Below are 142506 nucleotides of genomic sequence, written 5' to 3' on the forward strand. Positions count from 1 at the left end.
TTCAGTCAGAATTTCATTTTTCGCTTCGGTTGTCGTACGCATAACCACGTAATAGATGCAAATTGACAGTAAAGTGGTTATCTCCTCAGTAAATTAAGCCCTAACTAACTCCGGAATTGGTTTTTCAACTTTCACTCTATCAGGGGTTTGTAACTTCGTTTGGTTCTATTCGAGGGAGTTTTTATTTAATTTTTAAACGCAATTATATCGTATATGTTAAATAGATACCGCGTATGTGATTGCTCAGTTGAAGAGTTAACATACATTACTAAATATGTGTACTCTCTTTACTGGAGATAAAATATTTAACGTTTTAAAGAAGGTAATTAGCGTTCCCGTGTTAGTATGAGCATGGGATACGAATCTATCAGGAAGTAGGAGCTTACGTGATATTGTTGCTGACCTCCCTGCCATATCAAAATAAAACACCTTCAAGTTTAGCCTTAAAAGTACTCTTAAATTAAGTGGTCAAATAGATAACGTAACAATTAAAGCTTAATCTAACAGATATAAGGGGTACACAGGGTGAGCTTTTTGAATGGTTACGAGTTACAGTAAGATATCTGTAAACTGCATTAAGATACAATTCTCATAAAATTCGGTGTTTGTGAGAATATGAAATTCGTTTTACTGATTATTAGATTAAAAATTAGCATTACTATTTAATTGTAATTATACTTTTTTACTTGCAATAAGATAAAGATTTTTCGAGCGATTTTTTCATTTTATTTTAATGTTTATCTCTCCTATACCTTACTCTTCAATCGCATAATGATTATCAGGAAATTGAGCTATTGAAAACGTTATTTATTATTCCTCTCATTCCTTCACCAAAATTTGATGAAAACATCTTAAACCGTTTTCGCGATATCACCTTGTAATACTTAAAAAAAAACTCACCTTGAATAGTAATCACCATATAGGTTAATGGACAACTTTAACAAATCGATAAAAATACAGTATTACTCAATAATTCAGCTAAATCAAAAACTACCAAGGTCTCCACATATCACCCTGATCACCCTTATTTTGTTGCTCGTCTGCTTCCTTAGGTGCCTTCCCCAAAACAACACAGCCATCTCCCTTGGAAGGTTCTCCCATGCCTGCATAACTCGAGGATGGTGCTTCATGATGACTGGTTTTAATAATTTTACTAGGTCTTGCTACCCCTTCACCCATCGGAGCTAACAGTCCTTGATAATGCAGCATTTCTGAGTAATCACGTTTCACTCCTCTAGATTCAGTCTGATTCTCTTCTAAGAATAATGAATCTTCCTTGTGTTGAGCCTGTTTATAGCGCTCTCCATGGTTTGTAATCACACACAAAGGTTCGGATAATGTTTTGATCACACTGGTGTGTTCTACAACTTTCCTCTCCAATGGTTTATTGTGTATTGGAAATTTCATGGTTTTGACTTCCATCTTGGATTTATCAGCGAAAGCTACTGTGGAGCTCACCTGAGCTACTTGGTGATGATCATCAGGGTACTCAGCAGGTCTTGATATGGCTATAGGACGAAAGCCCTTGGTAGATTCTGGGCTCAAAGGAGGGCTGAGCAATCTTGGGGGCTCAGAAGTAAGCAATCTCGGAGCCTCTGAACTCTGCGCTTGGTGCACTAAAGCAAACGCACTTTGTCGGTGAGAAGATGGAAAGTAGCGTAAATTTGACGAGTTTGGCACCAACAGCGCCAGCTCTCCTGTGGGTAATCTACTCGGTATTAGGTGAATTCCTTGAGGCACTTGTATCCTAGGATTGTTATTTTGATCTCCGATACCACTAGGACCCTCTCCGCTAGAATTTGAGGTGAAAATGCTAGTAGATACAAAAGGGATGGGTTGGGCAGCTTGGTCGATACGATTAATGTAGTTTTGAAGATGATTGGTCACTCGGTCTCTCATGCCTCCTTCTGTATTATCCGATTTGCTGATAAATCTGTTGAAATGGGAGAAAGAAGAGTCGTTTTAGAGAAAAATGGAGTGTTTGATTTGCAATTCAATTTTTTACCTATCGATTTCAGAGACACAGTCTTTGAAGCCGTTCTTGAATTTTCGGATTGCAGAGGGATCTGTAGCCATTCCTATGGCAAGCTGTTGCTTTTGCACATTTTGTAGGTGTTTAACTGCCATTTCCAGGATGTCGGCCTTCTCTAATTTCGTATGACGGGCGGGCTGCAAAGAGGAAATATTTTTGATAAAAAAAAACGTATTTTAACTTGGGGTGCCTTCAAAGAAAGAAAAATGCTTAAAAAATCATCTTTGTGGTGATTTTTGTCTTTTTTTTAATCCGTTTTATGCTTTCTAGAAAATGTTTTTGGATGTTTGGCTATTTCAGGTTTAAAAAACGTCCTTTTTATGAAACTGCGCTTTAGAATTTCTCAAAGATTACTTACCTATATAAAAAAAACTTGGTTTTATTCTCCGTTCCATGTAAAAATCCGAAAGAGTTTTTTGATTCATAGACATTTATATGATTTTTCCCGAAAAATCAACGATTTCTTTTGGTAAGTATGAAAATTTGCCAAAAGGGATTTCCCTTTCCTCAATTGGAGTTTTGTAGGGCAATTTTAATTTTTTTAAAAAGCTTTTTAATAAAATGACTTGATGAATTATAATGAGTGTGAGTCAATATTGACCCATTCTTCGCAGAAATCTTCAATTTTAATAAAGAAGCAAATTTCAACCAAAACGCACATAAAAGTATCAGACACTTACATCTTTATTCAAGGCTTCAAGAATTAAATTTTTGATCTCATTGAGGCAGTGATTGATCCTGGCTCTCCGACGTTTCTCCATTATGGGTTTATGGCTTTTTCGGAGTTCCGCCTTGGACATGGTACCACTTTGCGGCTCCTGCATTCGGGATGACGGTTCAAACTCATCATCGCTCATAGACATTTTTAAGTAAATATACAGGAATTCCGTGTTTAGAATTCTCACAAGCTCGTTTCAAATTATTCGATTTCTCGTGCAAGGTATAAAACAATTTTTAAATTTAATTAATCTGTAAATTGAACAAAAAAAATGGTTAATTCAAAAAAAGCTTGAATTAATTTTTTCAATACTTACTCTGACAATTTCAATAAATCCAAAAACTGCCACTACACACTCACTTTTAAGTCCACCCAAATTAAATTTGTTCGCACTAGACTACGAAATTCAACCAAAATCTTAACCAGAGCTTATGAATCCCATGGTTCTGGTCACTTGATCCGAAATGTTCAAATGACGTCCCATTTTCAAAAACTTCCGATATACATTCCGATACAGCGTGGGAACCTACCCCTACCCTACAGTCCCTTTGTCTTCTATCTCTCTCTTTTATACCATGAATTAGTGTCTTTCTGGCTCAAATATACCAGGGCGTATTAAAGAGTACACAGGATGCATGTACCTGGGTCTAGCATAAAGCAGAGAGAGAGAGAGAGGGATATTATAATACTTACATATATGTATATGTTTTTGTTGTAATTTGGATGTTTATTGATTGAAAAAACCCCTTTGGGTATAAAAAATGCTGTTTGGATAACGTCAGATAATTTTTAGAAAGTGAATAATATTTTGATTATACCTACATGTAGATTGACGCCATCAGATAGATCAGTGTGACTGTTAAAATCTACAGAATAATATTTTTTATGGACAATTACACTTAGGTGAGAGTAAAAAGGTGTCTGTTCCCATGGATACAACATTTTTCCTTCCCTGAATTATCTCTGAAGAAACAAGTCACAAAAAGGATAAGCTTCAATCACTAAAATACATGCATTACAATTATGAGTGTATTAAGTTCACAGTTCTGGCCTCCAAGGCGCTTTTGATGAACCCTCGTATGTGATGGTATGGGGCGCCCCGTGAGAAAAATGCCCATACATTGACCCACGACGTGCGAGCTAAGTTCCCACGTACAGGGTTGTAACAGGTATGGTAACTGTACTTCGTTGTTGTGTATGCGAAGGGTAAATTAGGTCTGAATGAGATGCTTTTTGTTGCCGATTGATGGATATTGAGATAAGTAGAGGTGAACAATATTATGGAATAAGTTGCAGTGGCGGGGGTGGCATTATTTGAGGATTTGGTCATGGAAAATGGACAAAAATGATACACAAATTTTCTTAGATTAGGTTTGTAGCGTGACTTTCTACATCAAAATTATCTATTCTCACCTTATACTTACTTGTGAGTCTTCTAGTGTCCAGTTCCATTTCATTTTAATTCTCTCGCTCTTTTACACCAAAACCGTAAAATTACTAACAAAAATCTTCCTTCCTGCATACATAATGTTCCCAGACAAAGCTTATAACTCCTTCCGCTCAGGTCTTCCTCATTTCTTTCCCATAAAAAAAAAGAAGATACATCTACCTGCTTCCTTTTTATCTGAAGAACTTGTCCTTTATATCTTCTACTCTTCTCAATGCCTCCCACTACTTAAGTGAGTGCAAACAAGGCCATTATGGGAACTATTTCATTTTTTGGCCACATCCGCTCCAAGACACACGCCGAAGATGTTCGCTTTCTGGGAGGCTCTGTCAGGGGCGTATCTCTCGAAATTTTTAAATGGGATTCTGGATTGAAAGGTCAAGACCTTACAGCATGTCCTTGATGATCGCAGAGGGGTGTGAATGTACTCTTTTTGGCGATAAATTTCGCGAGGGGGGAATTAACGTACCTAGAAGAGAGTTGCAGAATTTTGATTATTTTTCAATGAATTCCAGAAGAAATTTGTTGAGCTCCTAAAAATTTTTGAGAGCCTGTTACTGGTTTTTAAGATATGGTTTGAATGGGACCTTCCAACGAATTATGCGGTTGCTGGAAATTATGGATGTTTGTCCTTTTTCTCCTTCGATTTCTAAAAAATACTTTAAATTGACAAAAATTCCAGGAGATTCCTTTCTTCAAACTTTCTTTTTGAATTTTTCTTGGTCCCGTTTTTTTTGCAATTTCTACTTTTTCAAGAAAGTTTTTTGGAAATTCTTTAGATTTCAGAAAGATATTTCTGAAAAAAATTCTAAAGAATTCTCATCTCCCTTAGAAAAAGCTCTTGGAAAATTTCGTGGTTCGAAAAGTGTATTAATTTTGAGCCTTTCCAGATTACTGAAAATTTGTCTTATTTCGATTTTCTCAAAAATTGTTCTGTCTTTTTGAAAAAATTTCTCCATGCTCTTACATCCTATTCTCCGGTTGGCTGAAATTCTAAGTTTTGGTTTTTCCGTGAGAATTTCTTGAAAAATCCTTGGATTCCAGAAAAGTGTACCTATAGTTTCCTGAATAATTTTTCTTTGTTCTTCAAGAAATGATTTTACTTGTGAAGAAATACCTTCAGTTAAATGAAAGCAATTCTGGATTTCCAAGAGATGCCTATGTTCGTGTAGCTTTTGAATTTCGAATTTCAAGAAAAACCTTGAGAAGAGCTTCATTAATTACTCTCCTTCGTCAATTTTTCTAGTAAGTAAAGTACTTATTTGAAAAGAGCACACGAATACTTCTTACATAATCAGGATCTCATAAAAACCTTAAAGGTTGATGGGTTTTTGTCATATCGTGTGTCGAAGCGTGTCAGCGTGTGACCGACCCAATCGGAAGTTCCCATACGGTACGACCCACACAGGTGTAATCTTGCCCCCTTCGCTATTCTTTCCGGTCTACATATTTCATTTAAACGCCGATACCCTCATGCAAACAGAGAAACGAGGGAAGGAAGGGTGTGCAAGTCATACGTTTTTACCTGATGTTTGTTACATATGCATGTTATGCACCTAACTATTAATTCTTTTTCGGCCCAAAGTTTCACTCAAACTCGGGGCACACACTGTAAGTTACTGAGTATTATCAGGCCCTGTCAGCCACAAAGAATAATAATGATCCAGTTCACTTTCTTTCTTACCACTGTATCTTTATAGATTTTCAAATAATTTCACATTTAATATCATTCACGAATTTTTTAAAGCCATTTTCACTCGAAACAGTCATCGCAAAGCTAGTTTGCACTTTCACTGGTGTTCTGCACCGAAATGTCTCGGTTGACAGACCCTCGTCGTGTCTCCAGCCCTAATTACCAATTACACCCCATTCTCTTTGATCCGAGAGCCTTTGATCTGGATCCGGAGCCGCCGATGGAGTTTTGTTTCGTGCTCCAGTCGAGTGATTCGCCTTTGTTTTTCCAGACGCTGATAAGATGCCGCAACGGCGGTTATTGGCTGCCGTCAGTTAGTATAGGGGGTGTCACTAACATGGGGTAATTAAAAATCGCTGAATAAACCGCACGTAATCCAGGGCAGTACCTGCGAATAAATTGAAATGAATTTTTAATAATGATTATGGTGTGTGTAGGCATGCAACGCGGAAAAATAGCTCTTCTTTTCTCCCTTTGATATTGGCTTTGAGGGGCTAGGAGCGGCATGCGTTAAAGGTAAAAAAGCCACTCAGAGTTGTAAAATCTTTATACCGGAGGCCTAATTAAAGAAAAATTGTATGCGACACACGAGCGGTCGCTTTTTCTTTTGAAAGCGCTCCTGGATCAAAGGATCTGGAGACAAAAGAAAGTCATTTCGGAGAGTAAAGTGTCGAGCACTAAAGGATTCGCCGACGGTGGGTGTTTCGAGGATTAAGCAGGGCTTTAATTTGGAAATATGGAATATTATCGTGGAAAATATGATTCCAAACACGGCTTTCTCATACATTTCAATTTGAAGATGAGTCTCTCACTGATGGAAGAAGCACGAATATCAGATTTCTCATATACCCGAAATACACTGGTTGACTCATGAAGATCATCAGTTACACGAAATTCCAGTGAACGGTTTCGTTGCAGCGATACAAAACGATCACCATTATTCACCATCAGGATTTCTTGTGACTACACGACTGAAGCGGGCCAGATCATCTTTAACCTGCAGACACACTTCAGTTGACTATGGCGTTAAAAATCAGTGCACCTGTTCCAATGCAGAAGACTACTCGAAGATGCAGGCAGGGGGTGGGTCGTTCAACATTTTTTGTGCCCTAAAAACAATTATAAATCACCCCTAAAAGGATCTTCAAGGTCGGATTACTCTGTGGGACTTTAAATTAACTCAAAATCACTAACGGGATATCTTGTGGCAGCAGTAGCTTATTAATGTGCTTCGACATGTCTCATTTTTCGGGTATTTTTACAGCTCTCTCCACAAAAATCAATTTTGGAAAGTTCGCCTTGAAGATACCTGGTAAATGTTTGTAAGCACTGTACTTCCCTGGGAAGATTTCGGAAAATAGATAAAAAACCTATTGAGGACTGGCCTAATTACACCCCCTGAAACGATAATAAAGGGCAAGAGATCAAGGTCCTTTCCCACCCTCAGCGATGGCAGGTCAGTTTTCTTCGGAAGATTGATCTCGAAAAGGAAATAATTGTTTGGCTGAAAATAAAAGTCGGCCAATTACAAAGGAAAGGGAATGGTGGTAACTTCTCCTGTTTCTGAAGGGCGGCTTAAGTTCCTCTAAAGGGCTAGAGACCAGGTAAAATACGTGAAATGGTGCGGCCACACGAGTCACACGCTTATTTTGTATACATAAATGGATTTGATTAGATGGCTTTTAAAGGAAAAGGGACGTCTTTTCGTAGGAAGAGCTTTAATCGAATCTCAAAGCACTTCTTTAGACACGGTCAAGAGTTTTAATACGGTCTACAAACATTATTTTATCAGCTTCATAGAGCCTCAAGAAATATCCACATTTCAAAAGGAATACACCAAATATCTAAAAAGTCTGAAGAGACATCCCCTCGATGATTCACATAAAGGAGTTTTCGATTTCTTCATCAATTGTTACCAATAAAAGTTTCACTAAATTACGACAATGTTCGCAATTACTTTTTGCTCCCATTTAAATCATATAAGTAAACATAAAATTTTCCCACATGATTCTCTTCTACTAGGCCCAATACGAGACAAACATAGACCCATCAAAGGTTTGTTCACCAATTACGGGGAGGAAGCAAAAATGGTCACATAGTAAATATTGATAGTAACTACTACAAAATCAACACTGAAAAAGCGTCATTGAGTGCCATTAAAAAATCTGTAAACAGATTGAGTAAACTTGACGATTTTATTTGGTAGCGGGAGCATTAATCTCGGCTAAGACAGAGGCGGGGAATTAGGGATCAAGTTTGTGCTGAAAAATGTAGAGCCAACACAGAATCAGAGACGTAGGTCAAATAATGTTAACATTTTAGACACTCGAGCAAATGACAAAAAATACTTATTATGTGTTGGAAATGACCAACAGATATACATATAATAACATAAAATAGGATTAATGGGAGAAAACAAGCATAGAGGATTTACACATCCCATATTCTTTAATGATTGATAGATACTCATTGGCCATTGGTGGCAATAACGGCCCTAGTACAAAGTTCCTGATATTCATAAATAAAGGTTTAAACTTTTCACCTGTTTTCTTTTTTTATTTTTATGTATCGCCATTCACCCTTGCAATATACCCAGAGATTTATTAGTTTTGCAGCATTTTTAGGCTGTCGTGGATCTAGATTAAAAACATATGTTGTTAAGTGCTTTACAACATAACAGTTTTGGAAAATTTACTGTCATAAACACCTGTTACTCTTAATTTAGGACGTTTCTGTAGTGTCCTGAGGACGAGTAAATATAATTCCGAAACTTACATAAATTTAAAAGTTAATTTTGTCATTGTTTTTATCCAGTTTTCATTTTAAACTTCACTACAACAAAAAAAAATGTCTTTCCCATTTAAAAGATATGCCCAGTTGCAGTACCGGCTTTATTAAGTCTGGCGCCCTGGGCGAAATTTTCAATCACCGCTTCCCATTTCCAAGAAAAACTGTCAACGTGAAAAATTCTCCTTTCCTAGTCTGCAGCCCAACCTTGTCCCCCCATAAGGCCGGTACTGACCACCTAGTATACATTTACACATTTGTAAACACTACTTCAATCTAAAAGCTAAAAACTGCACACACTATAAAAGGGCATTGTCTACATATCCATGGCTACTCCAACCTATGATTCAATACAAATTTTAATCTAAAAGAGAAACCTCCTTTATAAATCCCGAAATGGTCTCTCGAAGTTTTCATATTCTGCTTCATAAAATCATGCGCAATCATCCACTTTAACTCCTTTTCCAGACGCAGTTTTTATTAGAAACTTCCAACTTAGTGCCGTCGCGACGCTTTACCGATGCTGAGGCACAGGCTAAGAGACGCTCTATTACCAACAGGTGTTTCATATACGCGATTCAGAAGTTTTGTGATGATGTGATTAGAGACTATTGAGACGTAAATATTAGTAAAAATGTATAACATTTGTGTAACTCTTAGGGTCGGAATTTTGCTTTTCAGTAAGTTTTTATAAATCAAATCATGGAAGTGACTTTATGAAATAAATTTCAGCACTATTGGGATCATCGTGTGTAAAAATCAATCAACTAATAGTTCCCAAAATAGCGTCCCCGAGAATGGGGCCTGTTATACTGGATTGCGACTATTCCCTGGAGTTTCCAAAGGATGAAGGACTGGTAGTTAAGTGGTTTTTCAACGAAAAAATCTATCCGGTTTATCAATGGATTCCTGACGCAAAACCTCAAGAACTGGGTATGCCTCTGGGAAGTAATTTTTCCCTCTAAGTTATTTAGTTTCGATAGGAATTCTTAAGGGTCGTCTGGATTTGAGTTACAAAGTTTCTGATGATCGCTATAAAAAACATCGGGCGTTGAAGATTGGGAAATTGAGTCCGGAATTGGGGGGGAATTACACTTGTTCAGTGTCCACTTTCAGCAGTGAGGACAGCCAAACTAAGCAGATGCTCATTTTTGGTAAGGAATATATTAAACAATATAACAAAAACGAAACTATATTAAAGCAATTTTATTGTGTAACAAATTTCGAGCATTGATTAATAAATAATTATTCTTTTTATTATAAATATATACTTAAATAATAAGTTCATAAGTTATATCTATAGTGGCAGTCGCGTCCGTATATGTAAATTTAATTATAAAATTTCGAGTATATAATATCGTATCAAAAGAAATAAATATCAATTGGCTAAAACGGTAGATAAATTCGGAATTTGTGATATCTCGCAGGCAGCAAAATTCTGCTGATCTTGCGAAGTTAATAGTTCCAAAATGAGGAAAAATCATGGTTTGTCTTCAGTTTCTGATTTTTTGTTTTGCAAATATTTTTTTGCTATACATAGATACCACTTTCATGTGCACTTTAAACACACTCTTTATTTTTAGGACATTTTCTTAACTACGACTCGATAATTTTTTAACACTTTATTTATTATACTGCTCTTGAAAATATTTACACAAAAGGGGTAACGAATTATTAACCTCAGGGTAACTCAGAAAAATATAAATAAGAGGATATTCCAAGACGCTATGTACGTTAAACAGAATTAAGACCGAGGAAAGGACTTTCTGGTCGCTTTGTTCTTTAAATCTCGCTTCTCTCTCTTTTGATTTGTAGCTGATTTTCCCTACGATGGCGGGCACTTTACCCCGTTTCAACTCAATCCACTTCCAAACTATAAGGAAACATTAACTCTATTTATATGCTAACAATATAATACATAAGGCAGAAGCATTGTTACACATATTAGATACTAAATATGAAAAATATGTTGAAAAACCTCCAGTAACCAAATTGGTAAAAACTTGATATCAAAATATCTCTTTAAGTCTAATGTGTACAAAAGAGGCAATCAACACTATTTATCTACTCTTCAAGATGATTTGGTCAAATTTCGATGTAATCACAACTTAGCAGATTCTGAATTTTCAGAAACGTTGAAATAGGCCACACGTACAAACCTTATATATCGGAAACAAAGTGTTTTGACGGCTGATTATGTGAAGTTTTCGTCATATTTTAAGGCCTAGAATGCATAGTTAAATAGCAACCCGGATTAACCTGACCATTCCGAATTTGCCGTTTCTGTCAAACTTCAAAACATTATCATCTGTCAAATAATTTCAGAAAACTGATAAATTAAGGATCAAGTTAGTTTCGCAATAAATCTCCTGCATTAGTGCCAATATTTGGATCTCAACTGATAGAACTGTGCAGAAAAATATCTCGAGGCACACACACCTCTTCCTAATTAACGCAATAATAAATACTAAAATAATTTAACAACATACATTTTATACAAAAATCAGTCTATTTTAGCAACAGCTTCGGAATAAGGCCCCGCCTTGCTGAACGCCATCGCAATCCCATTTTTATCCCCCGATTGAATTCTTGGGATGAGATGGGGCGCTCCCCAAAAAGCCCCAATAGCTAATACATGTAATGACCAGTACAACTTGCTGTACACAATTACGCTGCCATAAAATTCGAGCAAAACAAACGGGAAAGTAATGTAAGCCAATGCGAATCGGGTAACTGCGAAGGTAAGCAAATCGTAGACGAGTTTCGATTCGTTGGAAGACAAAAAATAGGGTCGCAAGTGGCGCCGCATTGTTCTGGAAGCGAATGTGAACAAGACACCACTTAAGAAAGTGAGGTAGTACCCTGGATAAAATCCATGCCAAATGGCGCTTAAAGTAAAAGTGGCGAATGTGGAGTATTTACTCACTCTTTTGTAAACTATAAAACGCAGCCATAAGTTGGTTCCGCGATTCCAGGCATCGATACTTTCTTTCAAACTCGTACCAAATTCAAACCGGAAAATATCCACGTTGGATAAGCCGTTCCAAGAACTCCCGTTCCAGCCCAAACCCGCATTATTGCAAATGGCGTCCGCAAGAGTCCAGGCGAAATAATACTTGGCTCTCATTAGAGAAGTAGCCACAGTCAGGTACCAAAATTTGTAGCCGAATGTTGTGCTATTTACAAACTCGTCAGTCTTCACTCTGGATATGGGGAACTTAGGAAGGAACAGCACGAAAACTAATGCACATCCAGTAGCCATAATTAATTTTTTGAATACAGCCCTTGTTGGGCTTGGCTCGTGAACCATGACGTCTTTGGAACACACTGTAGATCTTCTATGATGCACTAGGGACTGACCTTCAATGAAGTTTATGTAATCTTTGTAAAAGATTACAGGGCCAGCCATGAGAGACGGGAACATGAGGCTGTAGCTAATATTTAAATAAAAATTGTGAGGCATTTCAACTAAAATCAAACCAAAAATTTACCTAAAAAATTCCAAGAAAGAAGGCATCTTAGTTAAAGCGTAATATTTTTGAGATTCAGTCATCTCCTCTTCAGTTTTTACCAAGCCATCATGTAAACTGAAAGCCAAACTACTCATTTTCTGCGTTATGACCATCAGAGGCCCGCTTATATCCAACCCAAAGGAACTATCCTCGTATAGTTGGCGGTGTAAGTGGACCAGGGACAAATATACCATAGCAGTTAGTAATACTGCACCGTGCATTATATTCGGGCTTTGGGTTAACAATACCTGAAAAGTAATGTTGCAGAGATACTGAAAATATAAATGTTTCAATCCTACCACATAACATACTGCTGGAAGTCCTGCCAGGTGCAATGCTTGGTAACCGAAACAGAAATACGACATCCACATGCCAAAAATTAGGCCAAATCCATGTCTGACTTTGGTGTTCACTTTCGCTGGTTGAAGAACGGTTCTTCAAAAACGAATTTCGTCAAATGGGAAAATACAAAATTTTAAAATCAAGTACCTGTATAAACTGGCTATCACCAGAGCCACCAGTTGGCTAACAACAAAATTGAGCTGATCCACATTTAGTCCTGTCTGTGAGCTTAGTCTTTCTAGCAGCCTACTTCCTTGGTAATGTTCTAAGCTATCAGTCATGTTTATTGTTATTGTTACATGTAAATCAGTCCACTAATAAAATGATGTTCGATTGCGCGATGTTGGGAAGTTTTTCGAGGAAGCTCACTTGACCTTTTTAATGCACCTGAAAAAAAATCGGTACTTTTTATGAGAAAGAAACATTCAAAGCCAGAGGTTTTTGATTCCTACTTCATAGATCTGGAAGACGTCCAAGAAAACATATTGCCGACAGCTTGAATATTGCCAAAAAACCAAATCAAATCATACAACGTCGATTGAGAACTAAACTAGAAACAACTTTATTGAAATTCACATCTCGTTGAGTTACATCATCCATCTACACTCTTACTGGTCTAGTTAAATGCGAATGTTATAAACGATGTCGTATGCGATGGCTAATAAAAAACATGTCATTTCATGTGTATCATCGAGTACGTTCTGATACGAAGGATGTAAATAAATGTATGCGAAAAAACACTGACCCTGACCTTGCAATTTAACCGCCTCAGCAGTTAAAAAACATTAGTTTAATGGATTTTACTCGTACACTGCAACTTAATTAATTATCAGAGGTTTTTGGTTTATAAATGAAGTTTGGAAATCGTCGCTGATAATTAGTCAGACCACTACACCAAACACAATTCACACGTATTAAGTAAACAAAGTGGATTTCCAAATTTTCGCATTTAGGTGAGCTAATAATTCAATCAATGACTTACCTTAACGCACCTAATAAATGAGACGTTCCAGAGTTTTAAATAGGCACTAGTTAATTGCAACATAGGAATTACACACTCTACGCACTCCTTACTTATTATATTTGATAGCTAGCCTGGTCACTGAACGCAAACCACTAAGGACAGTTAGCTATAAGTAGGTCTAGTTACACTACGCAAATTGGCCATTTACTTACTACCAAAATGCAGAGGTCATTTTCCCATCCGTTAGATTAGCATCATTTATTTTCAATAATTAAAAAAATGCAATTAACTGTTTCTTTAACCATTTTCAGCCTGCAAATATTTTAATAGGTGCTTTTTTAAGAGGAATTATTTCATCTTAATCACCATGATCAGCCTCAAAATAATGTGGTCAGTGTTGCAAGTGAGTGACCTCTGCTTGTGTTTTAATTAATTATAGAACGGATATTAATAGATGGAGATTAGAGTTGTTAGGTGTTGGGGATATTGGAAATTGATTTGCATTTCGCAGTGGTATTTTCAGGAGAAGTACCAAGATCTGTTCAAATCAAAAAACAATTGCTTTTTTAAATTTTTAATTGGGACTACGTTAAAATTAAAGAAAGTTAAAGAAATGGAAACTATTAGCAGCTTGACCAACCATTAAGTAGCCAAATTATTAAAATTTAATGTTTTTACTTTATTTGCGAGGTAAATAAAAACAACTTGCAATAAGGAAAAAGTACTAAAATGCATGTTTGGGAAGTTACTTTCATCTGCATAAGACGTGATACCTAAATATGGTGAGAACATTTATGGACAGATCAAAATTAGATAAAAACCAATTGCATCAAGAAATAACACCATTTTGCAGTGCGTTCTTCTATTCCCCAAATATCCTTGCAAAATAGCTTCTATTGAAAATCAATCTCCGATTCTCTTCTAGCAGAAGTGGCCTTTCAAAATTCTTTTAATTTATGAATTTTGGCGAATGACATTTCAAAAATATAAGGTCTCAAAAATGATTATTTTGTGCTATATCGATTTTTTCCGTAAGCAGTTTATATTATTACAAGTTTCAGCAATGTGTAACAAGGAATGACACAGAGCAACAAACAGTTCTCTCAAGTTGCCATAAAGGAAACATAGGCTTTAATTTATTTTTTTATGTTTATCACTTCAGATGGAAATATACAATGCAATGGCATCTTTGGTTTTTTTGCAGTAACAAGAAGAAACATATTGAAACAGGTAGCAAGTATTTAAGTAACATGGAACAAAACACGAAAGTCCCTGGATGTTGCTTTGGTGGATAGGTATCTTAACAATCCCCTATATATTTTAGCTGGTATTTTAGTGACTCACCAACAATCAGGAAAACGAAAGTCATGATTAATAATTAATTATATTTGCTTGATATTATTTGCACATTCCTGAACTAGTAAGTAAATGTTTGCTGTAAACAGTATTTTAAGAGATTGAAAGGATGGTACCAATAACCTGTAAGGACTTTATCGCGTTATGAATTGCTGAAATTGTAAGTTAAGCGGTAAAAATAAAATTATGCACTTTTTTCGTAAGGAAAAGAAGTAGATTGGGATGTTTTTCTTCAAATATCTCAGGGGTTGACACCTTAAAATAAGTACAAATGCTAATGCCACTATAAGGCCTTAAAAATGGTATTATAAAAATAAAATAACCGGCTTTTGTATATCTCAAATAAATCAAATGTTAACAAAAATCCCTACACAATAATAAAGCAAATTAAAAATAACAACTAACCTGTAATAAGTTAAAAGATTAACATTACCCCAAAGTCCTGAAGAAATTCGATGTGTTATGTACGTGAAATATCGCCTGAACTGGAACCTAATATATTTAATGCACTTTTATCACAGAAAATCAGGAGATCCCTATTAACTAATAAATTTAAACAATTTTGAAAGTAAAACTTTGTAATACCTAAAAATAAACATAGAGCTGTCAGTGTCCCCGCCTCACAAATAATCCGTCAACATTCAATCAGCTGATTGCGATTAGGCCAATGAGGTGAAAGATACTGAATCCAACGTTGCCACATCTTTTACTAATCGCGAATTGAAAGAAAATTACACTGAAAATTAATGTTTCTGTGTTTAAACTCGTGAACCTAAACTAACCAATTATCATCATTTATCAACAACTATTGCAAAAACGTGTACTGCTGATTAAATGAAAATAAATAACAATAACACATTAACATATTTTCATCAAGATACGCATTTGCCGGCTAGAATTTAAACCTAAACAATAGACTTTATTGGTGATTAACTTCTTGGGTCGTCTTATCATTTGAAACAAACATATTGTGCAACATTATTTAAGAAATGTTTATAATATGTTTATCTTCTATTATTGTTATTACGACCCTATTTATCTTTTTAGTTCCAGAAAAAGCGTTTGAGCTAAAATACCCACCCTTATGGTACCGAAGCGAAAAGGAGTCAAAAATTTTATGCTATGCAGAGGAGGTTTTCCCTAGGCCTCACATGAGGCTCTATTTAAACAATAGGTGCATTCTTAAATTTTAAATCGTTCATTGCTCTTTTTAATATTATACATAATTGCTTGCAGTGAAGTTGAAAATTCTACAGTGAGGTACCAGGAACGACACAGCGGTCTGTTTGATGTGGAGATCTTTACTAATGCCGAGAACTTGGTGGATGGTACTGCAATTTTGTGCGAGCTACACGTGGCATTAACGAATTATACTATTAAAAAGGAGGCCATTTATTATGAAGGTACGTATTTCATGTTTAGTTCCATTTCACTGAAAGATAATCAGTTGGGTGTGAAATTCTTAACAGGTTTTTCTTCCAGGAAATGTCGTATCATCAGGAAATACGTGGACTTGTGATTCTCCCATCTGGTCTGCATTATTTGCAGTGATGTGTGGGACTTCTCACAAATTAATATTTCGTACTTTTCTAGATAGGATGAGGTGAAATATAAAATAGGCTTGTTTTATGGTTTAAATAAGAAAGTGTGTCAGAGTGGTACTTGTTAGCTACAAGCATTTTGTAACATACTCCTTGAAGGTAATATTTTATAGACCAACCAAAGGGATTATACAGGGGGTATCTTAAGTAGGGGTTTTCCTTTTAACACGACGTAGACCTCAAGAAACTAAGCAAAATCTTCACACAACATTTTTTCGAAATCTCAAAAGGAACCGAATGCGAATTATGTGCATATGAGTTTTAATGCGTTTCTATATAAAATTTAAATCCGTCCCTGCATAAAATAGCAAATGCAACGCAAAGGGAAAAAATTATCAATTATCGTAAAAAAAACCGTAAACAACGGTTAGTGTTTACTGTTTTTATGCGGTTTACGGTTTATGTTTGTGCAGATTTAAAAATCGGCGGCGAAGCTTAGCTCCAGCTGTTATTTTGATAAATATGAATACTATTAAATTGAGAATGGCTCTTAATTACTCTGATAACGAATAGGTTTATATGTTGTTGTAGAATGATCGTTTTCCGTTAAGACATCATTCTGCAGCTCGTAGATTTATTTATCTTATTGGGAGAGATCGTGAGACCGGAAATCAAAAAGCGAAGCATGGTGGATATGCTGGAAGATCTAGGCCATCTCGAATGATACAGACTGAGGAGCGTGTTTTAGATATTCTTCAAGAAGGTCTGCCAATGGCGACAATTTTGAACACCCCTTGTAGTCAGTCCCGGAGTTAGTACTAATTAAAGGTTTGGTATTCAAAAAAACTTTCGTACACGCATATTTTGATTGATTTCGAGATTTCGAAAAAAATGTCACATAAAGATCCTGCTTAGTTTCTTGCGGTCTGTGTCGTGTTAAAAGAAAAACCCCTACTTAAGATACACACTGTATATGTTATAACAGTAGGAAAGTGGAATTAAATGTCTGTCTTTTTGTATCTACAACTACTAAAAGGGAGCAATTATATTAAATGTATTTATTGTCAACTCGTTTTTATTTGTTATAACGCCACAAGCAGACTCAAATACGGACCCCTTTCGAAGTGACCCCAAAATCACACCCCCAATTGAACTCGATTACCTCTCAATTTCGCTACTCGGGTGAGTCGCCTTGGGGTATTTATTCGACGCAATTAGAGACCAATTAAGTAACTGTTAGAAAACGCAAGTGCCCATTTAGCACCCTTAGTCCATCATAACGTGTTTTAATTCAATATTTGGTTTGTTATTACCAAAAGTTAGGCTTAAGCAATGGTTTCATAAAATATTATATCAGAGCAATATTGCTGTAAGAGATAGCTAAATAAGTGAGAGATTAAATATTTAAGAAACTCATCATTATTTTTCAATAATCGAGAGCCGCAAATAAGAGAGTAAAATGAAGTAAAACTGGCAATGTTCGCCCGAGATAATGGATTATGAAAGGCGTTGGTAGCGACATCTTTGGTGCGAGAGTAAAGTTTTGGATAATACATTTATAAGAGATCTGCACACAATGATTCAAATTCAGACAGAGGTCAGGCAGGATGGAACCTAACCGAAAATTTTTTTTAAGTGGTTTGACAGATTCAGGATAGATATGTTGATAATATTTGTAAATAAACCGCTTGTGCTAGCAACGCAGTGAAAATTCCATTAAATCATAAATCAAACCTCAGTTTAAAATGAATACCGAACACTTCGAACAAGTAAGTAATTTCGGAAAGTAAGTTACACAAGATAATACCGAGCATGTTTACTTCTAGTGCCAAAAAGTCAATTCTTTTCTTATGATGTAATTGCCTTGGAAGCTCTTAATTTTTTAACCCATAAAAAAGCATATACACTCAAAATGTTGCGCTGATATATTAGGAATTCTTGCTGACTGGTAATCAGGGCCATAGCTGGGTTGGGAACGACTATAAACTAAAATAAATTCATAATTACCTAAAGATCCATTGCAGATGGTTGCCATGGAAATAACCGTCAAATGAATCCTTAATGTTATGATCCAAGATGCCTCGCATTTTTATGTTTCTGGTGTATTCTTAATTTAGGAAAGTCTACTGTACGTAAACGCTGGCCTTAGCAACTCTGGCGCCCTAGGCTAATCTTTTAATCACTGCTCTCTTACCTCTTAAAAAAACCGCCATCCAGGAACAGCCATCGTCCTTATGAAACTGACTTGACGTTAACAATACATTAATAATTTGACCCTAAAGTTACTTCCATAATTTAGCGCTTTGGTAATACAGTAAAGTTTTTATTGCTGTCACCTTACGGGTTTTCTCTTACAGGATGTAAGGCAACATATATCCAGCTGTTCCAAGGAAATTTCTAACGAAGTGGGAAACTACTTAGGCATGACCTTCGATCCCAAAGCTTTAGATCTGATTGCAGAGCTCACTTACAGGAAGCTCAGTTTATATGGAGCCGACTTGGAAGCTTTTCAAAAGTATTTTAAATCGATATTTGTTTATTTAAATGTGATCAAATAGTTTTTAGGCACTCTAAAAGATCAACAATAAACACTGATGATGTGAAACTCCTCGTCAGGCGAAACGAATCTCTGGTAAAATTTATGACTCAAAGTCTTTATTAGTAATGAAGAGATTTTTTTTCTACTGATTTTAGACCAAAATGGTAAATGAGAAAATTCAGTCTCTCGAGAACAAGGGCTCTCCGGAAATCAAGGAAAAAATCAAGGCGGTTACGCAGTAATTGAGATTAAGTATTCTGTTGCCTGTGCTAAGCGTTTCTAATAGAAAGTCAAGGGAGTGACAGTTAAAAAAGGATTTAAAAACTCTGTAACTTTTTTGCTTCCAAGAAATTAAAGCTGTTCGCAATTGTTAAAGTTGTAATATTGACCTCTTCAGAAAATATCAAGTTAAACTTTTCAGGCAGGGGATTTGAAGTGTAGCTACGTCAAAATATCGAAAACCAGAGAATTAGTTGATCTTGCCCACCGTTCAGTTCAATTTGCAAATCAATTATATCCTATTGGAGTAAAGGGCAGCAAAAAGAATATTTCCTGAGATATTTTTGCAACTTCATCTCAACAAATGAAACGATTATTTATATATAATGTTAAATAGTTTATACACCATTAAAAAGTACCTACATTAGAAGCAGTGAAAATTTCATGAAATTATTAGATAAAAAGCAGTTCAAAAATAAATACTGAAGATTTCGAAAAAATCGAATACTCCCAACGAAGCGAACAGTTCGAACAGGAAAGTACTTTTGGAATTCAATGTAAATTATACGAGAAAATACCAAATATAGTGGAAGACATTAATGTTTTTATCACAGATTTTACAGCTAACTGGACATCTCTGATAACCAGACATGTTGTGGTACCGAACCTATGGGTACGTCTTCCTATATAAAATTCTTTAACAAGCGGCTCTATCGGACTTTACAGACGCGAGAAGTAGAATGTTCAAGAATAAATATAATACGTAGTTATAACACCATAAATAAAACTGCGGTATTTCCCCGGAGTGTACCAAGTGATTTTATCGCATTATGGGATTCCTCTATGCATATTGTTATGGTTGGCGAGCGGCAGCCGCAGGTAAAAAACAGGCAAAAAAAGTTTATCGTGGGCGCTCGGCTGGGTGAATTATTTCTTCCTTTTATATATGTCAGATATTTTGGTATGTGTATTTATTGTTAATGTTTGCATGTTTGTAAGAGAATTGTGGAATCTTCTAGTCATAGGATCTTTAGCTATATAAGGAATGACGTAAAATAAGCAATACTAAAGTGTTTAGTATCGAAACATTAATTTATTAGTTGCCGAATTGTAGTTGTGTTGATTTGTTTGAGGTAATAAATAGTGTTTACATTAAAGCGAGTTTACTGGAATTATTCAAATTCCCGGAATCGTAACAATATAGAAGAGACTTGCCTCCATTGCTTCCTTAATTTCACCCTTTAATTATGTCATGATTTTTTAAAATTATTCATGCCAATGTTGTGTTGATACATTCCTTTCAAGGAGTATCTTTATGCAATATAGAGGTTTTTTTGAGAGTATTGTTGACCATTTGTTTTTCACACTAAAAATTACGTATTTTATTATTAAGTATATAGATCCGTCTATAAGTATTTATAATAGAGAGGGCAAATATCAACTTATAGGAACGAGTTATAATGTAAAATGTAAACAAAAGATTATATTACAGCAAACCTCAGAAAGCAGTTATTTATATTATTATTACTTACAGTAAATTTCATCATATCGTTTGAACGGGGTTCCTTGGCAAAAATTATGAGTGTACGATAATATACATTTTTCATTCACCATATTACCAAGAACATTTGAAGAACATGACAATAATAACTGAATATTGCGCATTGGAATTAGGGAATCCAATCCCGAAATCCCGGTCGTAAATGTTAATATCGGCATCCTGGTCCCGAAAATGTGTGGAATGTGAACAATCAACAAGTATGGAATCAGAGAGAGCATTTAGTACAGCAAGCTCTGGCAACGAAAATACATATTTTTCTGGCCCTCTAAGGGTCAAATTCCTGATATCTGTCCAATTTAGCTGGTGCATAAAGTTTCCATTAACACGGCAATAAAGGTCTTTAGTTTGTTACTCTGTTTCCATTGAAACTGCTAGAGGCCAAAGTATTACTGCGCGCTTAACTTTGTAAGTTAATTTCCTTCGAACCGAGTTTTACTATAGGTCAAATTTTTTGCAACTATGGAAACTACCTTGATGTTAAAATACATCAATAATTCGGTCCTAAAGTTACTAGCACTTGAATAATTTCACGCTTAAATAATAAAGTAAAACTAGTTCTTGCTCTTATTTTATCTGTTTTCACTTACAAGAAGTAAGACAACATATTGCCAGTTGTTCCAAAGAGATTTCTGACAAAATGGGAAACTACTTAGTCGTGACCTTCGATTACAAAGCTTTAGGTCTGATTACGGAGCTTACTTATAGGAATCTCAATTTGTACGAAGCCGATTTAGAAACTTTCCAAAAGTATTTTAAATCAATATTTATTTGCCAAAAAGCTTTTTAGGCACGCTAAAAGACTAATGATAGCTACCAATGACGTAAAACTCATTGCAAGGCAAAACGAATATCTGGTAAAATTCATAATCGAAAGCCTTTATTAATAATGAGGTGGCTTTCTGCTGATTTTAGGCCAAAATGGTAAGCGAAAAATCAAGTTTATCGAGGGCAACGGCAATCCGGAAATCAAGGAAAAAAACCAAGGCCTATACGCAGTAATTAAGATTAAATGTTGCTTTGCCTGCATTGAACGTTTCTAATAGAAACTCGGGGAGCGATGGTTAAACAAGGATTAAAAAAAAGTTTTTTTTTGTTTCCAACAATTTAAAGCTGTTGGGAATAATTGTGGCAGCAATATTGACCCTTTTAGAAAATATCAAATTAATCTTTTCAGACGGGGTGAAAGCAACATGAAAATATCGGAAACCAGAGGATTAATTAACCTTACCCACCGTTCGGTTCAATTTTCAAAGCCATCACCGGAAAATTATATCCTGCTGGGGTAGAAGGTAGGAAAAAGTATATTTCTTGGATTGAAGTTGGGACTTTGTCTGTCCAATAAAAGTTACTTGAAAACTTGCTAACTATGTGATAAATTGATATTAGTGTGATAAAGGAAGAAACAGAAAATACAAGAAATGTCCAGCATGGGCCGGATTTTAATAATGTAAGGCGCCCTATGATCAAAACAAGTTTGAGCGAGTTAAATAAAAGACAGAGAATCGTTACTTTGAATTAACAATAAAGTTCAATCTCAAAAGTCGACTATCGTCCTGTTTTCCTATAAAACTGCTGAATTCAGGGTTTCAATATTGCAGATTGCAGACCCAGTAAATGAAATTTCGCAATGCTGCTGGGAGGATTAGGGTGTTGTCTCGGCCAAAAATCTTGCCAAGGGACCACACTTTATTGCTTAATATATGTATAAAGAGAAATAGACTTTGCAGCAAAGCATACTAAATAATTTTTTTTTATTAGTAAAATACTCTTTGGTACACATATTTACATTACTCTTAAATGATTTGTCTAAAAAATGATTTCAGAAATATTTAATAAATTGGAGGTATTTATTCCTATTTAGATTTCTATTCTTAACTTAGTAGTCTCAAGCATATAGCTGCAGGTGCATACAAGTTCTCTATATCACATTAATCTATGAAACGAGTATTTGTACATAATATTAGGTAGTTATATACTAATCAAAAGTACTTATATTAGATGAAGAGGACAACATGAAAAATACCATCCACAGAGAAACAAGTAGTACTTGATTTTTGCCTTTAGAAAGCTGTTTTTTCCAAGCAACCAGGTGGTTTATTAAAGAAAACTCTGCCGTTGGTTAAATATCAAACATGCAAAATGAAGGCGAAAATAATCGAAGAAAAGGCTGGAACTGTCTTAGTTTTTCTAATTGTCGAATTAGAAAACTCGAATTCCAAATCGCTATATAGAACAAAGCGGTTCAAATGCATGTGAAGTGGGAGCAGGATGAAGAATTATTTCCAAGTTCATAGATGAAGAGAGTTCTTTTCTTTCTGTTTTTTCGAAATTAATTATTGACATAATTAGGAAATTGAGAACATTGTGTGGAGCCAGAACTGGAAATGAGGTATCGAGAGTACATGTAGATATAGTCAAAAATTTCACCCTGTAAATATTTACTATTATTTGGCAATATCAAAGGTTCTACAAAGGAACTTATAAAGACACCAAAATTTGGGGTAAATATCTCATGAACTGTGGGACCTATGAAGAAAAAATTAAAACATTTAAATAGCTGGATAGAGAAATGGAAGCCTTGAGATCTCATATTTACGTGAGAAACTGACCTGATATTTGGTCAAAGAATGCGAAGATATTTTTTGCCATGAATTGGGGTACGCCCTGTATACTGGGGCTATATGTTACAGGATGTGTTAAATTGAAGCAAATTTGTGCTTTTTTGAGAAAATACCATGAAAATATTAAAAAAGTGTCTTTTGGCGTTTATTGGACGAACTGGACAAAAATAGTATTTAGTTCAAATACGGATCTGGAATTTTTATTTCACATTTGAAAAGTCCTTTTCGTCCGACTTCAACAATATCTAATAAGTCTAATTCTTAAGGAATTAACGATGTCTTTTTTCTCCAATTAAGACCAAGAACATCGCCTTCAGTACTAAGAATTTTGTAAGCTTTAAACCGGAATTTTAAAGCGCGGAAAAATACTCAAGTTAAACGTAAATGTCGAGCCTGTCATAGCCGAACACAATTAAAGAAGATACAATTCGAGACGATATCAGGTTCTTTAAGTGTGTGCTTCAACAATTGTATCTGCGGTGGCCCCTGAAAAAGTTTTGTTACGTTTGCATTTTATGAGATATTGGAAGTCACAAAACATATCTGGCGTTGAATGTGTAAACAGATAACATGTTTAGGTCAGCATTTATAACTAGAGGTTTTCCTGGTTGCGACCCTATTTCAACTCATTGTAACAGTATACGACTATGAGTTTCCAATCTTAGATTACACTGCTTGAGTGGTACGTAAACAGGAAATCACATCGGTCGAGCTTAATTAACCAATTCTAATTATTACGGCCTTAATTGAAACACGGAAAATTGACCAACTGAAACAGCCCAATTCTACCAGGTAACAACATAAACTTAGTTAGCCCATAATCTATCGAGATTCCAAACCACACACATGTCACAAACAGAGAACCATATTAGGTGGAGAGAATTAACCTATTGAAAGCATGCTTGTAAGTCAGATGTAACACAATATACCGGGTGATTCAAGAAAGTGGCTAGCCGTTATAACTTTTTTGTTTTTAAACTTAGAAAGTTGAAATTTGAAGAAAAACTATATGAGAATAGAACCGAGTGATTGGCATTAACGACGTTTATCTAGCACTTCCGGTTTAACCGAAAATGACCTCAACTTTCGATTTTTAAATGTAATGCCCTATAAATTTTTCTTTTTTGGATTTTTAGTTTAAAAATACGTCATTTAAGAAAAACATTTTTTTGTGTGTTTTTTTCATGTCGAGCTACGCCACTGAGGTATACGTATTAGGCACAATTTTAGCTCAGAATTAGGAAGAAAAATACTAATTTGTCGTTTTATTGAGGGCTGTTTGTTTTTTAAGCAATTTAAATAATGAATTTTTTATTAATGGGAAAACCGTTTTTTGGTATTTAAATTGCTAAAGAAAAAATATTTAATAAAATTACAAATTAGTATTTTTCTCCATTATTCTGACCTAAAATTGTGCTCAATACATATATACCTCAGTGGCGTAGCTCGACATAAAAAATCACAAAAAAAAATATTTTTTTTAAATTGACATATTTTTAGGCTAAAAATCCAAAAAAGAAAGAAATATAGGGCATTACATTTAAAAATCGAAAGTTGAGGTCATTTTCGGTTAAACCAGAAGTGTTAGATAAACGTCAATCGGCTCTATTCTCATATAGCTTCTCTCCAAATTTCAACTTTCTAAGTTTAAGAATAAAAGAGTCATAAGGGCGAGTTACCTTTTTGAATCATCCCATATAATGATTTCCGGAAAATTACTGAAAGGGATTGCATTTATCTGCTCGATATTTTGACTCACTTAAAAACATATACGGAATTATTTCCTATCCCTGAGCACATATCTGCAATCTCTCTAAGCCCATTGACTTTTAACTTTTAGCGATCACCACCAATTTCTCTCCAGAATTCAAGACAACAAACACAAGAACACTCAGAAAATTTACAAAATTTTTACAGTAATTGACTCTGAAACTTTTTTATAATCTCATTTCTAAAACACTTACTACCCTAAATATCTCACAAACTTAGAAAGTCATTTGAACCGTATCGAATTCGGGGAGGGTGCACAGGAATGCACCACCCTTTGAGGAGGACTCCCGGGGGTGGTACCTGCAGGGTGCGCGATGGCCAAAGCTGATTGGTGGTGCTTGGTGTGAAGTCATAAAGGGTGGAGTTCCTGTTGGCCCACTGAAGAATATGTGCAGGTGCTTGGAGTGGCTTCAAGGACTTGAGCGTGGGTGTTGAAATGCTGCGAAAAAAGTGATGGTTAGTTGTTGTAATTGAAGTTTCGGTGCCTGCCATTGGGGATTTCGGTATGTTTCTCTTGGAGATAAATTCATGAATGCTGAAAGAAAGTTTTCACTAATACTACTGAGGTTGGCCGGAGATAAAAACAATTATGAATCACAGCTAAATAAGGGAGTAAAAGCTACATATCACATTCAGGGACATAAATATAAAATTCAGAATTTTATTGGAACTTGTCATAAAAAAAGAAATCAATTTGGGGCTGGTGCTTACCAAGCAATAAAGTGCAAAAAACGGATTTGTGGCCATGCTGGGAAAGATATGGGAGTTCCTCAGACGAAAAGTATAAAAGTATTTAAAATTGCAAACCTTTCATATGTAGGGCCTTTTTAAACCCGAGCATGGACTTTGAAAATGCTTAGAAAGTTGTACATAACTTCGCCGAAACCTTCATCGACCTAGTACAAAATTGAAATTTTATTATACATAATACTGAAAAGACGGTTTAGGATACGAGATAGTCATGTCATGAAGCTATAGTGGATATGGCCTGTTTTCGAAGCACAATAGCTCTAATAATTCCGCATGCTTTCGTTGGAAGAATGCTGAAAGAGCAGGGCTTTCTAAATGAATTATACCCTGCGTGATATGCTGAAAAGAGAATAAATGGCTGATTCTCTCACCTGACTAGGTTTACTTCTAAAAGCAGGTTGGTATTTTCGCCTGACTGATCTGGGGCAGCAGACGCAGAGGATCCTCAGGAAAGCTCTGGAAATAAAAAAATTCGAACTACGAGAAAAGCACACACTTTGGATATTACACAAAAGGTCTTATGTGCATAGTATACCTTCATTACGTATGTAGGCACATTCCCCAGAGGAAGGACATGCATATTGAGTAAGTTTGAAGTGATTTAGCCTAAAAGTTTCAGCAGCAGAGGCGCAAGTATACGTGAGTTTATAATTATTATTACAAGTAAATAATAATGCACGAGTATCTGAGGAATTTCACAAACTGGTAGTGTACCTCTTCATATTTCAATATTTTTTCTGCAGGTACTGAATCACATTTTAATTAATGATAATTTGTTTGAATTTTTAAAGATAGAATTTCCAACTGAGCCTCTTGCTTCCTAAAGAAACATGGAGCTAAGAAAGTAGCAATTTGATTTTTTACATCTATTGCACTAAAATACATTTTGTGGGTGGCTCAAAATAAAACAAAATTGCAAATCTATAAGTTTTCAACAATCTTCAGGTAAGAAATGAAGAAACGTCAGCCAAGCTTATGGAAAGACTTGAGGGTTCAAAAATTTATATACCACGACAACCTACGAGAAAACTGCATATTTCGGGCGTGCCACAATATGAAATTAATCGAAAATCCATTGGAAGGGAATTTCAAAAATCTTTGAGAAAAAGAGAACTTCACGCCAGACGCTTAGAAATTGACAGAATGTTCTCGGGCAACTCGAAAAGGGCTAGAAACACTTTAGAAGCATTTTGGGCTTAACGGCAAAGCTTTAGCGACCCATTCCAAATCTTTCAGGAAGACATTCGAGCTTATAGGAGGGCAGCTTGATTTTGAATCTGCCGGAAGTTACCAAAGACGAAGTTTTTCTTCTGGATGGAGTTTTCGAAAAATTTTTCGTGTTAGAGCAAGGATAAAGTTTTCATTTTTTGTGTGAAATTGGCAAATGGATCTTCCGAATTAAGTATTCGTAACCCTCCCAAAAAGCAAAGCCTGGAACAAGAAAGCAAGAAATACACACACATAAGACGAAGAATTTAACACTGCTACGGTGAGGATTATTACAAGAGGAGATTCGCTCTTTCCAATAATGAAGGAAACGGTCTTTTTTATCCGAGATGATTGGGTGAAATTTCAGAACTTCATTTCATCCCATCTGGGTTATTTATTATATTCGGAATATGAAAGTTATTTTAGAAAAAAATTTGCACGACCTGGAATAAGGCAAAATTTAACATTTTATGAGGGTGAGAATCGCCCCAAATGTGCCTCTTCTCGAGATTAAAGGTTTCCAAGACACGCAATTTCGAGCTTCGCAAGAATCGAATCAAAACCCTCAGTAATTCATCACTGAAAAGTGGCATATTTTCGTATTTCTGTAATAACAAATTTTACGTTAGCTCGGCTTGAAGAAGCATTGATCTCCTACTAACTGACGTTTAATGAAACTAAACTAAGAACCAGACTGAAAAACAATCATAAATGAGTTGGTTAAATTCCGAAAATCAAACGAATGATTAACGAATTTAATTCCTCAAATCTGTAACAGTCAGAGCTCCCCAAATTGCGATGTAATAATAAATTGATCAGCGGTTAATCGCCGAGATTTGGGGATGAGAACACAAGAATCGCTGACGTGAAAAATAATTCCTCTAATAAATCCTCTTTGAATGTCTTAGTTGGAGATAAGTTTCAAATTTAATTTATCACCGATGTCAGATTAGTTGCATTGTCATGAAATTTATAACATTATGTTAAACAGGAATGTGATATCGTCGAATACGGGCGTTTGAAATCAGAGAAGAATGAGACCGTCCGCTCTTTGATAGATAGGAAGATTCATCAATTCCTCAATGATATACGTAGGTACATTTCTGGACAAACAACGAGCAATTACTCACCCCTAAACCGGCAATATCTCATATAAATTACATGCCCTGTATGTCCTGATATAACTTGAGACTAATGTAGACACCTCACTGTTACGAAATATGTATGAAGTACATATTTCATTTGAGATGCAGCTATTAGCTCGTAAATAGTACGGAATATTACATTTGTAGTATTCTTTGTACCCCGAGGCGCTTTTCCTCGGATGAAGTGCTCTAAAATGCGAGTAGCGTATCCAATTTCAACATTCATTGCCTGCTATCTAATTTGGGCAAAACTCTGTTCCAGATATTATATATTTTTCCAGGCATAAATTATGCTGAATCAGGCGCTCTTGTTCCGGGGATTCGCTGATGATGATTTCCGAGTAGCTCAAGCAGTATTGCTGATGGTAGCTAGAGCTGGGTTATATCTAAAACATTTGATTTTAAAATTTTCTCGGCAATTCGTTTACTTTTTATGCTTTTCCTACGAGCGTGCGGTAAAGTGGTTTTATTTTAAGCATTTGCGAGCTGAAAGTAGCGCTTTGCAGCACGTGTGCGGGAAAAAGTTTTGCTACACGCGAATACACGCAGGTATACACGTGTGTGTTTTTCTGGGTATTTCACATTAATATGCGTGCGGTAAAATTTTGGGCCACACGTGTGCGTGGAAAGACTTCGCAGCACGCTAAAATTTAATTGAACTTAGGGAAGGCAAAGTTAATAGATGAGGGAGTATATTGCACCTAACACGTGCGAAGACACCTTTACCGCACTTGTTAGTGATTATTTATGCATTTTAGGTATTTTGCTGCACTTTCTTTGTGTATTAATATTTTGACATATTTTAGTTTACATTGAGCTTCTTCCAAAGGGTCCAAATCAGCCCATTTAGGGGCAGCTGCCCCTAAAAAATAGAACATCCAAAAGTAGGTGGCATCGATTTTTCGAAAATTTTGCAAGTTTGGGCGTCAATATCGCGGGAACCAGAAAATAAATTGCATTGAAAATTTGGCTAAAACTAAACGTCTCGGTGAGCTCTATAAGCTAGCGCTGTGATATATGTGTGAGACAAATGATATCCCTAACAATCGAGAATGGGTCGTTATAGAAAACGTATAAATCAAATTGCCTCGATTAAGATAAGGTTAAACGCAAATAACCCAAACTCAAAGTTTTCGATTTGAACTCAATCTAATTCCAGTTTGCTGGGTGATTATATCACAACGATTACACAACTGGAACAACTCTCTGAAGCAGCGACAGTATAAACCCTATTTTTAAATGGAATATTCCATGATTATCCCTTCCAGAGTTACGGAGAATAATCCATCGTTAAGATATTATATCGCACTGAAACGGACTTTTTCAATTTCAAATGTGTTGAAATTTATTGAGGGTTCCTCAAACTGCCTTTTCGGACCTCTAAAGTCTTATGGCTATCCAGGGTCGGTATAGGATTGAAATCGGTGGATTTAAGCAAAAAAAAGGGACTTGAAAAGTTTTTAACTTTTTTCGAAAATTTCCGAAGCACTGAAATGTCGCGGTCAATTTAAATCCACGACTTGTAAGTACCTTTAAAAGAAAAGTACCTAAAAATGCATTTCCAAAGCTCCATGGTCTCAATTAGGGCATTCCAGTTAATATAGGACCCATAATCAACCGATGTAAAGAAATATTATAGAATTGCGGAGGCGAAGGCCAAAATTAAACGAATTTTTTGATATCTGAATAAGGGTTCGATGATGCGGTACTTTCTCTGAGCTAAATAACCATTATTCATGATTTCAACTCAATTTTTGACCCATTAGATCAAGGCAGATAAGCGATTCCCATTTCTATAGTATGACCCTCCTTCATCATGTTCTCCCCAACTTGCATGGATGTGGTATGACAATTTGCATTGAAATGTGAAGATTGTTACTTTGCCTGCTTTTATCACATCAAATTCTCCCTGAAGGGATTTCCTCGTCGAGCTATGCTCTGCTGGTTTTGATGTCTTTACTTAATCTCACTTTCCCTTCCTCCCAATTCGAGTATAGGCATCTTGTTAAAATAGTTAATGCTTGCAAAGGTCTAAAATACCCAGTTAGCAAACAGTGTCAAATATTAAACCATCTGATAAGAACTGTGAGTTTTAACAAGCCATAGTTTTAAACAAGTTTGAATAACTGAATAAGTTTTCATTTTAATTAGGCACCCACCTACGCCCCAACACCCCTCCAGGGAAAACTTTCTGCAGTTCCTGCTAAAAGAGATAAAGTCGGAAACGTTATTTAACTGCCGAAAGTTATCTGCACCTTAAATCGGAATGACTCTTAAGGCGCAATCCATGTTTTATCAGGACGAAATATTCATAAATTATGATTAAATCCCCGGTATCAAGAGCTTGTCGAAACTTCGGACTTGTGTACTAAATTACCTCTCCCCCGACTCCATCGAGTTTAGCTAGTTCCTGAAGTAGCAAAAACGATGTTTTGGCGTTAGCACTTCGGGGCCAAATGGATACATAAATAATTAGGATATTAGGCTATATCTGTAACCTTAAAGCCCGTTGAAGGTTATGAGCCAGATAGTTTTGAACGATTTTCATTGATCAAGCGAAACTAAGGGGATAACCTAGTTAGTTGGATTAGAGGATCGAGATCCTCAGACTAAATTGATTTATTAAATTCACGTCCAGCTTCATAAAGAAAGGCTTCCCGAGACGTGTAAAAATATATTAAATATTTCTTGTTGGTAGCTCATAATGAATTTACCACAGAGACAGCTTCGAAATCAGTATTAATCTGAGGTGTTATGAAAATGAAATTTCGACGTATATTTAAAAGAAAGGGAGTGTAACAGGAAAAGTTTGAAAACATTAATTACGTTTATTATGATAAAATGCGCCTTAAAGTACGGTCGTCTTTGTTTTAACAGCAAACTTTCGACTTATCGCAAACTCTTTCCTAAGAGCCCCGTATAAAAACTTTGGAAGACTTAAGTATATCAAATCAGCATAGCCTGCGACCCCTTCGTCTCTCAAATTAGGTTTGACCGAAACATCAACAAAACTTTCCATTATACAATTTCGAAGGGTACAGTAATATGCATAAGAAGATGGTGTAGTTAAGAAGGAACTAGCTTATTGCTTTCAGTCTCCGAAAGCCCCCCAGGATAATTTTGTTTCCTTCTTTATGTCTTTTCTTATCGAACCTTAAACGGGTGCACAATTTCCCTCACTAATACTTGCAAGGTACAATTTCAAATACGAGAAAAACAGAGGACTTGTGAGAATCCTCAACAATAGTTTCCTGCGATGGTTCGGTCCAGACCAGGAAATCTGAAATTAACATTTATCGTGCTAGGGCAGGACTAAAAAGAAATCCCTCGTTTTATTCATAAGGATTAGGGAAAGCTTTTTTACTATTTTTATAGGGGTCGGCAACTGGATTAATGGATATTTGCTTATTGACCCTTTTTTCGTTTATCGACAGTTAAATGAGCAATTTTGCCGCTGATTGAACACGCTGGGAATAATCTTGCAACGGTCCATATTATGGACTGAATAGGAACTTTTTGCTTTGTCTTTTTTCGTGGGATTTTATGGGATTTTTTGGATACATCAATAACATACAATGCCCCAACCTCCCTCGAGGTACCTTGGGAGTATTTGACCTTTTTAACTTTTCTCAAGTTCGCTCTCAATCAAACGGGCTCTCATTCTTCTGGTCACATAGCGTTTTCGCCTTGCCATTAATGGAAGAATTCAGTGCAAATCCTGCTCATTATGTAAGTTAGTCTAGTCGCATTAAAAATGTAACTACTTTTGTGCGGTGAGTAACAAAAAGTATAATGCCGCTTGAACCTTCCAGATCTCTAAATTAGGTGTTGAGGAAAGTAGCACTCGAACTAACAAAACTTTGGGACAGATACACTTAATCGGAGTTGATTTCATTGTTCAGGTGGTGAGCCCTTAGGGAAAATAATTAATAACTCTACGGAACGGAAAGGGGCGAAGGAGACAAATGAACCGCGTATAGAATTGCGGATTAAGCTACATTTTTCTTAATTAGAGGAAATGGTTCCTCCTTTATTGATATTTCGATAAAAGATAGCCGACAGAGCATTATTTCCTGCAGTAATTAAACTCAAGGAATTTTATATCTTCCTGGTTCATCTAGCTTCTTTACTTGAAAGCCATTAATCACGTGCACTCCAGAAATGTCAGGAAAACGGGTTTTTATGGAACAATTATATTGCGTACACTAAACGAGAATATCTGTATGAAAAATCACAAATTCAAGATAGTAACGACAGAGACGAATCTTTTCAGCATAGTTTTCACCTAGCCAGGTATTGTGTTATAGTACCGAATACCTTCAAATCAGAACCCAAATTTTTGACCAACTGAATATTCGCCTGGAAGTGACTCCAAATATCTAATCTGAACCATTGTTTTTGCTTGAAGTTTTTGAAAATTTTTACTAGTCGAGAGTGGCTCCACCTATATTTTATGTAGAAATTAATTTGCTTGGAACTTTCACTAGTTTGAAGCGATCTAAAATCTATACCAATCTGCAGCTAGTTAGGAGTAATGGAAATTTGTTACTAGAAAATTTTTGGTTTCCCGGACTCTCCTCAAACACATCCGACACCAAAACATAATTTTCTGAAATGTGTTTCAGCCTGAATCGAAAAATGTTTAACTCACAGTGACCTCAATTTTCTTCTATTCTCACTAGAATTCGCCGGAAACACTTAAAATTTTCGACTCATCTAGATGGATCTTAAATTTGTTTCATTTTATACAGCAGTTTGCTAAAAAGTTTTTTGGAAATTTTCGATTGACACGAGGGGCCCTAAGTATCTTGTTATTTTCTAGGAAGATTTAGATTTCTTGTCAATTTGACTTAAAGTAGGACCAACCTAGGAACTGACCTGAAATTATCCAAAATTTGTAATAATCATGAAGCTATTTCAGTAACATAAAAATTTCGTTTAGGTACGTTCTCGACAGGTGCTTCAAAGGATATGAATTTTATAATACCCTTTTTAAGTGATATAAATATAGAGCATGCTATGAATATTCTCATCAGAGTATTCAGTTCATATGTTCTTTTAACATTCTTGTCATATGCTATTTCTATTCCGACATAAATTTTTTTACATGTGTTCTACCACACCTGTTATTTTTAAATAAGTACAATAACATTTTTGAATATTAAATTTTTTGCCAATAACCATTGAGCTCGAAAACGCGTTTCACGTTTTTGTTTTTCAGTTATTTCCTAAAATCTAAAGTCTTGCGTTTTCCATAAACTACTGCAATTTCCCAAGTTCGATGTTTTTGTTAATTTGTTAAAAATTTGTTAGGGCGGTTTTTTGCGTCCAGATTGCATTGAAATCGAGCCAGCATGGATTAAATTTGAATGTTTAATTATTTAGTGATTTTATGTGAGGCATTCACAATGCCTTCATTTAAAAATTAACATCCTCGGTTTGTTTTGCGCAAAGAAAATGAGGTCTAGACCAATCGAAACGTTAATAGAGATATCGATGGCAACGTTTAGAATCGGCGACCCTTATAATGTGGATTTTACCCTCCACACCCCAGCTAACCCAATTTAAAAAAAAACGGTTAATGGAACACTTCATCTTGGTGCGTATCGCTCTCAGAATCTCCCGGGGATAAAAGCTATTGGTAAGTAGGTCTCGTCATAACAAGAAAAAATTTCAAAGTTATTAGACAAAAATTATTGATGTCTAAAGAAAACAGCGCTTCATGGATTAAATATTCGTTTCTTGCCATTTCATTTTTGCCTTCTGACAGACGCTAACATAGACTTAAATGAACAATTAAAAGCAAATCACATTCAATTTGCTTTAGTTGAGAACTCGATAAAAACACAATTTAAAAAACTAAATTAATTGGAAAAGTACATAAATTAAATCATCTAGGAATTACTATTATTAGAGTTCAAATAAGAGATTGACTCGGCTCTATCAAAGAGACTCTATGTTGGGCAATAAAAAATTTATTGCGAAATTTACGAGGAATCTTTATTAGGTCGTTAGTGGTAAGTAATCATCTGTCAGATTGCTTACCATTTAGGAAATATATTTGAGCATTAATAACTTTCCACTCCGACTGGATTTATGTGGTTATTTTGATACATGTTTGTGAGGTTGTTGATTTGAATATGCTGACCATTATGGCCAATTTGGAATTTGGAGAGGCCCGTGTGTATTAGAGAGAACAATAAACCGTTTAAAAACTCGACATTTGAATAGTATTAAAATTTGACCGCATTTAATGAATTTTAGTTTATTGCCGATTGTTATTTATAAGTGTTCTACGTCGATTTTTGCCCGTTTGCTATTACGATAATGTTTGCGATTTTGCTTTAATTTGTCGATTTGAAAGAAAAAGTTGATGTTACTCTCCATTGCGTGTTGTCAGTTAGTATCTAAAGTTTTTCTGCCCCTTTCTCAATGTTTGGTCATGTGCAATAACTCTAGTATCGTCAGCGTATTTCAATATGTATGCAGTTTTATTTATATGTTTTTTATCCTTTAAGCCATGGTTATCTACACCCAGGCTAGTTTTTTTCAGTTCCGGCGAACCAGTAAAAACAAATAAGGTCAGCAAAACATGTTTCATTATATATAAAAAAAACTTAGGTACCCAAATTATTTACTTTTCGGTATAGTTGCCAAGGTCATTAAGATATTTGTCGTAACAGGGAACAAGTTTTTCAATGCCTGCATCATACCAAGTTGCCGTCTATGTACTAAGCTAATGTTCCACACATCATTTTAATTCCTCGTTTGTGTTAAATCATTATTCTCCTCGTCACACTTCTATCATAGCGAACGAGTGAAAGTCACTTGGTGACAACTCGGGGATGTACGGTGGATGGTCAAACACTACCCATCCGAAATTCTTAAGCAGTTCCTTAGTCTGTCCTGCTGCATGAGGCGTGTATTGCCATGAAGTGAGACTTCTTCTTGAGGACCACATATCTCTCCTTTTGTTTCGTGTCGCTTTTTTAGACGTTTCAGAGATTCACAGTATGATGCTGCAGCAACTGTGGTGTAAACGAATCACTGGACGAATCTCGCATCTGGCGGAAATTTGGATTGCGGTTGCCATAATCAAAATGCACCCGGATCAAAACTTTGACATCAAATAGTTTACTCGGTTGATGTGATCTAACAGAGAATAAATGATATTGAACAAAAACCGCATTTCTATGGCAACTGAATATCCACAGCCAACTAAACGTAATTTGAAAAAAAAACTTTGTATCATGGCAGCATACATTATAATGGAGGGATGAAACGGCTATCCCTGAGGGAGCCCTTCTTCAGGAGAAAAAGAGAAAGAAAAAGTGCTATCACTTCGCACTTATAGTTGTCTGTTTTCCAATACATTTTTTATGATATAAAGTAGGTATTTTGGCGTATGTCGTTTGTATAATTTATACAGTAGACCGCTTTCCCAGACGCGATCAAATACCTTGTTAATGTCCATAAATGGATTTGCTGATCTTCTACTGCGTAGAGGTGTTGTTTGTATGCGGTTCGGCAAAACAAAGAGTGGGTGAGTAGTTGAGTGTTTCGGATTAAAGCCAAGTTGATATATTGGTACGTGTTTTCCGATCAGTTCCTGAAGTCTGCTTTTTTACTGTGTATTCAAAAACTTTACTTAGCACCGGGCTTGAGTGGGTGTGTACATATACAAAGAAAACATAGATTCGTCGTCTAGGTAAGGGATAGTAAAACGAAGGCAGTCGTTCAAAGGATTATCCAGGAAAGGGTGATCCGCTTTCCCTACCTTTATTTTTGGTTTACGTAACGCCGTTACACCGCCTCTAGCATTGTTGATAGTGTAGCCTTGTTTGCAGAAATACTGTCAGCCTCAGGTTGGTGTTTGCCCCAATTTGGTCTCGGTTTTCGAATGTTTTTATGGTACACTTCGCCGATGTTGATGTAAAGCAATTTTAAAGCACTCGGTCCATATTTGTGATTATTCGTTTTAGTCGGTCCAAGGGTTGTGTCCGATCGACAAACGCCTTATTTTAAAATTTTGATTTGAGACTGAGTCTGAGTCTGCCGATTTCCAGGTGTGCTCCCGATAAAACTTGAACAAATAAAAGATTGGTTCAAATTATACCTACTATTACACCTTCGATTTTCCTTAGGGATTTTCAGCCTGGAAAGACTAGAACTTCAATTTGATTCTAAAGAAGGGCATCCGACGTTCTTCCCTCCCGGAGCCCATAGATCAATGAAAGCAATCACAGTGGAAAACTGACTAAAATAGAAGCGACGATGAGGATTTCCGAAAGCTCCCCGAAACTCGGAGCAATTTTTCTCTTAAATACTATTCAAGAAGGCAATTTAAACCAGCAGAGCTTTCCGTCGAAGCTGGGTCTGTATATAAACGTAATACGAGGAGTTAGCTTTTAAGTAATACGAAGTGCGTCGCTTCTTGCCGGACAAATTGGGCCAAATAGGACGTTTTGTCTTTCGTAAACTCGAAGGAAACCCCGCAACCCGGCATTGTGGACTTCGGAAGCCCTTTTAATGTCTGTCCCTTTTACTTTGTCCTATTATCCCTTTGAGAACTAACTAGTTGTGCTAAGAAGATCGACGAAATCTCCAACGCGAGCGCCACAAATTGGTTGTATGCGGATTTAACTATATTGGGTTTAGCCACAAAGCTTGTTGTATTCCTTTATTACGGGAACCTTATTTAACTTATTGAAAGCTCACTTAAAAGTTTGGAATATTTATGGGTTTAATGTAACGTAAAATACTTTACGGCCAATTAAGGAAATTAAATCTTGTGGGCGAAGCTCGGAAAAGTAATTAACACTAATAATTCAACGCAATTGCGCAAGCAGTACTGGAAAATTGACAAACTCAGACCCCGATAAGCACCTTCCCACGAAAATTTCCAAGGATGAAAGTAAACCAAGAAATCTAATAACACGCAATCATCAAATAGCAGTTTCATATGCCCCGTGGCTCCAATCTATGCCAGACGCTCAAGTCATGATTTAAATTTTTGATTAAACCATTCAGACACCTGATAATATGGTCCATCCTCCAGAAACGCCTTTAGTTTTTTTTAAAGGCCTCAAATTTGCGATTACTTCTATCATTTTAGGCATAACGCCTTACACACCAGTCGGGGTTATCGAATAGATTTCAAATCGCTGAAAATGAGATTCCCCGAACGAATTGAAGATACCGCAAACTCAGCGAGGGATCAACTTACACTTAGACTATAACAAAAAACAAATATCGTTTGGCAGTAGATCATTTAGCAAATACTCTTCTGTGGGAGCTTTTAGGCTTAACGGCCGGCGCGCGTTAAGAGCCAAGAATCATTAATCGTGTCTATTTTTGGGCCTAAATGCAAACTAACCGAACACTGTAGTTTCATATCGCTCTCTACTGCAGCAAATTTTTTTCTTGGGAAACTTCGATATTTGCAATCCACATGCCAGCTACGCAAACGAATTGAGAAGCCTTTAACGCAAATCCGGACAAAAAGGGCGCAAATCTACTTCACGAATTAAATGCATGTAGATGCAGGATATACCAAAAAGCGACCCAGAACGAAAGTCAACGTGACCGCGTCAAGGGTGAATTAGTCAGCTGAAGCGATGACTAATAGATTAGAACTCATGTCATATGCAAAAAGCATAGAGAAATTTCAACCGTTATTAACCCAGTTAATACCTAGCACTACAAATGGGGGTGGAAACGTCAGCAGCTGAATAAGTTGCATTATTTACTTCAACAGGAGTTGCATCCCTATAATAAATGGTCGTATTTAACATACAGGAGTACGCAATCAGTTTCCTGCTCTCTTCCAGTTCCAAATTCTCGAAACGTGGAATATTTGCAATTCTAAATTTGCGGTTGTTAATTAAGCTTTTGACACAACGTACAGGGTAAGAAACATTCCTGATTGGAGTGTTAAGCACACGTATTTACCTAACTGGAACATCTGCCGTGTAAATAAGTCCCCTTGAATGAGCGGTCTTGGCTTCTGCAAACAGGGCTCAATCTCAGGTTGTTACGACAGGATGCACAAAGCCCTGATTTTATCAAAGATTAGAATAATTAAATCATTCTCTGCTCAACTAAAATTATATTCGATAAAGTGTTATTTTGCGTCGGGAAAGGCGAGCACGAAATTCGATTGACAAAGGCCTTTGAAAAATTGATATTTGATTTATTATAGCTATTTAAGCATCTCGCAGTAGATTAATGGAGTTTCCATGTAGAGCCAAATTACATGCATAATAATATAAATAGAATTTGCAACTAAAATACGAACGATTAATAAACGATTACATTATAAACGTCGAGTTCTCAATTCGGGCAGGGTTCCAATTTTTTGCCGGCTTTCCAAAATTCCAAAGCCAAATGGGCGCCATCCACTGTCTCTCCAATAAAACTTCTGGCAATAAACTTGAAATAGTAGAATAGATTATTATTATTGTACTAAAACTATCATACAATAAAAATTAATTTGCTCCATTAGATTTGATGGTTTTGGTAAAACCAATTTCGAGGATGTGGTTCTTTTATAGGTTTTCCTTATAAGTATTTACCAGTCACCGGCTCTGCTAAATAATTATAATGGCCTCAAATTTAACACTATTTTGAATACTTTTTGTCGAATTTATAACCGGAAATTTGTGCTAGGCCCTTAGAAACGAATTAAATGCGGAACTTTATGCATCGTTTAGAGCGATTTCAGCATTGGCTATTTAACCTGATTTTTATGGGCTACAGTAATCAACTTAAGTTTCTTATAATTTTGAAAAGGCTGTTAGTGAGTTCCGGATATTTGTCATGCTCCAGAAGCTTTCGAAGATCAGTTTTTTTTTAAAGTCGAGAGAGAAAACACGATTCAGTTTAAATTGAACAAACAAGTTGTTTGTACTTACTAAATTCAATTGTTGAAATTTTTTAACCACCAATCTTATTGAAATTTGAATCGGAATTAAATAGTTAGTCCTAAAGTTCTAATTAGGAATTGTAGCTGAGTATCCTATCCGTTGGAGCATTAGACCATGCGTAGCTTATAGATATACGTATATATCTTGGATATTGCGGAACCGCACATTCATGATTCATATACAATTTCTGGAAAATTGCTGTTACTGCCAGGAGAAGATGCATAGTATACAGGGTGTTCCTTAATATATGCAAAGAACTTTAGGAGGTGATACTTCGGCAAAACGGGAGTTATTTTTTGCTGAAGTATACAAATTTTGTACGTACAAACATATGTATGAGAATGTCCCGCTTCTTACCTATCTCTGCCTCCCACCCTGAATCTGAGAATGAAACCTGTATTTTAAACATTTTTATAAATTTGAAAAAAATATATTAATTTACCAAAGTGAATTAATAAATTAAAATTCTGTTCCCTAGGGGAACAGAATTGCTCGTGTAGGTGTATTTTACAGCATTTGGTTCGATTTATCCAATAAAAATAAATTATTTTTTTATAAATTTCCAATTTACTTTGTTACGACCGTCAAAGTATTTTATTACTTTGGCCAATAATTATACGTGCGGCAAAAACAATTCTAAACAAGTACAAATTTGAAACATGATATTTAAAATAAACTAATTTCGCTATAATAAAAAAACGAAGAGAGCTATGTATTTTCTTTTTTCTGATGTTAACAAAAGTAAAAAAAAATGCTCTAAAATGTCCTCACAGAAACTGATCGACAAGAAATTAGAATACTCACGTAGGTTCTGTTTCTCAAGTTTTATTAACATCATCAGTTTATAACATAAGTATACCTATTTTTGGCTAAAATATCACCTCCTAGAAATATTTACATGCATTAGAGAACACCCATATTATGTATATTCGTACCCTATCTACATTCCTTACGTATACTTATGAAGTCACACATACATAATACATGAATGGAAGGTAATTTTACTATGTGGAAAATAATCTCTTGAAATATCTTGAAAATGGTTTAAAGAGAACCGAAATTCCTGTGATTTAGAGGATACTCATAAATTTGAGGTGGTAGAAGGTGTTACACTACCTAGCGATGTCAGGTAATATAACATCCTGTAGATTTATCGAATCATTTTAGTATGTAGCGCACCATTTGTAAAACTAATTTTTAATACTAATTATTTTTTAAATTTCAAATAAATATTTGAAAAAATTTGGTTTCGGTTAATTCAGGTTAGTTAACTCATACAAGGTTTCAGGACACATTGAATATATTGAGATACTACTAAGTACAATTTGTAGACAAGGAATAAGATATTGAAGGGTTGTTAGAAATGCACATTTCCTTTATTATTAGGAGAATAAATAAGGGATGATAATTTTTTTTTAAATTACGCCAAAGAAAATATTATGTAGAATTATGTACAAGAAAGCCGCGGCAAGAAAGCAAAGGAGCGATAATTGCACTATAGAGGATTCATGTAACTAAACGAATGACCACAATTATTATCCAAATTTTTCTCTGCAATTGACTGACGTTATCGCATACTTATCCTGGAAACTTTCTACGAGTACTCCTGGAATTTACAGAACTTTTATCTACTCAATTTCAAAAACTAAAGAAGACTTCACAACCTCGTTTGCATGAACTTATCGAGACAGGATTCGGGAGATAGCCCCTATTTGACGTTTATCCATTCCAATCTGAAAAGGTCCTACAAAATCCAAATTCCAATTCCCCAAATCCAACATGACCGGAATTTTAATCTATACCATATAATATACTATTGTATGGGTCGGAGCTCTCTACAAAACATTTTAATATCGTCAAACATGTATGATCTCTTATTACGCTTTTATGTACGCCGTGGCACCTAAAATTGAAATTTTATTCGATAATATAGAAAGGGAGCAGAATTACAAAACAGCGGAAAATCGAGGCATAAAATTTCCCCTGGATTGAAAACGGCGCGAAAACTTATGGAATATTTGATGTTCTAAAGCTTATTACGTGCCGTGTGAAATGGGATTTTTATATTTTGTTTACCCTCAGGGACAACGTAAAGCGGATTATGGTCTCTTTCTCGTTTTATTGAGAATATTATTTGAAAAGCAGTAATCAAGTGTGCTCTTATTCTCACGTAATCTTACCGGCGGAAATCTCTGCTCCAACAGGCGTAGATCACAGGATTCATGCTGGAATTGATCCAGCCCAGCCAGGTTACCACAGCTAGGACGATCTTCTCATGCCAGATGCATTGGAGGCAGAATCCAGAGAGCAAGTTTACCACGAAGAAGGGCAACCAACACACTGTAAAAACTCCCATTACGATGCCTAAAGTCTTGGCAGCTTTCTTTTCTTTCGCGAACTTGGCCAACTTCCTACTCAGTGAAAAGTTCTTACTGTGAGTACCCAAGCGAGTAGAAGGGATCCTATTGAAACCATTATTGGCCAAAGCAGTGAGGGGTTCATCCTCGGCGGTACTATACAAATTCCTATTCTCATTCTGAGGAGTTTTGCAAGTACCCCCTCTGTGAATCCTTAAAGTTAGCTCTAACTCCCCTGCTCCTATCAATATTTGCTTGGTGCCCAATCTAAGGCTTTTCGTCTGAGCCACCGCGGCCCTGTATATTCTATAATAAGTGAACACCATAACAAATAAAGGGAGATAGAAGGAAATTGTAGAGGAGAATATCAGGTAGCCCAAATGCTCTGTGAAGGGACATTTGTACTCTGGAATAGGCCCAGTCCTCACAGCCCTCCACCAAACTATAGCCGGAAATGAAATTGCGCTGGAACACACCCAAACTGCAGCTATCAGCACTACTGACCTCAACCTGGTCATTCTCATTGGGTATGCTATAGGGTCCGTAATGGCCCAGTATCTATCAAGGCTAATAACGCACAAATTCAAAATGGAAGCAGTGGAAAAAAGTACATCTAGAGACCTCCAAATATCGCACCAATCCGGCCCGAAGAACCAGGTATGTCCGAGCACCTCGTAGAGCGCACTAAAGGGCATCACTACCAGCCCTACCAGGCAATCAGCCACCGCTAGTGATGTTATGAAATAATTCGTAGGAGTGTGCAAGTATCTTTCTCGCACTACCGCCATTATCACTAGAGTGTTTCCGAACACTGTGCACACTGAAAACAGGAGTAACAAAGACACAACCACTGCCCGGTCCTGGATAAGTTCTGTCCATTTTTCCCAGGCCTCGTTTCCTGGATTGGTGAAATTGAGTGTCACGTTTTCAAAGCTAAAGTTTTGCCAGTCCATGGGAAAGTAGATGTCGCTGTTGTTCATGCTGGTGGAGGGACTGCAGAAGAGTGGTCATCTCTGAAACAAAGAGTTTTCACGTAAGGAAAACGTTTAAGGTGATTTGCCTAAGATATCAATAGCAAATGAAAACAAAATCGATAATGAAGATAAACTCTGCATGTGGATTAGAAACTCACCTTCCCTGAGAACCATCAACAAACATAGGAGATGGTCGGAGAAAAACGAGGAAAATCTGAAAAAATTGGGTTTTCGAGTAGTTTTATGCAATAGAGAGTATTTAGCAATTGGCTTGGTTCGAGTTAATTTAGATTAGCTAGACTGGATAAACACCTGCAAGCAGAAATAATGGAAATTACGCCATCTGTTTGCCCTAAAAATTATAAATAAGTTTTTTCCAGAGGACTTCCAGTTACACAAGAGAAGAGAACAAGTGAACAATTTGTTATCAAAACATCTATTACTCAAGAAACATATGTTACTAGAATATCTGTGAGTATTCAGCATGTTACGAACTACAATAGAATTACTGTAGAATGGAGAATGGATGGATGGATGGAAGAAATATGAACAATCTGAAGAACAAGGTTTCCTGGATCACTCATGAAGCATATTGTGGTCTAATGAGAGCATTAAAAATTTGTCATTGTGATAAAAGTTCTATGAAATTATCTGTGGTAAAATGAAGAATTTAGACAACTGGTAGAAGTTATGGAAAAGCAAGCACTATTCCAGGAAGATGTCGTAATAGAATACACCAAAGAATTTCCAGTGGAGTATGGAACATGCAAAATGACCTGCTATACATATAATGAAGAATGTGTTCCGTTGATGAAATAGGTATGGAAAATTTTCTGTTAGAGCTGAATGAATCGGGCCCTCGGTCAATTAAAGATCCCATCTTACTGTGTAACATTAAAAAAGCCCTCAAAGTGGTAGGGACTGGATGGGGAGTACGTACATTGATGGAAGGAATATTGAATATAATATGTGGAAAAGTAATCTCATTCTTCAAAAGGGGTATATGATGCTATAATACGATACGCAAAAAGATCGATCTATCCTTAGGCTCATGTGAGTCATATGTAATTATTACCTGTTGTAGAATAAAGAAAGTATTATTGGAAAGGAAATGGCAAATTTAAAAAAATAACATTTGTTTATGCTCAATACATCAAAATCAATCGTTGAATATATTCTAATATAAATATGTTCCATATGTTTGAGGCATATTGTTTATTTTTATTTTATTTTATTTGCCAACAACGCCTCAAATACAAGTAGGGATTGTTTTAATGGTGAAATTGCAGTCTCCTCAATAACAAATAGCTGAAAACAACATTCACTCGTTAATAAGGGTTTGATTACCTTACCACTGAAAAAGATCGTAATATGTTATACGAAAAAATTATTTTGCGTTGAAAAGTCAAGGATTATAACATGAAATCATTTTCTGATGTAGGAGGAAGAATGTAATTTATTCATTTAAAAATACGATTTGGCAGAATCTATCAGAATTTGGATCAGTGAAGGGGCGTAATATCTGAATAAAAATCCTCGACGCAGGAGCTAGGCACATAAAAGTATTATCTACTGTAGTATATTATACTAAAAAAAAAACTTGTTATATGCAATTCGACCAATATGGTTTAATCACAATGTATCAGAATCTAACTCTTTGCAGGCAGCTATCTCACAATGATACAATCGATATCTCCAGTATAAAAAGAGTTATATGGAATGGTTACATGCTCTAGAATGAAGATTGAGGTATATTGTTAGAAGGACATCGATTTGTCAGGATGAATCAGGGTCTGAATCATTAAAGAAACGTATTGCAATAAAACACATAAAATAATTCTCAACGTACTAAGAAAGTGAGTATAGATTGACTTCGTACATCATATCGTATTCAAGATCTGCATTCCTAAACACAAAGTATTTGCCCCCGCATTGATTGAAGCAGGCACGATGTTGTATGACGCACATATAGTAATATATTAGATAGAATGGGAAGAAACATATTTCAAACGAGACGAACATTTTAAACTGAGCCCCAGGCGAGGTCCGAAGTGTGCCGGCCTTCCCAGTTGGGGGCAATATTTTTTCCACGCCCTTCTGCCGCTTGACAATAAATTTATTGAATTTTTAATTCTGCCAATCTCCAGATATGACAATTGATTTGTTCGCATTCCGAATTCTGGAAACAACGTACGTGGTTGTCATTCCCGGCAAACGTGAATCGGCTCCTAGCTGTGCATGCAATATTACATGACAGCTCATTGCATAGCACTTACCTGGAATTGCGGATTTTTTGCTATAGATCGTTGTAACGCTATTTACGATTTTCTGACAGAAAAATAGAAAAAATATATCGTTAATTAAATAGTACTACTTGCTAAGCAAGATAATACGAAAATCGGAGCAAAATGTGTGCCTCAAACATGGAATATTCTTGTTGACAATACAGGCACACGACGTGGGACAAATATGGCGAAGCTTATAATAAAATGTATATAAATAAATAATACGTAATAAGCTTAAAACAACATTTGCTCAATAAAAATATGGCGAGACTCCGAAAGGAAATAACTCCTCTGGTATCTTGGTCTAATAAAATTTCTGTGCGGGTCTACAGGACGAAACTTATTACTCAAGATGCATTTCGGAGACAATATCTGAAAACCCAAGAACGGTGTCTTGTAGCTACAAGACCCTAATAAAGTGTCTCTCTGCTATTGAGAAGCCCCCATAAAGGGTTACAAAATTAAAATATAAATTAAGCCTATTATAGAAAACCTCAGAAAGGATTACAAAAGGACAAAAGCCACGAAAAATCTCCGCAAAAATTGCGGTCCCTATTTTTCACGATATTTCGCCGAAATTTATAACGACAAATGCCACATTATTTATACCTAGTTGGCGGTGGTGTCATGAAAATTACTCTAATTGTTTTGCTTTCCTTTCTTCTCTTCCTTCCATTCTATATAGTTGGCCACATGCGGCTTTAATCAATTTTAAATCCGACGCTCCTGATATTATATGCCGTTGATGTCATGCAGGAAATTTATAACCTTGGTCTACTCGATGTCTGGTAAAATTTTTATCCAAAATACATTATCAAATAAGCTAAATTTAGTGGTGTCACAGAATGGGCCATTTTAAAGCTCGTTTAAATTAATTAGGGACTCTTCAGAGGGCATTGTAAAGCTCCTGCCCGCCATCAGTCTGAGTAATAGAGCATTCAGAGTTTCATTGTTAACCTTCTATACATACTTTTTTATGAATTTCATTATATATCTCGCCTTTTATCGAAACCCCCGATTTATGACGGCAGAGTTATCGGAATATTGTAGGCCAGATAGTAAACATACAAGGTCGCTTAATGGCAACAATATTTCATCGCTTCCTGACACGACCAGATCAGTTTTCTGGAATGCGTCCAAAGTTCGAATCTCGACTTCGTCATGGATTTATCCGTGGAAAGTTCTCATAAAACGTTCGTTTTTATGGATTTTTCACGGACATCGAAAAAGCAATTTAAATTAAAAGTTGGAGCTAGGAACGACGCAAGGGTGGTAGGTAATTAAAGTTATGCAAATTTGTTTGGAGTTTTCCGGTGACCAGGCTGTTTCTCATTATTTTTAGATTTGGTTATTTTGGAATGGGTCATTCTTCGTTTGCATTTCCCCAGTTTATTGTATATGCAGGATTTGCAATTACTGTAATCACTCAATTAGAAAAGACTATTTAAGTTTGGAATTTTTAGCGTTTACGCAGAAGTAGGTACAATGATTTTAAAGTTGATAATAAAATTACAAAATGGAAATTTTCAAGCAAATCTGCTTTTGCGGTTATTCCACTGATTGCAGTTGATTACTACAGAGAGACAGAGAACGAAATTGAGTGTAAACACCTACAAACTGAGGTTTGATTTTGAAATGTGAGTCAAAATCAACATATTAGCTAAACGGATAAAAACTTGCCCATTTTTAGACAGAAATTATTTACTTTTAATAATAATAAATAAATACTTATTTGTCCAAAAATGGGTAAGCAGTTTTCTCATTTATTCCATACGTTGACTGACTTACCCTTCAAAGCCAGATCTCGTTTATTGCTTCATTTTTTTTATTGTTTACTTTATTTTTAAATTATTTGTACTTAATTTCATTTTTTAACTATCTCTATTAATCAAGAGCAATCAGTGGAGGAACTACAAAACAGTTTGGCTTGCAAATTTCCATCGTGCATTTCTATTACTTCGTACTCATTGTATCTAAATGTACGTACGTATACTACTTTAAAAAAATAGGTACGTCTATGGCAACTGAAGAATTCCATTTATGCGACTTTACGCCACTTAGCCCCAAAGTTCCGTCCTGAAGAGCAAACGATTAACTAACTTTTCAGTGATAAATTTTCGAATTAAACCTGTCAAATATAAGTCTTTGGGTAGAAAAATGGGTTTTAGAAAATTCTAGCTTTCAACGTAAATTCAGGGACGTTCGTGGGAATAAGAGTGGTCCGTTTACTTGATTGTACTCTGGCTAACTCGAAACTTTGAGAAGAAGGAATTGACTAATTTTCCAGTGGTAAATATTTAAAATAAACTTGTCAAAAATAGGGTCTTGATTACAAAAATGAGATTTTGACAATTTCTTGTGCTAACAATTCAAATACGGATTAGGAAACTAAAGAAGTTTAAATTCCTAATTTTAGCTAGGAATTCAAACATTGAATGTAAACGATCAGTAATGCTCCGAATAAAAGTTCGGGTGGACTAAAAGGGACTTTACTTCAGTAATATTAACTTCTATGGTAAAAAAAAACAAATAAGTCAATCAATGCTCACAATATTTGCTGATATATGTTCAGTTCTTGTGTATATCATTATATTGCTCATTCTATTCCATCGATAGAAATTTCAATTATAAACACTGGCAGTTCTATAACCAAACCCCACCCACTCATTCATTTCAAAGCTTAAAATAAACGAAGCGAACAGCAAAAATACCCCTTTATTCAGTGAATTTTCAGTTTATTCTACGACAAAGAGTGCCATTGGATAAAATGTTCCTATAGGAGTTTCCATTCAAATAACTTTTGCGTCCACGACGTGGCTTCCCGAGTTTAACGAAACAAACTAAAAGCGGAATGGTGTGGCATTTCAAAGTGAAACAATTTATTAAAAAAAAATTCAAGCTGGTGTTGGGAAACACATGGTCACGAACGTCTCTTTTTTGCGATATATTTCTCTGGTCGTTAGGGTTAATGTAAAATAGAGCGTTCTCTCTCTGTCCGTGAGACGTTCAGGTTCCCCAAAGAGGATTCTCGCACGTCTGATTTTAGCTGCTTGTCGTCGGTAATATCCTCTTTGCTATAAACACGAGTATATTACATTCCGCTATCCATTACCGACACCAAACACTAACTGAATTGCGGAATCCTCTTGTTTAATTCTGCTCTTCACAGAACAAGATCTGGTTAATTTATCATTTATGCAAAGGAGGATTTGCTATCTGGAGAGATAGTTTTAATTATCCGAATGTTGTTTATAAGTGTGTATTATGCGTATACTGGTTTAATGTATCAATCAGGCCATTTCAAATAACAGAAATTTTACTAATAATTTGGTAATTGCACATAACGAGGCTAATAAACGTGCCATGCTCTTTCAGCTAAATTTAACAAACATGATCTAATTATGACAACAGTAGCCAGTCTATTAAATATTATCTAGCAAGAACGAATCATTTTAAAGCTTTGTGGCAGGATTATTCGCTTTCAGCTGCAGTCGTAAACTTTTTATTTTCAGGTCACATCGGTAATGATGGCATTATTGACTTTTTCAAATTTTGAAAGTATCACATTTCTCTCCTCTGCTTCCCGTCTCGATTTCCCGTCCTTATTTCCCTGCCGCGTACTAGGTTTGATTATGCATTAATATGCATGTGATGTACATTGATACATATTTATTTATTAAAATTAATAATGAAATTGGTACCATTATAAGCACTGATCGAAATTTTAAGCCCTTTTTGATGCTGCTGGAAATTTATTTATCCTACAAAACTACTTCATTGGATGTATTTGAGCTAGAGTGAAATAAAGCACTTGTTTTAATTGTTATTCAGAAATTCGTTGTTTAAAGTAAAACGACACATTATTTTTGATGAGAAATTAGACGACTCTCAAGATTTTAGTCAAATATAATATTCTTGATAAACAACATAATCATCCGACAGCAATGAAACATTTCTCATCTCGTATTGTAATATTCTATTACTTTCATGGTCTAATGTTTTTCTTAGAATTTGCAAGAAAATATAATTGACTTTCGACAGACTTATTTGGGTCAATGCTGCATTAATAACAGTTTCACAGATGATTTATTCGGGAATATTCAATGGAGGTCACGTTCGGTGGCATTATTAAGAGTGGATTGTGCTAATGTACAATGTGATAATGTATGACTGCAACTTTGCCAATTTATTTTGACGCCAAAAATTCATATTTTTGTTTATTGTTTAGTCATGGATAGCTCTGATGAGCGAAAATCAAAAAGTATAATAGAGCTAATGGACTATCTAAAATTGAGATTGATTTGTTATTAAGGGCGATTAAGACTAGAAGTTTTACAATTTTAATCCCCATTTGCACTTCGCACACATTTGTTTTTCACTTATTTGATAAATTAAGTACGATTTTATGATTTTTAAAAATTTTCGAAAATTCTATTTTAGTGTTTAGCGATATAGGGCTGTAAGTAAGCGAAAACCGAAAAAAATGTTAAACATAGTGAAAATTGATATTGTTTTAATGTTTAGAGTAATGAAGGCTAGGAATTTTATAACTAGTATCTTTAAGATTTTAGTGTGTTTCCGCGTCATTTTCTTTTAGAGCTTAATAATACAGAGGTGGTGAGAAACAATAATCGTGAAACATGTGCGAGGTAATGAGTTTACCAAGAAATTGACAAGATTACTTTATTATATAGAGTGGGGAAGATTAGGAGTTTTATCATTATATCTTTTCTTTTACGCTTTACGAAGTTTTGCTTCTAATTTATTTGATAAATAAACGGTGGATTAGAGAGTTTTCTCTCATATTTTTCTTACTATGGTAGATACTTATTGCCTTCAGAAAGAAACTTTGCTAATCATGATGCTATAACCTATTAAAAATTATGCTCTTATTAGTTTTTTTTATATTCTAGTAGATGATTCACTAGATTCTACGATTAATTAATTTAAAGCAATTAACGAAATAAATTGTTCTTCTACAATAGTGCTATAATTTTTGGTGAATAGATCTACCATAACAAATCTCTTAGTAAAGAGTCAATATATATCGAAGGCAATTTACTGCAATGTTCAGGCTCGCGTAACATATTTTGGCTTTTCCAAAGGACTTCGATCGACTGGATCATAAATATTCTCATCCCTAAGCTTCAAAGCTTTGGTTATTCTGAACCCCTTTTAAAATGCATTGCATCGTATCTGACTGGAAACAGAGTGCACAGCTACCTCTGAGAGGTTGTGTTTTGGGATTTCTCTTGTTCAACGTATTCATGAATAACATATCCTGTATTTTTGATGTCAACTTTCCTCTTACCCCAACAACATTAAGCTTCTTCGAAAAGTTAAAACAATAAAAGATTGTGGCCCACTGAAGGCCAATCGTAACTGAATTTTCAAATAGCGCAACAACAGCAATCTCAGTAATCTTTTCCTGAATGATAATGAGTGAAATGGCGCGTTAGAAGTATCCAAGAGGCTGAGGTTTGAGATGAGGATTGCAAGAAAATGTGGGGAAGCGACAAAACTATCAGAATTCACCTTCGTTAATGAGGTCAAACCTCGAATATGCAGTCACTATGTGATCTTTCAATTATAATGCGCATGTAAGGGTGATTGAGTGTCCTCAAAGGGATTTTTAAAGATATCATAGCTTTCATACTTATCACACGTACCCACCCCGGATTTCCCCCAATGAAATGTTACTCGACAGATTTCCAGTTATTTACATTATTTAAATTATTAAATAACAAATTGGATTGCTCGGATCTATTGGGTTAACTTAATTTTAACATGCCCCGGGCAAATCCTACTCGTAGATGGTCAAATCTCCTTTATTTGTACGCTCTAACCCGAACTAATGTTCTCAAATTTTCACTGCTTTACTCTATGTGTAACTTATATGATAGATCGAGTAACTTGGATATGTTTGCAATATCTCCGAACTCATTTAAGCGCAATTTGAGGCTTCGAAGTCTAGACTAGTACTTTTGTCATTTTGCTTTTATGGTATCTGTGTTAGGGGTAATGTTAATTTAATTCCCCTATCGAGTCATAATGATATGTTTTTACTATTTTGAAATAAATAAGTAAAAAATTAATGTTGTTTTTTTTAAGGGAACCCGCCCAATTTCATTCTTACTTTCTTTCAGCTTTGGGGGTTATGGGTATGTCCCAATGCAGGTTCCGTTTACCGTTAAGGTCTAGATGTTGGCAAACTATAATTATTCTGGGTTTGGCAAAAATTTGTGATATTTCAACGGACCACCGTAAAATCCAAACTGCCTGAAAATGATCAAATCTGCTATATCTGTTTTTTACACTTTCATATTTTGAGCGCCTATATCTCGGGAATTCATTGAGCAATTGCTTTCAATATCTGCACGTGCCGGGCTGTAATAGCTCATTTAGTCACCCTTTGATAAATGTTTTCGACATTTTGAAGGGTTCCAAAATGAAGGTGCCTCAAACTACATTTCCATGGCTCCAAAACTCAATTGATGTATCCTGACTCCTGACCTCAAAAGCAAATCGTATATTAAATTTGAAATTATAACTAAAACTTCTAGGGCAATTTCGGCATATAAAGTGCAAATTTGGTCTCATAAATATACTTTAGAATCCACAAATCACACCTGCAATCCATTTCAATGCCCTAATAGAATTGTGCTGATTTTCAATCTTAACTGCATACGATAGAAAATGCTGGGTAAGTGAATTACAGAGGTAATGCCTTTTAAAATTCTGTTCCCGGCAGATCAATTTATGTCTCCATTGTTTGAAGCAAAACGGCTTATTCTAGACGGTAGCTGAATGCACGTAGGAAAAAATTGAAAAATCGGTCTCTTGAAAGGATGGATATCCCAATAATTTTCATGTAGGCAGGTAACGCGAAGAAAATACAAATAGGGCCGGAAGCAGCAAATAAGATTAAAGTTTTTATTATACCCTCGTGTATATTTATCGGTGTCACGTAACGTTTATCGATAAACGTTCCGTTTAAGTTGGAAACCCCATTTGTTTGCAACACGTCAAATACAGTTAAAAGTGTATCCGAAATCCAAACAGGAAAACTCTGGCCTGACGGAAAAAGGTCTCCGTTAACATATTTATAAACGTTGCCTGCAAATTCCCGCATCGTCAGCTTATTTTCTTGCAAATAGGCCATGAAAAACTTTGCAACATATATTTTCGGTAATGTTGTCATTTCGCATTTTTTCCCTTACTCCACCCCCATTTATCTTTATTAATGCCGTCTTTATTAGCCCTTCGACTAGACAGCCCATTTGGAGCATATCTAACTAACAGGCGCAAAGGATAAAAAATCTGCTCCAACAAAGATTTAAGCACGTAAACGTCGGAACAAATTCAATGAAATTTGTACAGCGGCAAAAAATTGTTCATATTTGTCACCGTGCGAACATGTTTTGTCAATATTTTTTGAGAAAAACAATCAAAGTTTGGCCGAAACGTGAAAAATTCACTATCGTCTTAACCAGTGTGGGAATGCAAGAAGTAGCCAGTTTGAATATTTAGTTTCGTTATTCTTTAATTTGTTTTTAACATTCGATATTTTAGTTAAAGTTCAATTTTAGTAGTGGCCATCAAAAAACCGATCATTCCGTATGAAAAATAACATAATCTTTCAACCAGCGCTATAAAAAATTGATTTTACCATTAAACCAAAAGAGGAATTCATATCTGCCAATAATGACGTCATAAAATATGTTTGCTTCGCCGAATTCGCTCACTAACTATAATGTTTGCAATTTTTTTGCGCTCCATATAGATTTCATTGATTTTTTTCTAACATTTACGTCCTTGATGTATAAACTATTAAAGCAACGTACAGTTTTGCATTTTTAGTTTAAAACAATATTCACGGAGGGCTTGTAATCATTCTAACGGTAAAACGTTCGAAACAATATCCCTTTAGAGGCCCTATTTCAACCTTCCATAGGAATGCACGAGCCACTGGCGTGGAAAAACCCACAAAGCTGTGATCGTGTCCCATGCCATATGTGACGCTTATTGGACGCCCCTTCGATTAACCAGAAATAGGATGAATTTTGCATGGATTACTATTTTTCAATTCTCCCTCTTTTGTGTACCTTTAGAGTAGGTTCAACTCGAATTCCGAAATCGAGGGAAACAACTCATAGTCAAAAACTCATAAAATTAAGTAGCTTCATGTTTACTATCTCAAAATCCCTTCATGCATCCCAGACAAAACAATTGTGTAAAGGAAACTGGAGGTATATCAATTTTCTGGCAAACGGCCGATTTTATAAATAAGAGAAAGAAGACTCCATATTCAAAAGTGGCTAAAACTTGCCAAGGACTTTCCCCAAGTGATAAAAGTTAATATAAAAATGTTTATGGGCAAAAATAAAATTTCCTGAAAATGCAGTAGTTTCTCATTTCGCGCGTATTATCTAGGTGACTGGGATACGTGGCAGTGACGTAAATATCTGATATTTCACTGTCATGAGACGTCAGTGCCAATTATCGACGTCATATTGACGTATGAAAATGACGTCAAGATGATTAGTTAGACGCCTTTTTTTTGGTGCTGAATACACTTTCAAACCATTATTTCATGATGGACATTTGTTATGGATTATTATTTTTCAAAATGTACTGGTTTTGACAAAATTAGTATAGGTAATAAATAATAACATACTGCAGTCTACATTTAAAATTTTAAAAATGTTTTAAGTTCGGTATTATAATCAATCTAAAATAACGCAAAAAGTTCTGGTCGAAAATCAGTATGCATACGAATAGGAGATCCTGCGAAAGGTCACTAATCTGTTGCGATTGACATTAGGTAGAAGCTGTGTTCTAGAATACTGGACGTAGCATTGCCTTTTAGCATTTGGACCCCCTTTTTGGCAATTGGAATAATAATACATGGCGGCGAAATCAGCAGGAAGTGACGTCACAGTAACGTCTTATGTCTTGCAAAAATACCGTCAACACTATTATTATTTAATATTTATTTGCAACTCGAACCTCGTTGAAAATCATTTACAATTTACAATTTTGATCTTCCCAGGCCGCTCTCCTACTATTTTGAATTACTTTTGGAGTTTGAGAGATTGGGGAAACCTCAATATCCCTTTATGCACGGACCCATAAATCTGACGTATTTCTGCGAGAAAATGACGTTCTAGTGACATTAACACATGGCGGCCTTCCGGCCTAAAGATGGGACCAATTCTTACGGAATGTCTGCAATAATAATTGTTTGCTACATCCAGTTCTTTCTGGATTATTGACTAGGAGTTTAGGATGCATTTTCATTTCGCATGTATGCGTTTTATTATTTAAAATTTTATTTCAACCTTCGTGGATCTGCCCCGCTTTTTAAGTGCGGTTACAGGTTATAGCAACTGTGCCCAACGTTTTAATACGCAAGACATTATTACCTGGTATTAAAGGTATTTTGTGTGCACATTGGCACCGCCGCAACCTCGAAGGGACTAGGGTACGTGTCTTCGTCCATTCATTGTTTCTATTACAGGTATAACGTTATTTGGTATCAAAATGATGATGGAGAGAAAACCATCTGAAATAGAATGGATACGAGACATTATTGTGCAAAACTTCCAGCAGCAATACAATAAATTTCGGTTGTATTGCAGCATTTTCTATTCTGCCTGATGAATGTGATTTTCTGCGAAAATAGAGCGAAGGCATCTGTTTTCCTATAAACCCACCGACTAAACAAGAACTTATGAAAACGACCTCCAAATCCTCGGTGACAATATAACGAATGAGACGTTAACACTCTGCCCTAAGCAGACGTTTATTTATATACTGGAGATTTGGCAAAAACTCTCAAGAACCGTCAGTCTGGGAAACGACTTATTTCGATTGACTCATTCGATATCTAGGTGAAAAATTACATGTAATCGACTCGCTTATTCCCTTACACAGGCCAGAAAATTAGATTGAATCGTCGCAACTGTGCAGCTTCAAGGGTCAGGCAATTTTCCTTCGGATACTTATCGAGGAACAAAGTTAATTGAAGTATCCTTACCTTAATGAGGTCAACATTAAAGAACTCGTCAAAACTGACGACAACTCAGCCCATTCCAAAAACATCTTACAAGACGTTTTAGTGTGAAGTATTGGCCTGGAATAGCCTGGATTATTCGAGGTCTGTCGATTACCACTACGGGCATCATTAATCAAATGTATTCTGAAAGCCATCTTGGGCGGTTTCGGGAAAGTGCTCCTTTTTATATGATACGTGTTTTAATATCCAGGGCGGATATTTCTTCATTACGGGGTGAACGTCATGGTAGTAATAAAACGAGCGTGATATCAGGAGTAATGACATCGATGTATTAAAGGAAGTAATTAACTCCAAAAGAACCGAGTGATTAAGAGTTGGGGTTGGGAGGGTCTGTTGGATACGTTCTGATTGAACTACAACACTACACAACCGGAATTGCGCAAAAAGAGAAGAAGGAATTAATAGAAATTGAATTTCTTTCCAGATTCTGATTTTTTCTGGAATTAGGGTACCAGATCTAACAGTTTTACAGAGCCTTCAGGCACTGCAGAGTGAAGGGCTTTGTACGACCACGAAAGCTCCTACGAATATATCGAAAACCCATGTAGCAATCGGATGTCGGACCCTCAATGGGGTTTTAGTGTCTGCTTTCAAGTTAGATCTCTGTAGCGATGGAGACTTTTTTTCGTATATTTAGTTTATTATTGATTGTGCTTGATTTTGACGCTTCTTGATTTGACTTGATTTGAACTAAAACTTCAGTAAATTATCAATGGAGAAGGATAGAAATACACAAAGGAATTGCAAGATTTTTCCAAAACGTGTTTTCTAACAAAACTTTTTATTTAAATTTTATTGGAATTCCCCTAAGAAAACCTGAATATGGCGCTCAGAAGTGAAAAAAACGAGTCAATTGAATTTGGATCAACCTTAAACTTCTAAGGTAAAGTAGTGCAGAAGCTTTTTTATGTTCGAAAAGATATTTAGAACAGGGAAGTTCACTCAGAAACACGAATTAAACTGACAGTTCTAAGATAAAATAAAGTTATTTTGGAATCGCAGCCCCATACTTTCCATATATGCTGTTCGTTATTTATTTGGGCTCACTGTAGACATAAGGAAAAGGATATCATCAATTGTTGTCAATATATTGCATTAGTAGAGAAAATTTGAGGCCTACACTATGAAATAAAAAAAAATTAAACTAATGAAATTACATCGGACAGAAAAATGAATAAGGAAGAAGCAACATTCCTGTTTCGAATTTAGGACTTCAAGGCATATCCTGTATATCAAGCACACAATAAACATTTCCGGCTTCTTTTAGTTTTTATGTAATATCCACGCTACTAGTTAGATTTACCTTTCTTAAAGGCCACTCTTTTCTTAGTTTAAGCCGAAGATTTAAGAAAAATACTGATTAAACATGTTTTTGGTAACAGTCTTGTTTGACCTATCGTTATTTGAACACTCTTTGGGAAATATTGGTAAATACACATCGAAAATGTTCAAATCAGAAATGATTTATATGTTGTGTGTTTCCATTCGCACTTCCCCAACAGTCGTAATATAACCTCTTTTTTAGGTAGTAAAGTGCGGATTGGGATTTAAATCATACCCGAAGTCCCGGTATCGGTTGAACCTCAGATTGGAGTTTACGATAGTTGTAAAACGCAAATGTTTATTGATTTGAAGTTTAAACCTCATATAGGAGTTTAAACTGATCTTGTAAAAGCGACCCTAAAAGTGCCTACCCACAAGTGTCCAAATAGGTACTTTTGCACGATCAGACGTGAAGGGGTTTTGCTATGAAATATATCGTGCAATTAGTCCCGAAATTAACACTTTTCGGTTAATGTAACTTTAAGGTTTTCATGTTAAGTTGTATTAAAATAAACTATACAGCTTAATCCCAACCTTGGGAATGTTACCATAAATTATTAGCCCGTGAAAGACCAACATTAATCTTCCTTATTGGGTTACACAAACGGCTTCTCTCCAATTTCAAACTTATTTCTATTTAAGTAAGGTATTAGAAACCCAAGTTTTAACGACCCTTTCCAGGTTCGCCTGATTCAAATCAATATGTAAGCAAATTAAAACGACAGTTATATCTAGACGTAGGCTGCAATTTCCCAAATTTGAATTGCGAATTGTTACGCTGGAATTCTTATGACCTTTTCAGTAGAACCAACAACAAAATTACTAAACCTATCGCAGTTTATCAGAATGGTCCCAACTAAGCCCCGAAAAAGCAATCCAGAGATAGGCAAAATAACAAACTAATTTGGTATCAGCCTCTGAAGTGACTGGTCCACTAGCTGGTTTATCGTCCCGATCTGTGACTTACCAAACTCTTACCGACATGGAAATAAATCTGAACCCAAAATCGTTTGGATTTATGTGCTTGTTTACCAAAAGGGAAATAAACAGAGTCAGACTTTTGCTTCGACTTTGTTATTTTTAGCCGTGGATGCATGACTTAATAAGGGGTTTATTCGGTATTAATTTATCGGGAGGTCGTTTAAACAGCGGTTTAAAGAATCTTTCAGAACTTGAATTGATTTTGCAGTGCTTAATAACGAAGCAATTATAATCGAAAATTGAAGTTTCGAAGCGGCATTGAAGCTTGTTAGCAGTTCTTGTGGCTGCGAAGTATTTAATTAACACCGATGTTGATTTCAATGTGGGACAGGGAGTTCTTTATCTGACAACAATTATTGCTGTATTTTTTCGAGTAAAAAGTTATTATAAGAGCAGTAGCTTTAAACAAGGGAAAAAAGGCCGGATGGACGTAAAACTAATCTCGGATTAAATGAGCCACTTCAAGTGATTCAGGTTATTGGTTTCAAAGTTTTGTCGTTGGAAGGCGAGCTACGGAAATTAGCAACCGTTGTCGATGATTAAAAGTGTCCGTTCTTTGCCAGAAACAATTTCCTTTTGCCTGCGAATTTCAAACTTTGGGATTTCAATTGTTTCATTTTCTTGAGCACTTACTGAGAGTAAAATCACAGCTTGATTTTGTCATTATTCATGCTACGAAACGGGAAATGACTGTGTACCATGGCCAAAATGTTTTAATCCAAGGAAAGCATAACCCTAGGATTCATAAAGCGACAAAAAAACTAAAACAAAATGGATTATCTAAAATACGTTCGCCAGAATTTTTCCAGACCATGTGAAACGAAAATGAAAATTTCATACCTCTACTTCTTTAATTTATACATAAAAAAAACTCCCTCCAGCTTTTCTCAATGAATTTCCTTTGTTTACCCCCGGCTCCCACTAACAAATATTATAAATTTTTCACGAAAAATCTTATAAATATTACCACTCTTTCATCATTTATTCAAGATTTATTCAAGTCCAGTTTCACCATTGAAACGAGCGTTTTCCGGATCGTTTCACTAATCCTTTCTAGACTTTACCGCATAGCAAGGTCTAGTTTTACCGTATTTTAAAAGCCCCTACTTGCTATAGCGTCTATTACTAAGGCCTTGCAATAAGACCTGAACAGCCTTCAATTTGTTCCTTTCGGTGCTACGAAATTCATTTCAGGTGCCTTAAACTGTCTTATAGATGAATTTAAGGTACCTACCCCAGATTTACTATGTTCTTAACAGCCAAATATACCTTGGCTTTACAAAACTAATGTTGCGTCCTTAGAGACTCTTTAAAATCAGGGTATGGTTCTAACTTTCACTAAGTGTACAGTTATAGGCAACAAGATTAAATTTTTCTGCTTAACAATCCTTCAAAATTGTTATTAGTGTTGGTTTGGTTTGCTATAACCCGAGAATTAGACTAACAAAAAGACGAAAACAGTTTTTTTAACTGCCAACCTTAGGCAGCTTCATTGCCACATCCCAAGATACTAAAAATCAATACGAAAACATACACATAACTGCATAGGTACAATACGTAACTCGTATAAGTAACATTTAAGGGGCACATCTTAAACTCCTACTTAATAAGTCTTTTAATTGAATTTGCTTTTCAATTTACAGTGAATTACAGTTCAGTTCATTTGTTTAATTGTATTGTTTAGTTCAGGTTAGTTCATACTCATTTCAGGTGATGATCAATGACCAAACCAAATAGAGCATTTTTCCAATTAGAGTAGTGGGGGGTCGTCGTTCTTAGCGGATTTTCTGAATAGTCTGTCTTCCAAATCCATGAAGCAACCGTCAAAAAAATGTTGTAATATAATAATATAATAAATGTGATATAGTAATGATAATGTGTTCTACTGTTGTTATCAGAATAGTTTAAATTAGGACGATTAATACTATCTATTTCATAATCAAATTTGTTATACTCGCAGTGTTAAGCTTAACACTTGTGGACCCCTTTTCTTTGAGTAGGAGAACGCTGGAAAATCGGTGACGATCAATCGACTATGAATATAGCTATTGAGTAAACTCAATTGATTTAGCGAATATTATATCTATACTGACATAGGTTATCCCAGGAAAATCCTGTTTTCGTTCCTTATTACTTAGAGATTCACGACTAGCAGATTTTAGTACAAGCATCGTACCACTAGCGAGCATCGATACTCGGCAGTCAATCGAGTATTTTAAAAATGTTTTAATTACTTGGTAAAATATCAGTTTTTTGCAGATTTTGTTGCTTTGTTTGAAGCATTTGCTGCAAAACGAGCCATTCGCTATACTCCCTTTTAGCTACCTACTCTGTAGAAGCTATGCAAAAATTATCAGTATCTTTTTACTAGCAAAATCGTCAAAGACGACCTCTTTTGCGAATATGATCAACCGCTCTTTGATCATATCTTTTTTGAGGGCCCAATTAAGCAGATTCCCAGTTTTCGCATTTATGAAACTTGAGTTAAATCAGCTGGGGTTTCCCCTTCCTCTGAATATATTATAGATACCTTTTCAAGGAATCCTAAGCCTGAAGTAGCTTTAATAACATTATTTTTAAATTATAACAAAGTTAAACTCTAATAGTAAATTTTAGATCAACTTATCAAGCATGGTCTCTAGAGGTGAGTGTTTTATGATTATTCGTAGATTTAAGCCTTCTCTTATTTGTCATAATACCCATCATTATTATCATAGCACGCAAAAACAGTAGTACCAGGCACTTTCAACAAAAGTTCCGAAAACCAACCGCTGTAGGTAAGGAGTTGCCATATGATTTTAAAGCAAAATACTATATTGAATAACTGATGAATTACCCGGAAGGACCAGAAATAGAGGACAACAATGAACCAAAATAACCGGAAACAGGCTTGCAGTCCCAATTCGGTAGAAATAGATAATTCCGATAATGGAACTCTAGTTGAATATTGAAGCAATACCAAAAAGCTGTAATGAAGCACCCAAGAGATGAGTGCACTACGGTTACAAATATTCAGTTTACAACGAACTAACCTTATAACAACCCAAATCAAAATGATCAGACCATTAAAAAAAGACCACAAATTTTATGTTAAATAACTCTTAAATTTACTTTCCGAATTTAGCGATTTTTTCACGCTTATTCCTACATTTTTAGCCAAGTCCATTATCGTCGCATACTGGACGGACTAAATATATCATATATCATATTTTTTTCCTAATTTTTGAGGCGCCCCGTAAATTATGACGATGTTTACAAAATTTCGCACTTTAAATGACATTCGAGGAATATTTTTTCCTAATACTTTATTTTTATCTTTTTGTCTACTCCGATATCTCTGATAATAAATAAATCACGGCTTTCTGGGCAAAAATAGCACCGTTTTTTCTTGTTGGAGTCACTAATTTTATGAATTTATTGCAAGTAATCTTCGGATCTCGTTTGGCATTCACATTTTGCATTAGAAGGCATACAAAAAAATGCCCCTTTTCTCACCCGAATAGAAAAACCACATTTTTGTACGATGGGACCGATTAAATCGTCATTGAATTTTATTATTTTGTATCGTTTTTCCCTTCAAATTTTACGCTTTGTTCTTCTTGACGCTTGACTCTATATGCTCATAACTTTATTTGCTAGTGTCGATCCCTAACAACTTAGTAAACGAATAATAATATAATAATAATGACAATAATAATAATGATAGCAATAACTACAATAATGTAACAATAATGTATTAATAATGGTAATAATATTAATTATTATTGTCAACACGCTTATAGTACCCTTGCGGCTTCACACACATTTTCCGGTCTCCGAATATTTTCTTTTCATTAAAACAACGTAATTACATTTATATTTAGTAACACCTTAATTGCATCAAAATAAACTACACAAACGAATCTGAAACTTAAGGACGTGAAAGACCAAAATTAATCTTCTTTATTCTGTTTCACAAACTGTTTCTCCCCAAATTCAAATTTATTTGTATTTAAGTAAGGTATTGGGAAGCCAAGTTTTAACCTCCCTTTTCCAGGTTTGCCTAATCCAAACGAATATGTAAGCAAATTAAGACCATTAGCTATATTTAAGATTAAGTCGCAATTTCCCAAATTTGAATTGTGAATTGTTATGCTGTGATTCTTCTAACCTTTCCTATAAAGCCAGCAAAAATATCACCAAACCTCTCGTAGTCCTTCACAATGGACCCGACTAAGCCCCAAAATCACTATAGGCAAAATAACAAGCTAGTTCAGTATTTCTAAAGTGGCTCATCCACTATTTGCTTTATCGCCTGGATCTACGACTTACTAAACTCTTATCAACATAGAAATATATTTGGACCTAGAATCGTTCGGATTTATGTTCTTGTTTACCAAAAGTGATGTAGAATCGGACTATTGCTCTGGCTTTGTTATTTTTAGCGAAGGATGGCTCACTTCATGAGAAGTTTATGCGGTACTAATTTGTTGGGAAGTTGTTTGGAGAGCGGCTTAAAGAATCTGCTTGGAATTATAGCATTTTGCGGTGCTTTAACAACTAAGAAGTTATAATCGAAAATTTAAGTTTCTTAGCGAGGCTTATGGCTACAAAGTATTTAATTAACGCAAAGCCTGCATTCGAGATTGTACGTAGCATTTTTAATCTAGCGGCAATTGCTATATTCTTTCGAGTCAACGGTATTATAAGAGAAGCCACCTTAAATAGGGAAAAAAAGGCGGACAAACCTAAAACTAATCTCGGATTAAGTGAACCACTTGAAATGATTCAGAAATTGGTTTAAAAGTTTTGTCATTGGGACGCGAGTTACGGAAACTAGCAACCGTTGTCGATGATTAAAAGTGTCCGTTCTTCGCCAGAAACAATTTCCTTTTGTCTGTGAATTTCAAACTTCGAAATTTCAATTGTTCCGTTTTCTTGAACACTTACTGTTAATAAAATCGTGGCTTTATTTTGTTATTACTTAGCATACAAAACGGGAAATCTGCGAAAATAAGCACGGACTTCGCGATCAAAATATTTTAACTGAAGAATGGCATAAACAGAAATTTTATTAACTGATGAAAAGAAACAAAATCGTCCATTCATCAATTGAATTGTTATTAAATTAAATTTAAATTTAAATTCTTAAAATTATTAACACCAATCCGAACCAAGAATTTTTAGATTTTTACTCCAGGAGGTCAAATACCTTCGGTTTCCAATAAGAAAATTATCATGATTTTTGACTTTACAATCTCTACTTCAAACGCAGAGAAATTTTCCCCGAATTCTTTCAATTAATCTCACTTATTCAGCTCCGCCTCTGAATAATAATTAATGTAGACTTTTCTAGAAAAACCTCATATCAGTATTAACACTCCTTCATCATTTATTCAAGTCCGGTTTCACTATTGAAATGAGATTGATCCAAATCGTTTTGTACGAAAGAAAAGTGCAATTCAGTGTCCAATTCGATTGATTACCCAATCTGACACGTGATTGCTTTTTATGCAGGTTCTAAAACAGTAAAGTGGATTCATTTTTCAATCACCAAGCGGCATACATACTTTGATCCGCTTTCAATAGACCATATAATCGTTCCGACATGCCTTGCATAAAGAGTTTTAGATCAATTTTGTTGGCCTAAAAGGAAAAACAGTTTTTGAGGAACGTATTTCTTCCTGTTCACTCCATTCAACCATTTCGATAAGGTTAATGAACATGTCTCCCCGTCTGATACCGTATTGCCAATCTCTTTCCTTCTGTGTAAAACTTAAAATAAAAGTTATATCAATCTCTTTTTTACCATCTGACTCTGAATAAATATATAAAATTTTGTACGTCGTTACCAGGCTTGTATCTTTGCCAGGCTTCACTAACTTCCAAAGCTTAGACGCCAGTTGGAATGGTTTTCCTTTCCCCTTTTTCTCTGGGTCTGGGTCATATTTCAGTTTTATGATATATCCAGTGGCAGGGTTTCCAAATTCCACATTCCTCTGCTTATAAAAATAGTAAGAGACGGCTGCTTGGAGAATGGACTCCGGATACACATTTATTTTACTACCCAAATAAATAGTTATTTACGTGTAGGGGTTGAAAGAAGATTACGCCCACGGCTGGGCTTTATCTGGTCAAAAACCTAATTCTTCTTTCGGCCCATGATACGCACAACGTTTTACGCACACATGATATTGTGTTCACTTTGCCTTACAAGAGAGAAGCAAAACAGACCCGCGACGCCTATACTTATCTTTACTCTACGGCCCATTGCCAAGACCAGCGGGCGCCCGTTAAACGTATAAATATAACGCCCGCTAGTTGTAAACTCATTATTGCCGCTCTGGAAACTAAGACATAAATAAATATTAATTTGAACGCATCTGTGCGTCAAAAGTTATGCGCGATATTAGCAATAGTGAAATTGATTGAATTCGGTGCTTGTTTACAGTTGGGAGCCTCTGGAAATCCTAATTAAATTCTATTTTATCTGAAAATTACAGTAATATAAATGCTTAACGCAAAACTTCGTATGTTAATACCATATAAATGCTAAATTGAATCTAAACCGTAAACTAAAGTTTTATTGCTTGCTTCTTGGCGTGGTTGGCGTCATCTAATAGTTTTACGTTCCCAAAAGTTCGCTCAGACCGAATTTACATTATAATATGAATATGTGCTGGAAACTGAGCGGAATAAGCAAGTTAGCAGAGGAAATGGGATAATTCCAGGATTTATGCAGGTTGGGAGTACCGTTCAAGGGCAGGAGCCCTGATTTCACCCACATTGCGAGGGAGGAACTAAAACCAACAACTGCTGTATCCTTTTGATGAGACAAATGCCCTCGAGGGCAGTTTCTTTGACTATTGACCTCGAAAGCCTCATCTCTATCCAGAGTATCAGATAGTTTGCACGTCCCAACAGAACGTTTGGCAATTTCATATAAAAATTAGACGGAGACGCAACGGCGACTAAAGGAAAACTTTTCTAATTTTTCTTTATTGGATACAACGGATTTAGGCTTAGGTCGAAAGTTTAATAACTGAATAAAATGAAACGTTAACCCTCGTCAATTTTCCCATCTGAAAGTTGTTTGCAAATTTATCGGCTTACCGATCGCTATATGGATGATTGGATTTTGGCCCACAACTTTGAGTAATTACATACAATAATCCAAAAGCTCTCCTTCAGTAACCTCATTTATTACTTCCACGGAACTTACATTCCGAATTTTAGTCCTTTAAACGTCTAAATTTTGAAATATATCCACTTTGGAATGCTTATAGTGATTTTTGCGACCATCCATAAGAGCTGCGGTAATTACTATAGGGCAGGCCAAGAGGAAAAGCCATTTTTATTTTGCAGACATATTAAAATGGAAATTAGTAGTTGTTTGTGGTAAAAACTCGAAGGGGAAGTTTGCAATTTAAAAAATAATTTGCATATTTCTGGAAACCCAGATAATGTGCCACTACTCGGGATTAGGGTTAAGAATAATTAAATGAAGGAGGGGATATTTCTCAGTTTTGAACTTCGATTGATTAGAGTATTGCTATCATGAGGATGATTTAGAACTATTCGTGCTATTTCATCCGTAAGTATAACTTAACGACACAACATCGGAACATCAAAAAAAGTGAAATCTGTGAATCCCATCGAACGTTGGTAACTAACCGATATCTCAAGACACATTGTAATGATTTAAACAAAATACATAATGTGTGAAAGAACCTTTCTTGCAGAATCAGTAACATGCAAAATTACTTTTTTTCAGTATTTAAAAGCTGTTATTAGATCTTTCATCTCGTTCAAAAACATAACATACGGCAAGCTTTTTATTTTTTATGGACATCATATTGAAGTTGCACATTTTCAGTTACTTTTCCTTGTTAAGCTTTCAGCAATCAGTCATCTAGTTTTAACCGTTGTCGATTTTATGTCTTAAAAAAGGAAAATTTCCGGGAGTTCGCTGCGAAAACAGTTCAAAAAACTAAACATATATTTAAACGTCCCTATATTAGATAACTCATATTGTAATATGAAAACTTGTGGGCATTAAACTTAATCTACGAAAATATCAAATAAACATAAGAAAAAAGGTGAAGGATACTGGAAATTGAAAAAAAAACTATATAAATTCAGGACACTGGGAAATTCATAAAAATCAGCAAGATTTAAGTGATTGGGATGTTTCTTAAGGATATTAGGTCAGTTCAAGTTTCGGAAAAATCGTAAAAAATAATTAAGTTAGTTTAGACGAGTTTGGGATAGTGTAGATGCCATGAAATAACTGAAATTCATCTCTCGGCGGAGAAACATACCAGTTTTATTAGTTTTGTAAGTCATTAGACCTTGCAGAACTTCTAGAGGAACTTCCGGAGAAATATTCTCCTGCTTGAACATTATTTGGTGTAAATAAAAAAATAAATGAAATTGTCTATCCCATTGTTTCCCATTTTACAAAATCATTAAACCTACAACAAACGAAGTACCGTAGAAAAACGGAATTGAATAATAAAATTTAATTACAACCGAACATGCCCATTAATGAAATAAAATTATACTTCAAATAATCTTTCATGTATTACAAATTTTGATTATTATATTCGTTTTATAAACATTTAAAGTCCACCCATTTCCATTCCCCAATAACGAAGTCGGCATTGTTGAATATTTTATGTAAAATTCATGTTTAGCTACATAAAAGCTTGAACTAAGAAAACGAAAACATATGGGTCATATAAAAGTATGAATACGTGTGTTCTTGTGACTTAAGGAGCTTTATAAGAAATACTTTGTTTATTTAATGGATACTATCTGTAAGTGGTATTTAATATTTCATACAAAAAGTCACTCATCTGTGTGATTAATTAACCTAATTGCAATCTGCTGTAATATAAATAAGCAAAAATGAGAGCAATTCGTGTAACCCGAGACTCGTTAGTATTTTTCATTAAAAAGTTTGCGACCCGATGGGAAATGTGCGGAAAGTTCTTGTGGGGTTAATTCAATCATTTATGCAACTTGAAATTTCGGACAAACCACCATGTGCCCCTTTAATAAAAAAATATATATTGCCTTAAGCCAACTTTCAAGGCCGCTCGACGTATATTATTCTTAAGAGCTCTAGACAAAAGGGATGGTAGCCCATCTGAAAGTGATGGGACATTTGTTACGGTAATAATACCTTTCTTCTATAGCCAGAATTGAAACAAAGGGTTTTGCAGTTAAATAAGGTGCTGGGGTTTATCACTGGGACCTTCAAACGACCTTCAGGACTTCCAAGGAAATAAAAAAGTATGGTGGTTTGTTAGTCCCTCAGGAGCAAAAGAGGTGTTAAGTTGTTAGAAACCGGGGATAATTATTTTCATTTACGTGAATTTACTAGTAATCCGCCTAATGACCTTTTTAGAATTTTAAGGAAAAACCCAGTAAATTTTTGTCCGCAATGCAAAAAATGTTTAAGTTTAATTTCCTGTAATGAATATGTTAGCAAACCCAATTAACGACTATAATGAAATTTCTATTAACCCAGGATGAGTCCCATTATGATCCCTCAGTACGCTCCCCCACTAGAGCTCACAATCACTGATTATCCGGTGGCCTTCATTAATTTTCCAGTTTATCGTGTTTGCCACGAAGCCCATAAATTGGACCTATTCACCACTAATAACAATTAGGATTTATTGCCTAAACTCAACTCATACTTACACATTTCGTCCAGGAACCAGAAGCTGCAATATTAGGAAATCACCAACTTCCAAATAGAATTCCAGATTGAGAGGAGTCCATAAACCACCTCTTGCCGATAACTTTTATAAAGCGTCCGTCATACTTTATGAAGTTATGACACACCGCGAAAGCAGTTGTGAAAGTTTATAGCGCTGCGTGGGATTTTCGAAAATGATCCTTTTAGCAGTTTTTTGGAGTTTTAGAGTCAGTTTGCAGTTCGCAAAACTGCATCATAACGAAGCGCACATTAACGAGTAAAATTCGGGCGAAACGGTTGGCGGTTCGACGTGGGAGCATTGAAGGCAAACACTGAAACTGGCGACAATGGGGCGCGTGCAATTTTGAAGAATCAGGCGCAAGCGTTCATCGAATTTCGGTAGCTCCAAAAACAGGATAAGTTTCAAAATTGCATCTTTTTCCCCTCGTGGGTCTCAAGTTTTCACAGTCATGTGATTTTAGAATTTAAACACCCAGATCGATTACTGTATCTCAGTGAGATTTGTGGGGCAAAAGATCGGGCCAACGCGATATTGAAACTTTTTCAAGTGGGAGTTCGAAGTATGTAAATGTGTTTTGTACGATGTTCAGAAGTTGGCAAGATAAATTATAAACTTCCCACGAAGTGCAATTTTACTTCAACTCGGCAAATATGAAAGTTCTTAAAGAAAAGGAACGAGTATTTTTCTTAAGACAAGATGTAGGTGTTTCATATTGTAACTATTTGCACATGCATTCAGAAAAAGTCTAAAGAAGCGCGGAAAATATGGCTTTTTTCTCATTTAATCGCGTAGGAACATCAGCATAAAATATAATATATTGAGGTTAATAAAATGGGGGAGATTCATAAAATTATCTTTTGTCAGGAATTAATGTCAGTCATTCCTAATTTTATTGCTGTAAAGTTAAAGTTCTGTCTTTTTCTTTATAAGGTTTCAGTAAAAAATCAATAAAATATATAGACCATTAAATAAAGAATCGCCCTGCTAACAATACACATTTTTTTCCGAAATAAAAATGCGCGTGCATGTTAGATATTTTTCTTTTTTCCGGAATTTCTCTACCTTAGAACTAAAAGATTCTACGACATTTTTAAACCTGTAAGATTTATATCAAAAAGAATGCAGTAAAATTTATGACTTACAATTTTCTGGCTTGAACTCTGCTATTTTTAGGTAGGGCTTTATCTAAAATATATATACACGGTGACCCAATAAAGCTAGTATTCTTAAATTAAATTCAAGGTTTTTCAGGTTGCCATATTATTACTGTACTCTGCTTGCACTTTTATATATTTTCAATATAACACCCGCTTCTCCATCATTTTCGAGATATGTACACTTGATATTTGATATCAGCATGGCGCCCGTAAAGGATTTAAGAGTAAAGCGAAATTGAGCCAACATTTACATTTCAACTTTGAAAGCAAACATCAATATTAATTTTACCACAGTTTCACATTAAATTTAAGCTAAAATTTTAAAGTCTGTTAAAGTCAATATTTAGAATTATGACGCAGGTGTCAGCAAGACTTGACAAACTGCTTTGAGACGTAACGCCTCACTAAAGGGCTACCGGCTATGGGTGTTTGACTTATTGATGGACTTGATCTTTGGCCGAATAATAATAAGGAAAAAAGCAAATTTTTGTTTAGAGCGATTCTCGCGGTTTCTGATAAAACGTAGAAAAACCACCCAACTAGGGCGTCCTGTAGAAAAAGCGGACGTCCTACTTGGGCGGTGAATAAAATTTAGAGTTTCGAAAAATACTTTTACCGTTTGGACTCTTTCAGTTTGTTCGGAAATGTCTAGAACTCGAGATTTTTAAGTGACATCCTATATTTTTTTAGATTTTTTGAACTCTTTTCTCAACCTTTCTCGCACTCTTCACTCTTTAAAATTCGACAAAAAATACAAGTTTGGAAACGATTCGTGGAGCATCAACCAACAAAAGTTTTAAAAAACCTGAACGCGTTTAGAGCAGAAAAATTCAACAACAGTGAAATTAAAATTGAAAATATGTTTTTTCAGAGTCACTCTATATGTTAGTCATGCTGACTCTCGAAACAAAACAAAAACCTATTGTATTCTGTTGAACTCATCAAGACCATCCGAGCATGGAACAGCTTGGAAGTCATGATTAATGAGAACCTGTTCCTACCGCAATAGCTAGAGGACAACATAGAAATTTGTTGCGACAGAAGTGTTTTCTGTACATTTTCCGTCGTCGTCGCGGGTCTCTAATTTCATAAAGAAACAAACATACTTGTTCCATAATTCCTGAAAGCTTTTACTATTCTGTAGAAATGTTTATAATTATGTGTGATAATTATGGTTAAAAATGTCCCCTATGTGCTTACAAAAAAGCGACTGCTTTACATAAAAGTTACTTATGTATCCTAACTACTTTTCGGCATAGTCGCCAAGGACATTAAGATTTAAGATATTTGTCTTAACGGGTCACCTATGTACTAAGCCAATGTTCCACACATCATTTCAATTTCTTATCTGTGTTAAATCATTGCTTTCCCTGTCACACTTCTATCCTAACGAACGAGTAAAAGTCACTTGATGGCAATTCGGGGCTGTACGGTGGATGGTCAAACACTACCCATCCGAAATTCTTAAGCAGCTCTTTAGTCCGTACTGCTGAATGGGATGTGTATTGCCATAAAGTGAGACTTCTCGTGAGAACCACATATCTCTCTTTATGTTTGGTGTCGCTCTTTTTAGACGTTTCAGAGATCCACAGTACGATGCTGCAGTAACTGTGGTGTAAACGAGTCACTGGACGCACCTCGCATTTGGCGGGAATTTGGATTGCAATTGCCATAATCAAAATACACTAAGATCAAAACTTTAATATCAATTTACTCGCTTGATGTGATCTGCCAGAATGATACTAAAGAAAAACCGTATTTCTATGGCAACTGAGTATCGACAGATATTTAAACAAAACTTGAAAAAAATAGCTCTTGAATTGAAAAAAAACATAATCTCCATACGTCCTCCATGGTCTGTATGGTCGTCTTATATTTTCTGACGGGTAACCAGCAAAAAACGATTTAAGTCAATACCGGTATTGGTAAAATGGCTATTTGGTAAAAACAGCATTTTTGTTGCTTGCAGTTCAATTATGCTTATTTTTTAATCAAACATGAATTGTGAATTAAAGATTTCATACGAGTTAGGAACACAATATTGTATAGGACGGCTCAAAAATTCAGAACATTAAGAATAAACATAATTACAATTTATGTTAAAGGGCTGCAATCAGGTCGTAAGACCATATAAACAGAACCATAAAAGTTGGCCTGAATGTGAAAATTTAAAGCCATAAGCAGTAAATGTCCTCTAGTCTGTCCGCTAGGAGACGTAATTTAACACATATTTCTATATCGGGGTGAAAAGAAAAGAATCCCACATTCGTCTTATAAAAGGTCCGTTATTTAAAGGTCTAATACTGGAAATTCCCTATTATTAAATTCATTGACCTAAGAATTGTCCGTTATTATTACGTGTCCGGAATTACCAAGTATCCACAAAGGGAACATTTATTGTATTAATTAACTAGACAAAATATCGCTATCACTAAATAAAGTCAGATATGTCCCTTTCAATAACTGAGCTATCTCCTATTGTCTCCAAAGCAGCAAAAGAACGTTAATTTTAAATTATATGAGTCAAGCACTCAACAATTTTACTGATTCGCAACCCCTCGTTGCTGATAACTGGGATGTGTCTTCCTAGTGAAACACCTAGTGTAGTAATACTCACCGCCCAATAAAAACTAAAAATATCTCAAGAACAGAAAGTGAAAAGAGGTTCTCTAAGTGATAATTGAATATGATTCAGTTTTCATTCATTTCTGAAACAATCCAGCAAAAGGTGAAAATATTTAGAATAATTGCACTGATAAATACAAATTTTGCGACAAGATAACTTTTAGCAGTTTTTAATGTATTTTAATACTCTGAAATCAAATTTAAAAATAGAATTTCTCTATCATCCATAGATATTCCCTAACATGCATAGTTATAATTTACAATTCGTAAAATATCTTATGTATGTATGTACATACATAAGATATTGCATCCTGCCGCAACGTACGAGTACATGGTGATTCACATGTCCTGTTAAGACAAGTCTGCTCCTGTTTATTACATCAAAACAGTATATGTTTCGCAAATATATTGTGTTTATCAGTAGATCGGCTTCCGAATCGGTTGTTTTCGATGTGCTCAACACTGGAATACAATTGAGGTATACTAAATACTGCTATTTCCTTTACGAGTGGGGCATCCGTCCACGAGATCATCATGTACAGAAGGAGTGGTTACCATATCGGGCACTAATCCCGGGACTAAAAAATGTTACAAATGAACCACTAGTTGATCTCAAAAAGGTATTACTTCTACCTTTGCATATTAAATTGGGACTCGTGAAGAATGTTGTTAAAGCAATGGATCGGAATAGAAGAGGGTTCTTGTATCTGAAATAAAAATTCCCGAGGCCAAATTAAAGAGAGCATATTTATGGATCCACAAATTTGGAACATAATGAAAGAAGAAACATTTGATAGTATGCTAAATGGAACTTTATTACGAGCTTGAAGAGTTTTTAAATTCGTTGTTAAGAATTTTCTTGGAAACGTAAAGTTGACAATTACAAAGATATTGCGAGTGAACTACTTAATACTTATAAAGGAATGGGATGTATTAAGTCTTTTAAAATTCAATTTTTGGACTCTCATCACGATTTCTTCCCCGAAAATTTGGGGACAGTAAGTGACGAATATGGGGAACGGTTCCACCAAGATATTTCTGCTATGAAAACATGACTTCAAGGCAAATAGAGTGTCACTTTGCTTACTGATAATTGCTGGACATTGGTAAAAGATATTCCAGGAACAAAATAATGCTGTAAAACATCGAAAATTACATTCTGATTTACATTTAAAATTAATTGTAAAATACATCTGTCGCTAAATGTTGCTAAAAAACAATGTCCTGTAGCAAAAAACTATGGGTGATACAAAAAGATCTAAGACCAGTCTCAGATTCTTCAGCGAGTTTTTATAATACCTTGTTTGTTGATAAACACCTTTTTTTATCCATGTTACAAAAAAAGTAAATATTTACTAGTGTTGCCATTAAAACTACATCAATCTTGGCTTCATAGCCTGTCCTTCCCTGGAATAGAATGTAGAATAGTTGCTCCTCAGTTTGAGAAGACTAAAAAGACTAAATATACGATTTTGAACTAATTTGATATATTTTTCATGTTGCATATTACCTTAATTATTGTTAAAAAAGCATTAATTATATTTTTTCCAAAGTCAAATTTAAACCTTCCCGCTACAGAGTCTCGCATCTCATATGTTTTAGTGGATCGGGTAACTATATCTACTTCTATCCTTTATTATCGCAAGAGGCAAAGGAGAATAGCATGATATTCCAGGACAGAACCATTGACGTAATATCCATCTTTGACATTAATGACAAACAAGGGTCAAACTCAGCTGGATCAAGCACAATCTTTCTTCTCATTGATTATTTATTATTTTAATGTTCCTAATTTTCTTTAAAAAATATCAGAATATGTGTACACAACTAGTGTTCTGAATTAGTGTTTACGTAGGTTTACTGAAACCTAAATCAGTTACTGAAATACCTACTTAAACGTTCCAAAATCAGCATTGAACTGCAGCCATTCACAACCTGATTCCTACCAAGTAAGTTCCTTTTATTGATACAGGGTTATGGGTTTTTGGGAATAATGAGTTATATTTCAAGGATATCAGGAATATGAGGAAATCAATGAAGTTCAAGATTCTACGAATTTAACCAATACATACAAAGGATTCAATTCCTATAAGCATTTCACGGAATGACTGTCACTGTTTCAATCGCTAACATGCCTACTGTGAGGAAAGTTCGAAGGGAATCTACTGAAGTTAGTAGTTGCCTGAAGTATATGATATTCGGATTCAACGTGTTGTTTTGGGTAAGTCAAAAAGTTTTTTGTTAGATGTGGAGACTAGTATGTAGGTCACTAAGTCAGTACTCATGTTAAATTTGCAGAAACTCTATTTTCTCCTTAGTATCACACTCAGTCTATCTTTAAATGACACATGTTTGAAACAGCTACCTATTGATTACTGCTACCTCTTGTATTAGTCTTCTTTCTCATTGTCTCTTGTAACCAAGCTTGAATATTAAAGATAGCACAAGATAAATATCTAATGATTGATAAGGTCTTACAATAGGGTTATTAATTTCATAATTCATATATTTCTAGTCCATCTACCAAATTAAATAGGTTTTTAAATTTACTTAAGGTTGGTGTGATTTTTGAATATGAGGGTAATTTTTTTGGTTTTTGTTTTCACCTTTTCTTAGAGGATCTTTTGGGTACATTTTCTTGCATGTATGTGATAGCTAAATAGCTCTTTAATTAGTATATAGATATTGAGTGGTATAAAATGGCAAATACATGTATCAAGTTTTATTTTTTACTGGAAATCTAGGAGAATTTGAAAATCCTTGAGGAATCATAATCATTGTTTTCTGAAGCAAAACCACTTAATGCCAGAAAGAAAATTTAATTAATTTTTATTTATTCTTGTCATCAATAGATTTTATTGACTGTTTTTTTATCATATTTTTGGCATTTGTGTTGTTTCCTTTACATTATGTATTTTTTGTAAAATAATGATAGAAATGGATTCAAGTTGTTTCTAGGACAAGAAACCTTTGTGCATGAGTTTCATTTGTGGTTAGTCTTGGACTTGTTATACCTTTAAATCCTCTTTGACATACTTTCAGCCTATTTTGTTCCTTTTTTGTCATTTTCAAAACCAACTCTAAAAAACTTATACTTTTCCACAATCTCTTCCAACTTGGTAAGATATTTGCAAATATAAATCAAACTTCTTCATTACCACCAATTTGAAACACAGTAGTGTATACTGATTTGGTGTTAGAAGAAATTCCACTCTTATGTATTTGGTCAGATATTTATTGAATTCATTTCTTTTCAGCTTTTAGGCTTAGGCATTTTAACAATCGGAGTGTGGGCATGGTCAGAAAAAGACATTTTTAATAACATAGGAAAAGTAGCGAATATTGCCCTAGACCCTGCATTCATTTTAATTTGTGTGGGTAAGTAAGCAAGTCTCAATTTAAAAAGCTCGTTGTACAAGCAATAAATCTTATTCTTGTCTCTTAAATTTCCTATAACGGAAGTAGGTACTTTTAGTGTATTTTTGCCAAGGATGTTAAACCCCGGACTAATGTAGTTTTTACATCCATTGCCTTGTTCCTTTAACTTGACTTTTTGAGACGACTTTTTTACAGCTGCAATGAACCCTAATTATTTTCGTTTTTATTTTAGAGTCCTGTTGTTATATGTCTTCCTTTTATTCCAGGAACGGTCACTTTTATAATAGGTTTTACTGGCTGTGTAGGTGCTTTGAGAGAGAATACTTGCCTGCTAGCAACTGTAAGTTTTTTAAATGTTCGGCTAACTTTAGAATTGTCTTTTTAAGTGTTTGCTTTAATATTCATTATTTATGTTTTCAGTATGCCATATTTCTCTCTGTACTTCTCCTCTTCGAAATGACTGCCGGAATTTTGGGATTCATATTTAAAGACTGGGTAAATGATAATTTATTTCAAATCTCCTCTTTTTTATTGTTTAAAAATTCAGATAAAATCTCAAGCAACAATTGGCTTTCAAACCTTTATAATACACTACAGGGAAGACCCGGACCAACAAAACTTAATTGATTGGATTCAAGAGGATTGGGTATGCCTCAGACTCTTGACTTTTTCCAGCAATATTCAGAGTTTTAATTTCAGTTGCAATGTTGTGGAATTGAAGGACCAAAAGACTGGGATCGAAACAACTATTTTAATTGCTCTTCTAGGGTTGTGGGCAGCAGAGAAGCTTGTGGAGTACCATTTTCCTGTTGCAAGCGAAAGCCCAATGTGCGTTACTTTATTGTGCTACTGTATATTTATTTAAAACATTTTTTTTTAGGAAATTATAAAGAATAAGCAGTGCGGTTATGATGTGCGAAAGCCTGGATTTGTAAGTATTTTATTTTACAGTATTTGTGACAATTTTTAAACCAAAAACTGTGATAATATTTCCCAAAAACATGCAGCCTGGTGAGGAAAGGCATATATTTGAAAGAGGTTGTTTGAGAGCCGGTGAAGAATGGATTGAAAGTAATTTAGTGCCCGTTGCGGCAGTTAAAGTAGGAGTCATGATCCTACAGGTAGATGCAAACACATTTCAATGTTTACTGCACCGTCAAAACTATATGCATCGTGTGCCTTCTTGTTCGATTTCAATTCTCCAGAGCATCAGTTTAATAGAAACATCGCTTTATTTGTAGTTTGGCTAAGTTTTCACCCGTTTCAAAGGTACCTTAAAGGAAATTGAAAACTTAAATTGTTGACCGCAGCCGAAGTCAAATATTGGCAACTTTTGATAAATATTTGTTCACGTAAAGTTTGTGCTTGTTTGTTGCGAGGAGTTTGCAAGCTTTGTGTGCTTTACACGTCTTTCAGGCTTTCGATGTTACCAAAATTATAAATGAGCGGGGCTGTTTAGAGGCGGTTGAGGATTGGACTGAGAAGAACATGATTACTTTGGCGTCCTATTGTTTCCTACTTTTCTTTCTTCAGGTGAGTAGCCAATTTGAGATGCAGTGGTTTTGGTTGGAAATTTGGGTGGCGAAGCTGAGGTTTTCGAATAACTCACTAAACTGGTAATTTTGTTCTTGTAGTTCTGGTGTTCAGAGTTTGGTTGAAGTTTCTTCTGCGAAGTTGTAAGAAAAAAGATTATTAATCTTAAATAGTTTGTTATAAAAATGTTGATGTAATTCTGGGAATTGGCTCTTGGGTTGTGGTTTTTATATAATGAGAAACGAAGTTGCTCAAAAATTTGGGAATATGTTTTAACGTTTCGCTGTTGATTCGTGCCTTCATAAGTATATTGCAACATTAAAAGCGAAAATCTGGAGTACAATCATAGAAAATAATGTTTAAACTAGAAATAAATTATGCAAATTGAAAAACGCGAAAAGTGTTGAATTTTTACCATTTTAAATATGTAACAATATAAATAATTTATATTATTTAAAAAGATTTGACATGAAAATTATTTCAAATGTGGCCTTTTTCAGCTTTATAGTGTATCTTTTGCAAGTATCACTCGTTTTCTAAGTAGTCTAGAAATCTGCATGCGCTTACTGGTGTCTGTATTGACTATATCTGTAACAATTAGCACACGTAGGTATTTGTCTTAGCTATTATTTAACAATCAAAATATATCTAAAAATGTTTCCATGAGTCTCAAGGGCCTTCATTTCATTATATTGAGATTATTAAATTTTTGCAGTTAGGCTGTTTTTCCGTTGGAAATGCGTTTTACTGGTTTTAATTTTTTAAATCTGTTTTTTGAAATTTGTATTGCGTATTAAAAGCCTTCTGAGACGCTCTGGAACACAATCTACTAATACCTAACGTTTCTGTCACTCACTGAACTTAACGTTTTAGATACTAGGCATCTGTTTTGCGCAAAATCTCCGCGCAGACATTTTCGCTCAGAAAGCCAAATGGCACTGACATTTAAGGACGCCCACTGCCGTCTAGTATAACTTCATGTACAGGGCAGCGTGGGAACCTTGTCAACTAGTCGAATTGAGGGAGATCCGAATTTCATGATAAAAATAATGGACGCAATCAAAATGAATTTTCTAGAATAAGGAAGGTATTAAGTGAAATAAAAATGGTCAATTTGTTTAATTTCTGTTGGAGAAACATTTCTCTTACTAAATACTCGCATATTACGTGGAAAGAGAAGAGTTAATTTACTTGAAAAGTCATGTTAAAAATTGCAGTGAACTATGCATTAGCGTATTTTATTGCAATTTATTTACTTGATTTGTGATTTTTTATAATAATATTATTGATTAAGTATTTTAGACCCTTGTCGAATACGAACCTATAGTGCATAGTTGTGATTGATCTGAATCTTTTGTAACCATTAAAACTTGCAATTTGTATGTGAAATTTACCTTAGAATATATAAGATATATTGACATAATGTAGATAAACTAAAAATATAGCATTTAACTAATTTCTTAACCAAGACTTAGCACAAGCGCATTTCTGCTACATTGATATTTATGTTTAGTATTTTATGACTTATCGTATCAAAATTAAGTATTTTTCTAGAAATTTGTTTAACACTTACGGGTTGAATATCTGCTGAAGATGGCTGCATAAAGTAATATTTTATGAGAGTTACGAACAAAAGTTGTGTCAGCGGTTGTTTTCGTTCTACTTACATTTGAGGAAGTTAAGCATATCAGGTGGTTGGGCTGCATTAATAATTTTAATTTTGATTAACTATTGTGATATTTTTGATCTAATCTGGCTTTCATGTGAAGCTATTTTTTGGAATATAGTTTCAAGTGATAGAGTTTTGACGACGTTTTCATGTTGTCCCTGGAAATATCAATTTATAAAGGGGTCTTAGTGTGACTTTTAATAAAAATATGTTTTAATGCCTTCTTTGAGGTTTTCACACACCTAATCTGATTGTAATTTATTCATGGAAGATTTAATTAAGATTTCTTCATTTTTTCTCTGCTTTCTCCCTCACAATTTTGACAGGACTAATTTGAAATCATAATTTTTTCTTTTTCTTTTGGAAGTCCCTTCGTTAATTCAATCGAAAATTTGTCGCTTATTTATCTCATTATTCCATCAACTTTGTAAAGTATCTTCAAGTCCACCTTAGTCGTTTTTATCGGGTGTCCAGAATACCTAGTTTTGTTCCCTTTTAGGTTTTGGTAAGCAACACTCCTCAGAGTGTTTAATTCAAAAAATTAGTAGCAAAAACTAATTTTTTTAAAGTAATTTAAGACTACTTCGTACAAATAATTTAATGTTTGAAAACTGAATCTGAAACACACTGAAGTATGGCCATATCAGTGATGCTTATAATATATCCATAAAATCGGTACCTAAATAAATATAATACTTTAAAGGTCCATTCTAAAACGACGTATACAATACACGAATAAAAAACAACAATTTACGTTTAAAAGTGAAGCTTCAGTGAAAAAAACAATGTGCAGAGCTTCTAACGTAGGACAACAATCACTTTGTGCGTCAATATTATATTCCTTACAAATTTGCGATCTAAGAGTAATAAGTAAGAACCGACTGCTGATTGCCTCTGACTAGAAGAAAAGGGGGCATCCCCATGGTTAGGACTTCCAACCAAGACATGTAAAGTGGAGCTGATATGCTTCCTTTCCTGGGCATTGGGAGAGACCTGAAATACGCAAATTTAAACTCTTCTACAAAGACAATTTTAAAATTTCTTACATCACTACTAAATTCGCATCGCTGGAATTTTCTAAAAGTAATTCTTTGAGCCTCAACTGGCGATGTGTCTTATCCTGATGAGCACTCCGCTCGGCCTCAGATACTTGACATTCTAGCATACATTCGGATAGAAAATCAAACGTACAGAGCTATTTACCTACCATTAAACTCTTCATTTCTACTCTTAAATTTATCTATAATACTGTCAAAAAGAGCTATGGTCTCTGCTTTAGGTTTGTCGCTTACAGATACCATTTTCAAAACCGTGTAGTTGAGGCGAAATTTGGATAAGAGATTTGCCATGCTAAAACCGACGTCGATAAAAAAAAATTGATAAAAAAGAGGAGAACCTACTTTCTCTCCTCCAAAGCTAAGTCACTAGTGTTGCTGGCCAAACCAAATACTCGTAGTTTGCAGCTGGACCAGGAATTTCTTGTGGAAACTATGTATGGAAGCAGCATTGTCAAGCCACCATCATCGTAGAGCCACCAAACATCGATAAACCTATGTTGCAGTTAATAAATAAATAACTATGTAGAGTAGTTGTGTAGCTTGATACCCTTTTCCTTGTTTGCGCCTAAACCTATTCATTTCCTCCACATGCAACAATTCCTCATTGGACATTCCTAAAACTAAGTCAATTTTCACAGCTGAAGCTTTAGCTTTCTTCTCCTTGTCACTTAATTTGATTCCCTTATTTTTTCCGTCGTTGGGACTATTGGGACTCTCAAAACTTTTCACACCACTCCTCCCACTTTCTTCAGTTGTAGCTATTCCCACATTGTTTAAGCTCAAATTAGAGTCAGAGTGCAATACCAGTGCACTCGATGGGGATGTTCTCAATGTAGCGGGCGATTTTGAGGCTCCGATTATTAAGTTTTCGCTAGAGAAGCTTTCATCTGTTTCGGTTAGTTTGCTATAGTTGAGCCCGCCCTGGACTCTTAGTATGGCCATTGAGAGGTGGTGATCGAATGCAGCACTAAAGCAAAGAGAAAAAATTTGTAAAACCTTCATGCTGTGATATTAAAACGACTTACTGAAGTATATTGAAATAAGCCACAAGCTCCTTTTGTGAACATGTAGCCCAATCATTTTTATACCCCATTAGCAACACATTTGGGGTGAGTTTCCCAATCCCCACAGTTTGTAGCAGAGCTGTTGCTCCATGTTCAAAATCAGTACCGTCAATTGAGGTATAAAACCCTTTGATTTTGTTACTTTTCAAAAAGGCATAGGCGTCAGAAGCCCTTTGTGTGCTAGGCTTGTATCCCAATTTCCTCTAAAATTGTCTTCGTAAAAAATATTTAAAGTAATGATCACGTATATACCTCAATTATATCTCCAATGATCAGTAAAGAGTGATTTTTCGTAATTAGATTTGCAAAATCCAGTAATGAAGGTCTATGTTTGGGTACTCCACATAGTACCAACACTTGGGGCTTGTAATTTTTCACATGTTCACCTACGTTTATGAGCCTTTGAGCGCTTGCAAGGGCTGTTTTATAAGTTTGGGCCTGCGTAGAAGATCCCCAGTTAACGTCTATAAGAAAATTTCAATTTAATACTCTTCCCTCTAGCCATCTTTATCGGTTTTTGAATAATTTGAACCATTTACTGTGCCAAGGGCAACTTTCTACATCTCCGAAATTAACAGACACACTATGATTGATGGTTACTTTTGATTGTAAGGTATTTCACGTGAAGATTTAGCAGGGCATTGAAGAACTGACCCTTAGTATTCAAGTAATATAGGGATTCATAAGAATGTGTTTTCAATGCAATTTAATAAGAATTTTTATGTTTCTTTTTAATTTCAAGAATGTCTGCTTACCAGGATTTCGGTACACCACAACTAAATACAAGCCCAAAATTACAATGAAGGTAATCAGAGATGTTTTCCAATTGATCAGGAACATGATAACCACGCAGGCGATGAAGCCGAATAAGCTGAGCCAGGTGTTATAGTACTATGAGAAATTAGAGATATTTTAAGAAAATTAGGGCTGTTAGCAATATTACCCTGAAGGTTGGCCTCCAGCCTAGGGGTTTGATTAAACCTGCATGGAAGGTACAGAAGTTGATCAAAGCGTATGAAGCCAGGTAGAAATTTGATATCAGTGGAGCTATTGCGTTCAGTTCCCCTAAAATAAAAAGAAAATATTATTAGTCCCTAGCAAGGTAATAGCAAGTAAACTCACCAATTAGCAAAAACGATACAGAGACCAAGAAAGTGAGCACGTAACCCCTATAAGGCTCTCCGTGTTTTCCATAACCCTTAGAGAAATAAATCAAGCCCGGATAAATCTGGTCTACCCCTAGGGCTTGAATTAATCTTGGTACAGATAAGAGGTTAGTCAAGGCAGTACTTAGACATGCAGCCCAACAACCCGCATAAATTAAGGGCCACCAAAATGACATCAAAGTCATCATCTGCAAGATAAAGTAACAATATTATGATGAGAAGGATCTATTCGACATTCAGAAGCAGTAACTTAAGCCAACTTACCTGATAGCTGTTAAACAATCCATGTTTGCAAGAAAAATCGCTGACACAACTTGTGAGATTTCCGTTGATTAAGTCAGTTACATTGCCGCTAGCATCTCTCATAGCTGCAGCTCCGGCGAATATCATGAAAAGGGCGTATGAAGTCATGGTGATGAGCAAAGAGAGCAGAGTTCCTTTGGGGATTGCCGAGGCTGGATCCTAAAAACGTCTATGATTGGTTTATTGCTATGTTGCGAGACTAAAGTACCTTTAGGTCTCCAGATATGTTGGCTCCAGCCTGAATTCCTGTGACTGATGGAAAAAATATGGCAAAAACCTGAAAGAAGTTGTATTCGGAACCTTCTGAGGCCCGCCATTGTGGATACCAGTTGTTTGTCCATACAGTGGCTGGAATATTATGAACTCGTTTGATTTGTTTTTTCTTGCTTCTGCATCATCAATGGAAGCTTGTGAATTGACTCACTATTGAATCCAGTGAAGCCTTGAGCTATCTGTTCATCATTTACCGGTCCTACGATGGTGCCAGCAATGAAATCTACCATAGCTCCAACAATAATTGCTATCAAAAAGTTTTGGGCTTTGCTCTCCCATTCCATCCCAACGGCGCATATCAGAATCATAACTACTGTGGCTGCAGTCCCTGTAACGCCACCATTTTTATTACTTTGACCATTTTTAAAGCAGGATTAATTTACCAACGACTCTGGCATCATTAATTCCTCCATCAAAGATCTTATACCCATACAAATTCAACAGATCGCTCAAGGAATTACAAAATCCTATGGTATTCATAGATGCAGATACGGCATTTGCGAAGGCAAAGACTATTCCTACTGAAGCTCCAAACTCTGGTCCTAGTGATCTGGATATTATGTAGTAAATCCCACCTAAATAATAATAAGAGACTATAAATAAGTGCGCCTTAGATTGATCGGATGAATATTAATGTGCCGGCATCACGACGTAAACAGCTTTTTGGTTAATTAAATGTGTCGTCAATAAGTTGACCAGCAATTAAAGCCAGTTAGTGTAAAAGTATTAGCTGTCCTCTTTTTTTTTAACTGACACTTGAGGTTGATGAGGAGGAAGAGAAATGGGCACGCCGATTAGAGTGCATTTTAATTGGATTAGATTAGTGGAGAGGATTTCGCATTTATTGGGAGGATGAGTTAATTTTATGATTAAATGGAAAAAGTGCTGTATTATAACATGAAAAAGTTTTTTTTTTGGGGAATTGATAAACCTGGATAAGATTCTAACTAATCAGATTAAAATGTAACTATGTAAAACCGAAAGAAACTACTTAGATTTTCAACGTTTTTAGTTCAAAAAAGAAAAAATGAACATAAAGATAAGACATTTTTATTTACTCCACATATTGTAGCTATCAATTTAGTTAGAGAAAATTAACGAATTTTCAGTTACAAAATTTAAAAACTGAAATTTTTGACTGTTATGGCTTGCTGGTTTTAAGGTTTCTCGTAGTCAATGTGAACAAAATCAGTTTTTAAAAAGAACAATACTCTAATGTGCTAGTAAGGATTTGAATCCTTAAAAAACTTTTATCCAAAAACCAGTAGATGTCGAGTCTCAGTGAAACTTTTTTACCCCAATAAAGGTCTTCAAATTCTGATTTCTCAGTTTCTTGTGGATAATAGTAAATAGGATAATACTTTTGCATCTCCAAACAGTTGTGTTAATTGCAAATTAGTGCTGTATGTAATTACTTTATTTGCTTTGTCCTTTTGCTTGAAATTCCGCTTAGGGTTAAATTACTAAATAGTTGGCATAAAAGAACAATTCCCTTGTAGGAGAAAAATCTACACGAAATATTTGTTCTTAGAAATTTGAGACCATTCTAACAATGGCGAAATTTACAGGGTGTTTCATTTTTAATTTTGATGTTATTGGTTTCAGATACAGCAGACAACTTGGTGCTGGTGAAAGTGTTTCGAATATAAACTCTTGTGATCGTAAACCAGATTTGGGTAAGCTATCTTTTTAATTCTTCAAAATTTTCTATCCAAGGCGTTACGTGTAGCACCCCATTATTCTAGTTTATATGCTATTAATTTCTCGTGGAAAGCGAGGATGAACGTATTATAAATATAGTAATAATATAACGAAAGTTCAATGGAAATAAAACTAAACAACTGAATGGATGGAAAGTAATGACTGTAAGAAACATCATTTGATGGCTTTTACATCCTTGCATTTTCATATGAAGAACAGAATTTCTCTTCTGGACTTCGTCCTTTTCCTTGGATGTAAAATTTTTTTGCCAAGGTTTCAACGCGACCTGAAGTTTGAACTTTTGAGGTGTGTCCCATTAATGATCACGACCTTGAGTTTAACTTCAAGTAAAGTTTAAACTGAAGGTATACAACTGGACCTAACAATAGCATAACTATTCACGGAAAGCTGTTCGAATCATCCATGAACATTTATTCTTCGAACTATTTCCGAAATTATTAAAATGCATAAAATATATTTTGAAAACTGTTTGACCGCGAAATTCCATGTTTTTGTAATTTAAAGAGCACCTAGCCATGTCCGAGATTTACTGGTATGTGAAGGTAACTTACCTCCTTTTACTTCACCATTGGTGCAGATGGCCGATAATGACAAGGTGGTGATGACACATACCACTGCTGATATCCCTATGATTATCAACGACAAACCTCGAAAAAAAACGAAATAATATAAAAATGAATACACATTTTGAAGCGTATAGAATATTATTCTAATGGAGCCAATTGTGGATATATGCATATGAAAGCTAGATTAAATTATGTAAATTCAAATATTTGGCTATAGTCCTCCATTTCGCTATGTACTGAGTCATGTATACATAAAAACTGGTATGCGAGAATCACTTAGCGGTATGTTGGATGGGTATATACCCACCGCTCATTCATTATCAACCGGATTCGTCCAGTTTACACCACTGAAAGCCCAATCTAGCTGGGTTATTATACGAGATTTTCAATACCTACATTGCATTTTTATAACGCGGCAAAATGGTACCTAATTCATTCTTATGGAGATATAAAGATAAACTTAAATAATGATTATTTGTAGTTAGAGAAATGTTATAAACCACGCGCAAATAGATGATTTCATATCTAGAATACTAAATTTTGTCCAGCTTTGACAACTATTTCATTATTCTGCATCATTTACCTGTTCCTGCCTCTGCAACAATCCAAGATAACCTAAGAAAAAGCATAACTCCAAAAATGTTGAGCATGCAAGGGATAAGCACGCCTTGTATCCATCCCAATTTGATACCCTCATGATTGGTTGATGGTTGATCTTTGATTTCAGCATTATCACTGGGCTTTTCCTATAGGCATAAAAGCTCATTAGTCACTCACAAGAATTACACGCATTCCTACCTTGTTGGAATCTTCAGTTCCATGTAATTCCCCTAAGGAGGGCCGTTTGATGGCCCTTCGAGAATTTCTATAATTTTCTAATCTAGGTAGGACTTCCTTGGTTATTTGCACGATACTCTTTTTTCTTCTTTTATCACCCATGAAGTAGTCTTTGCTGGGGTGATCCGATGAACTAAATCGGTGTTTGAATTTCCCGTTTTCCTGCATTTGGAAGCCGCCATTCTCATAGCCTATCGTCTTGTAGCGTCCCTCATTTTCCATTTTAAATTTGATGTCTGTATATGACAGAAAAGAGCGTAAAGTAATTTGGAGGTACTAAAAAAGCTTCATTTGAGGTTTTCAGTGGTTTCGATGTCTCTAAAAATCTAGTGTAAATAATGAGGATAATGATTTAAATCCTTTAGAAGTGAATGTTGAGCTTTTTCCTATTAAAAGGAAATAAAGAATCGAAGTCAACTCACACTTCAATTGAAGCTGGATCTCGAAATTTAAAAACTTTGTTGTGCTGTTGGTAAATACTTGTACATAGTTCTGATTTAAACAAAATGAGTGTTAGACTACGAAGAAATGAAGGAATATTGAAAACCTAAGACTTATACGTTGAACATCTTAGACTTTAAGGAAAAAATATAGCGATATTAATATTTTCGTTTCTTTAAAAGAGTCCTTAAAATTGTTAGTTCTCCACATTTATCAGTTTGTAAATGGCAAATCCATATCCTAAAAGCGACCTGAATAAATTGATTTCTGCGGAAGTGGAACTCGGGAAACTGGTAGAGTAAGAACATTCGAAACATTCGACTTGGAAGAAGAGAAGATATTAGTTCTGTTCGGTTTTCACTTAAAAATCAATTAATTTCAAAGATTTTTAAAGATATCTAATGCCAAATCTGTATCATAAAAACGATCTGATAAACTGATTCGAAGAGCGAGATTCTTGAATATCGAAAGGATAAAATCCCCCGGGGAACGGTATTGCTAACATTGCACATAATGACTCTGCTGATTGATCCATTCTGACGCCATTTCTAAGGAAATATCTATTCCTGAGTGTCGTGAATATGACCTCAAAGGCATTGTATCTATAAAGAAATTGGTAAATCAAGATCTTTGACTTAGAAAATGATAGAAAGATTATAATCATAATGCTTTTGTAGAGGCACGTTAAAACTGTTAACCTATTTATGATCTTTAGAAAGATGAATAATTAAGAATTATTGATCTAGAATCAACCTCAACCACTGATTATTGGACTTGAAGAACTAGTTAATCCAGAACATTATAACCTGAACATTATACGAAGGAAAAGAAGAATTATGAATAATAATTATTGAGAATTGTCAGAAATTATTCACAATTATTTGGAATTACTTATTGAGTAATTCTGGAATCATATAAAAATTTTGTAACGCTCTACATCCGGTGAAACTTAAATTGCAATTTTTCAAATTTCTGTTTAACTTGTACTAAACTGGAGCGCAATTTTCGTACATTTCTGAATCCTGAAGAACATAACTTTAAATTTTTTGAATTTTCCGTAACCAGAACATAGTTGAAGTTCAAATTTGGGAATTCTCGAATCTGGAAAAACATAAACTGCGATTTTTTAATATTCTGTAACTTGACCTTCAGATTTTTGGAATTTTTGAATACAGATAAATATGAATTTATCAATTTCGCTTAACATAAAGTTATTGTGGAATTTTCCGTTATGTAAAAATTTCCCTTAAAAACTAGAACTGGACAATATAAATTTTGACAATTCTACACAGTGTATAAATTTAGTATGTAGACAAACTGCGAACTAAGTCATCAATTCTTCAGTCTTATTCTAACAGAAAAAAGACTTATAACATATCTCCATAACATGAGTTTGGGATGGGAAGCGGGGTAAGGCCCGAGGAAAAAAACATTGTAGATTCTTACAACCATTTAGCACGACTAATAATGTAGTGCTTAAAAAGTAATCGATTTTCCAAATTGCAACTAAACACCGATCTTAAAAACTGAAAGAGTTTTAAAGAATACATTTAAAAATTTAACACCCTGAAACTCAATAACTAAGTGTTCATTTGAATTTATTATGTTGAGCTGCATGATTATTTCTTAATAAGTTGTAAATTTATTCCTTAAAGTTTGCCCAAGAGTTAGCAATTTGAACTACATCAACAATCTCATAAGAAAAATAGAACTTTTTCGAATAAAATGCGACCTTTTGAATTCATGTTATGAACGATTAGTGAGAGAGACGTATGTGAAAATCTGATTTAGCAGATATGACTGTGAAATTCTAACCATTTTGTTGGCAACTTTCTGTTGCACGAGTGTTGATCTTCCCACTTGTCTGTAGATTAATTATCAGCAACATGAGTATTACAATTTTTTGTCGAGATTTTTTTAAATCACCTCATCCAGATCAATTAACGAACCAGAAACTGTCTATAAAATCTCTTTATCGTCAATTTTCATAGATCCTGCATATCTCAAAGTTCTTCGACCTTCAAAACAAGGGCAACAAAGACAATAAATGCAAGAGCGTAAGATTATTATCTGCAAATGTAGTGAAACTCTGGTAAAACGAAACTGACATTCATCCCTTAAAAGCTAAAAGCTCCCGAACTCCCGAAGGACAATATATTATAGCATTCCTGGCGACTGGATGTCGCTTTTTCTCTTGTTTGCCGATCTAATTATTATTGTTTCCGCAAAATTGGAGGTCAAAATCGGAAACTCGGTATTTTTAGGTATATTGAGCAACGACCCTTATTTATATCTAATTAAAATTCCAGTTTTGCTCCAGATTCCAGGAAAGGTTTCTAAAAACAAAAGTTGCTGGAAAACCTTGAGTAAACTGGTTTTAAGAGGCAATGTATGCTGATGGTACATCTCACCTTTAATGTTTTTCCATCCAGCCACACACCACTGACATCCAACACTTTTTTCAGACTTCTGACGACTTTCAGAGCTTTCGCTTTAAGCTTTCAGAACAGACTCGACTATGCGGAACTATTTGCGAAGCGAAACTGTTTTCTTCAAAAACACGAGCTCCGAAGATGGTGGACACTAAAGAGGGGAGGGGGGTGCTAATGATGCCTCGTGTAGACAAGTCGTGAATATGTCAAATTAGTGAAGAGGAAAATTGCTTTTAATTGGCTTTGGCTGGATATACGAATTTGGTCTTAAAGCCGTAATCGTGGATGAACGTAATTTTTGTGCTAGATCGATTTGAAAAGCGCTTGAGGGCTTTTATAATTACAAAAGCAATATAAGGGATGCGAAATACAGTTTTGTTCTCCGGTATCTACACTATCGAAGTAGCAGCTCGTTTAGTTTCGTGGCCTTCAAAATCAGTAATAATTGCCCACGACCCACAATACATTTATGAAATTAAGCTTTTCCATTGGGAGGTCCCATGGTATTGCTTATCTGGTGGAAACCTGTAAATGTAGTAATCAAAACCCGTGCATTTGATGGCTATGATTTAGCTTGATTTTATAGAAACCTCTTTTGTATTGGGACGATTATAATGGTAAAGGTATGATCGATTATGCAACATAATCGTTCGGTGTCGTCAGTTCTGACCTAATATTTATTTAAAGTACTTGTACTACTATGAGCTGGATGAATAAATTCGACCCCAATCACTCCAAAGACATGAAAATTTAGGGTCTGTTATGATTTGGATTGAATATGCTCTTTTCCAAGTTTTCATTTTCCGGCCTAAAATTTTATCTGGGCAGGTGCCTTTCATTCGAAGTTTAGTTTCTTTGTTTACAATTTTAATGTAAGAATTGCTTTGAAAGATCTTTGTAGGTCCTTAGATAACAATCTACTTTGGTAGTATATGATTACTTGTATTTTATCTATCTGTTGTGACGTCTACATGCCGTAAACTTTGCTAGACTGCAATTATGATCTAAACGAGTGCTTGTTGCTATTTGAATTGTGCCTAAGTTTAGATACATCCATAGTCTGGTTATTTTTATTTAATATACAGATATATATGATATTAAAAAGCCAAATAAGAAAGGAAAAAATCTGTTCGAAAGGTTAGAATCGTTCGTTTGCACTTTTCCTATATTTCTGATGCTCTGGTGTCATTCTCATTCTAGTTGAAACTGGTACTATCGAGCTTCATCGATGATACAATAAATTCTGGTTTTCAAGTTGAACGTATCGGGTACTCGTTTCCATTAACAAAATCCAATTATTAAGTCATACGACCTAAATTAATTTTTCTTCAGAATTATTTTTATTCTATGAGCTGTTTATGTTGTTAAAGTTTCAAGTAAAGAAAGGTCGATGGTCTGAAGTGATTTGAATCTTATATCTAATCTTGTTGCATCTCCATCTCCAGCATTTTTAAGTCTGAGAAACTCTGTTTTTTCTCATGGGCTACTGGGGATACCCAATGTTATTAAATATTATAAACCTACCAATCACAGGAAACATACTGAATACACTTTTCTGTAAATATTTTTATAGATTTTCAAGTAATTTCAGTCTTCATGGGATTATTATTTGGATAAATAAAATGAGGGTTTTCGTAATCATAACTGTTGATTAAATAGGTTTCGTTCTATTACTAGTTACATAATGAAAGTAGCACCTACTTTCATTTATTAACTCAATTAACAAATGGGACACAAAGGGAACAAAGAGGAGGTAGGTGGAGGCACTTTGGTGACCTAAAAATTCAAACTCTGAAAAAATTGTTTGGACACTATTGGCTGATAAACTCTACATTGTGATGCTTAGAAAACTTCCATAGAAAGCATTCTTCCATGCTCAAGAATTTATTACTGGGAAGTTCACTTCTTGAGCCTACTGTTACGTTATCATTTGTCTATAAATGCCACGGTTTCTAGTTTTGCCTTAATACTGCGACCTCCTTTTGCAATAATTCGTTTAAGTTTTCAATTATTTCTCTGAGCAATCTAATTTCAGAAGAAGGGGAAATTTAAAATCATATTAGATGGAATCCTTTGTTTACCCACCCTTGTATCTAATGTTGAATATTTATCACAACATAATTAACATGAAAACGTGTTTATCTCAAGTGGTTTTCCGTTCATCTTGGTTTTATGTTGTCGTCAAAAAAACAATTCCCTTTCATCGAACCTTGGAAAAACGGACAAAAATCCAACTTTTGCGTTCAAAACTTCCCGTGTCTTCACAAAAACTTTACTTACTTCTCCGTTTTATACACACACGTATTTTTAACTGTGAACACTAATACTTTTCGTAACCATAAATGAATTTTACTTCATTTATTTGTATTTTACAGACCGACTACAAAATCACGGAAAACATAGGTACGAAATCGAGGAATTCATACTTGAGCATGATGATAAGCTGTGATTTTGTCATTGGGTTTCAATTGTTCGTCATTAAGGTTGGAGTAGTCAAAACAACTAATTTTTGTCAGCTAAAATGTGTCATTAAGTATAATTAGTTTTGTTGCAAAATAGTTCAGAAGTCGATAATTAGCAATCACTCTTTAAAATCCTTTGTGGGCAATTCACAACAAAGTTTGGTATAGTCCTATTTTTGCATTTTTATTGCAATATGTCAATGATTTAAAAAAAATTAAATTATAAATAATTTTCAAAAGTAAATTAAACTTCACCTTTTACCATGCTCAGATCAACAAATAATTGTTTGTTTGCATTTTGAGTTGCGCTAATTTTCGTGGAAGAAAAGCAGTTAAGACACACTATTAAAGCATCGTATAAAATTTGTTTTGCCTTAACTTGGCCTATCTTTGAATGAAAGAAGTTGTTATCAACCATTTAATGTGGAGAGAATTGATTCCTTAAGGTTGGAGGTGATATAGATGAAAACTGCTGTGGATATAAATAGAATTGATCGATAGAGATATGAAATTATAGAAAAGAAGAAAATAGAATGACAAAAGGGAATTTAAAACAAGTGCATGCAGGAATATTTCGAGTTAATAAATCGTGAAGAATAAGGACTTGCTAAGAAGTGAGAGCAGAAACAAAAATTACCGAAATTTTTCCATAAAGTGAAAAATTGTCTGATAACCCTACGAAAAGCACCCTTATAGGGGCAAGTTGCAGAATCCACCCTGGAAAAGCCGGGCACTGTTAAATTTTAGCTTCAATTTTAGATTCAATTAAGATCAATCAAGTAAACCTAATAAAACATGAAGTTCTCCATCTAAAGCGTTTTTCAATTATCTAAAATGAGAAGGATTTTTAACGCCCCCTCACATTTTCAGTTCATCTCAATCACTTTATATTCCTTATTAAAACAAATTCATATAACATTTATGATTTCTAGCGACCTATTTCCTTATCAGATTTCTACCTGAACAACGATGAAGCATAACATGACCCAATCCTTCTGAGTACTGCATAAAAATAACCCTGCTCCTCACTCAAACAAGCATTCCTATAATAATAAACAAATATCTCCGTCACATCTTTCACAACTTTCACTTATTCACAAAAAGTTCCAATAACAATTATTTTGATTATTAGTTTCTTTAATCCCTTTCCTAAGACCTTACTCACAATGTACCTTTAATTGCATTAATTATTTATTTAATTAGACTTTGTGAAGGTACTTCCCACATTATTATATTCAAACCACATGAAAGTGGCCTGTATGAATCGATATTCAACTATAGAAATTGTTTATTTTAAATTTTTTGTCATAAAATTTAACGTAGTACTGATAAGACCTAATGTGAGAGGTTTGCATTAATCCGAGGTTTTTGTTGAGAAACCTTAACCTATTGGCCTAAACTGACCTGGTTTTAGCATTTAGATTAACCACAATCTACGCCCCAAACAGTTGAAATTAATGCAGATACTTTCAACTTAAGAAAATACCACTTTTTAGTCAAAATTAAAACCAAAATGTTTTCCATTATTTATAATTATTATTCAAAATCTATAACTTAAACACGCAACATCAATTATGGATATCTCAAAGCTTTTTACGTGTTTAATTATGTTTCATGAATCTTTGAGATTCTGAATCACAGTTATGTAATTATTCATGATTTGGTTCACGGTAGAGAATTATGATCCATAAAATATGCCGAATATGTTTGATAACATTGTTCCCACTTAATTCAACAATGGATGTAGCAAAAATGTGTATAATGTAGTTTTAATGATATTTAAAGCACATACAATTAATAGAAAAATTATGGGCATTGTTAAAGCGAAAAAAAAAAGAACATAAAGATTGTATTGAGTGAAGAGTTGAGTAACAATAGATATTTTAAACAGACTTTGTTGTATCATGAAAACAGTCGTAAATTTCAGATCGTTCACGGGCATTTGGAACCAAGAACTCTCATTTTTTGTTCTTATAAAAAATGAAAACTAAGTTTTCATTTTCCACCCCTACAACAAAGAAGATTTCAAAGAAATGTTCATGCATCATCTCTGTCCGCTCATGCAACAATATCCATTTATTGAAGAATTCTTGTATTTAATTTGCAGCATTAATTGTCTACACCGATATCCTGAAAAAGCACAACAAATCTGTTTAATCCGGTTCAATCAGATTACAACAAACCCGCATTATTGCGTTATTCAATATGATATTTGCCAACAGTTAATTACTAGGACTGAACTAACTGATGGTCGTTTAATTGCTCCTTGTTTACTGTTTTATTTAGCTTGATACAACAATAATCGTGTGAAATGGTCTTGTTTAGATATTGGTATTTAGTGCCCTTCATATTTTTAGTCTCAACGATTTACATTTATTTTTATTGTTTAGCACAATATGGTATATAAAAAGTGCATAATCTTTCAAATAGCGTGATCCTTCTAAATAGCTTCTTGATGACGTTGTTTATAATTTTTTGGCCAAATCAGAATCTTAATAAGCCCTTAGTCAATAGATCAAAGCACCTACATACCAATATACCTCCTACAAAACATGGAATATAACAATACTTATCTATTTATCAACGTTTTCCAGAAAGCCATATTCTCCTCCATTATTGGAAGGTGCAAATCCTGTGTATGTGGCCCAGAGGTAGAGGTAGAGGAAAGCTCTTAATCAACAATTAAGGGACTTTTTAAGTCCTTTATTGTCCTTAAAATTTTTATTTATTTTTCATTCACTTTAGTTCGGTCTGACGTCTTGCTATATTCTCCTTATTTTTTTCAAAGTATTTTGTGGTTAAATTTTTGTTTCATCATTGAGTATATTTTTTAATAATTTTTAGTTAAATTTTCTTTCCTTCTCTCTTTTTTTCACCCGCACGTTTTGAGAGAAGCACTTTTTCTGATTTTCGACAAAATTTACGCATACGATTCGAGATTGGTAGAAGAAGTAAACACTTTACTGCAGGGTAAGGTACACCAATATATACCAATACATTTTATAAAGTAATCTTAAGACTAATCATAAACAAGAATGTATTAAGAAATTCTTTCTGATTTTACTCGCAGATCCGAAGGAAGTTTTGTCGTGTATATAATGTGAAATTGATATAACTTTCGTCAATGGTATGGTATGTCACTGTTTACTATTTGATGCATTCTCCATTTTTGCATATTATTGAGTACCATTAAGGAAAAAAGTTGGCAAAAAGTCATTAACAAATTTCTCTTGACTATACTCTTAGAGTTTATCAAAATTCAACACTTATCTTATCAAAAAATATATCACAAGAACATTAAATTGGACTATATCAACAAAATCTAATTTATCATGAGTATTTTCTACAATTTGGCATGAAAATATAAAATCTCCTGTTTTGGAAGAGAATCTTGAAAGTATCAAAATACATAAAGCGTATTGCGACATCGCAGTTTTGGATATCAGAGAATAAAGAATTGCGAAGAAACAGTATTTGTCCTTTAAACACTGTATTTGTTTTTTGAGCTTGTTTCGACGTAATTTCAGCGCGAAATAAACTAAACACTAAAATCAAAAATGTATATAAAAATATACCGATGGTTTATTTTTTTATTTACAACAATAATGTTTCACTAAAAATCTCTTTACAATATAGATTTACAAAATATTAAATACAGAATTTATAATATTCTTAACACAGTGTTACGCGGTTTCTTAGAAAGTATCACATATCAAACGTTTGCTCATCACTAGTGTGAAAATACTATGTAAACCTTCACAAACAGCCGAATCCTCAGTGGAATGTTAACTGACATATTATTACCAAAATATACAAATATTAAAACCAAAAACCTAAAGGTTTTCTAAAGCTCCCCCAGTTAGTTTTGCCGCATAAAGGCTCACCACCTGAAATACATTTTATTTCACACTAATAGGTTTCTTTTAAGCTTCTTACCTTGTAGATAAATATATATTGCTCTTTCGTTTGAACAGCATTAGCCCTATCTCTCCGTATCCTATGAACTATCTTCGGAATATCCACAAGTCTAGTCTTCTCAAACTCCCTTATTGCTATATCACTTGCAATTACCACCCCTAAAGCAAATATAAGTTTTTAATATCATTGTCTAGGGTTTGGTTCCAATGATGGATACACTATTTTAATTTCTGCTCAACGAGTAATAGGTACAGATGAGCCATTCGAAAGAAAAAGAACCTCTCAGATTCAGGGCGAACTTAAATACTAAATCTAAGGGTAATAAAACAGTATCGCACCCTGGCTAGAGAGCACTTAATGATTTATGACACCACCTGCGGCATCACAGCGTTACTGTTAGTATTTGATTGGTACTATACCTAAACGCAACAGGTCTATACTCTACTGTCGTTATTTGGCGCCCCAGAATCTTCATTGGATGATGGAGGCCATAGGACATGGTACTTGAAACACACTTTGAATTTTGCATAGAATTGAAAATAAAATGAAATAAAAAATAGATATTTTCATTTGAAAAAACAAAGTTGGTGGTCGTACCTGATTTTTGGACTACTTTATATACATGAATTAACCAATAAAAAAAACTGCAAGAAAAAATAAAAATCGACGTGTCCGAGAATTTTGGCCGCATATGTTCGGCATTTTAGTTATATGGGCTGTTCCATCCAAAACTTCCACGCTGTGTATACACAAGGGTTAAAGTGATCTGACTAATGGATTCACCCCAAATTTAATCATCAAGGTCTCCACTGACATCCCCTTAAAACTCACCTGTTCTTCCAGTCCCAGGACTACAGTGTATGATCACAGGGTTATGGTCAGTTTGAGTTGCACCATTATGCAGTCTGTTATTATTCTACAACAAACAATACGTTACTTTGATAATTAAATTCTGAAAACGTACCTTATTGTCTGGAGTCCCAGATTTCATATAACTTCTAGCTTCGATTATAAAAGCAATTAAAGAATTAGCTTCCATTGGAACTCCCTTTTCCGGCCAGCCCAAATACCAGAAATGCATAACTTCTCTCCAGCTGTTGGAAACCATGTTCTGGAATACAAGTTCAGGTACGATGAATTTAGGTTGGCATGAAGTTTAAGAAATTAGAACCTTTAGTTGCAAGCCCGATATGATGTACTTTTCCTTAACTTCTCTTTTCTTTAAGGTCACTTGGAAATCTCCAAACATTCTGCTGCACTCGAGTACCTCAGATAGTGGGAGATAGTCCACACATTTTTCCTATAAAAGTTCGCTTATATGTAAACTTAACTTTGTTACGCTGATTAACCTACCAAGCCGTTTTCCACTAAGTGAGTTAACATCAAGATAACTTTTGCTTGTTGTTCCCAAACCATTCTCCAGAAATCGTCCATTGTGTTTTGCATAGGTCCTTGGGTTGCTATGTAGTACCCCTTAGTGTTGTTTGGGCCCTAAATTGAAAATTCAAAAATTTTTAAGTGTGGTTGGCATGCATTTCTCTCTGGTTTTCACGCCGCCCAGCAAATATCGCAAGTCTCTTCCTATATGTATTTGGCTTTCCTGTATGTAATTTTAATTCCAGTATTAATTCTCTTGCCCTGAAAAGGTACTGAAAAAGGGTATCGTTTCCATAGTAAGACTGTTTTAAAAGTGATTCGTCTCTATAACTCTGATAATATTTTTATGTAAGATAATTGAATTTAATTAGTTATTTCTTCGAATCCTCAAGAGGAAAATATTTTTTCTTCCATTAAAACCAAGAGAAACTTGAGAGGCATATTCTGTTACGAAAAATATCATTCTCTGTCGGTTAATTTCGAATCTCATGGTGATTCGCAACACAATGGACGCAAAACAAGTGCGTGTAGAGGACTTTAAAACGAGTCGAGTGTTCATATGAAGTTTTTTTTGTTATGCATACCTTTACTAAGCTATTAATATTAGGAAATGTCTTAAATAATTTGAAAAAACTCTGTATTTCAGCAATGCCTTAACATAGAACGCGATTTAACTGACCTTTGAGGATTTGGACCTTACCCTATCTGCAAAAATTTTAACTTACCGTCACATAACTTGCATTGATATAATCACTATTAGCATATCCATCAATTGGAGCCAAGTAAACTCTAGTTTCTGGAAGGGGGATCACATTAGCATATCGATTCTTCGTATCACATCCTTCAGGCAATTCCGAAGTTCTGGCAGTAATCTGAGGAATATCTTCAAATTCTGCTTTAATATCTTCAAAATTTTTTGAGAACTTCGCCAGAGCTGGGAAATTTAAGGGATGAGTTGGAGCAACCTAGAAATAAAATTTGCAATAGGTGATTTGGTTAGGAAATATCTAGTTATAGAATACCTACTGGATCATCAAAAGCAGGATTTCCAAAAGACCTTTTTGACATTCTGGCGCCTCCTTTTCTTCTAATGCTGTTGTAGACCGACAAATTGTCAATGCTGTAGTCGTCTAGAGTGACAGGTCTGCATCTTGGGCCATAGTTGAGACGTTTTTGACGCTTCTTCATGATATACTGCAAAAATCTTTCTCAACCAAAAAGCCTTTTTTGTGAGAAAAACGTAATTTACCAACAACCCAGCCAGAAGGACCAAGCAAACAGCCCCTACACATAAAATCACAATAGCAGCTATCTTCCCTTTATAACTCCCCCCTTCATCGTCAGTAGTAATGCTATGTTCAGTTGAAGGATTCGTTGTAAGGTCACTTAGTGCAGTGGTATCGCTCACAATTGTAGTAGTCGCATTTCTGGAAATTGGACTGGAAAATGACGGTGTAGTTGCATATCTAATGCTTTATATTTAATAAAAACCTGCTGGAAATTTCAAGTTCAGGAATACTTGGGGCCTTCCTGGGAACTAGAGAATCATTGGAAGCATTCGATGTTGAATAAGGGAGGCTTGAATCCAGTGTATCAGAAAGAAGAGTGGTGTCATCATGGTCTGATCCATCCATATGAATAAAGGTGTACTCTGTGGTTGTAGGTGTTGGCTCAGAAGGTTCTGCTTGAATCGAGTATATGGAAGAAGCTTCCATCTTATCTGGAGTTGTAGAAGTAATAGGAGTAGTGGTGACCAATGTTTCAGTTGACATCTCATTAACAACAGCGGTTACTGTATTTAACGTTGTTTTATCAGCGATATTTTCGGTAGTATCTTTCTCAATACCATTTTCATCAACCATAGTAGCTTCCTCCACTTTATCATTACTTACAGTAGTAATATCCATTTCATTATTTTCAGAGCTTTCAGCTTTAAATTCATTTTTGTCAGAGTTAACCCCAGCCTTCGACGTATTCCGAATGATCTGCTTTGCCACTATGGAGTTTTCCAGACTTTTCGACGTCCTTATCCCACTATCAGAGGTAGATATCACAGACTCGAACATTGTGGTTGTTAGGGGTAATTCTTCAGTTGTATCTAAGGTTGTTGTTTCAAATGTTGTGGTAGTTTTTGGTATCAGAGTAGTAGTTTCTTGTGTTGTCGTTTCAGTAAGCAGATCAATATTTTTAGCAACTTCGTTAGTTCTCTCAGCAATGTTTGTATAATTTATTATTAGTTCCACTTTTTCTGTAACAAGTTCTGTCGTAAGATCTTGATCAGGTATGATAGCCTTAGGGGTAGTTGAAGTAGTAGTTGATTGGTTAGTTGTTAACATAAGTTTCTGGGTGACTGTTGGAGGGAGTATAGTAGTAGTTCTCAGTAACACAACTTTGGTTACATTTTTTGGGCTTACTATTGTCTCTGACCCAATATTGTTGTCCAAGACCACGTGAGGAGTGGTCACATCTTTAAAACTCTTTTTCGTAGTAATAATAGGTGATTTCGCAGTAGTAATCCTTGCCGTAACCCCCTCATCAATATCCTCTTTAACTCCATCACCATACGTCATAGTTTCATTATAAACATTCTTATACTTCACTATTTTTTTTTGTTCAATATTCAAATCCTTATGTATGGAATTCTTGGAAACCGTCTCATTGTTTACAATAGTTTTTGTTTTTTCAAATTCAAAGCTTGACCTTTCTGGAAGTTTTTTCATCAAATCTTCAAGATCCTCATCGTGATCTTCATCTTCATCTTCTTCCTCGTGCGGTTCATCATCAAACTCATTTTCATCTAGTTTTTGATAGTTACCATGAAAACTTTCAACGGTTTGTTTAAATTTCTGATCAAATAATTTGGTAGTAGGTGTTGTTAGGTCAGAATTGTTGTCAAAGCTGGGATGACGATTTATTTGTGACGATTTGTCCACTGTGCTCGCAGTCACCGTATTTGATACTTGTGTTATGGTGAAATTGTCATCTTTGATGCGAATCTCTGAAGACCAGAATTTGGAAGCATTATAGTTCTTATTTCTGTCTTTATCATCAAGTTTTACAGCATCTTCTTTAGGACCGTTGCTAGTGGATTTATGGACATCGTTAGCGTCTCCGTAATTGCTGAGTTTAAGGGGAAATCCTTCGAAGATATTAGCATTGTTTGTGAGCTTAGATTTAGGTTCTAAAGTTTCAGTCTTTGGGTTCGTTTTTACAATTTTGTTCAGGTCTCTATTGTTGATTTCTGTGACATTTTGTGATGGAGTTGTGGAGGGAGGCGGGGCTTCTCTAATCTGCCGTAAGGCACGTTCTTCAGTTGAAGTATAAGCTACTAGTACTAGGAGTAAGCCTGGAATTGAAAAAAGACACATTTTTAACACAAATTTCTATTGTTATAGAATAAATTTTACTCTTGATATAATGGTGAATACGAGTTTGTCATCCTATCTATAAGTACCTGGGTGGTTCAATTAAAAAACAGGCATGCAACGAATCACCGATTATATTATATTCATCTGCTAATTACATTGTATATTACATTGTATATTTATATAAAACAATGACCCTGTTAACGTGAATGGAAATAAAAAAAAACTTATATGTATATAAGTAATTTCAATTCTTTTTTTTTTTCAATTTTGACCTAAAGTGCACTGAAAGATTGTGTTTTTGCTATCAAAAATGATTGAAATGCCTTTTCTTAATATAGCAGGTATTTTGAACGTGAAAATTAAGTTTCTGAAAACTTCGTTCTCATGTTTTTTTAAGCTTTTGCCGTTCAAAATACGATAAAAAAAAACACTGCTACGGTAAAATTTTTGACAGAATCACTCATAGAAATGTTCATTTATTTAACAGAACAAAGATAAATGAGTTGGAGATATGGGCCGAATAAACGTTTTCATTTTAATTAATTTAAAAGAATAATTAATAACGAAGAAAAACCAAACGTAATTGCATAATTTGCAACTATGCACATAAAATATGATTTCTACATATGAAATATTTTGGAGTGCTCGGTTTTCTGTCCCGGCCATTATTCAATGTATTTATCACGAAAGAATTGAAAAGAGTGAAGCCTTTTATAATGAGTTGTAAATTGATGAAAAATAAATAAAACGCATATTCCCATATTTTATTAATAATATACACAGATATCATAATATTAGATATTAAATAAAATAAAATAACGTTTATTTTATGCTCGTATACGAATCTCATAAATGTCCACATTCGGATTTGAAGTTGTGCCACTTTACAACAGTTAAATAACTGAAAATACTTAATGAGGTGCGGGCTGTTAAATATTTCCATTTGTATTAAAGTTTTACTCATAAATTTTACTTTTTAAAATATTTGAGTTGCACGTTATGCTTTATGCTCTGCGCAGATGGAAAAATTTACAAAATATATATTTTTTAGACTCAGGCCCCCCATTTTACGTATCCAGTAAGTCATTGACTGTTAATTTATGACGTATTTTTCGCATTTTTAAGATTAAACAAATTTGGTTAAATAGGATATTCATGTCAAAGTATTTATAAATTTAAAATCTTCAAAGAAAAAGAATTGTAATAAAAATAATTTTTAATCCCTTGTCGTTCTATCACCAAAAACTTGACTTTCTTTAATAAAACATTCTGTATATTTTTATATGCAGAAACTGTAGTTACGGAGAAAAATTCTACTAAAAATAAGCAGAAAAGGGAAAATCTCAAAAATGTAATTTTAATTTTTATCGCGTAAGGCGGTGTGTCAAACGCAACCCTTCTACCTTTACCTGTTATTACTTGTAGCGTAACTCCCATAATGCAGCATGGTTGCAGTTACTGGTTTACCTGAAACATAAAATTACGTAAAAGGCCATTCGAGTAAGAAATTGATTAAAAAAAATTATATGTGTACGTGTTTTCGCATTAGTTGGCGCAATGCAGACAAAGATTTAATATGCATAGAATAGTTTCTGCATTTGTCCTTGTCGGCTTCATACTATTTACTTTACATAGGCTCTGACATACTTTCCCTAAGACATTTATTGTTCCTGCTTAATTGGATTAGGATTGGCTGTTAAAGGTTGGTTTCATGCAAATAATTTAAGCCGCAGTTGTACGGAAATCTATTTCAACGCATTGATTGACTAGAGACGCAGGAAACATCAATTAAAGTCCATACAAGATGGGACAACAATTACAAATTCTGTGGAGGGTTCTTTCATGCTCAAGGCATACTTAGTAAAAATCCCTTGTAGCGAGTGTTAAAACCAGAATTTCAATTTCAATAAATTATTTCAGTCACGTTATCTTTCAAGTGATCACCAACTGTTAGCATTGTTTACGAGGAAACTGAAACATAGCCCCAAGCTGTTCGTGACCATGTAAAGTTTTTATTATTCAGTTTATTAACCGGTTTGAGAGAGGTATTCTATTTATCTCAGCCACTTCATCTCCTGGTAGAAGCCATTGCCCAAGTATATTTATCTAAGACGGAATTTTCAGATTTTTCTTCAGTGCAGACCTTTAAATTTTAAATGTCTTGAAAGGTGCATTTTCATGAACAATAGAGTGATATTTAACTTCGTCTTCGATCTGCTAGTGAATGTTCGATGATTGTACCTTTTACGGTTCAAAAATCCCTCATTCTCCTTCTATTTACGTACTATTTATTACAATAATGGAAATGATGAATTGACAATTTACTAATCTGGGCGGAGGCACGATAACTGAGCTTTTTAAGTAACTTTTTATATAGGAAATGGTTCTTTAATAATGCATTCTCATGATTTGTTTATTACAATAACTGATTTGCAATCTTGCATGGCAAACAGCACTCTTCTATCCTCCTTAAAATCCAGTAAAATCTGTATAGCAGATCTTCTGCAATGTCCTAATCCACAACCCCAATGTAACCGTGGTTAGTTATATCACAGAAAAAAAGTCAATTTTATTAATAATTAGATTTAAATTAGCGTAGTAAGTCGCAATGATTCTCTTTTAAATAGCTCGTTTAGTTCGATTTCATAGTTAAAATTTCGGATGGTTAAGTGGCAGTAATATGAGTGAAAAAAGCTCTTGTAAATGAAGTTGTGTCATTTGTGATTAATTCGCATCAAACTACGAATTAATCCTCTCTGCCTACTCATCAAATAATCCCGCATTTTATAACTGTTGATGTTAAAATGGCAAAATTACCGTTAGGGTTTCGTTTTTATTGGCATTAAATGGCAATTTAATTTAGTTTAAAGCAATATGATATACACTTCATAAACAGCTGTATGAACGCTCCATATAACATGGCGTGTAGCAAAATGTCACAACTTTAATGATCTTCCGTTAATTTAAAAATTGTTATTATTTTTACAGCTAAAAGTGTTGAGGTTTTTTAACTTGAAGTGCTGTTGCAGAAGAAGGAAATTTGCGCAATTAGAGCATAAAAAAATAGAAATTAGAGCATAAACGTTGAGCTCCACGATTTGATAATTGAAAATAAGCTGCTTTGGTTACTTGAATTAAACGTTGTCTCTTCTTTGTAATTTGAGTACGTTTGCCCTCATTTGTGATTTTCCGTCCTGATCTATTTCTTTTCTGTTTTAATTTCCCACATTACTCTCTTACTTATTTTTTTAATTTCAATTCCCAGCTTTCAAGATCACATAGGATCCAAATTATTCGCAATTCAGCACAGTTTCAAAATGTAATGAAAATTTCCGTAGCGGAAGAGACAGATCTTTACTTCCTGCCAATTTTCAAATTTTCATTGTCGAATCTCGAAAATTTGTGCATTCAAACTCACCACAAACTAATCGTCGCGACACGAACTATAAGGTACTAAATAGGATAAAAAGCTTTCCTTATACGAAGTAGATCTACATACAGGTCTTATGGCTTTGAGAGATCCATCGACCGTAGTGGAGACACAGCATCGATTCTGTCAACCACTTAACATTTAATTTATGCTGTGCTAATTGCTTAAATTAAATTCATGGATATCTATTGTAAAAGGTATCTACGAACTATGTATTGCAAATATCCTCATTAACATTAAATGTCTCTGGTATGAATAATAATTATTGTTAATGGCTCTAAAAATTGCTTCAAAAAACACTATTTAATACTCTGTTTAATGTTTTTTGCTGGATGAAGTAATTCTTCAATTTTCTAGTCTGCGACTAGTGATCATTTTAAATTGATGTATTCGCGGTCCTGCAACAATATCATTAATGGTGTCCTCTTCTACGGGTAATTTTCTCTCTCATATAATCCACAAAATGATAATTAAGGACAGAAACATTATACTCCTATAGAGCACGTTTCCATGAATCTTATCTCATGTTTGTTGAATACATTGGTAATACGTTAGTCACACGATCCGGTTATTTTTAATCCGCCTACCTACGGTCTGGCAAATTCCCCATTGTTTTTAGTTATTTGGAATAGCTAAACGTTATGGAACAATGGACCTTGGATCAAGATGTTTAATAATCGATAACATGTTCCTGAATATTTTTAAAAGTACTGTACTTCGTTAACTGTACTTCGTAATTCCTGTATATTCTCCACTAATCACTATTAAATTGTATCTAATTATGAATCAAAATTACATAACCCAAACCATCGTAATACCTTATTAAAATTGCACCTTATTTGCTATAGGTGGGACCAAAGTAAGGTATAATATTTTACGGTCAAGTAAACACTTACGCTATTAAAATGGTGTTTACCGTGAAATTGGTATATTTTTTGTTAAATAGGCGTTCCCATTATTTCATAAGCCACTCTTGCACTGAAATTATTCAGATATAGATTTCAATAACAAGAGTTGTTTTATTAATGGCAAAAAGCCGGTATTATTGCGCAGACCTGTATTGGTTCATGAGTTTTGTTAGGAAAATTTTATGCGGTTTAGTTAGCACGACCTTTTATCAATTTTGTGTGTAGACACAAATGTCGGAACTTAAAAAAAATTTAATTTTTTGCTGGAATTTTGATATGATCGCTCTGCTCATCTCTACAAAAAGACCTTCGAGCTCCTAGATGACCGGTTATTCGATTAAATCCACCGAGGTTCTACTTAGACTTGATTAAAATACACCTAGAGTGCCGGATTATTGACATTTAGCCTGACCAGTTAAGCCAATTTAGTTCATAAACTTACAGTGAGTGACTTTAATCTTTGAACACTTATGTTTGTAGCAGAAATACACCGAGAAAGAAGAGAAAAAGAAGATTTATTATGGATATATTATTACGTACGTACGTACTGTACGAAAACAGTTCAAATGTATTTTGAGTTATATCCGGGAAGAACAGCCGCATAGAACATTATTTAAAACTTTCGATGAACATTTCAAAAGCACCAAACTGACCAAAAACCTAAAATGAAGTATGGAAGCAGAATGGAAGAAGATTTTCAAAGGTATCAAACTCAGCTAAATGTTGATCCAAACTTTTAAATGTTTTATGCGGCTGTTGTCTTCCCGGATATAATTCAAAATACATTTGAGCTGTTTTCGTACTGTTCCAATCAAATTTGTAATAAAGTCTTAACATATCTCTTTTCTCTTCATTTCTGAAGCTCATTTTCATTGGAAATCTGCACACGCTCTAATCTCGTTGGAGGAGTTCTATCATATATCGCGAACAAAAGAAAGTCTGTCGATGGAGTCAAGGCCAACTAAGTAACTTTTTTAAATTTAAATATTTCGGCTTTTAAAAAAGTAAATTATAAGAAGTTTTATATCAAAGAAATCAGAATGAAACGCACTATTTTTCTGTCGAAAAATTCAATATAGCGCCCATAAGAAAAAATAAAGTTGATTATGGTAGCCGAAAGACGAAACGTCGGATGGCAAATCTGAATATGTCATCGTATAGTTGAGAAAAAGTGGCAATGAAAATGTGCTTATGGATTTAATTTTCCTTGTCAAATAATGTTAAAAAAAAAAATTGATTCTCCAATTTTTAGTTTTCCTCGGGTATCTTCGGAAGTACTCGAAAAATTAAAATTTTGAAAATGGTATTCGATCAAGCGCTAGATTACGCAACTTTGCCCCCATTTAATCTTCTTCGTATCTCTTCTAGTTTCCGAAATCCCAATGGTGAGGGTCGAATTTGAAATACCCGTATAACTGCTCTTAATCTTCGTGGCATAGACGAAACCAATTGTTCTAAGTAACTAAGCGATATTTTTTCCCATTCCTTTTTTAGATGCTCTTGCAATTCTTTCAAGTTTGAAACCGGCCTCTCACAAACTTTTTTGTCCAAATAATCCCACAAGTGCTCAATGGGATTAAGGTCTGGGGACTGGGTGTCTCGATAACTGTATTTGGGTTAGATTGTTTTGGGTAGTTGTATAAGAGCCATTCTCGCGTACGGTAAGCTTTATGCTTGGGATCATTATCCTGGTAGAATCGAAATCTGTTCAAGATCCCAAATTTTTCTGCACTGGGTCGTAGATTCTTTTTCAAAATATCAATGTACATTGCAGCATCCATATTCCCTGTAATAAAGTGCAATGCTCCTACGCCAGTTGCGGCAAAACATCCCCAAACCTTAACGTTACCACCACCATGTTTTACTGATGCAGTCAAGTTTTTGCTGTCTAGGGCTGTATTGGGTTTGCGCCATACTTTTACTTTCCCATCACTTCCAAACAGGTTAAACTTCGACTCATCAGTAAAAATCACATCACGCCAGAAAGTTTCCGACTCAAACTGATGTTTTATTGCAAAGTTTAGCCGCTTTTCTTATTCACTACACTAATGTAGGGTTTTCTTCGAGCAGTACGCGAAAAGTACCCCATCTCTTTTATCGCCCTACAAATAGTTGCGGTTGAAATTGTCACCCCTTTTCTTTGTGATAACTCTGTAGTTCATTTGGGTGCACTTATTTTCGGATTTTTTTCTATTTCCCTCTTCATCCAACGTTCATCGACTTCAGTCAATTTTTTCGGTTGACCTTTCTGAAGAATTGGTTTGATGCGATTTTACGTTTTGAAGCGACGTATGATTGCATAAATGGTTGTTCGTCTAACATTTAATAATTTTGATATTTGACCACCCGATAAACCTTCATTGTATTTAGAAATTACAAGTTTACGTACTGCAAGGGAGGTATGTTGGTCTTTACGCGACATCACTGAACTTGTATTAAAACCTTTCTGAACTTCTATAAAAATTTTAATGATTCCCGACTAAATCTTTCTAGTTGTATTCAGCAGAAACAAGTTATGATACGTAGAATTGCATGGCTTACGTGTGAGCCCTAGCCTTGTGAGGGTGTTCACAGATTAATGTAACGCATCATTTTGCTGCAATTTTACATAATCTTCAAAAAATTCGAATCCAAAGAATTGATTTTGCTCACATTTTGAGGATTTAGCCTTATATATTATCTTTCTAATTTAATAATTAAAATCATACAATGTATCGAATAATTATCAAGATGTAGGCCTCTGAAAAACATACTTTGTGTTGTTCAAAGATTAATGTCACTCACTGTATATGCAGAGAACTTGACTACAAATTTTATTTTGTTGCTAACTGAAACCAGACAGACCAACTTAATGGTCCGCCACCAGAACATCACCGCTGCAGGCTTTCTCTTCCTTCTTAGTGTTCACATTGCGTGCGTTTTTCGTCAGAAACCATCATTTCTCTATTATTTCTACTTCCTGAAAGGATTTCACGCAATTTGGCGAACCATAAATTACGTGTATAAATGTTTGGTAACCTTTTTGCTTAAGTTGTTCACCTCTAGCAATTAAGTGATAAACACAAACACAGTTAATTGCGCAAATTTTGTATGGTTTTGTTCTGAATTGACATGTTAATCGGTCGCAAATAATCCAACTTGTAAGCTTTAGGTATATGTAGCAATACAATTTGAGAACTTACTAAACCGTTGTGTTCTTCTACAGATACTGTGAAATGCACTTCCGTTTGGTTGGCCAAACAGAGCAAATGAGCACGGTTAATGATGCGTTTCAAATAGGCCGATTGTTTGTTTTTTTTTGTTATTGCTAATTTGGACTAGTTTAGTGCTAGTTAGAATGACCGAAATGTTTAGGTAGTTAGGCATACCTAAGTAGACACGTGAGGATTACCATATTTACCAGGCAAAGAATAATTAGGAGCACGAGGTTATTCGACCTCTCCTATTTCCAAAGAACTGTTTATTTGCTTTACTCTCTACGGCTTTGTAGGATTAATAATCATACTTCAAATAAGATTTAGTTTTTGAAAATTAGCTCAAAGGCACCTATATATTAAGCGAATAAAGCCGGGATTAATAAGTGAAAATTACTTTATATTTTGAAAAGAATTGTGATATGGATAAAATTCTCCTGTCTTGAAGAATATCTCTGGTCGTGTCATCGCACGCGATTCCCCTATAGGTATTTCTGTGATTCCTATAATCGATCTACAAAATTTACTATCTATGCAAAATACTGAGACGATTATTACACTATACCCTAAGAAGTTCCTTACTGTAGGTCCATTGCGGTTGTTACGATTTTTCTCATCTTTCCTGCCTTCTGCGATTTCTTGTACTATTAAATGCAGTTCCACTTCTTTGATTTCTACATAATCCAGTTGCAAATTTTACTATTCATGCACAAACGTAAATAATTTTCACTAGGAAATCCTTTGGTGTAGAAAGCCTATTTCGGTTATTACAATTCTAGGAAAGTTATTGATCAATAGGTATCCATTCAGTTTAATGTAGGCATTCTACAAACCTAGAAATCTCGTTTCTCTTCAGTATCTAACTCAATGTCAAAATATGAAAAAAAGGTCAATAAGTAAGATATCTAGAAGATCTAGGAAAAATCAGGTATTTAGAGAAGAAAATAGGAATACACCGAGACTAAGCAGGTTAATGCATATACTAATTAAAAAATTTTATTATTATTTATTTTCAAATGTCAAAAAATATAGAGAACAATACAACAATAATTACGAACGATATAGCGTAAAAAGTAAGATTAAAAATACTGGGAAGATTTGGAGAAAATTGAATATTTAGAGGTATGATTCAAATCACGTAATTTTTTATTTACGTCAAAAATATAACGATTAGGAGTCGCCTTACGTAAAAGGACAAGTCATATAAATTTAATATGCTAAAAAAGAATAAAGATATATTTGAATATCTAAACACAATCTCAATTTTTTTGCACGATTGCCGCTTGATTTGTCGACGCTTTGGTTTAATTTAATTTAATTTATTTTAAAACTTCTTTGTACATAGGTATGATAATTATTTGCTTTGAATCTAACAATATTGTTAAATACTGCTAAACACTGATAGCGATGCACCAATACCTGACAATTTCCTGTTACATATTAATTTTGAAAAGATATGGCATCACTGCTGATATTAAGCCTGTGATGTGTACGAAAAGTTGCGTGATTTGAACCATAATTGAGTATGTATTTATGTTCAATTATCTTTAGTTTTGGTTAGTGTATTCTAGCAAGTGAAACATCGTACCATTCATTAAAATCAATGTCAAATGTAAAGATATAAATATGAAAACTAAGGAAGATGTTGATCAATCAGTAAGACAAAAAGTTTATAGAAGATCTAGAATGAACCGAATTTTTAGAGAAAAAAGAAAAAATTATAACACATCAGTTTAATTCATGCCAAGCAAATTGAAAACAATATTATTATTCAGTACACAATTAATAAACAATGACAAAACAATGAAAGTTAGACGCCTTGAGGGTTAGAAAAGATATATGTATATTATTCATTCATAAGTATAAGATGAAGGATTGAAGATTCAGAGGAAATCAATTATTTAGAGCTCTTTGTAAAGCTGCATTTCCGTGAAATTCCAAGTATTCTAAGTATAAAAACACTCTTCACCCCTCTAATTTTTCAATGACAAACGTTTAACTTTGCTTTCATTTCATTGCCTGGCATTATTGGCTATTGATATTGCGATATGGATCGCCTCTGTCTGTTCAGCTTCAATTAGTATGATTAATGAATTTTCGACCCACCCAATTAAAGCCCGTTGGAGCCATTTATATACAAGGCCACATTTAAAAAATTTCAACTTTCTTTAGTCATTTAAAAACATTTGAAAAATTCTAGAACAGAATCGCTAAAAATATAACAAAACTTTTCTTCAATATTTTTCTATCGTAAAATTTGTGCGTAAAAAACCCTTATCCTATATCAAATTTTCATGAAATTCAAGTTTGTCAGTTTCTTAAAAACTGACAAATTCATTGCTTATGAATATCTCTTTTCAAAGTTGTATCTCCACAAAATTTCACATTTCTTACACGTTTCTGAAAAATCTGCAGAAATTCCAGTTTCTCAATGTTATGAAAGATGAAAATGCAAGTCGAAACAGCAATGAAAAAAGTTACTACATAAATCTGCTGAAGTGCATTGTATTGAAAAATGTAAAGTTATATGCAAATCTAACATTTCCCAGACTTGTTTCATAAATGTAAAATTACATAATGGCTAGTCTCTTGGTGTTGAAAAATTGAACCGAGTAGTCATACAAACCCATATAAAGGCAGTAACAAACGTGAGAATTTTGGACCTAATTGCTGATTCTTTAATATAAAATGTATTGTTATTTTCCGGAGTTCGTCTATGTTGGCTTTGAAATAAGGTCAAGTGCAGATTAAAATATAGCGTTATAAACTGATAACCTACATTGAATGATATCGTGTTATTAATTATTCTGGGAATGTCTTCAATGATTATATGTGGTTTTTCGATATATATATTTTATATGTGCTAAGAAAATTACAAACTACATTACCTTAAATATACATGAAAACTCTCTTATTATTCTAGTAGTTCGCTATTAATCTAGTTCTTTATAGCGAGATTTTCTGAATGTTTTCCAATTTAACCTTTTTGACAAAAAAAATAACAAAAAAAAAATAAAAGAAAAACCTTATTCGAGCAGGTACTGAAAGCAATCATTAATACTATTCTCAATGGCAAAGCTAATCTCAATGAAAGAAGGAGAATTCAAAATTGCAAGTTCAGGCGACATTTTTCAGTTTTTCTTGTTCATTTCTAGGAATATATCGAAAAAAGAAACTATAAAGTTAATACTGCATTTCAGTAAGAAATTTACCTCGCGCTACGCCGCTTTAAAACCGTTAGAACCAGTCTTTGATGCACATGATCTGCGATGAACTCTATACAAGAACCATCATTAATCGTACTTTGTGACGTCTTACTGGAAATTAAATTAGAAACGCAACATTGGCCATCATCTACTCGTAAAGAGAATCGAGTGGAGGTCAATTGAAGTCGACCAACCGTAATCAAAAATTCCGTTTCATTTTTTTAACCTTAAAAGTCGTAACTACCATAAAATGATCTTCGATCAAGGAACTTATTACTCTTGAAAAATCATGCCAAGGCACCTGAATTTGAAATACATTTTAACGAGGGGAAGTCACCTCCGCAGAATTATTTTCAGGTGGAGGTAATTAAGGTAGTATAATTGGCAAAAATTTCAAATTCCGAAGATCCATATCTGTAACTCAATTACCCACATTAAAATTCATAATCCAGCCTGATTCATGAGCGATTATGTGTCAACAAGTCCATTTTTGACGTTGGTCAATTGTAACATTAACGCTGACCTTTTTAAGATAGAGTGTGGTCATTTTGTTTTCATTCGGTTTTAATGGCGGCAATTGTAGGAATATAAACCATTTCTGTGGCGCAATTACTTTATTGTATAAGAACCAATTGGTCTATTGTGCGTAGTTATGTTTGGGTACCAACAGGTAGATCATAAACAAACTCTAAAGACGGCAAAGAAAATGTTTTTTCTTAAAGAATTTTTTGTAATTGCACATAATATGGGACTTTCACTGCACAAGACCATAACGATCCAATTAAGTGTTACAAGTGGATAGCTGTAAAATCACAAGAGGAGCTTGCAATATGTGCCAATAATTAGTGAAAATTTTGTCAATAATTGTCTTACGCTTTAACTTGCGCTTTTAACTTTTACTTACTTTTACTCATAAAACGTTTATTTGTGCCATGACTCAAATCAGTCTTGCACTGGGGGATTTAATAGCTAGTTATTAAGTTACACCCCATAGACAACTTTCTACATAGATAACTCCACGTAATTGCGAACAGCTTGTATAACACCTATTGTTGTCTAGGCACCCAGCAGGTTCTCAGAGGCTCAACCCATTAATTAATAATTTATATTCATCGACTTATTCAGCAAAACAAAACCGACTACAAACCTTCGTTACATCATTATAAGTAAAAAATCAGTATCATCATCTAAAACTAGTAATAATCACAATGCCAGAGATACAGAAAATAATAATGATTTAAGGTTGAACTTCCTGGTTTTTGTTAAAGGCGATGGAGACTTGCGTAACCTATCTATTATTACCAAGCTACTAAACTGTTTAATTTAGTATTAAAAACCAAATGATTTTTTTTTTGCACCAAAGACCCAAGTTCTGAAAAGTCACACGTTTAGAACTTGCTTGAAGTGAGGCATGAATAAACAGCATCTTACCAAGAATCACCAACTGGTTTTCAGCGATTCAGGCGCAGTTTGCCAAAGATGAGCTAAAATTGCATTATACTTAGTAAATCACATCACTTATGTATTTGTAATGGAATTTATGAGCTTAGAAATCAAATTTTCATTTTTGTTTGAAATTTGTAGCAAAGAAGAGATTTCTCTTCAAATGTTTTCTAAATATTTTAGGCATTTTTCGTGTTATACTACTTAATCAATTGCATTTTTAATTTATTGTTTTGTTTATATTTTGATATTGCTGTTCCCGAGACTACCATAAATTGAAATGAATAGTCATAATAATTTAATCTTTCTTTCGTCTCAAAATATTTGTTTACCCTAAATAATACAAGCACGATTCTCTTTGCTCAATGATCAACTTCTTCTCTTTCATTATGCAGTATTTTCTTTGGATATTTTTGTAGAAGTATGTTATAAAAGGAATATTTGGGAGTTGCACTGAATTTCAACCACTAATTTTGGTTCTAGAAGATTAAAAAATTCTCACAATTTTTAATAAATTGAAAAATTCTGGAATTTCATGAAAATGTAGTAATTCATTCAATTTGCTTAGAGATTAAGAACACGTGAATGATACAAACTTTGAATAAAAATGTTGTTGTGCATGAATAAGTTCTATTCGAAAGAGTTCTAGATTTCTCGAAATTTTTTATAAACTGATGAGACTTAAAATTTCACCGAAATGCGGTTATGGCGAGAGATATTGTCAAGCAACGATTTTACGAATTACTTCCGCATTAAACCAATAAATTCGATCATAAAAAATTTCTCATTTTTTTTAAACTCAAAATTTTGGAATTTCTTCAAAGTACTAATGAAGGATTTTTATTTTTGAAGTAAACTGTTTAGGCTGAGCAAAATCCATTCTTAGAATATTTTACAATTTTTTTTAACAATTTATAGAAACTAATAGAATTTGAAGTTTTATCGAAATACGGTGTTGAAAAGCGGGAGAAAGTGACAAACATTGAAGAACCTTTGAACTAAAATTTGGGGACAATTTACATATAAGGCAAGTGAAAATATTCTAACAATTTTATAATCCATTGCACGGACTAATAATGGCTAAACTCCATGAAGTGTACTGCTTGACCAATCGAAAAGTGAAATTTCAAGTTTGTTTGGTCAATGGCAGTGACGCATTTCCTAATTAAACATTGACTTCAGTCATTATCACCAGATTGAGGGGAATAAATTACAAACAATTTTAATAACAATAATCGCAAATACGGTTATCATTATCAAGGATAGCTCATAATCGTCACTTGCGAAAAATCATCTTATCGCTCTCTTATGTATTTATACTTACCATTATTTCCATCATACATTCAATTATTGCAAATAAAATTCCCTCTGAAGGTAAACCAGCACTGGTACTTGAGTTTCTGTGTCGAAAACCTTACACCAATCCTTGAAGATATCCAATAGAAGCGATAATTTATTGAGTTTCTGTTATCAGACCTCGCAAAAGGAAACCAAAACACGGAAACCTCAAATATTTTGCAACACCACGTATATGTGGCACGCGGATGTACTAAATGCCCACTACGTCACGGAACGATCGAATACCACAGCAGTACCACCAGTGGAAGGAGAGTTGGGCTTGCTTGACAGTACTAGAACCACCGTATGCGAATGGTTCGGTACGACTGATTAGCGCTGAAAGCAGTAAGTACAGGGTACTGCGGAATAAAACGGTCCCTGACTCAGGTATCGGTTAAGATAACTGCCGTAGTTTGTTGGTTTTGTTGACATGATTGTGGAGTATGTTGTCTAGGTTACCACACAGAGGCGGATTCACATTATTGATTCCTCAAAGTACAGTCATAGAGTCCGCAGCGCGTTCGCCTTAGATGTCTCAAAAACACAGAAGTTTCATTTTCACATACCTGTTCCACATTCAATGGCGTACGACGTGTATGATCTTTCTCATGAGTTGGAAATTTCACACAGCAATCTTTCCACAACAAAACTGGAAGAAGATATAGAAAAAGAGGTGGAGATTATGGCGTTCTCGAGAAAGAACCCACTTCGGTAGCAAGTTTTATGTTAATCCTAGATCTCTCAATACGACACAAATTTGATCCCAGTAAAATTTTGAAAATTGGAAAAATTGGGTATCTCTGTGCTTTGGAACTTTTCAAAAAAACTTAGATGGCAGGCATCCTCCAGTCATACCTTAATATCCGGGGTGGAATCTGGACGGCCGGGATTTCTTGGTTGAATCTTGAAGGAAAACATTGTTAAACACTTTTTTGCCGAGACAAACAGAAAACGGAGTAAACACTCATGACTGTACACAAAAGTTGTATCAGTCAGTTACGATTGAACGTTTTAAAAAATTCGTCAAATTGTTACGAAAATCAAATTTCAAAATCCATTTTTAAAATCCTTTGCCAATTCTCGGGATATAAGCGAAACTATTCACAGCAAATCCAACTGAATCATTTAAATCCATATTTGATAACGATAAAGTCATACTAAGTGGTCCATCTATTCCTTGATCCCCGATTTTTGTATTTTGGGGACCATAAAACCTTCCGTAATTCAAAATTTCCCTCTATTTGTCTTATACTGAAAATATGAGCTGAAACTTGCAATATAGGATCGATCGCTGGCTGCTCTATTGGAAATTTGATTTTAAACTCCAAATCATGAACTACGCTGAACAAGGTAGTTTCCCCTTAATTGTTGTTGGGTCTAGTACCATGGCCTCGAAACCGACACAGCGTTATTATGACGTATAGACTAGGTTTAAGTATTAGCTGTGGCATCAATTATACCATATGGCGTGGAGCGATGATAAAGTGACGTCAATGGTTGTGATTAGTAACCATTGGTAACAGTGGTTCTGCATGATAATGAAGATAGAAGGTATCCAAATTGAAAATATGAATAAAGATAACGAAATTTGGAAAAATCCATTGTCCCAGTTCTTTTAAATTTTATAATTATTTGTTTTTGATTAAATGCTTCACAGTCACCTTCTGGTGTAGAAAGGGCTTAGGATCTGTATGAAGACAAGCTAGTAAGAGTCAGGCCAAAGTTCTACCATCACTGTCCCCAACATCCTCCACCGCGCGGAATCTGATACGGCAGATCCTTTTCCCACTTTCTTTAACTTTCATACTACTTCATAGACTACATGATGCATTATTAACGTTGACAAAGGAAACCTGCACCAGAGAAAGCAGAATCAAACAATTTGATGCATACACATGATCTACAAATTAGGGTCAATTCTCAAGAGCTGGAAATCAGAATCAAAGTTCTGGATCAATTTTAAACAAATGCACCACTTGTAAAAGAATTTTTCACAGAGCGCGTTCCGAGAACGTCTGCTACGTTTGAATAATGCTTAAGTCATATGGACTTTATTGTTGCTCAGTACAATGGCGAAGAAGCCTCTATGAAAGTGGAAAATCCATAAAAAGCGATTGAAAATGAGGATTTCGCTATGTAGTCTTGGAGACCTTGGAGCGGTCTTACTAAGAATATTTCCTTATATAGTATTCAACTAGTACCGTTGCGTTCATGACATAATAGAAGCATAAACATAAATCAGGTTCATTACTGCGCTTTTGCTGTAATCTAATACAGGGCGTGTGATAAGCTAAATACAGAGCTACAGTGACTAATGGCATGTACTTATCTCTAAAGGATAAAATTATTTGAAGCTTAGGTTAATGCTTAGATTCTATTAACTATCACAAGAACTTAAAACCTGCGATAGATGTTGTAAAACTATTAAAAATGAGGATTTTTGGGTAGGTATTTTTATCTTTATCTTGGTCTCACCAAGACTAGTTCCTCATATAAATGAACAATCACTATAGCAGTGATTTTTTCTAAATTCAAATTAGTACAACTCTGTTCCTAACATAGCAGCATGCACATAAATCAGGTACATTATCGTACTTTTGCTGTAATCTAATACAGGGCGTATGGTGAGCTAAACACAAATCTATAATGACTAACGGTATGTATGTATCTCTGAGGTCTAAAATTCATTCAAGCTCAGGTCGATGCCTAGACTCTATTGACCATCGCAGGAACTAAAGACAAAGGAAACCGAACTGCTATAGTTGGATGCTTTAATTACAGTGAAAGTAGGTATTTGGGACTGTTAACACCGCCTTTATCTGTAACCTTGCAAGCGAAGGAGTGCTGTGTCGCGACCCACACAGGATTTGGGGCTACGCCTCGTCCAACCCCCTAGGACCGCCTTTAGAGCCTCCAAATGATTAGGACTGCAGAAATGTGATGGTAGTTATCTGATTTGGTCATCGGATGTGATAGGAAGACGTAAAGGGCCTCTTTTATTGTGGTATTGTTGGGGCTTTCAAAAGGGGGATTCCTTATTGGAAATGGAAAATATCATACAAAAAGAATTGTTTCGAGACCAGTTGATGAATGCAGCTGTTGGGTACCGCTATCTCGAAATATAAAGTAGTGAACGAGAATCAAATATTCGATTAGGTGAATTTCACTTTGAATAATTGAAGAAAAAAACGTTACTATACATATAAATATGTTGCACATTAGGACTGCAGGAACCAGATTCTTGATTTTGCAGAGCAAAACGTTCCTCGAAGAATGACACAAGAATTCTATCAAAACTTACCTCGTTAATGGTTATCAAACACACGTTATTTTGATATAATTCCCTTTTTACTATAATCAAGAATTTAGCTCTTGGGTTCAAATATTTACTTCCGAATTAAGGAAGTTAAACATAAGAAATGGAGCAAAATATTTTAGCTCTAATTCAAGAATCTGAGAGAAAGAAACAGATATGGACCAAGGAGATACATAAGATTTTTTGATATTTTTCTCATAAAGAACCAATTAATACGTGAAGCTTTCATGAATTTTTAGCATTGCTTGCGCTTATAACCTTCTCAGGCAGATTGAGTTTTTCCTTCGCGTTACTTTTGATATTATTTCCTCGAAAACAAATTTGAGGAAACTGTTTCTCAGCACAGTCATTTTTTAACATATTTAATTCCCTTCTTTCAGTCCTTTCAAAATTAAGCCTCATACGTCATTGACTTTTTGCTTTTATTGACCTTTCACAATGTTTTTAGCGCTAGAAATTTTTAGAAATTATATCTTCCATTTACTTTTTTCTCATTTTTCCCATTGCAATGTTTTTTAACTATTGAGATTCTTTGCAGTACTCAGTATGTACTCAATCAGTGGCGTGTCGTGTCTTTTTAAGATTTGGCAATTTTCCAAATTTATATCTTGTTACTGACTCTTCCTGGAAAACCGTGTTCTGCGCGTTTCTGCTTTGGTGACTTACTATTGTGTTTTTCAAATTACAGAGAACTTTTATGAACGTTCAATGTACGGTATTAACCAGTGGTGTACTTATTTTGTTCCTCACAATTTCTATAACTTTTCAATATATATCAATAAAAGATAAATTTCTCTTTGTCACATTCACGATTTTGGATTCTGCGTATGTACGCCTTTGATTTTTTTCATATCAAATTACAAAACCATGATGAAATTATGATATTTTAATATTCCTAAAAAATAATGCTAAACTTTATTTTTCAGTTCATAAACTTTTTAAATCTAGTAAGATAAAATCGAGTTTTATTTCGAGAAAAATTCGATTTTATTAATTTATTACTCCCATCTCGATATGACCCTCATTTTCATCAGGAATCAGTAATGTTCCTTCTGTGTAAGCATTTGTTGCGGTTGAGCGGTAACGATTACGTTTTCTTTGGCGTTTACGCCCTTTTGATTTCTTTTGGTACGGCCTTGATTTTTTCATATAAAATTAGTAATTATGATGTTACAATATTCATGAATATGAGTAATGTACTCCATTTTTCAGAGCCTCTTAAAGTTTTCTCAATTGTAAATGCTGGCGATTTTTCGATGCCCAAGTGTCCAGCTCCGTCTATACGTCTCTACTACTAATTAATTATTTCATATTTGCTTCGAATATGGCTGTTTCCATACAGTATTTTTGTATAGTTTGAGAGGATTCTCGGTATTTGCAATATTCGGTCAAGGACCACCACATCTTGAACCATCTCTGTAACCCTTATTGAAGCTGAATTTGTAAATTTCAATCTTTTGCTGGGAGTAATAATCATCATTCATTCTCGCCTCGCAGTACGGCTTACTATGCTGAATTTCGTGATATATTCAAGGATTAGATAAAAATAATTCTCCACTCTGCAAAATGATTCATTCTCCATTTCATATCGATCAGAAATACAAATTCATGTCTGTTTACAAACAGAATCGACATAGGCAAGTCATAATTTAAACCCAAGTTATACATTCAACGTCTCCCCAGTCCAACCCATCGTCACTGCGGCAACTCCTTGTCCTCGCAGCTGTCAGTTTTCGCGCACAGAGGGACTCCTTTTTGAGCAGGAGAGCAGGAGGAAGAGGATTAAACCTCTGCTCTGCGATGTGCAGGACGAGAGTTTGATATCGTCGAAGCGCTTGCGAGTTTTCTGTGATCTTGACACCAATTTGGTTCTAGAACATAAGATCAAAAGGTATTTTATTAAAATGTAGTTTTATTTCTCACATTTGAGACCTTTCGGTGGTGCACTGTGGTCCATTGCATCAGCCTCTCCGGTAGTGTTCACTTTCATTGAGTGAGTGCTCCTCTAGGAATGTCCTGTTTCCTGCTATTATTTTATTAAACTATGTATGGTATTCCTTAGGGTTTTCCGTGCATTATTAAAATTTTCCCATTGCCATTGGTTAAAGATAAAGATATATTTTTAATCACTAGTGCTGCTATCAAAAAGCCCCCGATCAAACACTTTTAGGACCATTTACTTGTTCCTATTTCGAACCTTGCTGATGTCAAAATCTATTATTATCGGGGTAAGTCTCATTCTCTCCTCATCCCATCTGGTGGTTTCCAGAAAAATCGATTGATTTTATCTGGCACATGTGAAGGAATTCTCCACGTATGACGTAATCACGGTTACACATGGTTGCTAAAACTCGAGCGCATATAGCAGGAGAGCAGAAACCATCCGATGTTCGAATTTGTCCTGCAAGGCAACAGCAGTGCTTTATGTGATGCGTGATACTACTGTAATTGACCTTATGGCCAACATACAAGGCAGGAAACTGGTTAGGTTCCAATTGAAACCCAAACTGTTGGTTTATTCAGGGCGTGGTAAACTCAAAGATACATATATTTTCACCTATATATAGTTTACCAAAATTGATGTAAAACAACGACCTAGATCCAAAAGAACTGGACATAGCAAACAATTGCCGATTTCACAAAAAATTGGTCCAATTTTATGGGCGAAAGCCATGCATAAATGTGCCTATGACGTAATTTTGTCCCCAGAAAAGTCGAATCGGCGCACATATATTATAAGCAGCCATGGTGACGTCATTTCCGCCGCCATACATTTGTGTCTAATTTATCAAAGAGAGAGGGATAAAACTGTATGGCAAAAAAGAATGTTATATCCACTTCTTCTAGGCCTTTGATGTTATAGTGTCGTTAGAGTTATAGTGATGTTTACTAGACGAAGTATTGATTTATTTTAATTAATGAATTGAAATGTTATGCATTGGTTCGAAAAATATAAGTATAAATAGTTCAGTAATAATTATAGTTTTTCCCTATCTAGCTGGGACATGGGATTTTCCTGTCAAAACATTCCAAATCCGAACACCCTGCACACCTATCTTAATAATCTCATGTAAAGAAATTTATTAATTTTAGCTACAAAAATTACTCCAAGTCATTCTGAAAGTTTCATTTTAGCATTATTCATCTCATTGAGATATCAAGTCATCTGCATAGAAACTTGGTAAAGCATTTTTTTACGTTATTGACAACGTTTTCGTCTCGTCTTTAGCTACACTTGAGATGATTCTTACGGCTACGTATGGTGCTGTTTCAGTTCCGTATGTTACACTAAACAGCTTGGATTTTTGAATTGGATCACAAGTTGCGAATCCTCATACAATTTTATGCTAATCCTGATATTTATTCATCAGGATTTGTCGATACATCTTCCCTATATCTACAGTTAATACTGTTAGGGTTTTGAACGTGACATGCATTATACCACTTCGGTTTTTCTCGCTAGTTGTTTGGACGATGCAAAACAACTCTTAATTTAGTAGTTGCATTGATTTCTCCAAGGGTTAAGGGTCAATCTAAGGAGCTAAGGGTTGACGAAAAATGTAGTTCTTGCCCTGTTTTTCGTTTTCATACTACATCTTCTACATTCGGTCTAGGGTAACATACATATTCATTTATGAGCTTTTTGTATGCTGATCTCAGTTTGGTATCATCGATTGATCGTTTTCTAACATAAATAAACGTGCCAATGCTTTTAAATTTGTATCAACTAATGTAAATGATAATTCTTCATTTTTGTATATAATTTCCGTTGTGTATGTATCGTCTGTGCTACATAATGTTGACTTATTGGAAAACGTTTGGCGTGCAATTTCATCCTTTGTTCATTTCGTTTCAGCAGACATTTCTTTTAATTTCTAGAAACGTGATACCTCTATTTCCTCAGCTGAGTTGATCGTTCTTTCGTGGATTTTGTTTCAAAAAATTCTAGTATTCTCATGTGTCATTTATTGAATTATGATGCACCTCTTTGGGCGCTCCAATCCCTATGCCTTTTAAGACATAGAAGGTGCAATGCATCTTCACCCCCATTTACAGCATTGATGATTTTTCAGCAATCTTTGTTTATATTGCAGATCTCCTTTACTGTTCTGCCTGGAAGATCTAGTATTTTGTTGATCAGTTCGGTAAGGTTTAGTCGTTCATTTCTATATCTTTCCGTGAAGTATTCCTAACGTTGTATTTAGTGTTGACACTATTATTGGAGAAGTAGGTGGGTTGTTCCTGAACATCGAGCTGAAGCTCATTTATTCCTGGATATTGGTCTGTAATTGCTTTCCTTGAAGTAATTTGACCTTTTTCCAACGTCGAGCTTTGAAAATTCCTAATTTGTCGCTATAATTGCATTCGAATCTTCCCTAAACATTGAAAGAAATGCTCTGCGGGTCTGTGTATTAAGTCGAAACCTTGAATAAGTTCCTCAATGTCGCTGGTCTGCGTTCCATAACTTCTCAGGTTGCTATTTTCTCTCTCTTATATATTGTGCTGTGTTCCTGTTCGCAGGATCTTTTTTCATGTTAGCAGAAATGCATTTAATTTCTTATCTTAGAGTTTCTTGGAGTTTGCTGAGTTCATCCATGACGCCTTAAATTGTGTAGTGCACTTCACTTTCACACAAACGCGCACTTCACAGTTACACGCACTATACATACGCATTATAGGTAAGAGTTGTTTATTACACGATTCGTTCTTAGTTCTATTTTTAGTTGCAACTCACAGTTGTGCAGTTTTATTATTAACTGCTGGTAACAATTTTAAGCTCAAAGGACCATATTTATAAAAGTGAGGATATTGAGTTCACGTGAACAATTGAAAGAGTTCGACTGCCGTGACCATACTGATTTATTATTACACATCTAAATTAACAAACGTCTTAAAGTCCAAGTGAAATCAGTGGTTCAAAAATAATATAAATTGATATTTTCCATGGCAAGAGAATGTTATAAGATTACTGGGTTAATGAACAGTTTTATAGGCGCTGTCTTATCAAATTGCCTTAGTAGTTTGATCAAAGCTAAATAGCTAATTAGAACGCTATGTCAGCTGTTTCAGGTTGATATAACAATTGTTATGATTCTGTTATGAAATCACGGTTATTATAACCTAATTTGCTTTGAATAATTTAGTAGAAATATGTAAATAGTCAAAAAAGAATTATTTTGTTTTGTGACTAAACAACCTTTCTTTTTGGGTTAAAAATTCTCAAAAACTTTGAGGTAAAAGCTCATTTTTGTCTCTGATTTGATAGTTAGCCATTTCTAAATTCGTATTTTTCTGAATTTTTAGACGGATTTAATGAAAGCTTCGCAAGAATCGGAAAAGGAAACCTTAGGGCCTCTAAAATACATAAAACACATAGACTCTCGTATCACCAATATTTTGACTTCAAGAACAAAAAAGTATCCTGAATTTTCGCAGGTAAGTTTAAAAATGTCCAATGGATCTGACGAAACCCTATAAGACTAAATACGAACATATGGAAGAACTCCTGGTTCCTGAGTAAAGTCCCCTTTTACCATTCAGAATTTTTTGACGGTGCGCCAACGCATTATTTATTTTCAAAAATTTGATCTCTTGCTCGAATTTACAAACTTTTAGCCTACTGCTCTGCTTTCGTCTCTGAAACCTTTTTCGAGTTACTTGGCAAAACATCAAGTAATGCATGAACTTTTTTTATCCACCTGACTCAAGCAGATGATGCCGTTTTCATGTTGGTTTCCAAACACTGGCAAATTATTGTAAAAATTAAGTGTTTTCTACCTTTCTTAGAAGAACGGTACACCAATGTGACAATTATTTCAACTATTCGATTGCAAACTAATACATATTCTTATGTCCAATAAATATATGTCTCAGTTTTTAGCATTCACTAATTTCTTTCAATTTTACTATTAAACTATTATCTAGAAACGCGGAAATTTCAAATATCCAAGAAAGCTATCTATTGCATCTTAAAAGCTAAATTTCCGTTAGAATGCTGAAAGCAATAAGAGAGAGAAGGAAGTCAAACATTGATTTCAATGCAAAGTATTAGTATCAGGGGCTCTGGAATGTCATGAGGAGGGGGGGCGCTACACACCCCGGCTTCGTATTTAAGGGTGGAAGAGAAAGCGATTATACCATCGAAAGCGTGAAGTTGTGAAGTATTGAGCCGAGTAAAGTGGTTCTGGTTATTTATAGTTTTGATATGTGTAAGATATTGGAAAGTATGGTAAACCTTAGGCTCATACTATTGTTGCAAATTATTTGGTACATCAGTACGTGGGTTTAACGCGAAAACCAAAATCTCGAGGCACCTAGAGGTTTGTAGAGGAGAAAATAGTCAAGAGGTTCTCTTTTGCATATCAGTTCACACAGCAGTTTTGAGACCTACAGCCCTCTTTACTGTCTGCTGAAGAAAATCACACTGTGTGGTGTCTTGTCTCTGATGTGCAGCTCAAAAGATTAAAATTTGCATATGTGTTGACAACATTTTTTAGAGGGAGTTTCAACCCTCTATTTCTGCATCGCAGTGCTCACTGTTTAAGCGGCAATATGGGCATGGGGCGATGCTCAAGGGAAAATTTATTAACTTCCCCATTTACTTATTTTGAGGGGTATACTATTAATTTTAGGGAACTCTAACCAGTTGCCGAAGAGAACAATATCAAGGAAGAGTTATAAGAAATACAATACATACATATGTATTTGTATTTCAATGCCGTACTGAGAGCTTATGAGTATTTTAACGTAATGTCATTATTAATGATTGAGTCCCGCTGAGATACCTGAGAGGAAGGAATTCATAACTCCCGGTGAGTCAGTTGATTTTATTAACATTGTGTTGCAGAACAGTAACTGTTATTTTGTTTCTAAATGCGAATACTGCCTGATCCGCCCATGTGTACTGCACTGGAACTGATTGATAGCATTGTTATACCTCAAAGAAGTACCAAAAATTAACATGTTTTTTACCATTTTGTTGAATGTCTTTTGTTGTTAATATTTCATATTAATCGGTCCCATGCCCCCGGGTTGTAATGGGCAAAAAAGACTAAACCTTAAGGAAAACTTCATAAGACTGAGGAAATACTAATAAAAATTATCTAATTTGAATTAATATTACTTAGCTAATCATTTAAAATCGGTTTAGAAAACTATTCGACCCGTCTTCGTAATTTACTTCTCGCTCTCTCTGTCTTCCTTTCAACGCGCGAATCTTCCATCCTCGTCGCAACTGACTGCACATTCCATACAAAGTTTCGTATACGAGGTCACGTAATACGAGTGTGGCACTAGTCCGAAAAAAATGGGAATTTATTAGTTATTTTATTAAAATTACTATAGCTCGTTTCCACAAATCGGGGTTTCAGTTTTGGTGCTTTTTCGAGAAAATTTTTATATAACGGAGCAGGATAACAGAAGACACCAGCAGTGACGTTCTACAGAGCGAATTTTATCTATAACTCGCTCTAGCCCGTAGATGTGAATTTTCCATAAAATCAACCTAAAATCCACTATTGGAAAGCGCTATTCCTAGTTGCAAAATCTTAAAAAGAAAAGATCCTAAACAATACGTAATGACCGACTATATTAATACACATATTTATAATGAATGTAATCATTAATCATAAACATAGATTTGCGTTCGAATAAAATTGTTTTGTTTACCGAAAACGGCTGCGGAATAAAGTAAACGAAAGAGCTTTTTTTTAATTTTTAAAGACTCCTGGAATATTGATTTAAAAGCTCTGAAATGATCATTTTTATGGGAGCATTGTAAAGTGGAATTTAAAAACTGGGGGAAAGAGGTAGGAAATCTGCTGTAACTTGAGATTTCTGCGATCCTAGTCGAAACTGTTCTAAATTTGCATATATCCATATTTGTTTTAGCCAAATTGATTTGTTTATTTTATTTTAACATCATTTTATTCCTGTTTACACATAAAACCCAGCTCCTACAACAGTTTTTTGCAATGAGTCTTCAATTTAACCACAGTTTATTTAATTGCTCATGGGATAAGGAATAAAAACAATAAAAATTTAAATTAGCTGTAATCACCTAACACATAAACAATGTGAAAACTCTTAGCAATTATTGTTCCTTTAATAAAATGATATAATGTCGTTAAGGACGATTTATAAAACTGTATAATAAAGGAGTATGGATAGATAAATGTTTAAAAACTAAATCCCTCGGAATTATTACGAGGCTGTGTATCAGGACAATAGAAATCTCACAAGGTTTGAAATAGTTCTTTTAGTTGAGTGTGCTTTCAGAAGACAATTTTCCTGAACAATAGAAAATAGCGAAGTAACGTTGAAGGGAGATATTGATTTCATAGAGAGCACACGGTGCCTTCAGGCCCTTTCGGTTATCTAAGGGTGAAAAAATAATTTCCACTAGTTATTGTTTATGAGTGTAAGTCTGAACAGAACATTCATTCAGGTGAACGCTTCCGTGCGTATGTTCAAGGGGGGCTTTTACCATAAGACTATTCAAGTTTAATTTTCCTTCACTACATGAGGTCGACAACGATTCAGAGTCATTAAATTAACGAAAAATTCCATATCAGGCACTGCATCTTCCTTCGTCTTCTCATATTTTTTAGATTTAATACTTATGAGCAGAATTATATTTTTGTCAACTTCTGAAATTTTTTAACGCATCCGTTATTTTTAAGCACAAACGTTTACGAAAAAACTTGAAAAGTCATATAACGGACTAGTCTATTAATGACGACGATTAATGAACGGAATTGTCTCGCTGGGCTTACGAGTTAATACAGTGGACAGTGACAGGCACTGATAGCGTGTGATGATTGATTAACTGCAAGCAGTCATAGTATCACAATGCGCTCAAATCAAATCATGCACATTTTTCTAAAAATGCATAGGCCCTATAGAACTTTGACGTAAAAATAATTTTTCAGCAAATTCTTTTCAGAATTAGTTTCATATCAACTTACATTCCAGCTATATACATTGTTGGTAACCGCACGTGATTTCTACGTCATTCCCGGAGAGGTTCCACCCCTCTATTCAAGAAGCTAGCACCAAGGACTGATTTTTTACTTTGGGGAAAAGACTGTTCTCCAGTCGAATGCCGACGATATGCCTTATCAAAACATCGTTTTATGAACATATAAATATAGGTAATTCTTGTGGAACGTTCTAATGTCTAGAATCAAGAATCTAATACCCAGGGCAGTAAGTCACTTTTGGGTGTGTTGAGTTTCGCTGTTCTTCAATCAATGTTTAAGGTTCTTAAGGAATCTGTTATGATATTTTAGGGATTACTGAGAGTTATTTTGATTAAGAAGAGATGTTTGAGAATGTTCATACATTACTGAATTCATTTATTGAACAACCCCTGTTTTTTCTTGACATTCTGATGAATATATGTATGTTGATTTCTGGGCCGAATGTAAGTTGTATCGCCTCCTTTTTTATATAATTTATTTCTGTCCCTTAGAGATATTTTTGGGTTTCAAAAGTAGAGATTTTTTAAGTCAAAGATACAGAATTTATAACAAAATTATGGATTTCGTAAAAGCTTTGTTTTTAGGCTTGTACTTTTCCATAGAGTAAAAATTCTGGATCTCTGAAGGCCTTTTGAAGGGAAATTTTGCATATGTAAAGCGGTTTCCATCGGCTTAAAACTTTTTATAGTGTTCAAATAAGTTTATATTGAATCGTCACGTAATTCATCATAATTTTTGGGGTTTTCAGGATATTAAAAAGAAGAAATATATTTTCTGGCGAGTTTTTTTGGGAATTCGAGAGAGATTTTGGAGAATTTCATTAAATAACCGAAATATGCGAAAAATATCTTAAAGAAGCTCTGAGTTCGTAAGAAATATTAAAATAATAATAATAATAAAATCTCTTTGTTGATGTGTTGGAGCTCAAAAAACGAGTGTCCTTGCACCGCATTTGTATGAATTAACTGCAAGTCTTTTCTTCAAATAAAAAATCCACTGGAATCCAATAAATTAGTTTATATTGTTATATAGTTGGAACTAAAAAAACCAAGAAGCATAGACATGGAAACTGCAGATTGTGCACTATATATCCATTACATCTTCCTGATCTCTGCAAGCCTGATAAGAGGTGGCGCCAAAGGACACCCTACGTGGTTTCCCCACTCCCACACGAGGCACCTCGATGATCCCCGATCCCTAACCCGAACCCCGGTGACGTATCCGCTTGCCCCCCCTGTTCCCACCACTCTACCCTCACTACGTTCCTTTTCAATGTCCAAAACCTCGTTCGTTCGTAGGCTCCATCTCTCTTATTTTCACGCGTACACCAAACACCAACAACAAAGAATCCTGCCATGCATGTCTGCTTTCCTGATACATTTCGCGATCTTGTGACGTAACGCTGCCACGGATGATAGACGGCTGACAGGTGTCGTAGCCTTCAATTGAAGTTTCGGAAAAGAATTAAGAGAGGAGGGATTTCCCCCGGTCACTTGAGGACACTAATGTGTTGCGCAGCGTTGCCGTCTCTGACATCAAGCCTTGGGAGATTGCTGATAAGACATAGGAGGATGTGGAGGGGTCTAAGACGAGGGCGACGATGTGACAACTGGGCGGTTAGGTCCAGTAAAGCTACCGAAGACAACGGACCTCGGATGCTGCGAAGAAGTGGGAAACCGCGAGTTCTCGCGACCATCTTCCCTGCTTTTAGCAGGAGAACAGCCGAATGGCGAGGTCATCGTTGAAAGTTATTTCTCGGAGTCGTATTGCATCCGATGTTGCCGCACTGAGGAAAATAGCTTAACTAAAGTTTTTAGTCATATAGATTTTCTTTGGTAACAGTAATAACTATAATAAAATACTTGCAATAAAATACGCATGAATTATATACATCCATAACTAAAGTCAGTTTACTGGAGCAGAATTTAGTGCTGACTATGCAGAATGTGCGTTTCTGGAGTTCAACCATGAGAATTTCGGTAACTACAAAAGATACGAAATCGGTTAAATTAGGATAAAGTTGCCCAATTTGGAAATCAATAATGTGCCATTTTAAAATTTTAAAAAACCGATGATTTTCGAAGGTATTCGACAAAAACTGAAATCTTGGAGGCCGAGGCCCCCAAACCTAATTTGATTCCTTAATGTAATACACGATTATTATTACAACATAATTTCTCACAATCTTTATACATATCACGCCGCTTCGCCGTGTTCTCGTAATTTTTTGCAGTTTGTGTAGTTTTTTTAGTCATGATGATCCCTGCTTGATTGATGGTGCCTTCGATTTTGCCGTTGGGGACCTGGATCTGTATAGACACGCAATAGGGATCCTTGTACATCGTTTGATGTAGGCATTTCTTCGGATTTCGAAGCATCAAGTTTATCAAAATTCGCCACTAACTTTCTCTCCTTGTTTAGGTGGGCCCCAGTTTCTTCTTGGGTGGCCAGGGTCTTGCAGAAATTTCTGGTTAACGGCCTGTGAGGATTCGTTGTCTCGTTATTCTGTCCATTCGTTCTTCCCTGGTTGGTACGGTAGGGAGCGAAATCGTTATTACACTCAAAGGGTTCGTTACGGTGTAAATTCGACAACGATGGTTCCTCTATATGAAACGGAAGGCTAATGGTACCTGCCACTGCACCAGATCCTTTGATTTCGAGGTCAGTACAAACGGGCTCAAATGGAATACAGGAATTCAGTTTCTTCAAAAACCAGTAGCTGCTCTTCGCGCGACGCTGTATGGTGCGCCGGGAATTCCTAATAATCGACGATATTAGTTTTCCCACCCCAATGTTAACCATACTGCTTTTGCGCCGCTGTCTGTAGAAGAACGCGAGGGTAGCAGAGACGGCGGTCACTGTACAGACTGTTTGTAGAGAAAATGGACTTACTGTAGCTGCTAAGACAAGTCGGCCATTATAAGAATAAATGCATCTACGGATGAGACGGCGGATTAAAACTGCGCACAGGGTCAATGGAATTTCAGCCGCTAGGGGTATCATAACAAAAAAGTGGTCAAATTTGAAATGAAAAAAAATCAATAAAAAAATGACGTCCAGAGATTATACGCTTCATGTTGTCGGAGATATTTCTGTCAAAGCTACCTGAAAAAGGTTCATAGATAAATACCTGGCGTAATTGTATAAGATAAAAGTAATATAACTTATGGAAAAATTCAAGAAATATTCAATGCTTTGTAAAATTCAAACTACCTTTTAGCTTCCCCTTGATAATGCTTATCGTATGTGTGCCATCATAAATATGTTACATCTGTTGTCGAGATAACTGAAGCTAGGAATATGGCATAAAGCTCATAACGCTTAACGTAGAAAGTTGATTATATGGTGTTTTGGCCATGGATAGCGAAAATTGGTCGAACATGTTTCGAGCTACCATATATTTCTCTGCATACTATTGAACTATAACAATTTTTTGTACAAGAGTTGTATATCGAGGAAATTTCATCAAAGACATACAGGTTTTTTACTAAACCTGTAGCAGTTTTCTTGTGCAAGGTTTGGAACTTTAGGTATCTTTATATGATATTCCAAGGGTACAGATTTGAAATTTTGTTTAGGGTTGAAAATCGGTTGACATTTAAAATAAATATCGTTTTATAGATGAACTGATTTAGTTTGTATTATTTTAATCGTTGCTTAATTTAGTTACATATAATATAGGCCCTAACAAGTAGTTTACGCACAGTTTGGAGATTTAGGAAAAGTTTAAAAATACACATTTTCTTTCAATATAGAAAGTTAATATATTTATTTTAGTTATTATACATAAATAGGACAGTTAATCCGACTCTGATGCACCTATAATCTGCCAGATTCCATTTAAAAAATTGAATTTGGGACGTTCAAATTCATTCACCATAATATCAAGAATTTGTTAAAATAAAATCCTAACATTATTTTAAAAAATATTTCTTAAATGTCTTATAAGTCACCATATATAACACTATAGAAACAATATTCTTTTTATTTAGGTAATTCAATTAAAATTCATACTAAGGCTTGAAGAATTAAGGCTCTCTCATTGCGCAAAAAATTAATTATCAAATCGTCCAATTTTTCATTACTCCGAGCTACTTGTCTCTTTATAGCTTGTTTTAGTTCTTCTTTGGCGCCCTTATCAGCACCTCTAGTTCCAATTCTTCTTTGACTTCTGTAAAGAAAATTCTTAAGAAATCCTTATTTTAAACTTGTCAAGAATCCTACCCTAAGTTTGGCAGGATTTCTAGGTGAACTTGGCCTCCTTGATGCGTCCACAAATAGGTCAGTTCTTCCATAATATCAACATTAATGATGTAATTCTAATAGAATAATATTGTTGCCACAGGAATTAAATTTTGGTACTATGTTTTACCTGGAATAGATGATACTGGAAGGATCGATGCTGTTTAATTTCTTCTAAGAGAGGAGGTATAAAATCTTCTTCTTGAGGCCAATCAAGTTGCGTTAATACGAAAATATGTCCGATTGATAACTCGCTGTAATCATGCTTGCCCATGTTATCCTAAAAAAAAATCCTAAATATCTACACATGTGCGGTCTAAAATACCTACTTTAATGCACCTTAAAAGAACTTTAACCAAATACTGTAAAACTGCAAATCTTGTAAGAGGTAAATAATGAAGATGTCTCTGATTTCCACCTACAGTTAAGCTATTGCTGAGATATCCAACATTGCTGGACGATAGAAGAGGTAAAGACAGCAAAATTGGTTCCAAACAAGACTGGAAATTACATATCGTGTATAGGTCTACATAGATGTTAAGTTTAAGACTTGCGGGTACTTACATTGTAACTTTTATGAATATAAAACAAATCAGCCAGTCTAATGTACTTTTGTAAGGTCAAATTCGAGTCTGTGATCTTTTGCAGGTACATCAAAGCTTCCTCGTAGCGGCCTTTATAGATTGCGTAATCAATTACGAAAGAAGCCAACCAAGAGTCCAGTTTCAAGTGAGAATATATTTTAAGGAATTCTGTAAGTGGTGCAAAGTTACAAAGAGCAGGAAAGAATACAGGTTGTCAGTTATTTTATTCTACTTCTTTTCAGAGGACATAGACGCGAACGATGGTGATGGTATATGCTGGCGCCTTTTTCCTCACAATTGTTCAACAAGGGAAGAAAAACGATAAAAGTAGAAGTGTTTATTTTAGCTACCTAAAAATCAGCGTCGTTGAATGACATTTTCTCCTCAAACTTGTCATTCTAAGAGTTTCTAACAACCTCCAAAAGGACGCAGATTAACACTGAAACACCCTGTATATTTTGTGACGTTGTACCTCTATGTACGATATCGTAAGTAGTAATAAACTCCCAACAATTAATGCACATTAAAAAGTTGCTCTGCATCACTTTTAATTCCGGTTTTTCTACTGAAATATATGGAGTGGTGGTGTGAATTATCTCGGAATCACTTTTGCGTTTTTTGCCTTTGGGTTCTGATACAGGATTTGGTAGAGTTGGGTCTAAAATAATTTTTTATTAAGAGATTTTCTTTATCTTGCAGAGAACATACCTAAAAAAGCTTCTACAAGTAAATACTGGGTAGCAGTCTGTCCTGGGGCTTGTTCAGGTGTTAAACTTGCAGTGTACTCATAGAGGCAATACAAGAAAAATATAGGCAAGCAGTATAACAGCTGCTTATCATCACTGACAATAGTTTTCGCCCTCATTTGAGAATACATTATAACATTTTGCCAGTAACTTTCTTTAGACCTGCATAAGAATTATTAAGTTTTATGTGCATTATTATTTGGGTAAATACATTACCAATTTTGAGTAAAATTAATAAGATGACTGCGCCAATTCAGTTGCCTACCAATAAATTCTAGCACTGAAAACAACTTGGACCAAGTACTCTCACTGCTAGCCTCATTCTCCTAAAACCAGCCTGTAAAAATCTGCTTTTGATTTTCAGCAGTCCCAAACCTGTATTGATGAATTAGATTTCCCCAAACAACACAAATAATATTCAACAGCTTTGTTCAGCAACTTAAGCAGCAACTTTGAATTCAATTCCAGCTTGGTTTCTTGCTTTGCAAGAAGTGGTAATAATTCACAAACTAAGAGTCTTCGATAAGAGTTTATGGGGTAATGTCCATCATCACTGTGTTTTTCAGCTATCATCAAAGTGTCCACTAATTTAGGCTACAAAAAGTGTTAGTGTTCATATAAAATGTAAGAGACACTCACTCCATAACTGGATATTGCTGTTGGGAACCTCTGCAAGAGCAATAAGAGTAATCTGCAATGCTCCATAGTATCTTCACAATGATCAGCAGTGAAAACTAAGAGCTTGTGTTGTACCTCTGAGGAAATGTGTTTGAACATTTCACACAAAAATTGTTTCTCAGAGTCTTCATTGTCAGTTTCGCACCGTAAAGCACTAGTGACTTTTTCAATTTCTTTCCAAAGTTCAGGAGCTTGTTGGAATTTACCTATCCTGCAGTTCAAATAGAGTATTGTAAGTATTATTGTGTAGGTATAATCTTAGAGATTTCAACTGATTCATCAAATTTAAATTTATTCCACAAATTTCCAAATCTTTTGAAAATTACACTTGTGCAGCAGTTACTTACATATCACTGAAACACTTTGCTGCTTCCTTCACGTTGCCTGCAGTCTTTTCAATTAAGTATGCTTCAAACTAAAGAAAATCTTGTTATTGAAACTGTTTACCAAGATAATACTCTGGAGAAATGTAATTCTAATTCTCAATGCAAAAGAGATTTTCCAAAACGTAACTATATATTTTTATCTATTTCTTACTTGCACTCCAAAGTTATTGGGGTACAGAGACTTGGCAGTGAGCATCCATGCTTTGGCTGCATAGGGGTTCTCTTTAAGGGCGTCTTTCGCCCTTTGAATCACGTACTCTTCATCAGTTTGATTCAGATTTATATCCATGTTAAATACAAGAACTCCGTTTATTTCAAATAAAATATGAATATTTTTATCATTACTCGAAATGTGAGGTTATAAAAAAATTTTGAATTACCCTAACAAACTGAATGACCTTGACAACTGAGTTAGGGGGCTGTAATTTGCAGGTTCAGATATTCAACTAATAAATAGGGATTTGGTTATTCCCTAACAGATGGCGGGGCGCAGAAGTGTCGAAGCGTCTAAAGATGGTGATAATACGTGTTAACGTACATATTTCGTATTTTAGATCCACCAAGTACAACATATTTTAGGGTAAGTTTTCGAAATCCTGCTTTTAAAATGCATACAAATAAAATTTTGAAACTTTGTTTCTATGGTTTTTCGCATATGTTCCTTCTATTTAATGCATTTTCAAGACTTCCGCGCATTTCGTTATAGATGAAAGTGTTTATTTTTAAATAGATATTTCATTTGAATCATGAATTAAACGTATTACCCACCTAGCAATACCTACAGCAAACAAGCCCTCTAAGTCAAGAATATTAGTGGCCTAAGTAGGAACTCATTTTAATTAACCCTTTTTGTCACTAACTACTTTATTCCCCGAGGTTCGAATGCTTATTCAAATGTGTTTAACAGCAACAAATTGAGCAATTTCAGTTAACAAATTTATATTTCCCAAAATTTTCGTCCTGGGGCCATTTCCACCCTTCATTAAATAAAACCGCAATTTAATTTAAAAATTTATTTAAATTAAACTTATCTCACTAGCTTCCATATATGACACAAGATTTGGCACTATGCTGTAACGTATTTACACATTTTCATAAATTACTACACAAGGGATTAAAACGCTAAAATACTGCCTGTTTCTACCTCAGGAATGGCAATTGCGCACTTGAACGCATCCTAAATATCTAGATAACACTTATCGACTAAAATAAGCACAACAATTAAAACTTAATTAACATGGACGGAAAAAATAAGGACAACCACTTACTATATAACTGAACCTAAAGCTAATGGCTAAAGTAAAATACGTAATTTCTTTGGCTTTTTATAACTATAAACACGCAGGTGGTTACTGTAAATGAAAAGTAGCTAAACTTATCTTGATCCAGGAGTATCTAGAAGATCATAAAGGGCCGAAATGTAAGTCTGTGCCATCTGAAGGGTTTCGAATTTGCTGAGTTGTCTATCTTGCCCAAGTTGCGGTAGAAACGTTCTCAAACGATCGAACGCTTGATTGAGGTTCTGCATCCTCCTTCTTTCTCTTGCATTGGCCGCCAATCGCCTCCTCCTCTGCACCTGAGGAGACACTTTCCCTCTCACTCCCGATCTTCCAGGGCTGGAAACTTGCGGAAAACCTTCGTCGCTCAAGCTGTCGTAACTTGGAGCGGGGGATGAACTCCAACAATCCTGAGGCAAAATTTCAGGAGCAGCTGCAGGAAAGTACAAGCAAGCAGAGTAATGTTCTGGGTTTTCCATCTTCTTTCGCACTAATTCGCGGTTCACTACGGCAGGTAAGAAAATCAAAATCTCGCGTAAGATCGAAGAAGAAAGCTGAAGAAGAACTGTGCACTAAGGGTCGTCAAGTGGATTTAAACACGAGAGGTCTACCTTTCTGGCTTATATAGGGACGATGGGTTCTTTGACGGGGAGTTCCGCCCTATTAGCGCGTGCCCTTCGACCAATCAAAGGGCACCTTTTTCGGCCGGTACTTACGGCCAATCATCCGAGGGTAATTGTCATGGGGTGCATTGAGACTTTCGGTTCGGTTTTGCCATTATTTTTAGGGCACTTTGTATGCATTTTGATTGTTTTATCGCTCACGGGATTGACATGTGTGCAAAGCAGTAATTTGTACGAATAATAACATCGGCAGGTACAGAGGATGACTGTTTTGCTTGCAGAAATGTATTACTTATTGTTCTTTTGAAATCAAACATTTGGTAGGAAGTGATCTTGTGGTAGCAGATAAAAAAAGTATACTAAAATAAAAAAATTCACACATCCGCTTCCCAACAACACTTGTATCTATCAGGGCTGAAGAAGCAAGTCATGCAACCCCCATTTCGGAACTTTCTAATTCTACAAAGTTAAAAGACTAGTTACCTCATAGGCTTCGGTTACACCCATTTTTGCGGGCATTAAATAGATAAAATTCGCTTGATTTGACGAATTTTACCTTGTCATTGATCTGGCATTAAAATCTCCCCGTTTAAAGTATTTTCTAAGTTCCACATTGGCCATAGCAACACGAAATCTTATCTTCGGCATAATAAGCAGCCCAAATTGCGCCTAAATTATGACAATTTCAGAGGAATATTTTTTTGTCGAAAGCGTATCATTCTTTTAAATAATGACGTGGAGTAATCGTCCTGGCATGAGCCGAAAGGGTTTAAAAATTTCAAATACTCGAAATACGTCCCCTTGGGGGACATTCGTTGAACCCAAAGTTTACGTGTTTATAAAAGAGCAAAGAGAGAAAAGAGGAGAAGAGGACTAAAATCCTGTGTCTCAGGTACAAAAAGGAAGCAGTTTTTTTTGCGAAATGGTACCAACTTGGCCAAGAAATTTTGACAACTTTAGAATAGTCTAAGACTGAATATAAACGTATTTCGTTTTCAAAATTTATTATTAGATAATGGTTTGACTGGGATCATACAAGGTGGAACGCCAAAATGGAATAAATTCAATATCTGCATGTTTCGACATATATGAAAAAAATAACAAAACACATCAATTTTGGATTCTGAAATTACATTTTGTAACATAAAAATTTCATTCCTAAATTCAATACCCCTTACGTGACAATTGCAAATCAAAATTTTTAAATTGAAAGTGTGAGTTTGTGATACCTCATTTGAAAGATTCTTTAATTTTCTATTCAAAATTGTTATGGTTTTAAACTTTGTTTGAAAGAATCATAGGAAGAAAATAAATTCATGTAATTGACGAAATTCTCTAGAACAAACTAAAAACTTATTAACTAATACTACTTCGTTATTCATAATGTAATAAAATAAAACAAATCAGTCTCAATGTACCTTTACTTAATTTTTCCAAATCGGTGGATAGGAAGTTCAAATAAACCTTGAGGGAATTACCTTTAGGGATATTTTTCGATCTCTTATTGAAAGTGAAGAACACCCCAAAAACTGCGTGCGAAGATCAGAAATTTATCCCCTGGGGGATTAAGGATTTTGGAGCGTAGTTTTATCTTCAGTGCTCTGTTCAAACGTTTTTATTTTTGTGCATAAGTTGTTTTTATTAGAGTAAGCACGATTTTCGTTATATTACTATTTGTCTCATGGAAAAATCGGCAACGCAATAACTCAAAAGTTATGGCATCTCAACTTGCACCTGCAATCGCTAGGAATTAACACTTAAGTAAGTTCTTTAAGAATTTGTGTAATGTTTTTAAAATTGTACTGAAAATATTCTAAATCATAGAACAATTAATAATTTCCAATAACATCCAAACACAAACTCACATAATGGTAATAAAGGGTATTTTACCTGCCTATCCGAAATATTATCTTTCTACCTAAGAAAATTGTAAAGCCGAAGCCAAAAGGCATAAGTTGCGTGTCGAGGGTAGTGGTATTGGCGAACTAGAGGTGCCCTAAAGATAAACTAATTTCGAAATTGAAAGACTTTCGAGGATAATTTTGGTAATGCGATTTGGCTTCTTACTATTATTGTTACGAAAATGTTTGTGACTCTCCAGTAGCCTAAAGGACATTCTTAGTTTTGAATGGAATTACCTTTTGCACGCGGGTTGAACATGCGAGACCATATCGATAATTACACCTGGTTATAGACAGCGACATTTTAGAAATTCTTCTAGAACAAATGCACGTGGACTCTTAGGGCTGTGAGATATAATTGCATTAAACGTCCGACCGTGAGAAAAAATACCCTATAATGTATGATAACCCTTAACGAGCTAAAAATGACACGCTGCGCGTGTTGAAGGTGAAGGAAAGGGATTAAATAGGTCTAAGTAGAAACAAATGACCTCTGAGATTTTTGGAATTGGTAATAAAGCAGTGACGTTCATTGTAATGGTCACAAAACCATTATGAGGACCGTAATCTAAACGTTCGTCAAATTTTGATACGCCCCTGAAGCCAAATCATATCGTTTTGTTGGCGGGTTAATTTTTTACCAAAGATGGGTGTCTTTCTTAATGGTCTTGTCGTTTGCCTCATGATGTGAAAATTATACCTAACTGTTTTGTGTGTGTGCAATATTTCTACAAGTCAAGTTAACCAATCACAACTTTATTTAAAAAAATTAACAGCCATATTTGACTTAAACCTAATCTTTGGTTATCTCCCGGACCCGTGCCCCCAATGGGTGACTCCCACATAGCTGGTTCCTCCTTCACCATGATGTTTTTTGTCTCCGTAAACAGCAGGATGCTTGGCATGTCCTTCACGTTTCACCACAGCCTGGAATCCGTCTTTTTTACCAGAGGCGTATTCTACGACCCTTATGGTACCATCGGGTTCGTGAAGGGAGTAACTACCCTTGACGTCATCGTGCTTGCGATGCTCTTCTTGGGATTTGTGGTCTTTGCTATGGGGGTCATGAACTCCGTATTCGAAGTGGTAGTTCGCTTCGGCCTAATGAAGAGTTGTTACTTCAATTTCAAACCCTCAGTTAAGCCTAATCGAAACTAAACTAAACAGCCATAAAAGCTGATTTGTTCAAATTGCAAATTGAGATCAAAACCTCTCTTGACTTCTCTGTGGAATCTAGTTCGAATACTTAACTAACGTTAAACATCAGTAAAGTTGAATTAAAGTTAGTTAAAACGGTCGTGAAAGGGGTTCAACTCTACTTGTTTGTCTTTGTTTGCATGGGGTCAGTTTTAGGTACACTTACGAAGTGGTCGCCGCCATGGTGGCCATGGTGCCCGTGGTGCCCATGGTGGCCGTGGTGGCTATGGTGACCGTGGTGCCCATGGTTGGGGAAGGCCAAAGCAGTAGCGATTGCAAGGGATACATATAGTAGGAACTAAAAATGTGTTTTTGTATTAGCGTTATTACGCCTAGATAAGGGTGGTTTTTAACTTACAGTAAAGGTGTTCATGTTTAAAGATAAAATGGTTAAAAGTGAACTGATTTTTGCAGCGGTGGTGTTCGCTTTTATATCAAATTGTTTAATAACCAGCAAATGTTGTTAAGTAATCGTGCAATATAAGTTGTAGCAAATAGGCATGAAATAGTGCATTTGCATCATAAAATTAGGCAGGACTTCGATTTTTTCTGTTTTATTAGTATTAAGAAAGAATAAACTGTAATCTTATTTCCTGTAGATTTGTCTTATTTTGAGAATAAGCTATAACTATGCTAAAACACCCATAAAATTATCTTCTGCAATAATTTGAATACAACTTCGTAAATGTTTGTACATTTCGACATGTAGATTTTAATCATTAGAAGACCTGTTCCCTGTGAAAAGTTTTAACTTTGATATGCGGGAGCTACCGTCAAATAAAATAAAATTTCCTAATAATAACAACTTAACCATCCATTCATACCATCACAATACAAAAGAACAAGTGTTCAGGTTAAGGGTTCAAGGATCTAAAAAGCCCAAATAAAAGAACATGGGCCTAATGGATAGTATGACGGTGTAGAGTAAAAGTGTTTAGGGGAACACTATAAGAGGTGTTTACAAGTGAAAAACTAAAGGCGTATTATTAATATTAATGGATTAATAATGAATTGTTTAATTCGTTCATAATCTGGATGCGCTACTGGTTTTTTACTGGTATTACTCACAAACAAGGTACCTCGGAGAAGATCTTCATTTTGGTTTAAACATAATTTATATATGTATCTTCTAATTCCTTTCAATTTTGCTATGCCAGTGGCTTTTTTGTACCTTGTAAACTTTTCCACAAAAAAATTTAGGTTTTTAGGTTAATTTGTTCAAAAATTAGGAACGTACCACGATAGCTTTTTAGTAACACCACTTTTTTAGAAATCGATATGTAATTGTTTAGGAGTTATATACATATATGCAACGCCACTGATTTTTACCTAATGCCGTACCTTGAAAGTTACTTCTAAAGAATTATTAAGTAAGATGGAAACGAAATTTTTCTTTACCTGTGATCTCATTAAAAAAGTGACTCTACTACTTGCCTTGACACGCGACTGATAACACATTTTTTTGCGTCAATGCTTTCTCACTAACAATTTCAATTGGTGACCTATTCAGGCATATCAAGGACACTTTTTTATGCCTCTGTAATTTTGAGTAATATGAAAATGGACGTACCCCTTGTGTTTATTCATTTCTTTAAATTATTGACTAGACTTCTCTAGAAATTATCTACGAGACGCTACTGGTTTTCACTCAACTTTATACCTTGCTTTTAAAGGAATTTTAACTGGGTTCATATACGTCCATCTTCAATTGCAGTGCAGAGCTTTCGATTCAATAGTTATAAAGGTGAATAACAGAGTGAAAAGAAGAGCAAAACAATAAAAACAGATTTATTCTAGCTGGTACTAGAAGACACAATCGAAATAACAGTAATTAAACCCTCCCTTTGGAACTTCACAATCAATCTACCGAGGTGTTAAAAGGTTCCACTAAGAGTACTACTTGTGGTCTATAATTAAAACGACCGTGAAATAGTCTGTTGGGTGCTGTTGTAGGTGCCCAAAATTGGTTTTTGCTTTGTACTGAAATTCGATATATTAAATATAGGAGTAGGAACCTGTATTTTATATCTATGTAATCTCAAGACCAGAAAAAATACGTGTTGATGCATGAAACGCTTTCTTAGGTACCATTGCAATATAAGTACCCACTGCTAATTCACCACAATATTGAATAGACTTATCGTACAAGAGAGTGTTTTCAGGGCAACCAGTGGGGCCACCTTGACTTTCTTGACCATTCTGGGCCTGTCGTGCCAAACGTAATTTATATTTGGTACTATTTAATTCCGCTTTAATTCAGAATATATTATGAAATTTGGGTCAAAAAAGAGCTAGTTAAATTGCCAGGTACATGACTGCTAAGTGCTCTTAAATAGGATCAAAAATTATCAAGTACAATCTCCGCTCTAATGCCCATCTTTAACCTCAGAATAATTAGGTTTCTTTCACGATAGTGATTTCAATGAATTTCCGTAGAAAAACTGTTTTATGAGCATAATGTAAAGCTAATTGATTATAGCTACAATGCATTGTTTGCGGGCTGTAATGAGTATTGTGATCAAAGAATGGAATTATCCAATTTGTGTAATTTTTTTCTTGGGTGCTATCCAAAAGAGAAAGGTTGAATGACGAGTGGGATTTAAGTACGAAAATTCTCAAAAAAAAAAAAAATTCAAATAAGCTGTTTCGTCTTCCGTATAGGTTTCACAATTTTCAAATTTCATTATCCGGAACAGGAGAAACGAAACGTTTAATATTCAATAATTTACTTAACAATAAGTTACATATCGAATCAATCAGTCCTATTATTTCAAGATGCATTATTTACATTACAGCAACAGTTTCCTCTCTCAATGAGCTAGCTTCAAGTTATACTGAAGCACCTCTGGCTGCCATCCAGGATAATATCCAGAATTCTCCAGAACCACAGTTCCTTTAGGAGTATTGTATCTCTGATCTTGGACATAGGAATAAGCCTTAGGAGTCTCAAATGCATGGCTGACTATTTGAGGTTGGTACTCCTTGTACACAGGCAGAGGTATGGATACGTCTAGAGGAGCTTTATATTCTGGAACAACGTATTGAGCAGCTTGGTATTGAGGTTGCAGATATTCGTGGCTCCAGTACTCTTGAGGCAAAGTTACTCCTTTAGGGTAAACTGGAAGATGTTCCGAATAAGAGTTGAGATATTGCTCTTGGTACTCTGGAACGTTAATCAGAAGATCGACCTTAGGGGCTTGGATGTATTCTATTGGTTTAGTGTAGACATCTGCAACGACAGGCTGGAGGTTGGAATAATGTTCATAACCTCCGTCGTAGCTCTTGAACGCTACTGGTTCCTTGATTATTGATTGAGGGGGGAGAGGAGCTACTGGGGCTGCCACTGCGAGCTAAATTGTAAATTAATCTTACACTTTCCAGGATTTTTTTATGTTAATAATCTTACTTGATTCGTATCATGTTCGGCTCCTCCATGAACCTCCACACTCACTCCATGTTCTCCAACTTTCTTTACAACAGCCCTGAAGCCATGACCATCAGCAATGTAGTCTACAATCCTTGTAGAACCATCGGGTTCCAAAAGGCTGTAGCTGCCTCTTACGGTACCATCTTTGTCCTTGGTTTCCCATTGGCTTTTGTGGTCGCCGGTGTGCGGATCTGATACTCCGTATTCGAAGCCATAGGATTTCTGCATAGAACTTTGTGTTTATTTTGTTTATGGGCAGTAGATGAGCTTACATAGTTGTTGTATTTGTGGGCATATTCGCCTCCATAGCCCGAGTATAGGGAACCGAGTTCATAGCCTGGAACCAAGACAGAAGCGTAGGCTTGAAGGGCCCCAAAGGTCAGGAAAGTGATCTGGAAATTGGTGATTATATTGGCTTTGTGTGGAATTGAGTAATTCACATTTAGGATTTTTTTATTCCTAACGAGAAAAATTAGCCTCATTCAATTTGTTCAACTGAAGTTTTCATTCTTGTAGTTTTACTTAAATCTGTAGTCTAATTGAATAGAACATTTTTCTGGGAGAAATGGTTTAAGTTTGGGATTTTTAGTATGTATGCAGAAGTAGGTATAATGACTATGCAGTAAGTAATAAAACTACAAGCAAATATACCTTATGATCATTCCGCTGGTTACATAGAGATCGATAAAAAAAGCAATTGCTTTGACATTTTTTTGATATTTATGCTACCTTTTATGTGTTGCTCATGTATTTTCTCTATAAATTCTGAAATTTCGAAGTTAATCATAGAAGAGTCAGAGGAGTGTTAAACAAGGATCTGTGGAAATAAAATTTAACAAGAAACTTAGTGTTCATGTTTTGTTGAAACTCGACTTTTGTGTAATTGATTTTCTCTCTAAATCTTGAAAATTAAAAATGTAGTCTAGAACAAAAGAAAATTGTCAGACAAAAATATTATCAATTGAGTTGAATATTCGTAGTACTGGTCGATGGAAATTTATTCCAAAAATAAAAAGAAGAACAACTTTACCTTATCAGTAATGGAAGAGTCTTTCCAAAGGTCTGTCGAGTGTTAAAATTTACCTCAAATTTATCGAATGAAAGCATGATAAAAATTTTAAGAAAAATTACGTTCTAATTGACAAAACCTTGATGATGATAATAGCGATAGAAAGATGAATGGTTGCAATAGTCAAGACGAAGGTGTGCTTGTTTTAAAAGATTTTTTGAAGGATTTTCCCCTTTAAAATATCCACCGTTATCACTGTAATCCAAACAACACTCGTAACCAAGCGCACATATCAACATACTAACCAAATGCAACGACATTGCACCACGGACCAACACTATTCAAATTTTCACGGTATTGTGCAAGAACGAGGAGGTGAAATAGTACTGAGACCAAATCAGTGTCAGCTTATATATATCGTTTCTTGATAGAACAATAATTAATCAAATCTATCCCCAATTTGATAGTAAAGTCCTTCAGAACTTCGTCAACCGGATAGAGAGTTTGAGTCAAAATCGCACTAAATGACTCATTGTTTTCATGAACGCAACGCGATTTAATGGGGCGCGGTCGGTTTTTTTGGTATTTAAATCCGGTATTTGGAATCGAGGGAAGCGATGACATTGTGACGGTTTTAGGTAAGATTGATCAATGAAATTGGGTAATTGAGTGAAAGACCAAGTTTGAGCTCATTAACATCTTCAAGGGTGTTTACAAGGAACTGAATGAGGCGATATTTTTCCTTGCAAAAAAGTGTCAGTGTTGTATTTTAATTCATGATAAAGCGGCTTCGTTGGTCTCGAAAAAGGATCCCACGTTTTTTTGAAAAGTTTGATCAGAGCAAATCTGAACTATCTTTAATTCGTTTCAATTAATTAAAAACATACCATTTCCTCTCCTTGACTTTCCTTCGATTATCTCCACCATAACGTACTTCTAAATATGCTACAAGTATCTTTAATCTTTGAATTATTTATTCGTTAGTTTATGTGGATATCGCTTATATCATAGAGAAAGCTGTTGCAGGTGAGGAAGTAAGGCTTGAGCATAGCTTAAGCCTTATTTGTACAATCAGACCTTAATTTCGCTTGACAATATACGATTTTTTTCTAGGAGAAGTTGAGAGTTATTCATTAATTTTCACTGGACAAAAGTCTCATGTCTTGTTCACCTGGATCAGGAGTTAGGACTTTTGAATTCGCCTTTATTTTCAGATTTACCTTTTTGTCTGGCTTGCGCTGATTTGTGAAGCGCCATTGAAATTATACGATTTGTGGAGTAAATTCATGGCCACCAAATTGTAAATAACCTTCTCTAGCCCATGTCTAGCAGGACATATGGTTGTTTAAATATTACAATCTTTGTACTCAGATTTGTATTCGGTCTAAAAATGTCTCCATTCCTCAGCGAATCATTATTGAAAATATGTGATTCGTAGAGAATATTCAGAGTATCAAACTATAAAAAAAGCCAAATGCACTTGTAGTAAATCAGTCAAATTGGTAATAGGTGATAGATAATTGATAATTTCCACGTCGAATAGAAAATTTGCATTTAAAGGAAATTTCTAATTTTGAGGAAAGTGATGTTGTCGAAGTGAATTTTTTTTAGCCCAACTAATTTTCTTTTTCAGCGCCATATAACATGCCAAAACATTGAAATTTATACAGTGACTAAACCCAACAAATAAACGATTCAAACTGTATTAAATGATACAGCACCTCTGCCTAAAATACTTCATTCAAATTGCGCTGAAAAAGCTTTAATAACGTTTTTAGGCCAATTCTTAAACGAATATTCTCTCGCCTAAACATATGAAATATAATCAAAAAGCCGCAAATTCCAACACAAATTCCGTTTTTTCCTTCGCTTGTGATTTGTTCCGCAAAGCCTTAATTGAAAATCACGCAAATATTAGTGTTGATTGACATTTTGTCCTTTATACAGGTCATTTTACAGCTCTAATGATTGAATCACCAGTGCGTAAACTTTTTAGGTTTGAAACTCGAAATAATAACTGTTGGCACATATGAAGTTATGTAAGTGGTCTTACTAAGTATCTCAATTTGGCTTTTTTTTGCTTTAACATATACACATGAGATTTGGCAAGTTTTTAGTATAAAAGTAAACACCCCGTGTGTTGTGGGCATCAGTCAGCATTTAGCTCCTACACAGCATTATGAGCCCTTTGCAAGTAAATAGAAAAATTAAATTCTTCACTCCAACAGTACTCACATATTATCATTTCAGGCTTTCCTATTTGTCTTCGTCGCAACCAGCGCAGTACTAGCAGAGTACTTCCATCTGGGTCATGGTCAAGGCCACCAGGCAGATTACCACGTAAGTTCCCATTTATCGTATATTGAAGCTTTGGATCCAGAACATCCTCCTGCAGACGGCTCCTCATTACCAATTCGAATATGGCGTTCACG

The 142506-nt window shown here is 34.9% G+C and overlaps 13 protein-coding genes across 21 annotated transcripts in view; 4 read left to right on the forward strand and 9 right to left on the reverse strand.

The window, feature by feature from the left end:
- Positions 1–865: 865 nt before the first annotated feature.
- Positions 866–3378, reverse strand: LOC136412950 (transcription factor HES-1-B-like). Its single transcript, XM_066396224.1, has 4 exons — positions 3067–3378; positions 2713–3001; positions 2006–2169; positions 866–1933 (listed from the first exon to the last, which is right to left on the reverse strand). The coding sequence occupies exons 2-4, from the start codon at positions 2893–2895 to the stop codon at positions 991–993; spliced, it is 1290 nt and encodes a 429-aa protein (XP_066252321.1). The 5' UTR covers positions 2896–3001; positions 3067–3378; the 3' UTR covers positions 866–990.
- Positions 3379–9117: 5739 nt separating this feature from the next.
- Positions 9118–17478, forward strand: LOC136412953 (uncharacterized). Of its 2 annotated transcripts, none has more exons than XM_066396230.1 (6): positions 9118–9357; positions 9410–9610; positions 9661–9831; positions 15905–16025; positions 16088–16254; positions 16334–17478. In XM_066396230.1, the coding sequence occupies exons 1-6, from the start codon at positions 9312–9314 to the stop codon at positions 16456–16458; spliced, it is 831 nt and encodes a 276-aa protein (XP_066252327.1). In that variant the 5' UTR covers positions 9118–9311; the 3' UTR covers positions 16459–17478. The 2 variants fall into 2 exon arrangements, with proteins under 2 accessions (XP_066252327.1, XP_066252326.1); XM_066396229.1 differs by having other exon boundaries at positions 9121–9357; positions 15899–16025; positions 16334–17475.
- Positions 9869–15457, reverse strand: oys (oysgedart). Of its 4 annotated transcripts, none has more exons than XM_066396219.1 (5): positions 15285–15457; positions 12679–12918; positions 12489–12624; positions 12169–12437; positions 9869–12111 (listed from the first exon to the last, which is right to left on the reverse strand). In XM_066396219.1, exons 2-5 carry the CDS (start codon positions 12810–12812, stop codon positions 11181–11183), a joined length of 1470 nt encoding a protein of 489 aa, XP_066252316.1. In that variant the 5' UTR covers positions 12813–12918; positions 15285–15457; the 3' UTR covers positions 9869–11180. The 4 variants fall into 4 exon arrangements, with proteins under 4 accessions (XP_066252316.1, XP_066252314.1, XP_066252315.1 ...); XM_066396217.1 differs by having other exon boundaries at positions 15257–15457; XM_066396218.1 differs by lacking the exon at positions 15285–15457 and adding an exon at positions 12984–13249.
- A 575-nt stretch (positions 17479–18053) lies between the features above and the next one.
- On the forward strand, positions 18054–20167 carry LOC136412963 (centromere protein S-like). Its single transcript, XM_066396241.1, has 4 exons — positions 18054–18161; positions 18750–18907; positions 18958–19024; positions 19087–20167. Exons 1-4 carry the CDS (start codon positions 18138–18140, stop codon positions 19171–19173), a joined length of 336 nt encoding a protein of 111 aa, XP_066252338.1. The 5' UTR covers positions 18054–18137; the 3' UTR covers positions 19174–20167.
- A 4973-nt stretch (positions 20168–25140) lies between these two features.
- Dop1R2 (dopamine receptor 2) lies at positions 25141–67138 on the reverse strand. 2 transcript variants are annotated; one of them, XM_066396223.1, is made up of 5 exons: positions 66820–67138; positions 41312–42501; positions 26224–26308; positions 25910–25998; positions 25141–25541 (listed from the first exon to the last, which is right to left on the reverse strand). In XM_066396223.1, the coding sequence occupies exons 2-4, from the start codon at positions 42466–42468 to the stop codon at positions 25930–25932; spliced, it is 1311 nt and encodes a 436-aa protein (XP_066252320.1). In that variant the 5' UTR covers positions 42469–42501; positions 66820–67138; the 3' UTR covers positions 25141–25541; positions 25910–25929. The 2 variants fall into 2 exon arrangements, with proteins under 2 accessions (XP_066252320.1, XP_066252319.1); XM_066396222.1 differs by lacking the exon at positions 25910–25998.
- Positions 67139–72350: 5212 nt separating this feature from the next.
- Tsp26A (Tetraspanin 26A) lies at positions 72351–77338 on the forward strand. Of its 3 annotated transcripts, XM_066396228.1 has the most exons (11): positions 72351–72570; positions 72632–72842; positions 73879–73999; positions 74266–74339; positions 74420–74494; positions 74547–74645; positions 74699–74827; positions 74880–74930; positions 75007–75120; positions 75416–75532; positions 76406–77338. In XM_066396228.1, the coding sequence occupies exons 2-11, from the start codon at positions 72726–72728 to the stop codon at positions 76472–76474; spliced, it is 966 nt and encodes a 321-aa protein (XP_066252325.1). In that variant the 5' UTR covers positions 72351–72570; positions 72632–72725; the 3' UTR covers positions 76475–77338. The 3 variants fall into 3 exon arrangements, with proteins under 3 accessions (XP_066252325.1, XP_066252324.1, XP_066252323.1); XM_066396227.1 differs by lacking the exon at positions 75416–75532; XM_066396226.1 differs by lacking the exon at positions 75007–75120.
- Positions 77339–77784: 446 nt separating this feature from the next.
- NKCC (sodium potassium chloride cotransporter) lies at positions 77785–89472 on the reverse strand. 2 transcript variants are annotated; one of them, XM_066396215.1, is made up of 18 exons: positions 89344–89472; positions 84152–84426; positions 83937–84099; positions 83339–83434; positions 81449–81640; positions 81217–81393; positions 81001–81140; positions 80754–80951; positions 80446–80677; positions 80267–80388; positions 80079–80214; positions 79576–79787; positions 79285–79526; positions 78807–79226; positions 78602–78751; positions 78409–78551; positions 78248–78359; positions 77785–78194 (listed from the first exon to the last, which is right to left on the reverse strand). In XM_066396215.1, the coding sequence occupies exons 2-18, from the start codon at positions 84410–84412 to the stop codon at positions 78059–78061; spliced, it is 3132 nt and encodes a 1043-aa protein (XP_066252312.1). In that variant the 5' UTR covers positions 84413–84426; positions 89344–89472; the 3' UTR covers positions 77785–78058. The 2 variants fall into 2 exon arrangements, with proteins under 2 accessions (XP_066252312.1, XP_066252311.1); XM_066396214.1 differs by lacking the exon at positions 89344–89472 and adding an exon at positions 87043–87185.
- Positions 89473–93089: 3617 nt separating this feature from the next.
- Positions 93090–112080, reverse strand: LOC136412944 (uncharacterized). The gene is made up of 12 exons (XM_066396213.1): positions 111694–112080; positions 99598–99655; positions 96312–98166; positions 96070–96259; positions 95847–96014; positions 95546–95785; positions 94797–94934; positions 94615–94743; positions 94408–94554; positions 94275–94359; positions 93462–93601; positions 93090–93412 (listed from the first exon to the last, which is right to left on the reverse strand). Exons 2-12 carry the CDS (start codon positions 99623–99625, stop codon positions 93359–93361), a joined length of 3174 nt encoding a protein of 1057 aa, XP_066252310.1. The 5' UTR covers positions 99626–99655; positions 111694–112080; the 3' UTR covers positions 93090–93358.
- A 15832-nt stretch (positions 112081–127912) lies between these two features.
- IntS10 (integrator complex subunit 10) lies at positions 127913–131010 on the reverse strand. Its single transcript, XM_066396216.1, has 12 exons — positions 130792–131010; positions 130602–130669; positions 130216–130465; positions 129952–130170; positions 129793–129902; positions 129539–129738; positions 129303–129488; positions 128811–128998; positions 128576–128746; positions 128377–128526; positions 128229–128323; positions 127913–128175 (listed from the first exon to the last, which is right to left on the reverse strand). Exons 1-12 carry the CDS (start codon positions 130927–130929, stop codon positions 128013–128015), a joined length of 1938 nt encoding a protein of 645 aa, XP_066252313.1. The 5' UTR covers positions 130930–131010; the 3' UTR covers positions 127913–128012.
- Positions 131011–131638: 628 nt separating this feature from the next.
- On the reverse strand, positions 131639–132495 carry LOC136412960 (protein atonal-like). The gene has a single exon (XM_066396238.1). The coding sequence runs from the start codon at positions 132394–132396 to the stop codon at positions 132016–132018; it is 381 nt and encodes a 126-aa protein (XP_066252335.1). The 5' UTR covers positions 132397–132495; the 3' UTR covers positions 131639–132015.
- Positions 132496–135181: 2686 nt separating this feature from the next.
- On the reverse strand, positions 135182–136049 carry LOC136412958 (adult-specific cuticular protein ACP-20-like). Its single transcript, XM_066396236.1, has 3 exons — positions 135997–136049; positions 135805–135936; positions 135182–135542 (listed from the first exon to the last, which is right to left on the reverse strand). Exons 1-3 carry the CDS (start codon positions 136009–136011, stop codon positions 135246–135248), a joined length of 444 nt encoding a protein of 147 aa, XP_066252333.1. The 5' UTR covers positions 136012–136049; the 3' UTR covers positions 135182–135245.
- A 2286-nt stretch (positions 136050–138335) lies between these two features.
- LOC136412951 (uncharacterized) lies at positions 138336–140531 on the reverse strand. The gene is made up of 4 exons (XM_066396225.1): positions 140380–140531; positions 139338–139457; positions 139045–139287; positions 138336–138988 (listed from the first exon to the last, which is right to left on the reverse strand). The coding sequence occupies exons 1-4, from the start codon at positions 140392–140394 to the stop codon at positions 138449–138451; spliced, it is 918 nt and encodes a 305-aa protein (XP_066252322.1). The 5' UTR covers positions 140395–140531; the 3' UTR covers positions 138336–138448.
- A 1604-nt stretch (positions 140532–142135) lies between these two features.
- The window catches only part of LOC136413202 (uncharacterized), a 7142-nt gene continuing 6771 nt past the window's right edge, over positions 142136–142506 (forward strand). Inside the window, exons 1-3 of the mRNA XM_066396595.1 lie at positions 142136–142268; positions 142325–142414; positions 142470–142506. The exon at positions 142470–142506 is cut by the window's right edge and continues 259 nt beyond it. Of these exons, the coding sequence (XP_066252692.1) occupies positions 142254–142268; positions 142325–142414; positions 142470–142506 (142 nt within the window). The 5' untranslated portion in view covers positions 142136–142253. The remainder of the gene's footprint in view (positions 142269–142324; positions 142415–142469) is intronic.

The sequence above is a fragment of the Euwallacea similis genome, chromosome 13 (assembly GCF_039881205.1).
Source record: "Euwallacea similis isolate ESF13 chromosome 13, ESF131.1, whole genome shotgun sequence".
In the NCBI taxonomy this organism is placed as follows: Eukaryota; Metazoa; Arthropoda; class Insecta; order Coleoptera; family Curculionidae; genus Euwallacea; species Euwallacea similis.

Bases quoted from the DNA above. Each gene is read 5' to 3' on its own strand.
- oys (XM_066396219.1), bottom strand. From the start codon at position 12,812: ATGACTGATAGCTTAGAACATTACCAAGGAAGTAGGCTGCTAGAAAGA. The intron at 12,625-12,678 runs GTACTTGATTTT...TCGTTTTTGAAG, and splicing joins GTGATAGCCAGTTTATACAG to AACCGTTCTTCAACCAGCGA. The intron at 12,438-12,488 runs GTAGGATTGAAA...ATTACTTTTCAG, and splicing joins TTCCAGCAGTATGTTATGTG to GTATTGTTAACCCAAAGCCC.
- LOC136412953 (XM_066396229.1), top strand. From the start codon at position 9,312: ATGTATAACATTTGTGTAACTCTTAGGGTCGGAATTTTGCTTTTCA. The intron at 9,611-9,660 runs GTATGCCTCTGG...TAGTTTCGATAG, and splicing joins CGCAAAACCTCAAGAACTGG to GAATTCTTAAGGGTCGTCTG. The intron at 16,255-16,333 runs GTACGTATTTCA...TTTTTCTTCCAG, and splicing joins GGAGGCCATTTATTATGAAG to GAAATGTCGTATCATCAGGA.
- LOC136412950 (XM_066396224.1), bottom strand. From the start codon at position 2,895: ATGTCTATGAGCGATGATGAGTTTGAACCGTCATCCCGAATGCAGGAG. The intron at 2,170-2,712 runs GTAAGTGTCTGA...TCCTCTTTGCAG, and splicing joins TTGAAGCCTTGAATAAAGAT to CCCGCCCGTCATACGAAATT. The intron at 1,934-2,005 runs GTAAAAAATTGA...CCATTTCAACAG, and splicing joins TGTGTCTCTGAAATCGATAG to ATTTATCAGCAAATCGGATA.
- LOC136412951 (XM_066396225.1), bottom strand. The intron at 139,288-139,337 runs GTAAGCTCATCT...AGTTCTATGCAG, and splicing joins CCCACAAATACAACAACTAT to AAATCCTATGGCTTCGAATA. The intron at 138,989-139,044 runs GTAAGATTATTA...TTTACAATTTAG, and splicing joins CCGAACATGATACGAATCAA to CTCGCAGTGGCAGCCCCAGT.
- LOC136412958 (XM_066396236.1), bottom strand. The intron at 135,543-135,804 runs GTAAGTGTACCT...ACTCTTCATTAG, and splicing joins ACCATGGCGGCGACCACTTC to GCCGAAGCGAACTACCACTT.
- Dop1R2 (XM_066396222.1), bottom strand. From the start codon at position 42,468: ATGAACAACAGCGACATCTACTTTCCCATGGACTGGCAAAACTTTAGC. The intron at 26,309-41,311 runs GTAAGATTACGT...TTTTATTTCCAG, and splicing joins TGGAGCAGAGATTTCCGCCG to AGCTTTCCTGAGGATCCTCT. The intron at 25,542-26,223 runs GTGAGAGAATCA...CTTTTTTCGCAG, and splicing joins TTAGAAGTAAACCTAGTCAG to CATTTCAACACCCACGCTCA.
- LOC136412963 (XM_066396241.1), top strand. From the start codon at position 18,138: ATGAATACCGAACACTTCGAACAA. The intron at 18,162-18,749 runs GTAAGTAATTTC...TTTCTCTTACAG, and splicing joins ATACCGAACACTTCGAACAA to GATGTAAGGCAACATATATC. The intron at 18,908-18,957 runs GTATTTTAAATC...AATAGTTTTTAG, and splicing joins GACTTGGAAGCTTTTCAAAA to GCACTCTAAAAGATCAACAA.
- LOC136412944 (XM_066396213.1), bottom strand. From the start codon at position 99,625: ATGGGAGTTACGCTACAAGTAATAACAG. The intron at 96,015-96,069 runs GTAAATTACGTT...AGATTTTTGCAG, and splicing joins TCCTTCTGGCTGGGTTGTTG to TATATCATGAAGAAGCGTCA. The intron at 93,413-93,461 runs GTAAGAAGCTTA...AATGTATTTCAG, and splicing joins AATATATATTTATCTACAAG to GTGGTGAGCCTTTATGCGGC.
- IntS10 (XM_066396216.1), bottom strand. From the start codon at position 130,929: ATGGATATAAATCTGAATCAAACTGATGAAGAGTACGTGATTCAAAGG. The intron at 128,324-128,376 runs GTAAAACATAGT...TTATTCTATTAG, and splicing joins TCCAGTATCATCTATTCCAG to AATTACATCATTAATGTTGA. The intron at 128,176-128,228 runs GTAGGATTCTTG...TTTTCTTTACAG, and splicing joins GAAATCCTGCCAAACTTAGG to AAGTCAAAGAAGAATTGGAA.
- NKCC (XM_066396215.1), bottom strand. From the start codon at position 84,412: ATGGAAAATGAGGGACGCTACAAGACGATAGGCTATGAGAATGGCGGC. The intron at 81,141-81,216 runs GTGAGTCAATTC...ATAATATTCCAG, and splicing joins AGGCTTCACTGGATTCAATA to CCACTGTATGGACAAACAAC. The intron at 79,788-80,078 runs GTAAGCAGACAT...ATTTTCTTATAG, and splicing joins TGTGGTGTACCGAAATCCTG to ACGTTAACTGGGGATCTTCT.
- LOC136412960 (XM_066396238.1), bottom strand. From the start codon at position 132,396: ATGGAAAACCCAGAACATTACTCTGCTTGCTTGTACTTTCCTGCAGCT.
- Tsp26A (XM_066396228.1), top strand. From the start codon at position 72,726: ATGACTGTCACTGTTTCAATCGCTAACATGCCTACTGTGAGGAAAGTT. The intron at 72,843-73,878 runs GTAAGTCAAAAA...ATTTCTTTTCAG, and splicing joins GATTCAACGTGTTGTTTTGG to CTTTTAGGCTTAGGCATTTT. The intron at 75,121-75,415 runs GTAGATGCAAAC...CACGTCTTTCAG, and splicing joins TAGGAGTCATGATCCTACAG to GCTTTCGATGTTACCAAAAT.